Source organism: Dreissena polymorpha, chromosome 1 (genome assembly GCF_020536995.1).
Source record: "Dreissena polymorpha isolate Duluth1 chromosome 1, UMN_Dpol_1.0, whole genome shotgun sequence".
Taxonomy (NCBI): domain Eukaryota; kingdom Metazoa; phylum Mollusca; class Bivalvia; order Myida; family Dreissenidae; genus Dreissena; species Dreissena polymorpha.
This window is the reverse complement of record NC_068355.1, coordinates 28,249,892-28,394,070: the sequence shown is the minus strand read 5'-3', so window position 1 is coordinate 28,394,070 and position 144,179 is coordinate 28,249,892. Positions and strand designations below refer to the sequence as shown.

Genomic DNA, 144,179 nt, shown 5'->3' with positions numbered 1-144,179 from the left:
TTAAGTATATACTTTGGTTATACTATATACTTATTAATTGTAAACATTAGTGCATTGGATGACTTCACCAATTGTATGCTGTTCCTCATTTTGTGTAATGAAATTACAATAAATATATTACTATCTACATTGGCACTAAGGAAAACAACTGAGTAGCCAATTTCCTAACCGACTTGGGCTTGCATCCGACTTCACGCATTAAAGATATGTAGATATCATATTTCTATCCGGTGTGTGTGTGTGTGGGGGGGGGGGAATTTTGATGTTTATTTTATCACCTATCATCATTGAACTGCATGTTAATCTTTCAGGTTCCAGTTTCAGAATCAGTGGCCTTTTAGAAGAAAATGAAATGAAGAAAACATGAAATAAATTCAGGGGTTTCACTGGGTCAAAAAAACGTTGTGACTGTCACTACTTAAATTCGTTGCTTTAAATAACTTTGAGCCAATTTTTATCCACAATAATAATATTCATTAAAACAAAAATCTATATTGACAAATTTAAATTCTAAACAATGATCAATGTCACCATGAAGTAGCATCCAGTCTGGAGATTAAAATGAAACATTGTTATTGTTAATAATAGGATATATTTATTTCACAACACGTTATTTCAACTAATGTCAACAACGTTGACAGTTTTGTTAGGTCGCGAAAATATATGACAATATCAACATAACATTTTACTTTCAGAGTGATAAATCCTCCTTCCAAACAAGTTCTTTATTTGTTGAAATAACAACTGTCTGCCCCTATTCATGTTAAAATTCATCATGATTGAGGACAGACAGTGTTTTAAAGTTCAGAAATAAAATCCAAACACAAATATGTTTTCCATGCCCTAATTTCGGACTAAAAATTAACTGCATATTAGCATGAAAAAAGATTATTAATTTTCAAATTTTAATAAGTATTTTGAATTAAAAATCACTATTTTTTGCAAACAAAAAAATATAGCCAAAGAATTCAGAAGTTTAAAAAAATCAATAGTGCTGAGTTTGATTTCATTCGAGTGTGATGGTGCCTAACCAAGCGTGACCTCAGAGATAATCTTTCACAGCATGTTACTATCGTCTGCAACAAAAGGCTAATTAGTGATCTGATAACAAACCATGGCCTTGGGGCTTGTTTGTTCACAATGTGCTGACAGGCAGTCATGTAAGGGTGTTATCTGTGTATTCATGTCGATGTTTCTGGCGATTTATACGGCCTGAAAGCAGGAATTTAGAGATTAAAAGGGCATTTGACAGAAAAATAGAGGGGCGCTTTTTAAGTGGGCAAATTTTAGAGGGGCGCAGCGCCCCTCTATTTATTGCTAGCTGGAGCACTGATGTAAGTGTTAAATATTGCTGTTATGGTAATCTTGTTCAACAGTTGCTATAAATATCATAAATTTAAATCAAAACAAGTTTGTTGGCTTGTTGTTTTTGTTTGTTTATTTTTGCAATTTTAATCTCATGATCACATGTGACTTAACGCTTTTCATAAATAATTTAAAGAAATTACGTTTGATAGAAAATACTGTTAATAAATGTACTAATATATGTGGTCTCCTTTGGCTGTGTGGACTGGTGGGAAGTGTGACGTCTTTGAATTGCAATAACCTTTATTATATAGTTTTACCTCTCAACAAATCCATCTTTTCTTGGTCAAGGACAAGCTACAGGGCACGGTTTCCCACTCCTGTTCCCCTCAAGTTCGCCTGGTATACATGTCCATACATCAGGTAGTCCCCTTTTTGCTCCCTTTTTTGGCAGGCGATGAATGATGCACATTCTGTCCAATGGATCTTCCGATCAATGTAAATTTCACCTTGGGGTTTAACCTTCAAATATAAAATATTAAAGTTCTGATTAAATATGGGGGAAAGAAATCTGTTCATTAATGACAAGAAATAGGTATAAATAAATTTTAAGATGACAATAACCATAAAATACAGCCATAATAATTCAAATGGTGTTTTTTTCCTTAAAATTGCATTACATTTACTCATCCAGTTACATTTCCCAGTGACAATACATAAATATGATAATGATCATAATTAATTTAATTAAAAAGAGATGCAGAAATGAAAATACAAACCTGTTACAGCTGTTCTTCAGCATTCCAAAAAAACAAAAACGGCAGTTGTTGATCACTTTAACCACCCACTTTGAATCTTCTTTGCAACAAACTTATTGTTGATTTACACATTGTAGTAAATACACATTGTTTTCATCACACAATAGTTCATGTGCTGAAAGAATTTCAAGACATTTGACACTAGAATTAATGTTGCTGAATTATACCTAAAAATTTAGCTCAATTTAAGTTGCTGAAACCAAATTGTTACCAAAATAACTTCATGTGCTCCAAATAACTTGCTGTGCTCCAACCAATCAAAAGTGGTTTGTTTTCAAATAGATGGTCCCAGAACCAATCAAAATTCTATAAACACCCCTTTGTTTTGGCTAGATGGAGCACTGATAGGGATTAGTGTTTATGATGCTAATTGATCTCTTATCTGATCCTGATCTTATCTGATATTTATTGAATAATACACAGCAAACTTAGCATATTATATTTAATTGTGAATATTTCAATATAACATACTGAATGGTGTTAGGAAATAAATATAATATTATAAATATTATTTAAATTGTCTTTTAAAATGTATGTTAATAGTCAATGTGGTAGACATTAATTGAATTGGGGTTAAATATCAGTGTAAGAAAGTTCAAATACTTGTTTTTTATGTTGTGAAGGTATAATTGATTCTGGCAAGCCCACATAATTTTTTTGACACTTTCAATATTTTTAATTATTTACCCACAGCCTGATTTAGTTGTACTTTTCCCTTTAAAAGCTGCTCTACTGATTCACATATTTTATGAGCAGACAAATTGTAATAATAAGACCATAAACATTATGTGAAGATAAAAAAGAATTCAGTACAATCCTCCTATTAAACACTATATCTCTGTCCTTTAACTTCAGTTATTTGCTATAGTGTTGCTCTTTTTTATGAAGATGCACTAAAACTACACTTGTACAGAAAGAATATTTTTTTTGCAAATCAGAAGATACACTAATATGCACAAAAAATGCACTTCATTGAAAAAATGCACTTATTGTATAAAAAGATGCACTTTGTCTACAGAAGATACACTTAAAGTACAGTAAAATACACTTAAAGATAATAAAAATACAGAAAAAATGCACTTCAGTGCACTTAATTATGAAAAAAATGCAGAAAAAATACACTTTTCGGTAAAAATGCAGAAAAAATACACTTTTTAAAGCGTATTTTGTTAAAAAGTGTATTTTATTTTGAGAAGGGTCAGTCCGTCCACCAGGTGGTTTCCGAATGATATCTCAAGAACGCTTGGGCCTAGGATCATGAAACTTCATAGGTACATTGATCATGACTCCCAGATGACCCCTATTGATTTTGAGGTCACTAGGTCAAAGGTCAAGATCACGGTGACCTGAAATAGTAAAATAGTTTTTGGATGATAACTTAAGAACGCATACATGGCCAACAGGGCGAACTCTGAACAATATAACTAAAGCAACTGGTCTGTAATCCTAAATCTATAATTATCAGTCCAATGAAACATCATCATTTGAGTAAAATAAAGTGGATCAGTAAAAATATTATCAGAATACGAGATTTTTTTGTATATTAAATATTGTGTTAATGTTTAATTTTGTTGATTAATATAAATATAAGCAGGACAGGGGAGGTAAAACACTATTATATCTTTCTTATATACAGGGGAAACAAATGCAATAAGTTTAAATTTCATGTTTAATAAATAGAGGATATTTGTTCATGTCAGTGTGAGATCATTTCTTGTTTTTTTTCATTGTCCCTTGACATATTGCTTTTATATTTTGCATACTTGTTTTCCAACATCACCCCAACCTTTATTTCCCCCCCCCCCAACCTCATCCCTCCCCCATTTTTTTTTATAAACATCATCTAATAAATTTCCACACCCCACATTATACATCCCTCTCAACCCCCCCTTCCCCCCCTCTGCCCCCCCGATTTTTTTTAAGTTCTAATAAATTACCCCACCCCACATTATACCCCCCTCTCACTCCCCCTACCCCCCAACCCCCCATTTTTTTAAACATCTTATAAACTTCAACACCCCACATTATACCCCCCTCTCATCCCCACCCCCCTACCCCCCCATCCACCCTCATTTTTGTTTAAACAACTTATAAATTACCACACCCCACATTATACCCCCTTCTCACCCCCCTCTACCTACCCCCACCCCCCCAATATTTTTTTTTAAACATCTTATAAATTACCACACCCCACATTATACCTCCCTCTCACCCCCACCCCCCTACCCCCCACCCTACCCCCCTATTTTTTTTTAAATCTAATAAATTACCACACCCCACATTATACCCCCCTCTCACCCCCCAACCCCCCTTCCCCCCACCCCCTCCCAATTTTTTTTAAACATCTTATAAATTACCACACCCCACATTATACCCCCCTCTCACTCCCAACCCCCCTCCCCCCGCCACCCCCCCCCCCCCAAAAAAAAAATAAAATTTTTTAAAAACATCTAATAAATTACCACACCCCACATTTTACCCCCCTCTCCCCCCCTCAACCCCCTCCCCCCCCCAACCCCCCTCCAAAATAATATTTTTTAAACATCTTATAAATAACCACACCCCACTTTATACCCCCCTCACCCCCAGCCCCCTACCCCCCACCTCCCCAAAAAATATAATATTTTTTTATTTTTTATTAAACATCTAATTAATTACCACACCTCACATTATAACCCCCCTCTCACCCCCATCCCCCCACCCCCAAACATCTCATAAATTACCACGACCCACATTATACCCCACTCCCGATCCCCCCTACCCCCCCCCCCCCCCCGAAAAAAAAATTGCTCAAGATGAGCAATTTCTCCTTTTATCACAATTATTTCTTCTACCCTACCTGATCATTTCCTTCATATTCCATTACAATTTAATTGTGGTCTTTAACCTCTTTCACATTGAGAAAGTCAAAAATGTGTCGTTTGGTAAAGGGTTAAGGCATTTTGATTCCTATGGGTCTTGGGAATCTGTTTCAAATCAAATGCGTAGATTTGATCTTCAGCATCTAAAAATATGTGAAATAGAAAGAACCACATTATCTGTTGGAGAGATAAATGTACCTATGTTATAAGCAAAGGACCTGTGCAACAATTCCCGGGCTTTTTAGTCTGTTTAGTTATCACGGTTGTAACTTTTTCCATATATTAAAAAGCTCACCCTTCCAACTTTTAAGCGCCCAGTGGGACGAGGGATAGAAAGAGAAAGTCACATGCTTAAGTACATTTCAACCCATGCACATTGCACGTTTTTTTCGCATAAAAAAAAACAGTGGAGAGATACAGGGCCATCATGGCCCTCTTGTCTAAGAAACATGCAAAGCCTCTGTCTGCTGAGTTTACTTTGTCTTCTTAGATGGCTTGCTGAACCTAATATTAAGTCCATAATTAATCACTTGTACACGCATGTGAATACACATATATATTAGCAATAACAATCAAAGTTATAGCATTTATCAGATTAGAAATACAATTACATACAATTTAAATTCAGTTTAATTGCAATTTAATTACACACTGATGAAATATGCACAGGAGCAAAATAACAAAAACTGTCTGGGGATAAAATAAAGTAACTACAAAAATCAAGTAAATATTCTTGTGTGTACACGATTTGAGAAATTAGCATCACAGATTACAAGTTCCATATCATTGCAATGAATCTTAGACCTTTCATGTCAGGGTTAATAGTAGTCTGATTAAACAGTTTGAATTTATATGCAAATACTAATATACACAAAATCTTTATTTATATTTTCTATTTAACCATACCTTTTATTTAACCCTTTCCCACTTAAAGAAAAGTGAACATTGCTATTTGTAAAAAGCATAAAACTAGAACAGCCAGTAACTCGCAGGTTTTTCAGGGTTTATGCTGTTTGCTGCTCATCAGTAACTAAGGATTGGAAATGAAGCTTTTAAACTTGGATCTAGTAAGAAAGGCATTTAAATAGATTTAACATTTCTAAGGGACTACAAATGCGTTGAAATACGTACCTAAGTGGTTAATGGTTAACATTGTTTTTATTGGAAATTATATAGATATAAGTAGTGGTATTAATTACAATATGAGGTAATTCATTACAAAATGGAGTCAATTAGATTGCATTAATACATTTAGCCCAAAGTCTCATCAAATGGTTAATGCACTGTGTTTAAGTCAGAAATAACATGAAATTTACATAATATGAGGCTAAAACATTAACATAAATAAAACATATTTGCAGCCATTTTTCAGATAATACTGGTACAATATAACTTTAATTGTAAGAACTACTTGACTAGTTATACTTTATTCCTGGTGTCATTGTGTCAAATGTGAAATGCAATCAACCCAAATCTTAAAATTACAGGCACAATAATATTAGATGATTCCTGGACAAATATTTTGCAACCTGTATCTGTATTCATGCATAAGGACAAAGTACAAATGGTTCAAGAATACCATGTTCTAACGAGAGCGCCGATGGCGTTAAAAGCATAGGTGCAAGATACAGGGAAGTTGCTGCTTAAGTAAATGTTAAGGGAACAGTTGACTGAATGAAAAACTAAAAGGCTATCAAGAAGAAAAGTTATTTTTAAGATTAAGTACAAATAATGAAACAGGAAGTGAGGAAATATTGCAAATCTTCCTATAACAATCGGAACATCATGAGCTACTCAGTTACAAAATGGCGTCACGTGGTATAATGTAGTTCGATATCGCCATCCGCAAATTTCTCAAATCAATAATTTCAAACAATTACCGACTATTTAAATAGATACTCTTTCCATTTACATAAGTGTTTGAAACGCTTATGAAAAATAATTACCCAAGCCTTTCAAAATTTAAGCACGGACAGATCTGTATCGAACTATTCTTTTCACAAATGAAAATAGACGCTACCCTATTCGTCTGCGTCAAGAATTTGTCGTAAAAATTGTGGTAAGCAGACGTGCACAACAGATTTAGTTCTGAATACAGATTTCTGAATGCAGATTTTTATAGAAAATCCTCACAGCAGTTACTTCCCTTGCTTTGCCCGGTCATTAACTTCTAGTACAAGGGAGACCACTGTGTAAGAGATTGAGATTTATAGTGCAGATAGAATTGTTTTACGAACGAAATTTGTTTAAGGTTATAAGAAGACTTTTTGACATAAAACTGTCTTAGAAAAATTCACTAAAAACAGTGTCAGCAATATTCTTGGAAGAAAACTTTAGAAAAATGTTTCCAAATAAAAAATTGTAGAATTACCATATACTATATTAAATAGAAATTTCGTCTGATTTTTGATCAGGTAAGGCTTCATAATGGTCAACCGTATCATGTGCATTTTCAAAATGTTGTATATACCTTAAGCACCTAAAAATGCTAAAAATGGCAAAATCAACAGATAATGTGAGATACTAGTTACATTATCGTACCTTCACTTCACCTAATGATATGCATTATCTCATGTTGTTAAATCAAGTAATATGAATACATGAAGACAGGTAAAATGTTAGAACATTGATGGTACAGTAAGGGTTATGGTCATCTTTGATCAGATTGTTGACTTTTAATATTTCTCTTAAATTAAGTTAACTTTAATATATGATTGAATCAGCTACATTTAAAACACTCTTCATACAGTATTGTGATTTTTACATACTCTGCAATTTAAATGTGGAGTTTATGTCACCAGTACTACTACATGAATAATACATCAATCAGATCAATGTGTTGGCTGCATAATACATCAATCAGAGCAATGTGTTGGCTGCATAATACATCAATCAGAGCAATGTGTTGGCTGCATAATACATCAATCAGGTCAATGTGTTTGCTGCATAATATAACAATCAGGACAATGTGTTCTTTGCATTATAAAACTATTCACCACACCACCCCATTACTTCCACCCACTACCACCACTCACCACCACCACCATCACCCACCACCACCACCAGCCAGCACTAACCACCATCCACCACCCTAACCACCACCCACCATCACCAACACCACCCACCATCACCACCACCACCATTATCACCAACCATTAACAGCACCACCAACACCACCCACCACCAACACTACCCACCACCACTGCCACTCAACGCTACCACCACAACCACCCACCACAACCGCAATCACCCACCACCATCACCCACCACTAACCACCACCCACCACCACCACCCACCACCATCACCACCACCATCGCCATCACCAACCACCAACCCCACCACCACCACCACCCACCACTGACCATCACCCACTATCACCATCACCAACTCCATCACCAACCATTAACACCAACACCACCCACCACTAACCACCACACACCACCACCACCACCAACCACCACCACTGCCACTCACCGCTACCACCACCACCACCACCCACCATAACTGCCATCACCCACCACCACCATCACATGACCCACCACAAACCACCATCCACCACCACCAACCATCACCACCGCCATCACCAACCACCACAACCACTAACCAACACCCACCACCACCACCACTGGCACTCACCGCTACCACCACCACCACCACCCACCACAAGCGCCATCACCCACCACCACCCACCACTAACCACCACCCACCACCACCACCGCCATCACCAACCACTACCACCACCACTAACCAACACCCACCACCACCACCACTGACCACCACTGCCACTCACCGCTACCACTACCACAGCCAACCACCATCACATCTGCCACCCACCACCTACCAACTTACACCCACCCCCAACCACCACCACCACCACCAATCACCACTGCCACCCACCACCAACACACACCACCCACCACCACTACAACCACCCACCACCACTGCCAGGCCTCGACACTAACGGTGGTCCGGGGACCCGAGGAGCCCAGATTTTGGCGAGGACCACCAGTTCTTTCAAGCTGGGTGGTCCTCCGGGAACCCTAAATATTAAAACCACTTTGTCTTGATTGACCATTTGATTTTTGAGCTGAGCATGAGCGGCCAGCGTCTGTCAGTTGTAAATATTGATTTTCGACGATGTAAGCGACCTACAGTGCAGAGAGTATATTGAAATCACTGAAGCGTGTAAGTGTTACAAACGGTGTTTTTACTGCTATTGTCAAGTTTTATGGGGGGTTTTATCGGATTATCGGATTATTAATGGCTCCTTTATGATATTGAGCCCCCCAAAAAGTAACACTGGGACAAACTGTCACGACGATCAGTTATTATAATAATTATTAGAGCCGCTATTTCTTTAATCAAAACCATACTGTAGGCGATCGGGCTGGCAAAACGCATTGAATTTCTCCACAAAAACACATGCCGGTATACACTTTTTTCTACAGGTATTTGTGAGCATTTCTGTTTAATAGTTCCATTATTATAATGACCTTGGAAGGATATAATTTGATTAAGATACCAACAAGTTCTGAAATAAAAAGTATATCGTTCACTTGGTGTACTATATTTCGGATATGTGAATTCGGACATTTAAAGATAGTGACATGCATGTGTTTGTATGTTGTTGATAGTTTGTAAAAAAAATATGCTTTATGTTATTTCAGGCAACTAGAATAGATGGTGGTAATTATCTGGGCCTTTCTGTCAGGAAATAGGCGTGAACAATTATAATTTAATTGATCCTTGAAATCATCCACCACTAACAGAAAACGTTTTAACAACAGAAGCTGATGTATGACATGTCCAAATGACCATATATAACTGTTTAACAAATTAAGTGAGATGATTTACTTTCTGATGTTTTATATTTCTTTTTCCCTTTCAAATGATGTAAATTGGTGTGATTCTATGTTTAAATAATTAATTTTGAAACATTTAGGCAGCATACTGTTTAATACATTGAAGTTAACATTGTTATATTATTTTGGTTTTCTGTGTTGTTTATCAAGTTGAAAAAAATGGTATTTATATACAAATAAAGCTTATTAAGACTTATGAAGGTATGACTTATGAAGGTACTTATTGTTTTTTATGTAATAATATACTTTTTAAAGTGATAATAAAGGCAATGACATTAATGTAGTAAGGTTTCTTTAAATGATTGTTCTTATTAATAAGGTTGGAATAATCGACAGTTTTCACGGCGCGAAAAAGTTGCAACAAGTTTTATTGAGCCAGTGAAACCCCTTAATGCGCGTAATTACCTTTTATTTCTTAAAAGTTTATAATAAGAACTTCCGAAACACTAAGTTCTGGCGGCGAAGGGCAATGCTGAAGATGATAATGCTGAAGATGATTATGACAAGGATGACGATGCTGATGATATTGATGAAATACATGATATCTAAAGTTTACAAGACAAGGTTATGAGCTTTTAATGGGTCTGAATTAAATGGCAACAGAATTGAATATAGGAAATAAAAATGTGTACAAGTATGCTTCTTGTACTTATTTGCCCTTACACCGAGAGTAGCTGTGTGTTGAAACAAGAGGACTCCCTAGTTTGGGTGAGGGCCACCAAAAGTTGAAAGTAGGGTTCCCTCCGGGTACCCTGTCAAAAAAGTTAGTGTCAAGGCCTGACTGCCACACACAGCCACCATTGCCACACATCACCACCATCCACCACCACCACCCACCGCCACCACCACAACCCACCACCAACACCCACCACCACCACCACTCACCACCAACACTACACACCGACCACAACTACCACCACCATATTTGACATTGCTTTTGTTCGGTCCAAAATAAGACTAAAGGTGAAATAAGTTCATCGAGAGAGTATATAGAAATCATTCTTGTTGATAATTAGTTTCGTTTGAAGTTATTCCAAATATATTTTTTTAAATCCCTGAGGTAAACATTGGCACTCCACTGAGGTTCACTTACTTGTCATACATGTATAAGTATACAGCAAACACTTAAACAATTATTCTTTGAAACTCTAAGGCAGAGGATTATGGCTTTTGGCCTGTATCATTGTATTGTGTACCAAGTTTCTTCAAGAATCTTCCCTTAAGTAAAGACTGGCCATGCCCAAGGGTGAATAAATGTATATAGACTTACATATTTAAAAAAAATTGGTACCTTTCTATCAAACATTAAGGCTTTGAGTATATATTTGTTGTTGAACATCGTATAGTGGTCCTCTAACAACTTTGTTAAAATCATGCGTCTGGGGTTAAAATGATCCCTTCCCTCGGGGCAACCTGTTTTATTATGTGTACGTATTGAAAACTTTGAAAATATTATTTTCTGAAAAATTAAAGCCCTGTGGCTTGTTGTTTGGCATCTAACGTCTTATAGTAGGCATCTGCTACAGCTGTTGAAATCATGCCCATTGGGTCAACACTTACCACGCTCCAGAGATCAAAACATATTTAAAATAACTTGTATAGTAATTATTCATAATTTTTTCTACTTTAAACTCCAAGGGTCAGGGGTTTTATGTTTGGTGCGCAGGTCAAAGTCAAAAATGACACTTGAAGTTTGTGAGTATGGCACCTTTGTTTTCTCAATGTCTTATATTTAAATTCAGATGTTAATCTTACCTTACAGTAAGGTACTGCCAGTTAATGTGTGTGCCAATTGGAGGTTGCTTGGGTACAAAATCAAATAAGTTAGTAAACAGCAATACAGTCGCACTATTACATGGGATGTGGTATTCTCTTAGCAACCAGACAGTCTTGGGTCATACTTCATTTTGGCAGCTTCTTCCAAAGACACCAAGCACAGTTTTTTAGCATAGGTGCAACGCACCTATGCTTAAGGTATATACTACATTTTCAAAATGCACATGATACGGTTGACCATTATGAAGCCTTACCTGATCAAAAATCAGACGAAATTTCTATTTAATATAGTATATGGTAATTCTACAATTTTTTATTTGGAAACATTATTCTAACGTTTTCTTCCAAGAATATTGCTGACACCTTTTTTAGTGAATTTTTCTAAGACCGTTTTATGTCAAAAAATCTTATAACCTAAAAAAAATTTCGTTCGTAAAACAATTCTATCTGCACTATAAATCTCAATCTCCTACGCAGTGGTCTCCTTATACTAGAAGTTACTGACTGTGCGAAGCAAGGGAAGTAACTGCTGTGAGGAGTTTCTATAAAAATCTGCATTCAGAAATCTGTATTCAGAACTAAATCTGTTGTGCACGTCTGCATCTAACGCTTACCACAATTTTTACGACAAATTCTTGATGCAGACGAATAGGGTAGCGTCTATTTTAATTTGTGAAAAGAATAGTTCTATACAGATCTGTCTGTGCTTAAAGTTTGAAAGGCTTGGGTAATTATTTTTCATAAGCGTTTCAAACACTGATGTAAATGGAAAGATTATATATTTAAATAGTCGGTAATTGTTTGAAATTATTGATTTGAGAAATTCGCGGATGGCGATATCGAACTACATTACACCACGTGACGCCATTTTGTAACTGAGTAGCTCATGATGTTCCGATTGTTATAGGAAGATTTGCAATATTTGCTCACTTCCTGTTTCATTATTATGCCCCCCTTCGAAGAAGAGGGGGTATATTGCTTTGCTCATGTCGGTCTGTCGGTCGGTCGGTCTGTCTGTCCACCAGGTGGTTGTCAGACGATAACTCAAGAACGCTTAGGCCTAGGATCATGAAACTTCATAGGTACATTGATCATGACTCACAGATGACCCCGATTGATTTTGAGGTCACTAGGTCAAAGGTCAAGGTCACTGTGACCCGAAATAGTAAAATGGTTTCCGGATGATAATTCAAGAACGCTTATGCCTAGGATCATGAAACTTCATAGAAAGATTGATCATGACTAGCAGATGACCCCTATTGATTTTCAGGTCACTAGGTCAAAGGTCAAGGTCACGGTGACCCGAAATAGTAAAATGGTTTCCGGATGATAATTCAAGAACCCTTATGCCTAGGATCATGAAACTTGATAGGTAGATTGATCATGACTAGCAGATGACATCTATTGATTTTCAGGTCACTAGGTCAAAGGTCAAGGTCACGGTGACCCGAAATAGTAAAATGGTTTCCGGATGATAACTCAAGAAGGCTTATGCCTAGGATCATGAAACTTGATAGGTACATTGATCATGACTCCCAGATGACCCCTATTGATTTTCAGGTCACTAGGTCAAAGGTCAAGGTCACAGTGACCCGAAATAGTAAAATGGTTTCCTGATGATAACTCAGGAAAGCTTATGGCTAGGATCATGAAACTTCATAGGTACATTGATCATGACTCGCAGATGACCCCTATTGATTTTCAGGTCACTAGGTCAAAGGTCAAGGTCACAGTGACAAAAAACATATTTACAAAATGGCTGTCACTGCAACTTAGAGCCCATATGGGGGGCATGCATGTTTTACAAACAGCCCTTGTTTGTACTTAATTTTAAAAATAACTTTTCTTCTTGATAGCCCTTAAGTTTTTCATTCAGTCAACTGTTCCCTTAACATTTACTTAAGCAGCAACTTCCCTGTATCTTGCACCTATGCTTCTAACACCAACGGCGCTCTCGTTTTTACAGGAAACAGACCTTAGAGTGTCTTAATTAAGCTTAATTAAAATATAGAGACACTCAAATATAGAGACAGTATAAATATATATGTTGTGTGCTTTACCCAAAAAGTCAAAGAAAAAGACTAGATGGTGTTTTTACTTCTAGAATCATTGACTAATTAGATAAAAGGTGAAAGTGGTAATGGTAAGAAAATTTCAAGTTGTAACTTTAGCCAATCTCTTGGAAAAAATGACATTTCTACTAGCCAAATAATTATGGTCAGTCTTTGTCTGCTTTTAATTGTTATACATTGTCTGAATTATTTAATTGTTATACATTGTCTGAATTATTTAATTGTTATACATTGTCTGAATTATTTAATTGTTATACATTGTCTGAATTATTTAATTGTTATACATTGTCTGAATTATTTTAAGCAGCTTATTCAGAAGACCTTTGGAATACTATTCAGGCTTACATGCACCCTGCTTAAAAAAGAAAACTAGTGTGTTTAATACATAAGCTAGACTGGCTCATTCTAATGTATTAAATATTGCATCACACAGATGTGTTGCCATTAAATGTGTCTATAACATAATCTCTAAACATCTTTCATTTATTTTAATGTACACAATATGAAAACAAAGAAAATCAAATCTTAATACTGTTCAGTTCATATGTGATTAAACTTGTATGGTGTCCTATATTGGGAACATTTGTTCCCATTGGCATAAGGTTTTCATAGGTAAGATAACACTTTGTATTTAAATTACTAAGCATAACATTAAAAACAGTTCTTTGCTTAAGCAACATTACTTTTAATCTGTGTTAGACAATTTTAAATCCCAAAGTGTTCCTTCTATATTTGAATGGTCGATACACTCACTTATTCAACCAACCCGCTAACATCTTTTATGACCACTTTAATCATTACCAATCAAAATGTTTTGAACGAGTTCAAAAATGATGCCGGTTGGTTGAAAAAAATGGCCGCCAGGGGGCGGGGCATTTTTCCTTATATGGCTATAGTAAAGCCTTGTTAAAACTTTAGAGGCCACATTTATTGTCCAATCTTCATGAAATTTGGTCAGAAGATTGGTTTTAATGATATCTTTGATGAGTTCAAAAATGGTAATGTTTGCTTGAAAAACATGGATGCCAAGGGGCGGGGCATTTTTCCTTATGGCTGTATATGGCTATAGTAAAATCTTGTTAACTCTCTAGAGGCCACATTTATTGTCCGATATTCATGAAACTTGGTCAGAAGATTCATCTTAATAATATCTTGTATGAGATCGAAAATGATGCTGGTTGGTTGAAAAACATGGCCACCAGGGGGCGGGGCATTTTTCCTTATATGGCTATAGTAAAACCTTGTTAACACTCTAGAGGCCACATTTATTTTCCGATCTTCATGAAACTTGGTCAGGAGATTTGTCCAAATAATATCTTGTAATCTCAGGTGAGCGACTTTGGGTCTTTCAGGCCCTCTTGTTTTTATTTGCATTCTTTTAAAATAATAATTATTTCTATCCGGCTGACAGCAATTTCTTTAGAAACGGGAATGCAATCACTAAAAACAAAACAACAGCATGCTTTTTTATTAACTAGTTTATCTATTTTGAATCCGCGCACATTAAATTATTTATGATTTTAAATATTATTATAATTGTTCTTTTAAATTTCTTTGACTAACTAATCATTTTAAAAAGATTTTGATTTGAAGATGCGCATCGACTGGACATCATGTCGCAGATCGCGGCTTGCCTCGGCATGTTTCCATGGACAGATGCGAAGCTTCGCGGCGAAATGCGACTTGCCGCCGCATACTGACGCGGCTTCAACGGCGGACTGGGCATCGACTCGTTGCGCCTTGCCGCCGCGGATCGCGAAATATGTTTGTTCCGCGTTGGTAGTGTTTTTCCCAGGCCATTTTAGCGTGGCAAAAAGCCACGCCGCCCTCCCTGATCGCCACTCTGCCCTTTTCAAAGACAAATTTTGCCACGCGCCCTTCTTGTCAAAGGCAAATTTCGCCACGCCCCTTATCAATAACATCTTTATTGCCTTAAGACCTAACTTGGTCCGCAAAATCAGCGTCCTTGATTGTCTGTGACGCTCCGAGTGTGCTTGATTTACTCGAGAGACGTCAACGTCTAATCGACTATATTAATTGAGCAGATTAATTCTATTACAGTGCTCGATTTATAGGTAGACTGCTCCAGAGCTGTGAATTAGTCATGCGTGAAAAACCCCGTGTCAGTATCAATCAATAATGCCAGAGGCTATGTTATACCAAGCGCAATTTTCAGTCGGCAATGTGTACCCCTCCATGAAATCTTTACTTCGGAGACTTTTGATCAAAAACTCGATGTTATTCTCGTGGCAATTGTGCATTGCATGCATTATTCAGTTATATCAAAACATATATTTTTACGCATAATTACATTCAAAAACAAAACACAAACAAATTTATTCTTTATCGCTTTCGTCTTTAAGATAATTAGATCTAATTATTGAAATAATTACTGAGACTTATACTAATTTAACAAAATGCGAATCGCGTCTACGATTTAACGTTGCTATGCGCACCTGTCGCTTACATCATTTGACATTTTAACAACATGGCAGACTATACAGAATTAAATTGCGACTCGGCAAAATGGCAAATAACGTCGTAAACGATCGAATTAACGATGAAGATTATACATTAAGAAGGAATTAATGAAATGTCTGTGATAAACAATGATGCATAAAAATGTTTTAGATAGCAACAACATTATTTATTTATTTGTAATCTACTCGGTGGATGTATGTCACGGAATCGAGTGTTTGCATATTGTTAGCGATCAATTTACTCGCAATGTTGTTTTAAACATCTGGCAAGATTATTGTTAGAAAATGGGATAAGACAAACATGGTTTCATTTATATGTTTGTGGATCTGTGTATAATCAGATTCATATGCATATTTCGCTTTATTATGTTTGTCGTGCTGTACAGTTTATTGAAACAGCATGGAACTTAAATCATATAAATGTAAATTGCAAGGTAAATATATTAATTTAAATCATAGTTTGTTAAATACATCAATTAACATTAAATGTGCTTGTTTATATGTTATTTTTTCCACAACTGCGTCTGATGCGATTACATGTTTCCCCGTAATTCAGGTATTCAGGGAACGTTTTTGCCCTTTGTTGCCTAAACTGCGCGCTAAAATGCCCTTTTTGAAAGTAATGCGCCATGCCCCTTTGCCCTCCTGGGGAAAACACTAGTTGGCTGTACTGTATATCCAAAACCGCTACAAGCATGCCTACCATTTAGCCGTGACAAAATTTTGGTCAATTGATATCAAAAACCTGGTTAACAGGTTAAAGGTTACGCTAAAATTGTCGCAACTGTAGAAGCTACCCTATGACTCAATGTTGATGAAATTTTGTCATAATTTGTATCATTACAAATCACAACAAAGATGAAATCTAAGTAAAGTGTATTCAAACTTAGGTTACCTTGTCAACTCTTAGAAAAAGCTTATTAATACTATGCATGCTTTAATTTTTTAACTTAGTCAAATAAAATATAGTCTGAATGGTTTAGGGTCACATGGTTTATATAGATTTTATAAATATCAACATAATATTCAACGTCAGCACCCTAAGAATGCAAAGCCAATATTTTGTATGTTCGCTAACATCCTTGTTAGTTATGATCCTGGAGTCTAAGTTACCGTAAATCCACGAATATAATACGCCCTCGTGCATAATACGCACCCCCTAGTTTGGTCAAAATTTATCGGTAAAAATTGAAAATCCGAGTAAAATACGCACTAAAAAAATCAGTGTCCGAAATCGGACATTTCCGAAAAATGTGTCAATATATTTTTGTGCTGTGAAAATAGCAAATCAATTTGGTGTTGTCAACTATCTGTTACCCCGGTATATTGATCGGGATGTGTTATAGTGCTGTTGTTATGACAGTTGCATAATAAATATCTCTGTCTATTGTTTATATTACCATTGATTGTTACCAATAACACACGGGCCCCTTGCTGACATCCGGGTCAAGCAGTCATAATTACAAAAGAAAGAAGCAGAGATGCTGTTTTTTCTTTTCACATTTAATTCAATTTGACAATATTCGGGACGATAATAATTATAATAATAATAAAGTAATAAGAAGACAAAATGGACTTCCGTTTTTATAGTTGTCTAGATGAATTACTTTTACTTTGTTCAAGTTACAAACTCAATACTTTAATATAACTAAAAAAACAATTAAACCGCTGGTGTTTTTCATGATCTAGTTCATTAAAATACGCTGCTGTCATTAAGGCTAGTTTTGGAGTAAAAAATAAATTAATTAATTATCACCTTTCAATTTAATTCGGCAATTTGCAGACAGGTGTAATAGACTATTAGCATCATAAAACTAATAATTTAATTACCACTCTTTACTTCAGATATGGTAAATATGCGGTACAAAGATAAATAGTGGTCAGCTAAGAAATAAATATTTACGGGTATTGTCAGTTATTTTTTTTCATTTGCTAATCTCTTAATACGACTTAGCGTCCAGTCGCTATTTTGTAGGCAAACGATATTAACTGTGTATTCAAAGTATACAGTGTCTGCGCATGGATGACCCAATATTATCCGATAGCTCCTCCCGTTCTCACGTTTCATTTGACAAAGTCATTTCATGTGTAAGCGAGCTCAAGTTTTATTGGCCAGCTACCATGCGCACTTCATATAACAATAAGGTCAAGTGATGTCTCATAATCGGGTACAGACAGGGTTTCGTTTACTGTTCGAATTGCAAACACTTTCATTAAAACAAAGAGACAAATATAGAAAACCAGTCCGATATAAATGGCAGATGTTTTCAATGAAATTTTACTAGATTTTCGTATTTTCACAAATAAGATTTTTATTGAGCCAAATTCTCAATATTTTCGCAAATGACTCAACTGGCGAACGACAGCACGAGCCCTGTTGCACCCCTTTGATGTAATGGTGTAGTTCAAAATGGATGCCACGAAGCGAATAATAGCAATTAAGTTGACAATTTACACAGGAAAAAAGTTGTTCTGCTCTAAACTCATATATTATACGCACCCCCTACTTGAAGAAAAAATCGGCAGGTAAAAAAGTGCGTATTATATTCGTAGATTTACGGTACATTCTGCATTCCAGAACCACATCCTTTTAAACACTTAGGTAGACCAACAACTACTTAAAACGTGTTATATTCTGAAACGCCTTGTCACTTAGGTTTTGTAAATTGACGCCTAATGTTGTAAATGCATAGTGTTTCTCTACAACAGTTGTTTAAACTTGAATGCATTGGTGAAAGCTGGTCACAAAACAAGGTTCACATAATTTGGGATAACAAAAATGAATCTTCACTGCTTTAGTATTTGCCTTGCATCATGTATTTTGGTCCTCTACAAAGAGTTATAGCTAATATGGTTATTGGTCTTTCGTTGTGTTGTCTACAACCTGCTTCAAATCTACACTTTAACCACTGGGCAGATTCGAACAAACCTTCACATAAATGATCATGTGTGATCCTCTATCAAAGTTGCTCAAAACATTACAGTAAGATGCATGTATTGGTCTTCAATACGGTTTCATAGAGGGACATTCACTCCTTTTTAGAAAAAAAAAGACAACACAATTGAACAAAACAGGATAGCATTTTAGATAACTCAAGGGAACGACTTACTTACTCGTGGAAACGAGTTAGCTATGTCGTGGGAACGACATACTTAGTAGAGGGAACGATCGGAATAGAACAAGAGGTGTGCACAACTAAATACAAAAGGAGTGCAATTAAACAAGAAATTGTTAAATGCACCCCTCCTTTATTTAATGCACTGCTTCTTTTAAATTTCAATCTTCATTTATTTAGTTTTGCACTCTTCTTTTTTGTCCCCTACCGGTTTCACCGGAGCGGACTTATGGTTTGCGCTCTGTCCATCTGTCAGTCAGTCACACTTTTCTGGATCCTGCGATAACTTAAAAAGTTCTTAATATTTTTTCATGAAACTTGAAACATGGATAGATGGCAATATGGACATTATGCACGTCATTTCATTGTGTTCCTACATCAAAAATTATGGTTGCTATGGCAACAAATAGACTAGAAATACTGCTGAAAATGATGGTTTTCTGGGTCCTGCGATAACTTAAAAAGTTCTTAATATTTTTTCATGAAATTTCAAAAATGGATAGATGGCAATTTGAGCATTATGCACCTCATTTCATTTTGTTCCTATGTCAAAAATTCTGTTTTTCCTATGGCAACAAATTATAAAAAAATCTGACAATGGTGGAATTTCTGACAATGGTGGAGCCGGTAGGGGACCATATTGCTTGGCAATCTCTTGTTTATTTCATTCTTTTGACTCAGTATGTCATTCCCACGACATAGCTAACTCGTTCCCTAGAGTTAGCATGTTGTGGGAACGGGATAGAAAAGAGAGGATTTCATTTAACACAAAAGAGGAGTAAATGTCCCCTCTATGCCACCATACATCAGAGATCTAGATATAAATATTTTTTTTTATAAAACCCCAATCAAGTGTCTTAATATCATTCCACTTGAAATAAAAGTGACCCTAGTGGACCCAGTAATGCTTAATGTTTCCCAATTTCATGGTTTATCGTGCTATTTTTTCCAATTTCAAGGTTTATTGCGCTAATTTTCCCAATCCAAATGACACAGGCTGTAACAAATAAAAGCAAAAAAAATCACTGCAGTTTTATATACGATTTATTAACGCAATATATTTTAAATGTGCTGAAACAACAAAGTTTAAAATCAATATGTCATTGATATTATGCTATATCATTTAGCTTTATTATGCTCCTACAAAATTTATTTTGGGGGGAGCATATAGTCGCCGCTTCGTCTGTCCGTGTGCGTCTGTCCGTCTGTGCACAATTTCTGTCCGGGCTATTTCTCAGCAACTAATGACCAGAATTCAATGAAACTTTATGGGAAGCTTCACTACCAAGAGGAGATGTGCATATTATCAGCCAGTTCTGGTCGGATGATTTTACACAGAGTTATGGCCCTTTGAAATTTTCCATTAACTGTACATATAGTGCAATTCTTGTCCAGGCTATTTCTCAGCAACTAATGACCGGAATTCAATGAAACTTTATGGAAAGCTTCACTACCAAGAGGACGTGTGCATATTATCAGCCGGTTCTGGTCGGATGATTTATCACAGAGTTATGGCCCTTTGAAATTTTTCATTAACTGTACATATAGTGCAATTCTTGTCCGGGCTATTTCTCAGCAACTAATGACTGGAATTCAATGAAACTTTATGGGAAGCTTCACTACCAAAAGGAGATGTTCATATTATCAGCCAGTTCTGGTCGGATGATTTTTCACAGAGTTATGGCCCTTTGAAATTTTCCATTAACTGTACATATAGTGCAATACTTGTCCAGGCTATTTCTCAGCAACTAATGACCGGAATTTAATGAAACTTTATGGGAAGCTTCACTACCAAGAGGACATGTGCATACTATCAGCCGGTTCTGGTCGGATGATTGTTCACAGAGTTATGGCCCGTTGAAATTTTTCATTAACTGTACATATAGTGCAATTCTTGTCCGGGCTATTTCTCAGCAACTAATGACCGGAATTCAATGAAACTTTATGGGAAGCTTCATTACCAAGAGGACATGTGCATATTATCAGCCGGTTTTGTTCGGATGATTTTTCACAGAGTTATGGCCCTTTGGAATTTTCTATTAACTGTACATATAGTGCAATTCTTGTCCGGGCTATTTCTCAGCAACTAATGACTGGAATTCAATGACACTTTATGGGAAGCTTCACTACCAAAAGGAGATGTGCATATTATCAGCCAGTTCTGGTCGGATGATTTTTCACAGAGTTATGGCCCTTTGAAATTTTCCATTATCTGTACATATAGTGCAATTCTTGTCCGGGCTATTTCTCAGCAACTAATGACCGGAATTCAAGGAAACTTTATGGGAAGCTTCACTACCAAGATAAAATGTGCATATTATCAGCCGGTTCTCGTTAGATGATTTTTCACAGAGTTATGGCCCTTTGAAATTGTCCATTATACATATAGTGCAATTCTTGTCCGAGCTATTTCTCAGCAACTTATTACGGGAATTCAATGACACTTTATGGGAAGTCACTACCAACAGGAGATGTGCATATTATCAGCCGGTTATGGTTGGACGGATGATTTTTCACAGAGTTATGGCCCTTTGAAATTTTCTATAAACTGTACATAAAGTGCAATTCTTGTCCGGGCTATTTCTCCTCAACTACTGACTGGAATTGAATGAAGCTTTATGGGAAGCTTAATTACCTTGAGGAGATGCGCATGTTATTTGTGGGTTCTGGTTAGATTGGTTAGATGATTTATTTAGAGAGTTATGGCCCTTTGAAATGTTTAAATTGCTAAACTATCCATCGTTTTATTTTGTCCAAAGTTATGCCCCTAAAGACGTTTCCTTTTATCTGAATATATAGTGCAATATTGTGACAAAAAAACCTTTGGGGAGCATCACCCGTCTCCGATGGTTTCGTGTTATACTTGTTATAGCACTGATGCCCCTGGGGTAAAGAAAACTTGGCCTTACCATAGTGGTCACAATGTCAATGACATCTGGTATAATAATTGCAAAATGAACTTGTTTTTTGGGCTGAGACGTTTTCTTTATGTGGATGTTATGAAGCTTTGTGAACAACTTAGAAGCCTTTTTTTCCAAATCATCATAACGCTTATCAAAACAGTTATTATCATGATATTTTAGCTGAATTCAACTGAGTTTCTGTCCATTCCATAATACAACTCCATGTGAAAGTAATAGGGAGAAAGTATTTCAAAGTTTTTTTGGTCAGTCAGTTTGTCAGAAGTTTTGTCAAGGTATGTTTTCAAAAGGACACCTTTATATTTCTCAAGTTATCGAATTACATTTTTAATACATAATTAATATATCATCGGAGACTTTTATGTTCAAATGCCTGTATCCTGTGTTCTGTGTCTGCGGGAAGCCTCCAGGTATCTAAGCCATAGAATAGGATGGACTATGAGGTACATGTAGAGCCTGTACTTGGTGGGTAAGCTGATGGAACTGCTTGTCCACAACCGGCTCAGTCTGGCCAAAGCTGTAGCAGTTCATATTAGGACCTCAGCGGTAATGGTCCATCCTTGAAAAGGGTTGCGCCCAAGTATTTTGAACATTCTCAAAAGAGCAATATCTCTTTATCCCGTATTTTTTAGAACTGTCTGCAAAAACGTCGTAAAATCCAGTTATTGTTTGGAAATTAGTTAAAGAGTCAGCTTGTTTAATAAATCCTATATTGCTTGTATTCATAACAATCCTTTAATAAACCAACATTATCTTTGCACCCCAAACATATAGATTTATTCAAAATTGAAAAAGTTATTTTTGGAAAAATATTTAGCACCATGGCCATCAGCCTTAAATAATGTAATGTATTGTATAATATGACTTGAAAACAGTATTGTTAATGGGGAAATTATATGCTTCTTTATAGTGTTATTTTTACAGAATGTTCATTTTTTTGTTGAGCTTGATCAATGATTATAGCAGTAGACAAAGCATACTATTCAGTACCTATTCATATTAAATGTAAGGAAATAATACTTGGTATTACAAATACAACAAGATGTGTTTGTTAAACACTATGTCCCCACCCCCCTATATTAGACCTTTGACCTTGAAGGTTTCTCTTGACATTTCACCACTCAAAATGTGCAGCTCTATGAGATACACATGCATACTGTATATTAAGTTGCTATCTTCAACATTGCAAAAGTTATGGCAAATGTTAAAGTTTGATGCAAACAAACAAACTGACAGGGCAAACACAATATATATAGACTGGGGGAAATAAACATTAATGATATAAACACATTGTGGCTAGAGATTGACGGTATATATTTTATTGTCAGAGGAAATTTAAAAAGACCTACACAGTATAGATTTGTAAATAGTATTAAACACAGATTTGACATACCGGTATACACAATACAATTAAAGCAGATGAACAATTACGGGTCTGGTCAGTTTGTCAAAATATTTACTTATGTCTCCCATAATGATATAACAAATCATAACATATTATATAATTTAATTAAGCATGTTCTAATTATTTTTATGTCCCCCACTATAGTAGTGGGGGACATATTGTTTTTGCCCTGTCTGTCTGTTGGTCTGTTGGTCTGTCTGTCTGTTTGCGCCAACTTTAACATTTTGCAATAACTTTTGCTATATTGAAGATAGCAACTTCATATTTGGCATGCATGTGTATCTCATGAAGCTGCACATTTTGAGTGGTGAAAGGTCAAGGTCAAGGTCATCCTTGAAGGTCAGAGGTCAAATATATGTGGCCAAAATCGCTCATTTTATGAATACTTTTGCAATATTGAAGATAGCAACTTGTTCTAACATGCAGCATTTTATTTATAAATGCTATATATACTTATGTTCAAACTTAATTTAATTTGTATGTAAAAAGGTAGTTTTTTGTACAATTCTTGAAATACAAATTAGATTTTTACAGTAATGTTAGTAGACAATTATATTCATGAACCCATCAAAAAGCTGCACATGAAATACTCTGTATATAAAATACCAAACTAATATATAAAATACATATTACCGTAGGTTTCCACGTATAGCGCGCAGTGTTTTACCTCCAAAATTCAAATTAAAAAGCTGGTGCGCGCTATACATTGATACAACACTATCCTGGCTGCTAAATTGGTAAAAAACATGTTGTGTAATAGTAAATAATAAAAATGTCTGCCATGTTTTTTTCCAGAAAACTACCACCCTATAATCAGGGCTCGCGCTGTCGTTCGCCACTTGAGCCATTTGCGAAAATATTGAGAATTTGGCTCAAGAAAAATCCGATTTGCGAAAATATTAAAATCTCGTAAAATTTCATTGAAAACAGCCGCCATTTTAACCCGAAACTGGATTTCTATATTTTTCTCTTTGTTTCAATGAAAGTATTTGCAATTTGAACAGTGAACGAAAACCGGTCTGCACCTGTATCGAGACATCGCTTGACCTTATTGTTATTGAAGTGCACATGGTAGCTGGCCAATCAAAACTGAGCTCGCTTACACATGAAAAGACGTTATTGAATGAAACGTAAAAATGGTCGGAGCTATGAATACACAGTTAATATTGTCGTCTGCAAACAAAATAGCGGCCGGTCGCAAATGTCATATTATAAGATTAAAAATGAAAATAAGCGTGACAATAAATTAATTATGTCCAAGCTGACTATCTATCTAAATTAAAGATAATTAAATAATTAGTTCTTTGTCGTCGATGTTACAACTTTCTGCCGAATTTCAATTGAAATAAAAAGGTGATAATTAATTAATTTGATCGTTTTACTCCCACACTATGCTAACTAACAGCGGCGTATTTTAATCAAAGGAAAACGTGAAAAACACGCGCAGTTTAATTTAAGTATAGTATAATCGTACAAACTGAGGGGGCCATTGTCGAAACAACAAGAAGTCGCTACTTGTAGATATGAATGCTGTAGAAGAAGTTTTGGTCGAAAATAAATTTGTTTGAATAAACTTGCGGACATTTCTTTGTTTGTGTTTTTACACTTCTTTATTGATGAATTCCGATGGGGATTGTTGTCAACAGTTCGGAGAGCAGGCAAGGGTAGGTGCGAACGAGGTCTTTTTTGCGGGTAGCAGTAGGTGTGAAAGGGAGTCATTTTGCACTTCGTAATTGGCAGATGTTATTGAGTAATATGTGCCACGACTTGTTAAGACGCTAATTGACATTTGAGACACTAAATGACACTTGAGAACGTGAAGATATGCAATTGCATTTTGTGAGTATAAATATTGAACGTTCAACAGTGGTGTACTTCAACAACTGTATCCCTGTCTCCCATGCGACATTCAAATTTACCGGTAATGCCCATGCTTTCCCCGTGGAAAAATCCCACGATGTACACTAATTCTTATTTTCTCACGTTTTTCACGAAATGCACGTGGACTGTTAATCTTTTGCTAGAAAATTACAAAATTGTCAGAAAAGTATAGTGCTATGCAGCCCATGCTCCTAATCATAATGACGCTTCATATTTTGAATGCTTAATTAAGCTTTCCAATGCCCCGGATTATTGGATTGTGCGATAGTAATATGGCGGCCATTTTCGGTCCGATTTGGTGGTTTTATTGTCTTTAAATATTTTTTTCTCCATTTTTGCATTAAAAAAACAGCCTGCGCGCTATACACGGGAGCGCGCTATACGTGGAAACCTACGGTACTATATACAATGCTCGTATGTATGTAATGTTCTAAAGAGAAAACAAAATTTCAAAAACATTAAAAAATAACTTTCATGTTCATCTTGCTGCAAAATAAACTCCATTATTGTGATTCAAATGTAGAAAGTTAATAATAGTAAAGTGAAAATTCCTGAGCTCCAACCGGGGATTGAACCACGGTCTTCTAAGTGGTAACCAGAAACTCTAGCTGCGTCGCTAAGCAGCTAGCTAAACAGCAAGGCTGTTGGAAATTGCTTAATTTAAGATATATATTTTACAACACGTTATTTCACTCCTTTACTAATTTCATCATTGTTGACGGTTAAAGTGTATCTCGAAAGTGAATGAAAATATGACCAAAAAAATTACCGGTACTTGCACATTGGTATATACTCATTCCAAATCACAGGTGGCGTGTGAATTAATGATATCAATTAGCGAAAACATCATTTTGAAAAAAAATAAAATTATAACGAAATGTCAACTTCTCTGAAAAGAATATGTCACTATCAAATATATATATCGTTATAATTTCGTTATTTTTCATTTTAACTGTGTTCCAAACAAGATGCTTATTTGTTGAAATCATAATTGTATGTCCCAATTTGTGTTATAATTCATCATGATCTAAGACAAACAATGTTTTAAAGTTCTGGATGGGGTTGTAGAAATAAACGCTGATTTGTTCATGCTGTAGTAAAACTCTTTGTTGAGTTAAATTCTCATTTTGAAGATTCTTTAGGTCGACAAAGTTTGGCATGATACCGTCTGGGAAGTGGTCTGAAAAAACCTGTCTATAAAACATTGGAATATAATTCTTCTGGCTATTTGCTCTTTCCCAGTCTGTTTTTGTATAATTACTATATTAGTCCTTTGGTAATTTTTTCAGAAAATGTACTGACTCTGATTATAAAATTGTGGCATTCAAAGATGCAGCAGTAGTATTTTCCTAGTGTTTATATTGAAACCAGAAGTAGGTATACTGTCCCACACGAACCACAACTCTGTCAAGACGGAATTATGAAAATCCGGAATTACTTAATTGCAACAAATTAAGCAACTTTATTCATTGAAATTTAGAAACCTTATATAATGATCCTGCTTATAAATTCATGTTGGGTTGTTAGCTGAATTCATGGTAAATTTAAAGAGTATTACTCTTAATACGCAAATGATTTTTAGCCGGATTTTTTTCGAAAAAATCTCGGCTTATAGATTGATGTTGTCGGGCGGGCGGGCGGGCGGGGTGGCGGCGTGCTCGAAAATGTTAAAGTTCTTATTTCATGGTATAACTTTGGTATGCTTGGACCTAGAGTCTTCAAACTTGACATGAAGGTTGGCCAGGATTAACAGATGACCACTGGTCATTTCAAGGTCATTAATTTGAAGGTCAAGGTCACTGTGACCTTCAATATAAAAAATGTTAAAGTTGTTATAACTTTGGTATGCTTGGACCTAGAGTCTTGAAACTTGACATGAAGGTTGGCCATAACTAGTTAGTAACCACTGGTCATTTCAAGGTCATTCATTTGAAGGTCAAGGTCACTGTGACCTTGAATGTAAAAATGTTAAAGTTCTTATTTCATGGTATAACTTTGGTATGCTTGGACCTAGAGTCTTCAAACTTGACATGAAGGTTGGCCAGGATTAACAGATGACCACTGGTCATTTCAAGGTCATTCATTTGAAGGTGAAGGTCACTGTGACCTTCAATATAAAAATGTTAAAGTTGTTATAACTTTGGTATGCTTGGACCTAGAGTCTTGAAACTTGACATGAAGGTTGGCCAGAACTAGTAAGTAACCACTGGACATTTCAAGGTCATTCATTTGAAGGTCAAGGTCACTGTGACCTTGAATGTAAAAATGTTAAAGTTGTTATAACTTTGGTATGCTTGGACCTAGAGTCTTGAAACTTGACATGAAGGTTGGCCAGAACTAGTAAGTAACCACTGGACATTTCAAGGTCATTCATTTGAAGGTCAAGGTCACTGTGACCTTGAATGTAAAAATGTTAAAGTTCTTATTTCATGTTATAACTTTGGTATGCTTGTACCTAGAGTCTTCAAACTTGAAATAAAGATTGGCCAGTACTAGAAGATGACCACTGGTCATTTCAATGTCATTCATTTGAAGGTCAAGGTCACTGTGACCTTAAATGTTAAAATGTTAAAATTGTTATAACTTTGGTATGCTTGGACATAGAGTCTTCAAACTTGACATGAAGGTTTGCAAGCACACTTAGATGACCACTGGTCAATGTTATTGTTGTTCATGTATATGCATGCATTCAAAACATAACACAAGATTTGCTCATGCCTTGAAAAGTACTTACATTTCATTTTGACCTTTGAACAATATTTCAGTAATTTAAGTATTGCATTGACAAAAACACGAAAGGTACTTTCCTGTCATTTAAATCAAAAATCCGGCTTCAATGCGGTCATCTCCGACCGCGGAACTCTTGTCTTTCTATAAATTTAGATCGATGTATGCTTTTAAAGTGGCACTGTGGATTGCACTTGGTGTTGGTCTGGCCAAAGCTCAAGTCAATTTTACTGATGTAGAAATATTTGTTCCTCTAAATAACTTAAATCATGTGCAATCTGTACAATCCATTTAAGATCAACATTTTGGTAATGGGGTCATAGTGATAATTATAGCTTTTGAACTAATTGCACGTTTACAGATAGTTAAATAATTTCAATATTACTAATAGATTTTTTCTTGCATATAACTGAAGTGGGGGCCAGAGTTATTGGTGTGAAATAGTGATTTTATTGAATATGCAAGTTCAAATGAAGTGTCATAGTTTCAATATTGAGGAACACTTAAGTTATTTAAAAAGTGTTTGGCAAAGAGTTGGTCAAACGTGGTCCATCTTTGATAATAATGAGGTTCTCAAGTACATGTTTAGCTCACCTGAGCACAAGCTCACCTTGTGATCGCCTTGTCTGTTGTGTGTTTGGCGTCGTGCCACATAAATATTTGCCTTGTTTACACTCTAGAGGTTACATTTATTGTCCGATCTCCATGAAATTTGGTAAGAAGATTTGTCCAAATGATAACTTGGGCGAATTCGATAATGTTTCTGGTTGGTTGAAAAACATGGCAGCCATTGGGCTGGGCATTTTACCTTAAATGGCTATATTAAAACCTTGGTAACACTCTGGAGGCCACATTTATTGTCCTATCTTTATGAACCTTGGTCAGAAGAATAGTCCCAATGATATCTTGGACGAGTTCAAAATGGTTCTGGTTGGTTGAAAAACATGGCCACCAGGGTTGGGGCATTTTTCATAATACATGTATGGCTGTAGTAAAAACTTGTTAACACTCCAAACGTCACATTTATTGTCCAATTTTCTTCATGAAACTTATCAGAATATTTGATATCCTGGATGAGTTAGAAAGATGGTTTTGGTTGGCATTTTTCCTAATGTGGCTATATATTTCTTTCGTAAAACCTTGTTAACACTGTAAAGGCCACATTTATTGTCCGATCTTCATGAAACTTTGTCAGATTTTTTGTTCGCAATTATATCTTGTTCAAGTTGCAAAATGGTTCCAGTTTGTTAAAAAACATGGCTGCCAGTGGGCAGGACATTTTTCCTTATAATTATGGTTTTGGTAAAAACTTGTTTACACTCCTAAAGTCACATTTATTGTCCAATCTTCATGAAACTTGGTCAGATTTGTTTTAATGATATCTTGGATGAGTTTGAAAATGGTTCTGGTCTGTTGAAAAACATGGCCACAAGGGGAGCTTGCAATTTATCCTTATATGGCTATATTAAAATCTTGTTAGCACTATTAAAGTTACATTTATAGTTCACTCTTCATGAAACTTGGGCTGGACAGAACATGTCAGTTCCTTTGTATCTGAGGTGAGCGAATTTGGACTTTTCAGACCATCTTGTTTGTTATAATCTGTGGATTTTCAATATGTTTGAGTATTTTAAATAAGAAGTATGTGACTGATAATGATTAGTTTTTATAATGATATTGATAACATGAACTATTAATCCATTATTGGTCCTTAATTGTTATCGTAATTAGTGTAACTAACTAACTATTGTTTTATACTAAGTTGCTTTACAAATTAATTGAATTTATGTCACTTTCAAATGACTTTGCAACTTTAAATTGAAATTTAAAAAGATATTATATCATACAAAAAGCAGCCATTAGTGTTTAAGTGCATGTATAGTTCTTCAATAGGTCTTTCATACAAAGCTATCGGTGCTTCTTTGATCCTGTCATTGAGAATTAAAGAAACGTACTTGGTGAGAGCCGTTACGCCTTGAATATATTAAACATGATATCTCTCCCCAGTGAATTCTGTTCAGATAACTGGCCATGCTAGCTCAATATAAGTTATATTATACCATTACCTATTAAAAGGTTACTAAAATGAAAATAACTTTCAAATTAAAAATAATTGACCAGTCGCCAAAAAAGCGATTTTCACCGCCCACTGAGTTGTGTATTCATAAAACGCTTTATCCATTACTCCGACAGTCTTTGTTTGTCGTACACTGTGGCCGCAATAAACGAAATCTGATTGAGTATTGCTTGAGTTTGATTGACAGCTGGCGAATGGTCAATTGTGTGTATATGCCCCCAATAGAGTGGCATATGGCAGTCTCACTGTTCACCGTCAGTCCGTCTGTCTGTCAGTCTGTCTGTCTGGAATCGGTTTTAAACTATTTCAGACACTGAAGTTTTGGTGTACGAGTCTACCTACATTACCATGGAGTTTTCTAGCCGTTTTTGCAAAAGAAATCTGGTTAAATAGAGTTTTGTTTTTATCGAGAAAAGTGGCAAATTTGGGAATTTTTTGTATCAACAAAAAGGACCATTTTGGGATTTTTTCATCATCAAATATTGACACAACATTTATTTTCCTGGCCATTTTGGGAAAACATTTTATAGATTTTATTTATATATCATGTAGGATGCTTAAAAAATTAAATTGAGATATACAGTACAGCCAAAGCTGAACAAACGTATTTCGCGATCCGCGGCGGCAAGGTGAAATGAGTCAGTCGTTGAAGCCGCGTCAGTATGCGGCGGCAAGTCGCATTTCGCCGGCGACACGAATTACCCAAATCTACCCAAATCTACCCAAATCGACCCAAATCTACCCAAATCTACCCAAATCTACATCAAATATACCCAAATCTACATCAAATATACCTTAATCTTTTAAAAATAACTATTTTATTGTAATGCTTCATCTTTACTCGTCACATTGTTTAATTTCCCAATAAAAATACTTGAAATCAAATATAGGTTACACACCACTTAATCTTTGATCTTCCCAAATGGTTATAAGAAATAAAACATATTCATAAAAATACTACACATAGTACACATATTCGTTACATCTGTTACAAGTTCGGTAGACTATACACGTGTTTTTAGAAATTTGGTCATACGTTTTTTTAACGAAATGTATTTGTTATTTTATTTGTTGTCACTCTTGTTCACAATGATACATAGTCAACCATTCACCTGCATTGAATGAGATAATTAACACCTACAAAAACATAGCCCGCTCACACAGTTTCTCAAGAACTAGCAAAATTGACACATACAGTTTGTAACGCGCTAAAGAAATTTTCTTCCACCTTCCACAAATTATTAGCGCCGTCTTCATTAATGGAGACCCCTATTTAAAGAACATATTAATGAGAACTAAATAAGAGAAAGCCGAAGAAATAAATGCATACGATATTATTACATGTTAATCTTGATTTATCAACCTCATTACTAGTTTAGAAAGAACTATTATTGTTTTATTTCGTTTATTTCAACTCAAACCTGTATTTGAATGGTCTCTGATATTTAGATGTCATTGAAAACAAAAAACACATAGAAATATCATAGCTAAAATACGCCTTTCATCACATAAGTTGTTGATTGAAACTGGCACACATTATAACATAAGCAGAAACGAAAGAATATATGCATGTTGTAATCTTAAAGATTTAAAAGACGAATATCACTTTTAACTTAAATGTCCGTTTTATTCAGCAGAAAGATCCAAATACATTGCAACACACTTTTCATTAAAACCATGTACCAGTATGCAGAATTTTATGAAACTTTTAAATAGTTATAATAAAGAGACCCTTAGAAATTTAGATATTTAATGTATAATATGCTTAAAGAAAAGATATACTTGTTGTTTTTTCTCTTTAAATCAACGATTATTATTGTCATTTATGTACCGTTAATTATGCAATTAATGTACTTTGTTTTAAACAGTTACCGATGTCTGTAAACATGCACAGTTTATTAAAAATTAAATGTACTTTGTTTTGCCTGTTTAAACTGATTTTCGTAAATATGTTGTTTTAATTTATATATATATTGCGAATTGTTTACGGAACAATTTAAAAACAAGTTAAATCATCTAATTATACATTGTTTTCTATATCAATGTTAAAGTGAAACTAATTATGCAGAACAGTGTACTCTTTGTCTCATTATTTTATTAACAACTGCCATTATTGATGTTAAAGGAACATATAATATGTTATGTATCATTAAAATCTTTATTGACTTCTTCCTTTACATAATTTTCATAATAATAACCTTATTATCATAATTATTATAACCCATGTCATCACACTTGTGTTTAATTATGCATTTGGCTAAAAAGCTATTGTATGCTTAAAAGCTAATAAATGTTGTTGTTGTTGTTGTTGTTGTTCTTGACTAAACAAGCGATAAACAAACAAATATACTAAATTTATTGTATATATATGAACACACAGCACTCTCACACATACTTATTAGTATCTTAATTTAACTCATTTTTTCACGCATGTATGAAAGTCTCAAAATTTGAATCACGCTAAGCTGTAATATGCGTAATGTGCATACAATATTTGTTCTGTTCGAATAATTACACAGTTATATTGTTGTTTCCAGTAATGACTGACCAGGTTTGCCACAGTGAAATCTGAATTAAAAGAAAAGGCCGACAAAATTTTCACAGTTTGAAGCGGCAATCCAATTCAGGAAATGCGACATTTCAGAACAGAACAGAACTTTTATTTTTTTCAGGAAATGCGACATTTAATCTCAAAGGAAACTCTAAATGAGATATATGGAAAACAAATATTATTATTATAAACAACAATTCAGTTATAAAAATGTGCGTTTTCTAAATGAAAAAAAAACACACACACACAAAACTCTTCCATAGAAAATTCAAGGCAGATTTTTGTTTATTCACTTGTCTTGTTTAAAAAAAACACACCCCGAGCGATTGTCCGGGATTCCCACAAACGCCATATGTTGACACAAATAATTTCACTTTATTAGAGCAACTTGCATATTCCCTGTTTATTTGAATGACATATCCCAATGACTACACTTATTGTGACATTCACACATGTTATTCGACTCACAGCTAATGGGGTCCCCATGTTGTATCTATCTATACCTGGGAGTAATAAAGTATTGATCTGTTCTGCTAAAGGGGTCCGTCATCTGACTCCACCCGTGTCAGATTTTACCGGGTAAGGCACCAGCCGTGTCACCTGGAGTATTATTCCCGTAAAGAAAACACCGGCCTTAAGCTGGAACAGCCCCGTTTAATCGAAAGTTCAATTGACACGTTGTTGCATCTATATAAGACCATGAAATGTCCGTACCTTTATCGTCATAGACGGTACAGCGTATGTTGAGAAATATCTAATATTTCGAAACGTTTTGACTGTCAATTGTGTGTGGAATATTTATTTTCTACCATTGTGATAATCTGTGACTATTGTGCTTTTTTTCAAAGCAGTTTCTGCGTGCAAGTCGTAATTTGTTTTATTTTTCTTCTTTTGTATCCTATTAATTCTAAGTTAATTCAGTATCAGCGTTAGTGAAACCATGGAATTTACGCGTAAACGTGCAAATAGGTATCCTTGTGGCGACTGTAAGTTGCAATGTCTCAGTGCTTGTTTGATCAGATAATGTAGCCGACCAAGTTTTAAGCGTAATATCAGATTTAAATAACAATGACTTCATACAAGAAATTATATTGACCAAAAATAAAGACCCTGTTATAATCATATATCATGAAAATCAAATTCTGGATATGAAACGAAATTGTGAAGGAAACAGCGGAAGTGTTATCGGAATCGACAGGACGTTTAATATTGGCAGATTTTATGTTACAGTCATGTCTTTTAAAAATCAGTCAGTTACAAGAAGAAAAAACAATCAATTTCCAATCACAATGGGCCCTATATGTTTACAATTTAATGGACAGGAACACGCATATCAAACCTTCTTTGATCACATTCGAAATAAATTAGGCGCGGACAACTACACGTTTGGAACTGACGACGAAACAGCTATGAGAAACGCAATTCGGAAAAGCTTTCCGAAGTCAAATTTGCTTCTTTGTACAAAACATGTTAAGGATAATATAAAACATCGGATGCAAAGGGTGGGAATTAGTGAAGCAACAAGAAAGCAAGTGATTAATTCCATTTTCCATCCTTCGTGCGGATTAGTATTTAGTGCAGACGACGTTCAATTTAGCCAGCGAGCAGATGACATTAAACAAATAATAAGTGACAATGCCAATTTCTCAAAATTCGTTGAACGACATTTGCTACCGAAATTAAAAAAGTGTGTGTATATGCCATTAAAACATAAACAAATATCACAACTATGGACAAATAACAATGCCGAATCAATCAATAACAGACTTAAACAGGAAACTCAACACAAAATTTTATCAATCCAAAGTTCAATCGAGTGTATTTCGAACATAATTCAAGCTCACATGAACGACTTACGAAGGGCACTTTACGGTTCCGGCAATTACGTATTATTTGGTGAATACAAAAAACACTTAATGAACGAAGCTACATGGAGAAATAAAAACCCAGAAGAGAAACACGCGATTTTCAACAAATTTCTGACTCGATCGTATCTTCAACCAAGCAGCACAGGCTTTACTATATCCCGTAATGGAAATTTAAAACTGAAAACTCCACGGCAAAATTCAGGCAAGAAACCCGGTCAGCGAAAACGTCCGACTGCAGAACGAACAACCACAATCACGTTTAAATAGTGTTAATATATTGTACTGCCGTGTGTCGTCTTCCGTCTAACGTCGTCCGTCTGCCGTCGTCCGTTTTGTCTTCCGTCGTCCGTCTGCCATCGTCCGTTTTGTCTTCCGTCTGCCGTCGTCCGTCTTCCGTCTAACGTCGTCCGTCTTCCGTCGTCCGTCTTCCGTCGTCCGTCTTCCGTCTAACGTCGTCTGTCTGCCGTCGTCCGTTTTGTCTTCCGTCTGCCGTCGTCCGTCTTCCGTCTAACGTCGTCCATCTTCCGTCTAACGTCGTCCATCTTCCGTCTAACGTCGGTCTGCCGTCCTCCGTTGTTCGCCGTCTTCCGTCGTCCGTTTCGTCTTCCGTCTGCCGTCGTCCGTCTAACGTCGTCCGTCTAACGTCGTCCGTCTTCTGCCGTCTTCCGTCGTCCGTTTCGTCTTCAGCCTGCTGTCGTCCGTCTTTCAACTAACGTCGTCCGTCTGCCGTCGTCCGTCCGTCCATCGTCGTCCGTCTCCCGTCGTCCGTCTTTGTCGTCCGCCTAACGTTACCGTCGTCCGTTTTTTTCGTCCGTCTTCGTCTGCGGATCGTCTGCGGTCTTCCGTCTGCCGTCTTCAGTCGTCCGTATTCCGTCTCCGTCGTCAATCTGCCGTCGTCTTTCCGTCGTCGACCGTCTTCCGTCGTCCGTCTACCGTCGTCCGTCTTACGTCTAACGTCGTCCGTCTGCCGTCGTCCGTCTTCCGTCGTCCGTCGTTCGTCTTCCATCGTCCGTCTTTTGTCGTCCGTCTTCCGTCGTCCGTCTGCCGTCGTCCGTCTAACGTCGTCCGTCTGCCGTCGTCCGTTTTGTCTTCCGTCTGCCGTCGTCCGTTTTGTCTTCCGTCTGCCGTCGTCCGTCTAACGTCGTCCGTCTTCCGTCTAACGTCTTTCGTCGTCCGTTTGTCGTCTCCGTTTGCCGTCGTCCGTCAAACGTCGTCTGTCTCCGTCGTCCGTCTGCCGCCTTCCGTCTGCCGTCGTCCGTCTAACGTCGTCCATCTACCGTCTTCCGTCGTCCGTCTCTCGACTACCGTCTTCCGTCTAACGTCGTTCGCCTTCTTCCGTCTTCCGTCGTTCGTTTCGTCTTCCGTCTTTTGTCGTCCGTCTTTCGTCGTCCGCCTTCCGTCGGCCGTCTTCCATCGTCGGTCTGCCGTCCTCCGTTGTTTGCCGTCTTCCGTCGTCCGTTTCGTCTTCCGTCTGCCGTCGTCCGTCTAACGTCGTCCGTCTAACGTCGTCCGTCTTCTGCCGTCTTCCGTCGTCCGTTTCGTCTTCAGCCTGCTGTCGTCCGTCTTTCAACTAACGTCGTCCGTCTGCCGTCGTCCGTCCGTCCATCGTCGTCCGTCTCCCGTCGTCCGTCTTTGTCGTCCGCCTAACGTTACCGTCGTCCGTTTTTTTTCGTCCGTCTTCGTCTGCGGATCGTCTGCGGTCTTCCGTCTGCCGTCTTCAGTCGTCGTCCGTCTTACGTCTAACGTCGTCCGTCTACCGTCGTACGCCTACCGTCGTCCGTCTACCATCGTCCGTCTCCCGTCTTCCGTCGTCTGTATGTATGTATGTATGTATGTATGTATGTATTTTTGTATGTATGTATGTATGTATGTATGTATGTATGTAAGTATGTATGTATGTATGTATGTATGTATGTATGTATGTATGTATGTATGTATGTATGTATGTATGTATGTATGTATGTATGTATGTATGTATGTATGTATGTATATATTTAATTACACTTTCCGGCCTGTTTTTTTTTAAATATATAATTACTTTCTATTATAATTATCAAATTTGGAATTGAGGATATCATACTCATTGCTTGACAGACAAGCTTATATGCGGATTTATTTCATTACAAACAGCTTCAAAATTTAATTTATTGTTTATATAAGTGACGATTTCGGCCTATTTTTTTTTTCAAAATTTGGCTCTTACAAGAGGTGGCCTCCACGTGGCAAGAGCTGGGCAACATATTCATTTTGTTGGCAAACTACCTCATGTATATTTAGAGAGAAATTGAATAGTATTCTGCTATTTGTTTAAACTTAAGTCAATATCTAACGAAGTTATTATTTACTAAATACATATATATTCAGTCACCTAAAAACACTATTGTGCTTTATATTTAAACTTAAATAACTTAATATTTACTTTCAAATATTCAGTACTAAAACATAACGCGAGAACAATTACAAAACAATTGTTCAATAACAATCCATATCGTCTCCTATTTCCTTCTTTGTTCATATCATCCGCTCTTTCCGATAATCCTTCTTTGTCTATATCATCCGCTCTTTACTATATACCCTATATCATCCGCTCTTTTATCCGCCTTTTAGTACGTGCCTATTTTAAACATATTAAACATTGACGAGATTTATGGATATTTGATGTAGATTTGGGTAGATTTGGGTAGATTTGGGTCGATTTGGGTAGATTTGGGTAGATTTGGGTAATTCGTGTCGCCCGCATTTCGCCGCGAAACTTCGCATCTGTCCGCCGAGGCATGCCACGTTCCGCGACATGATGCCCAGTCGATGCGCATCATGAAATAAAAAATCTTTAAAAAATTATTAGTTACATATAGTTAACAAATTTTGAAAGAACAATTATAATAATAATTAAAATCATAATAAATTTATTGTGCGCAGATTGTATTAGCATATACATGTAAGCATAGTTAATGTGTCTGGCCAATTAAGTTTGTTTCCCGCCCGTAGTGTATGTATTTCACACATAAACAAGGTCACGTAATTATGTTTTCGCACATACAAGTGGTCAAGGCTCCAGCATATAGTGGATTTATAAATTAATTGCATGTTGATTTTGCTATTATATTTAAGCTGAGAAAATTAGCAGTTTGAAGCCACATCAATAATCAAGACGGTGACGACGTATTTGTTGTTTTGTTACTTATCAGCTTATTATAGCTATTGTTTGAATATGCATATATAAACACGTTTTATTTTGTTTGTATTATATAGTTAATATAGCTACTAATTACCCGATAATCCCGTATATTCCAGTTTTGAAGCAAATGCTGGTTAATATTTACGATACACAAACATTCTCGATATTTCCTTTAGTATCAAATACATTTTGGCATTTGTTACTATTTATAGAGATGATGAAATAACGTCTTATCGGGTCGTTTTTTTCCACTGAACACGCGATTTACGCCTGACGTGATGTTCATGTATTTATACAACACAAAATACACCCAAACTTTCCAAACGACGTTCCACATGTCTGCATAATTTTAGCGCGCTTTTTATGAAACAAAGGATATTTAAGCACTGTTTATTTGACGCTAGAATTTGACAAATGTCGCGTTAGCATTAAAATTCGGAAGTGTGTTTCCGATTACAAATTTAATAATGATAATCAAAGGAAACATTAACAGTTGGGCGTAATTAATTCTACGCTACACATACATGTATGTACATGTAGGTGGATATCTTTTCACTCGATCCGCGTACGTATGCGGCGAATTTACTCCGCAAAAGTACGCGAGGTTAATACAGACTCGTCGTCGTTGCGTGGATCGATGCCGAGTGCCACGGCGATACGCCGCGTCAACACACGATTCGGCCGCCGCATACTAATAATCTGGCCATGGCGTAGCCGCAGATTATGTTTGTGCCGTTTTGGCTTTACTGTAGAGTCTAATAATCATAACACACTTATTTCTAAGTGTCTAAGGGGGGAGTGGGGAATTGGGATTTTTTTTATAATTTCGGGTTTGGATTGGGTCCGTTTGCTTTGGGATCGGGTCTGTTTTCCAGCCTATTATACATAGCAGGAAAACCCCTAATTGACTTACAGATCTACTTTGAGTTTTGTTCTTGAACATAGATTTTTGACGAAGTAACATGACTTGGACTTGAAACTTTCCTCTATAATAGATCTAGCTGCTGTGCAGTTTCAAAGTGCAGTAGAAGGCATTGTGTTTCACAAACGTAGTTCGTGTTTTTAAAATTTACTGATTTATAATTTGAACGGGCAAAAAAATTCAGCAAATCCATATTGTAATATATTTGAATACTGTTAACCGGTATTGCGATAGGTATTTGATACACTGAGAGCAATTTGAAACAAGCAAATTTGTTGATTTGATATCCTCCACCATAACTAAAAAGTGTTTGACCGGCTGACAGATGGGCTGACAGCAGACGGACGGACTGATGGATGGACAAACAATGCCAAAATTATATCCTTCTGCCTTTGGCGGGGGATAACAAGTGAATTTGTTGAATTGATATCCACGGCTATAACTAAAAGGTTTGTGACACACGGATGGAGGGACTGACAGACTGACAACGTCAAAACTATATCCCTCTGCCATTGGTGGGGGATAAAATTTGTATGAAAAACTAGAACACTGATGGAAAACATCTTGAACATAATATATCATAATATTAGTTGTTGTCTAACGGTAACGTTTTTTTTAATGTATAATTTGCTGTACAAACTGAATTATTAAATGTATGAAAGTCAATTTGCTTATTTAAAAGTAATTTATACTATTTTTAGTTTGATATGTACTGTAAACTTCACATTTGCATATCGATGGTCCCCATTTCAAATGTCCAACTTACAAAATCACAACTTTCCAGGAGGGCTATTTTTTCATTTTCATAACTATATGCAAAAAGCAGCAGTTAAAAATTATTCGGCTTCGCATTTTACAATAATATTCAGCTTCCCATTTTTGAGTATCAGCTTCAAATGTTTGCATAATTTGATTTCCACAATCACAGTTCAGCATTTTATCATATGGCCAGTTTGGGGTGTTTTGATTGGTTAGGTGGTTCCCCATTTTCTGGGCATGTGCGCATTGATTTCCTGCCCTACACTGTGCAAAAATCACGATATGTCAAAAAAATGTAGGTTCAGCATTTTGAATGGGGATCATCGATATACCACCTAAATAACTGTTTATGAAATGGAATACTCTTATCAGATAATAATATCCGTTCACAAGCTATAGCTTCAATGGATTTTGATGTCTATTTAAAATCAAGTTCAAATAATAATGATTTATTAGTATTACTGCTATATAGGATTTCATAACGAGGCTGAATGTGTAACGGTCTTTTCCTTTGCTAATGCAAATTTTGGAGAATACGAGTTACCCATTATCTTAACATTGATAATTGCTCAAAACAAAGATATACAATAGGCGTATAATACTAATAACATAAGTGTACCAAAGTACAATTATCAAAAGTATCAAATCAATTTGACAAGAATAAGGTGTTGAGAGTGGGATTTAAATCACTTTGGTCAAAACAATAGACACTATGTAGACGGGGACGTTTTTTACTAGCTCACCGCATTCCCGAGGATTTCGGATATAGTCGCTGTATCACGGTTGATATCAGAGGTCTTATTTTGATGTTAAGAGTGATCACCCATCAATAGCAGGGCTCAGCCTAGGTTCAAACTTGAGGGAGAAAAGACTTCTCCCTGAGCTGAAATTAGGGAGAAGTGAGGCCACTAGAAGGAGAAGTGATTTCTGTTGGGCGTTTAATAAAATCTTCGCTTGTTTTATACCCCTCATTACACCAAGCCTTAGTATCATCATCAATGACAAACAAATACTATTTTCAAATTCAATATATCCTTACATATTAAGTCACATAAATCAATTCATACAAATAAAACTTGTGATTTCCATGTGTATCATAAAAATAAACAGTACTTTAATAATGCAATGACAATCCAAACCCTATTTACATCATAATGTATCAATAAATGATAATTAGTCAGTGATTTTTTTCACCCAATTGGGAACAGGTCCGGAACCAATGCCATTGGGAATTTTTCGCGTCATGAAATCACCAAATTGTGGTAAAAACGAGTCTTAACAAAACACAATCTTAATGCATGGGACCAAAGACCTGTAGATTACATATAGTATATCTATTACTGTTTATCCGAATTGTATTCATATCCGAAATATGTACACTTGAGAATGCCTTACCTGTTTCATTTAATAATCCAAATTTTCCTTGTTGTTATCTGGTTTAACAAACCTTATTACACGTACATGTTTGTTAAATCCAGTTAATGCTTTCTCAAATATTGAATCACCATTAGTCTACTTCACTTGTAATTTGAATCGCCAGCTTTGAATTGAACGCGGGTTTAATGTTACAATAAATCTGCCATGTACAATGTCGAAGGTCATGAGTCATGACGTAGCAATTTTATTCTACTCGGATAATTTATATCTAATCGAGGAAATGTGTTTTCTCAATGTCTATTGTGTAGTATTAGGACTTGTTAGTATAAAAATGAACTGTGATTCCAGTTTATATAAGATGGGTGTTACTCGTAATTATCGGTGAATTAACAAACTGACAAAACTCGCTGGACTTTTACAGTAGTGGATCTACGTAATTAATAGACCTTTGATCATTTTTGTTTTTCTATAATAATTTTTGCCGACTTCTTTAACCGTGCCGCCTGCCAAAAACATGTAATTATCGAATGGTCAATAAATTATCACGTAATCATTTGACAACCTTAAGCACGCGCAAAGAGGTTGCGGGATATAAAATAAAGTCGTTTACGTATGGATACGGTAGATAAAATTATGGAAATTAGCACTACAGTTTGCACGGGTGGGTTGTTAGTTTTCGTTTACATGTATATGGTTATGAATTAATGTCTGACAAAATAAATTGCACATCGACTGGATAATTAGTGTTTAAGAGTTTTGAAACACGAAACAAGTAAACAGTAGAACATACTAGAATAAATTGTATTCATATTTACTGTTGGGAATGTGTTGCGCATGTAAACTTTTTTGAGCGTAAATACATGTCTATAACGATGTCATTTCATCGCTCAGGTAAACTATTGCATATGTATATACAATGCGCGCGTTCTCATTGGTAACTATCGTTGTTAATGTACAGCTTAACTCCGCCTGGAAGGCGTGTACTAATTTGGCTTGCAGAACAGAGAACTATCCAAACTGTCGGCGAAATGACACTCGCTATGATCTTTTGATCTAAACCGTTATTGTTTGAAGTGAATGCCCATGTATGCTAGTTGCCTGGATAAGATTTCACAGCAGTCGATCTTTTGCTGTGATAATAAACTGATAACATAACAAGCGTCATCAGTGAATTTATGACATGTGTAATAGAGAATTTTTAGATGAAAAAGTTGAGAGAAAAAACTTCGATGTTGTAAAAAAAGAACGCGAAGTCAACTTCTCCTTCATGTAATTTAAGGGCGACATTATTATGTCTCGGGCGAAGATGTCGCCCACGTCGCCCTCACGGCCGAGCCCTGAATAGTAATTTGTATTGGAATTTTGGGGTTTTAATACTGGTTCCCTTTTTTGTAACGGGGCCTTTCTTGGAGTGTGTATATTGCATTGCGCAATCAACGCTGATACGGGCCGCGTTATCAGTTTGACACGAAGAATGTCACATTAAACATGTTAATCCTAAATGATTTCGGGTGCCAATTAGTGAACTGACAAACAAGGGCAACCCTATAAAAGTTCAAACTTGCCGGACAATATCATCATTTTCAAAATGCCTTCACGGAAAAGCTACACCGCAGCGTTCAAGCTAGAAGTCCTGCAGTACGCAAAGGAGAACGGGAATCGCCCTGCGGGTCGTCATTTCAGCGTGTCTGAAAAGATTATTCGGGATTGGCGGAAAGCTGAAGACAGTCTGCGGCTCTGCAAAAAGTCAAAAAAAGCCAACAGAGGAATGAAACCACGTTGGCCTGAGCACGAAGCCGCGATAGAGAGGTGGGTCTTGGAGCAGCGGGCGGCAAACAGAGGGGTTAGCACGACGCAGATCCGCCTGAAAGCTGTCCAGATGGCGAACGAAGCAGGCATCGTAGATTTCAAGGGCGGGCCATCGTGGTGTCTCCGCTTCATGCGTAGGGCTGCCCTGAGTATTCGTGCCAGGACCACACTATGCCAGAGTCTCCCACAGGACTATGAAGAAAAACTGGCAGCGTTTCGGGCGTTCTGCGCAGAGAAAATGGCCGCGCACAACATTGAGCCGGACCATATTATCAACATGGACGAGGTGCCACTGACGTTCGACCTGCCTCTCAACAGGACCGTCGAACAAACAGGGGCTCATTCCGTGAGCATCAAGACGACGGGCCACGAAAAAGCAAGCTTCACCGCGGTACTTGCAGTCACTGGGGCCGGGACAAAACTGCCACCGATGCTTATATTTAAGCGTAAGACAATGCCGAAAGAAAAGTTCCCGGCCGGCATTGTCATAACAGTGAACGAGAAGGGCTGGATGGACACGGACAAAATGCAAGCATGGCTCCGTGAGTGCTTTGTGAAGCGTCCAGACGGCTTTTTTCATCAAAGGAAGGCGCTCCTTGTGATGGACAGCATGAGGGCACACATCACTGATGAAGTGAAGAAGTGTGTCCTCGCAAAAAACGCCATCCCGGCCATCATCCCTGGAGGACTGACGAAGCTCCTTCAGCCTCTCGACATCAGCGTTAATCGCTGTTTCAAAATGGTGATGCGGGAGTGCTGGGAGCAGTGGATGTCCTCCGGGGAACATTCGTTCACAAACACTGGCCGATTGCGGCGAGCGACACTTGCGGAAGTCAGCGCTTGGGTCTTGAAGGCCTGGGGTGCAGTAAGCGTGCCTTGTATCGTCAATGGTTTTAGAAAGGCGGAGATACTGCCACCTGCCGCCAAACCCATTGATGATGATACTGATGATGACGACGACGACGAGGACAACATACCTCTGGCCACCATCGCGAAAACAATTCCGTCATCATTGGCCGAACTCTTCAACTCTGACACAGAGGATGAAGAGTTTGACGGATTCTCGGATGTGGACGACCAATAAATGATGTGAACTGTTATTGTGCCGTATATTGTGTTTGTTTGTTGTACTTTGTTATATTTGTTACAAATTGTTGTAAAAATCGTAACGTCGTACAATAAATTTAGCAGACGACTACTTTTTTGTTGCGTTGTTTAATTTATGTTACAGTACTGTATAGTACCCCAATAGTATCGCTAGTAGTGTGTAACCAACTCGGTGTAAAATAATATAAGGTTACAAAAACAGCGAAACAAAATACCGGAAATGGTTATCAAACTCGCGGATTTATGCAATTCTGACTTAAAAATTTGACATTCTGACTTTGGAAAAAATGATTTTGTACATACATAAGACGCTCCGGAGCATACGACGCATGTTACTTTTGCCTGTAAAAAAGTCGCGACTTATACCCCGAAAAATACGGTATATTATAATGACTGTGTATGCAGAAAAGAAGACTGATTCTGAATCAGAGACGCAATAGCAATCAACTTAAGAAGTACTATAGATCCACAAAGATGTTAACAGATAGTTAAATTCAGTAGCAGCATAGCCAAATGCACATAGTAAAACAAAGAACAAAGAACATCTTTAGAAAAAGCATTAATACAAATTTCGAAAGTTTAACTTCAGTTGTCAATAACACACACAAAGTAAAGATAGATAAATAATGAAGTGATTATAAACTTATCAATATGTGGCAAAGAAGATTGAATGTTTGCACATGAAATGTAACTAGAAATGGCGCGGCAGAGGCCGACGCATAACTCCACGCCGCATGTTTGACTCAGGGACGCCCCAGGGTTACTGGTAATAGGGCCATGCATAGTTGAGATTGGCCGTATTGTTATAAGAGAAGTTCAGTATCAATTAGAAGTGAATCAGTGTAGAAATGAAGAAATTTTAGTAAAATCAATTATGGGTGGTTGTGGTCTAAGTGGGCGGGGTGCCCCAGGGTGGATAATGAGGCCATGCATAGTTGAGATTGACCGTATTGTCATAAGAGAGGTTCAGTATCAATTAGAAGTGAATCAGTGTAGAAATGAAGAAGTTTAGTAAAAGGCAATTTTGGGTGGGCGTGGCCTATGTGGGAGGGGCGCCCCCGGGTTGGTAATGGGGCCATGCATAGTTGAGATTGACTGTATTGTCATAAGAGAGGTTCAGTATCAATTAGAAGTGAATCAGTGTAGAAATGAAGAAGTTTTAGTAAAAGGCAATTTTGGGTGAGTGTGGCATAATGTGGGAGGGGCGCGCCAGGGTTGGTAATGGGCCATGCATAGTTGAGATTGACCGTATTGTCATAAGAGAACTTCAGTATCAATTTGAAGTGAATCGGTGTAGAAATGAAGAAGTTATAGTAAAAGGCAATTTTGAGTGGGTGTTGTCTATGTGGGCGGTGAGCCCCATGGTTGGTAATGGGGCCGTGTATAGTTGAGATTGACCGTATTGTCATAAGAGAGGTTCAGTATCAATTTGAAGTGAATCAGTGTAGAAATGAAGAAATTTTAATAAAAGGCAATTTTGGGTGGGTGTGGTCTAAGTGGGCGGGGTGCCCCAGGGTGGCTAATGGGGCAATGCATAGTTGAGATTGACTGTATTGTCATTAGAGTGGTTCAGTATCAATTTGAAGAAAATCCGTGTAGAAAAGAAGAAGTTATAGTAAAAGGCAATTTTGGGTGGGTGTGGTCTATGTTGGCGGAGCGCCGCACGGTTGGTAATGGGCCATGCATAGTTGAGATTGACCGTATTGTCATAAGAGAGGTTCAGTATCAATTTGAAGTGAATCGGTGTAGAAATGAAGAAGTTATAGTAAAAGGCAATTTTGGGTGAGTCCGGTCTATGTGGGTGGGGCGCTCCAGGGTTGGTAATGGGGGCCATGCATAGTTGAGATTGACCCTATTGTCATAAGAGAGGTTCAGTATCAATTTGAAGTGAATCGGTGTAGAAATGAAGAAGTTAATGTAAAATAACCTAAAAAAAAATGAATGAAAATCTCTGACCCAGCCCCACCCCAACCCCCATAACTTTTGACCCAGGGGTCAGATTAAAATTCCAAATAGTGCAGGGTCGCACATATGCTCATAGCTACCATGTGTGTAAGTTTCAAGGTTCTAATGCTTATAGTGTAGGAGGAGATAGTGGCCAGGACGGACTGACGGACAGACAGACGGCAGAGATTTTCAAAAAGCGTGTGGATAACTAGGAAAAATGCAACTGCCATGTATCAGAAAGCATATGCCAGTAGTTAAAATAAGAATATCAACTAACAGCATGCATGTACTGGCCGATATTCCCTTCCATATATGTACATCATTATATTAACTGTCAGTTTTAAATACTGTTTGAGGAAAATGATCAGATATATAATACTAAAATTGGTTTATGTAAGAACCTACTTTATTGTCATTATAATTCTTTGTTCATAACATGGCATTTATTAGAGCAATTAAAAATGTGGTGTGTTAAACACTTTGGGATAAAGTTTTTATCTACACAGCTTCTTTGTGCAGTTTAAAGTAATCAAGACTCTCATTATCCAATAGTCAGGTGACAGTATACATAGTTACACTGTTTGCTCCTATCATACAAGCGCCATTTGACAGCAAACTTGGTTGCTGTTCAGTTCAGTTCAAAATTTCATATTACTTGCCTGTGTTAAATAATAATTGTGTGTGTATTCTGAGATATTTATTGTAAACAAATACTTGGACATAAATATTTCAATTGATTTTAGATTGTATAATCTTGTTTGTTGAAAGTGAATCATCAAAATGGCGACATCTGCATTTTCTAGAAATTTTGATTTGGTTAAATATTATTGTTGTACAATCTGCGAGAAAAAACGGTCTGTAGAAATAGATGCAGAATTTTACTGTAAAAAATGTCGCAAGTATTACTGCAAACCATGTATTCACTCTCATAGAAAGCATGGTTGGTGGTTTAATAAAAAATCTCCTTATGGAAAGGATAAAATTATGAAGTGGCCACGTTCTAACAAAATGGAGAATTATCTCATAACATGCAACATACACAATAATGAAACAATAACAGCATTGTGCAATGGCCATAGTGAGCTGTGCTGTTCCAGATGTGTTGAGCTTAATCACAGGTACCTGATAATGAATAATTATGTTGTTTATCAGTATTATAAATACTGGAATTGTATGATGAAATTACCAGCGTCCATAGTTAGTCATTGAGATTATTGTTAGCAGTTTCTTTATTTTTATTTCGTAATGATTACATGCGTGTTATTTGTTGGTCAACTTTTAATTTACTTACTGTTTGAAAAAGATGTTTATTATAATTATAATGCCATTTTTAAATCAATTTAATAATAACTATACAGATGTAATTCAAATCTTCAATAACTTAATTCAAGAAAACTTAAATCATTTACCCATTCTAATGTTATCCTTAACTATAAATGAACAAAATCAGTCAACTAATATCGACTTTGATTTATGACATTTTTGCAGATAGAACAAATTTACATACAGTTACTTAATGACCAGTCCTCAGACTTGGCTTTCAGGCCACTTCTTATATTAAACAATAAACCTTTTTAGTTTAAACCTATTTATTTTAGCTCGATTGCATCGAAAGCCTAAGGCTTATATAAACGCTCTCGAGTCCGTTTCCTGGGCCTAGAACCAGTACTTGGTGTCTTTGGGGGAGATCTAAAGAACGCTCCCACGGTGGGGATCGAACCCGTGACCTCCCAGTCGCTAGGCGGACACCATATCCATTACACCACGGCAACCTTTTTATCAATGTATATATTTTATGTTCTCCAACCGGGTGGGAGCTTAATGTATCACTTTATTGATAATCAATATAAAGTTTGATTTCGTGTTTCGATGGAATTGATTTAACTTGTGTGTAAATCAAGATTCTCTGCTAATTATATCTGTCATACTCCATGCTTGTCTGCCCATCCTTTTGTCTGTTTGACTAGTGACTAGTTTCTAGGTTAGACCTCAGAAAATAATGATCAGAATTGACAAAACAGTTGAAACCTTTTTTAAGGGTTGACATGTTAACCTATTATCAAACAGTTACAATATACCATAAAGGGACATGCACACAGATAAAAAAAATAAATCTGCTTTGATTAAATTTCATTGAACTTTTTGCCATTTGGTTAACAATAAGTGAGACAATATTATATGAAATTGTTCGTGTTTGCACACAATTTCATGAACAACTGAACCTATGTTAATTAAATGGTCTAATGATTCTTCTGGACGTTATTAATACTTTGTGAAAAGTAGATATCTGAAACATGTAAGCCAATATCATGTACTTTTTTAGTCAGGTATGCAAGAGTTGTGAGCATTTTGTGAGGTTGTTCTGATCAGTTGATCTATCAGTGAGTATATACATGTTGACCAAATCGTCTAAGAAACCACAGGGCCCTAGATTGTTAGTTATTTTGCATGTAATACTTAAAGTGGTTCTCTGCTCAGTTTGTTTCAAATCATGTTGATGGGGTCAAAACTTGCCACCCCAAGTGATCAGATGTATAAACACCTTTATTGTTTATCTCAACAAAAAAACTTCTCTAAAACTGATATTTTGTGTGTAACAAAGTATGGTAGTCCTCTTCAAAGTTTGCTCAAATCATGTGTCTGGGGTCAAAACTAACCAAGCCTATGTGTCAAATGATTTAATAAGACTGATTCTTGGGCCAGTTGGTCGATCCTAAATGCTTATAAAATAGCCCGACAGGTCGATTAAATATTTGAGCGTTATATCAATAACCTGATTTATACCCGTTTTTAAGAGGCACGATTAAATTCGCTATTTAAATGCCTAAAATGACGTTATACTTTTAAAGAATTGCATGAACACATGTGGCCGCCATTTTTTTTTCGCTGTTGTGTAAACATCTGGCTATGTTGCTATTTAAAGTAATGATGATGCCCAATCGAGATGAGATTATTCAAACTGACCATGCGTAGATCACGTTCCGGGATGTTAACGCATCGGTCACTTCGTAATGTTTTAAAATAATGACTAATCTAGAAGCGTATTTAATTTTAGAAGTGTTTTTTGAAAATGTATTAATAATTCATGAAAAATGAACGAAGTAATTTTTCAATAAAAATAAAAGAGTCTGTAAGGGATATTGTACGCATTGGTTTACAAACAAATTGATCCTTAATACAGATAGATTTCCATATGTTTTACTCAATTATTCTTGCGTATTAGGAGACGTTTTTTTCAACTAATTATTAATAATTGTAGAACTTTCGTTTATTCTGTAATCTCTTTCTGCTACGTGACCTACTTTGCTACTTATAATCTGCTTACGAATATACAATACTTTTCACGGTTGACACATGCTTATCAAAACATCGGGAGTAAATTGAAGAAGCAGACATTGTCATTTGGTAGATTGGGCAATTAACACACACAGTGGCCTTTTTGTTCTGAAGCCACATGCCGACAATTGGGAAATTTACCGGCGATTGTCCTAGTAATAATACAATAATAATCAATTTGCTTTAAATAAAACCAAACACCGGTCAAACTGATTAATGGAATCATTGAATGAGAACATGTGTAATAATTAAGTTAAAATAAACAGCATAATCATCTGGTGCATTTTGTATAAAATGCATTTCAACAGGAAACAGAATATCCTTTATTACTGTAATCACATGCATCTGTTTTTACTAATGGAAGTAGATTTTCTGATTGTTAATAACTATTTTGGTGTTCCTGGCCAAAAAAGTCATAAAATTTATATTGACCTCTTCGGGCTATCAAACATGTCTTCGGGCTATTCAAAATTCCATCTGATTAGCCCGAAGGTCTATTTTGCCAAAAAAATTAGCGTGAAGATTGACGCTGGGGTCAAAATTCCCCTTACTCTAGGTGTTATTTGTTTTTGTCCCTTACCGGTATTACCGGTGGGGACTTATGGTTTCTGCTGTGTGTGTCCGTGAGTCTAGCTGTGAGTCCGTCAGTCTGTCACACTTTTCTGTCTGTCTGTCTGTCTGTCTGTCTGTCTGTCTGTCTGTCTGTCTGTCTGTCTTCATTCATTCATTCATTCATTCATCATTCAATCATTCATTCATTGTATGTGTGTGTCCCAAAACTTTAATCTTGGTTAAAGTTTGATTTCTTGCGCATTATTGAAGATAGCAACTTCATATTTGGCATGCATGTGTATCTCACAAAGCTGCACATTTTGAGTGGTGAAAAGTCAAGGTCATCTTTCAAGGTCAAAGGTCAAATATCATTTATTTTTCTTACCTTAAACTTTAACCTTCGTTAAAGTTTGGTCATAACTTTTTTAATATTGAAGATAGCAAGTTGATATTTGGCATGCATGTGTATCTCATGGAGCTACACGTTTTGAGTGGTAAAAGGTCAAGGTCATCCTTGAAGGTCAAATGTCAAATTTATGGCTTCAACGCGATGCAATAGGGGGCATTGTGTTTCTGAAAAACACATCTCTTGTTTCATGTTTCATCACCCCAACCTATAAACAAGAGCAGACAACTGTATCAAGCATTTTGTAAGAATTATGGCCCTTTTTTTACTTAGAATATGCATATTTTTGATAAATCTATGTTAAAGTTTACGTACCGCCTCAAATATTTTCAATGTCCCTTGACATATTGCTTTCACATTTTGCAAACTTCTTTACCAACATGACCCCAACCTATAAACAAGAGCAGACAACTGTATCAAGCATTTTGTAAGAATTATGGCCCTTTTTGTCTTAGTAACTGAATATTTTGTTAAATTTTGTGTTTAGATCCACTTGACTTATAAAGTATCAAAGCTATTGCTTTCAAACTTCAAATATTTTCTTACTATCATGAGGGTACTGTACCTGCCAAGTTCAATTTGACCTTGACCTTTGAATGACCATGACTCTCAAGGTCAAGAGTAAATTTTAGTTAAATTGCCATAACTTCTTTATTTATGATAAACTTGTATTAATACTTTGACAAAACAACACTTACCTGAATACCACAATGGATTCCACCCAAATAATACCCCACGCCCCAACCCAGAATCCCTGCCCCCCACCCCCAACCCCCCCCCCCAAAAAAAATTCTTTATTTTCGAAAGATCATCTAATAAATTACCACACCCCACATTATACCCCCTCTAAAATACAAATATTTATTGTCCCCTACTGGTTTCACCGGAGGGGACTTATGGTTTGCGCTCTGTGTGTCTGGCTGTGAGTCTGTCTGTGCGTCTGTCTGTGAGTCTGTCACGCTTTTCTGAATCCTGCAAAAACTTTAAAAGTTCTTAATATTTTTTCATGAAACTTGCAACATGGATAGATGGAAATATGGACATTATGCACGTCATTTCATTTTGTTCCTAAGTCAAAAATTGTGGTTGCTATGGCAACCAAATGAAATAACATTCTGAAAATGGTGGAATTTCTGACAATGGTGGAGCCAGTAGGGGACTAGATTGCTTGACAATTGCCTTGTTTACTTTATTTTTGAAGGACCGTCCAAACTTTCCACCCAAGCTATTACTATCAAATTTGAAATAAAATCTTATTACTTTGTTTTATGTCTTTACAAATGTTCAATACATTGCGGAATATATTACTTTTATCTTATTGAATTATTTGAACAATTACCCCATAATGGCTTACGTTATACTGTCAAGCACTCGAATAGTCGAGCGCGCTGTCCTCTGACAGCACTTGTTTAGGTTATTTTACATTAACTTTTTCATTTCTACACCGATTCACTTCTAATTGATACTGAACTTCTTTTATGGCAATACGTGCCGCGTTGGGATACCCGTCGGTCTCTGCCGTGCCATTTTTAGTTGTATTTGTAGAGTGTCTGGAATACTTGTTGAGTAACGTGTGACATAAAAGTTGCACTGTTGGAAGGACAGACAGGCATGTGCAAGTATAAGCTCTCCCTCCATATTAAGCCTCAAAATATCATGCTTTCATTTAGTTTCCATTTCCATAGTTCTTGTTATTATGCCCCCCTTCGAAGAAGAGGTGGTATATTGCTTTGCTCATGTCGGTCGGTCGGTCGGTAGGTGGGTCGGTCCGTCCACCAGGTGGTTGTCGTATGATAACTCGAGAACGCATACGCCTAGGATCATGAAACTTCATAGGTAGATTGATCATGACTCGCAGATGACCCCTATTGATTTTGAGGTCACTAGGTCAAAGGTCAAGGTCACGGTGACCCGAAATAGTAAAATGGTTTTCAGATGATAACTCAAGAACGCATACGCTTAGGATCATGAAACTTCATGGGTAGATTGATGATGACTCGCAGATGACCCCTATTGATTTTGAGGTCACTAGGTCAAGGTCACGGTGATCCGAAATAGTAAAATGGTTTCCGGATGATAACTCAAGAATGCATACGCCTAGGATCATGAAACTTCATGGGTAGATTGATCATGACTCGCAGATGACCCCTATTGATTTTGAGGTCACTAGGTCAAAGGTCAAGGTCACGGTGACCCGAAATAGTAAAATGGTTTCCGGATGATAACTCAAGAACGCATACGCCTAGGATCATGAAACTTCATTGGTAGATTGATCATGACTCGCAGATGACCCCTATCAATTTTGAGGTCACTAGGTCAAAGGTCACGGTGACCCGAAATAGTAAAATGGTTTCCGGATGATAACTCAAGAACGCTTTTGCCAAGTATCATGAAACTTCATAGGTAGATTGATCATGACTCGCAGATGACCCCTATTGATTTTGAGGTCACAAGGTCAAAGGTCAAGGTCACGGTGACCCGAAATAGTAAAATGATTTTCAGATGATAACTCAAGAACGCTTTTGCCTAGGATCATGACACTTCATATGTACATTTATCGTGACTCGCAGATGACCCCTATTGATTTTCAGGTCACTAGGTCAAAGGTTAAGGTCACAGTGACAAAAATCGTGATAACACAATGGCTGCCACTACAATGGACAGCCCATATGGGGGGCATGCATGTTTTACAAACAGCCCTTGTTTAAATGTGTAGATTTGTTTAAAGCATTACATAATATCACTGACTATTCCTTGGTATGTACATGTATTGATTGTTTATTTCAGCCAGTGCAGTAAAGTGACTCCAATTAATGAGCTGACTGACATGCAGCCCACAGACCTACAGGGACTGTCAGTGGAGCTGGAAACTGTTCTGGGAGAAATCAAAAGCCTTCAGATCAGTCAGGAGCTCAGTGTTCAGGCATTGCTAAGAACATATAAGGAACATGGGGCAGTCATGATAGAACAAATGCGTGGCAATTTAAATTTTCATATAGATGATATAGATGAGTGTGGTAATAGTTATTTGAGTACATCGGGCGGACATGAGCAATATTTAAAAGAAGAGATGTGCAGGAGTGTTCGTTCTATCGTGAATAAATTTGATAATATTACTGTGAAGGAACTAAACGAGATGAGAGATGAAGTTATAAGCATAAAAGGGTCGATTACAAGTTCTATTCATAAATGCACCAGTCTTCACAATGACTTGTCACATTTCCATGAATTTGTTCAGAAAATTGGAGATAATAAGGAGCTCTGCCTTATAGCCAGCATAAAATGTAAGCATATAATACAGCAGGCATTAACTCTGCTGGGAAAGTCAGGCAAGGAGTTTAATGTCCAGAGTATTACTAAGCATAATGTGAGAATACCAAGTGATAAAGATGTATGTTATATCAGAGGCATATGTGTTCTTCCCGATGGTCAGGTACTGGTTGTAGACCGGAGAAATGACAATGTCAAGCTGCTAAACCAGCAGTACCAGGTGGTGAGTCACTGGGATGTGAATGCTTATCCACAAGCCATATGTTTTGTCACACCCAGTGAGGTTGCAGTGGCTGTGAATTATAGCAACATAGGTGAGGTCCAGTTTATCACTGTCAACCAAGGAAAGCTTGTTTCTGGCAGGAAGTTTCAGTTACAACATGAATGTACATTTATTACCCATCACCAAGGAGACCTTTTTGTCACCTCTGGTCAAGAACTGTACAAATACTCACTGAATGGCAAACTGATCTGCAGACTCTACCAAGATAGATCAGCTAATTGGACAGGTAAGAATCATGGTGAATCCATCCTGATAACATGTGTATTATGTACAGGGATTTGTCTAGCCATTGTGGACAAAGGAGTCTAGTCTAATTGTGTTATTTTAAATCCATACAATGACAAATTTGGGAATTTTTATTGACTAAATGAACCGAGTTGGGATTTATTTTTTTAATCAACAAATATTGACCCATTAGGCCTTTATCTTGTTATTTTGAAAAAATAATAATATAAATTATAGTTACATACTTTGTGAGATGATAATAAAATAAAATTCAGATGTAATAGCAGAAAACCTGCTGATGTATTATAAAAAAATTGTTCTATAATTCATATGTGCCTTTGAATGCTACAGTACATTGTAGCCAAAACAAGATTCAGAAATATTGATTTATAAACATGAGTAATGAAGTATTTTGACTGTCACTACATGGCATGTCTATAAATAGAAACTGAGTTCCTGGGAAAGAGACACTTTCTGACCCTGTCTTAATTTTGTGGTTGTTAAATGATTGTACATGTACAATATGTTTACCTGTTGATAGAACTGTGCAATTGTTTCAGTTTGTGTAATTGTTTCCATCTGTGTAATTGTTTTGCTTCAATTCATATCTAACTCACCAGTCGCATTTCAACATTTCAAAGGTTATCACAATAGCTCTGCTACTGAAGTTTATTGTCACGCTTAACTATTGAATCATTGAAATGTATGCATATATTTTAGATGTGTAAAGGCCTCTTTATAGCAACATATGCGTAATACAATATCACTGCAGTATGTTTAATAAGATTATTTAACATTGACAGTAATTCAATATCTTGATGTTACTCTGTTTTGCAGTATACAGGTGTGCTGTGAGTCCCACAGGGGACAGGCTGTACATCACCAGCTACTTGAATAACAAGCTTCTCACCCTGGCCAGGGATGGCACACTCCTGGCTACATACTCAGACCCAGCACTAGATAGCACACTCCTGGCTACATACACAGACCCAGCACTAGAAGGCCCATGTGGTCTACATGTGACCCCTGCAGGCCAGGTGCTGGTCTGTGGATGGGGGTCCCACACTGTACTACAGGTGGGCTGGGAGGGGCAGAGTAAGCTGGCTACGCTGGCTACTAAGAGGCATGGAGTGTGGGGGCCATCGTCAGTCTGCTACAGCAGCACAACATCATCCATCATTGTGGGACAGTGGAGGAACGACAAAATCCTGGTGTTCAGAGTGGAATAGTGTGAACATGTATGTATTAGTTGTTGTAATTAGTGATTAGTATTTCAATGACAATGTGTTGTTTAGCATACGAACATTGTAGTGTGTGATGTTACAATACAACATTAAGTGTGTAGTTAAAGATACAAATGATTTATGTGAACATATTGTTATCTAATAACACAATGTGAGGGTTTTTGTTAGAACATTAGATCTAATGCATATTATGTTATGTTGTCATAACGTTTGTGTCATTATGGTCCTAACATTTAGTTCTTGTAAACTAAAGTTCTTGAATGGAAAAACAAAGCATTTCAACTGAAAATTTAATATTTCTACATAGATGCACATGTACATAGCAACTGAGGCTATTTTTAGACTTTCATTTCTATAAACACCATGCCATGTAAGAAATGTATATGGATGAATACTTTTTTAGCTCATCTATTTTTTTTTTTTAAATTATGAGCTATTGTCATCACCTTGGCGTCGGCGTCGGCGTCCGGTTAAGTTTTGCGTTTAGGTCCACTTTTCTCAGAAAGTATCAATGCTATTGCATTCAAACTTGGTACACTTACTTACTATCATGAGAGGACTGGGCAGGCAAAGTTAGATAACTCTGCCGTGCATTTTGACTGAATTATGTGCCCTTTTTATACTTAGAAAATTGACAATTTTGGTTAAGTTTTGTGTTAAGGTCCATTTTATTCCTTAAGTATCAAAGCTATTGCTTTCATACTTGCAACACTTACTAACTACCGTCAGGGGACTGTGCAGGCAAAGTTATGTAACTCTGACTGGCATTTGGACGGAATTATGGGCCCTTTATACTTAGAAAATTGAAAGTTTGGTTAAGTTTTGTGTTTTGGTCCACTTTACCCCTAAAGTATCATAGATATTGCTTTCATACTTGGAACACTCGCAAACTATCATAAGGGTACAGTAAAAGGACAAGTTGCATAACTCTGGATGTCATTTTTACGGAATTATGGCCCTTTTTTGACTTAGTAACTTTGAATATATGGTTAAATTTTGTGTTTCGATCCACTTTACTTCTTAAGTATCAAGGCTATTGCTTTCAAACTTCAAATACTTTCATGCTATCATGAGGTTACTGTACCTGGCAAGTTGAATTTTACCTTGACCTTTGAATGACCTTGACTCTCAATGTCAAATTATTAAATTTCTCTAAAATTGCCATAACTTCTTTATTTATGATTAGATTTGATTGAAACTTTGACAAAACTACTCTTACCTGACATACCACAATAGACTCCACCCAAACCATCGCCCGTGCCCCCCCCCCAACCCCCCCCCCCTATTTTTTTTTTTTTTTTTTTTATTAAGATCATCTCACAAATGACCACCACACCCTCACACTATACCCCCCCACCCCCTCCCCAATTTTTTTTTTAAACGGTTAAAAAACAAAACTATTTATTTTGATTATTTTATGTTTTAAATACCGTCCAACCATCGCACCCAAGAATCCCCCCCCCCACCCCCCCCACCCTAATCCCCCCCCCTTATTTTTTTTTATTTTTTTTTTAAGATCATCTCACAAATTACCACCACACCCTCACACTATACCCCCCCCACCTCACCCCCCCCCCCAATTTTTTTTTATGAAACGGTTAAAAAACACAAATATTTATTTTTATTATTTTATGTTTGAAATACCGTCCAACCATCGCACCAAAGAATCCCCCCCACCCCCCCCCCCAACCCCCCCCCCCACCCCCCGATTTTTTTTTTCCATTTTTTCGCATTTTTGGAAGAAAATGTTATTACATGTCCACACCCCCACACAATGCACCGCTCTTCACTCCACCCCTCCCTCCTTTGTGATTGAAAATGAGAGTCCCTTCACCTTTAAAAAAGAAAATAGATGAGCGGTCTGCACCCGCAAGGCGGTGCTCTTGTTAATAAAATATGAAATTGTTTAAGTTATCTTTGGAGGAGTATATATTGATATTTTACGCAACGTTTACAGAAAGGTTACACTTGATGTGAGATTTATTAATTTGCCATATTTTATGATGTTGAACATGTCTTATTGATTGTTATTAAATTTATATCAGTGTGCGTGAGTCCTAAATATACATACAAGAAATACATCAAGCTATTCTGCTGCTTTAGTTGCTGCTGGGTCGGGACAACGATGCTGAGGATGTGGGGGACAAGCATGACGCAGAAGGTAAAAGAGACGCTTTGTCAGGCCTTTTCTTGGCCACTTTGGGAAAAAATGCAATTTTGGCATTTTGAATTTGTTTTGTGCTAAAAGTCCATTAATTTGGGAAAAACACATTTAATATAAGTTTTTATTATACTTCAAATTATAGGAATAAAATCCTTTTATAATAGTTATAAACTTTGTTAGATCTAATTGAAACATAATTTAGATATAATTTTCATAAGGAACAGCATATAACACGCTTTGGGTATGGGTCCGTTAAACAGACCCATGAATACTCAAGGAAAAGTACTGCTTGTGTATTTCCTGTTTATTAAGATGAGGTGGCAAAGAATGGTATGAATTTACATAAGGTAAAATATCCTTTTAAATTGTTTGTTTATTGTAAAATCATATATATTCGTCCGCATGTTATTTCGTGGTTAAAAAAAGACTTTCATGGACGTGGTAGTTAATGCATGACTTTCTCAGTTTGGAAACAATAAATATGGAATTTGTGTAAGTTATTTTCCAGTGTGTTTGTATTTAATTTGTGGATCGTTTAACCCTTAAAATCAATAAAAAATAATGTCCCGCGAATAATAGTGTTTTTGCAGTGTATAAATAAGTGAAGTGTACGAGAATGATATGATATGATTTCACAGAAGGTAAAATGGCGTCTATTCTTGTGTATATCGTGTTTTCAGTACAACTTATTTTACTTGATGATCAATAACTCAAACCCTTTTCCAGCTCGATGCTTTATAACTTACCGATACAGACACCTCAGAAACACAACACGGCAATAATTTCTGTCATCCCCATGCAGGCCTTGAGATTTTGTAAAGCTGTAAGATATTTAATTAAGCCTATTTGATTGGAATCTATTCCATCCAATGCCGTATAGAGTCTTATTGCGAGGAGGTGTTAAGTTTTCATTGAGTATACAGTGTTTTTTTTTTAGTCAAAACAGGCCCCGTCACAAAGGAGCATGATTTACATAAAACCACCATTTTTTCACAGGATATTATGCGTTCTTGATAGTTTCATGGAATAAATGCGTTTTGTTTCATGGAATTAACGAGTATGGAAAAGTGTAAAGAAAAATAATTAAATTGGAAAATTTGTATGGGAAAATAATTAAAACAAGCAAATTCGTTGAATTGATAGCACACGCCAATATGCTTCTGGACACAAAAGTATTATATTTGACACTCAAAACAACAATGTTTCAAGATACAAAGGGCCAAAACTCCGTTATGAAACAGATGGTGTACATTGCCATTTGGCGTGCATCATCCTCTTATCCATATATATTCTCATTTCATATTTCAATAAAATCGGCCAAAGCACTTCAAAAATATGGCTCCGGACACACAAAAAGCATTTTCAAGATACAAAGGGCCATAACTCTATTATTAACTGATGGTGTACAATGCCATTTGGCGTGGATCATCCTCTTATCCATATGCATACTCATACCAAGTTTCAATGAAATCCGCAAAAGCACTTACAAGATATGGCTCCGGACAGACGGGCGGACGGACGGAAAGACGGACGGACGGAAGGACTGACAGACAGCGCAAAACAATATCCCTCCGCCTATGGCAGGGGATAATAAAAAGTACAGAATCTCGTATTGAGCACATCTAAACTCACAAATTCGCACTGAAAGAAGCCCAAACACGTTTTAATAATATTATATTTATTCTTCGATATAGCATAAAAGAAGTTTACAGTATATTTACTGTATTCTGTTATATAAGTTAATATTATTTGCTCTTGAAAGCCCTTTATAAATTTAAGCACCGACAATGGAAGCCATATGTCTTATCAGGCATTATTATAATAATTTTAATTGTTCAAACATTTTTACGTAAAGGATCAATCTGAAGCTTGGCATGCACATTGAGGATAGATGAAAAATGATAAGGAAGTGCATATTTTTTGCGTTTTAAACAGTTCAGGTTGTCTTATAGGTTACATTATACTAAATAATCTTTTCATGTAGGGCTGTACTGACTAAAAAAATCATATTTTACTCGAAGCCATGTTTTACACTTTAGACTGGTGTTCTGACTTTATCTCTTGGATATATTGGAAGGGAAAGAAAAGGTGCTCAGTATTTAATCCCTGACATATGATAAAGTTAGAGACTAAAGTACAAGTTTGACCTGAAAACAGTTACATTGCACTAGAAAATGGCCGCAAAATTTAAGGCGCAAAAGAAGTAGAGTTTGATTTGAGTAAAGTAAATGTTTAGTTTAACATGACATATCTTTTTAACCAGGTTTTCCGAAGGAAAAAACTGGTTATTAGATTGGCGAATGCGGGCGGGCTGGCTGGCTGGCTGGCGGGCTGGCGGGCTGGCGGAATAAGCTTGTCCGGGCCATAACTATGTCGTTCATTGTCAGATTTTAAAATCATTTGGCACATTTGTTCACCATCATTGGACGGTGTGTCGCGCGAAATAATTACGTCGATATCTCCAAGGTCAAGGTCACACTTTGAGTTCAAAGGTCAAAAATGGCCATAAATGAGCTTGTCCGAGCCATAACTATGTCGTTCATCGTCAGATTTTAAAATCATTTGGCACATTTGTTCACCATCATTGGACGGTGTGTCGCGCGAAATAATTACGTCGATATCTCCAAGGTCAAGGTCACACTTTGAGTTCAAAGGTCAAAAATGGCCATAAATGAGCTTGTCCTGGCCATAGCTATGTCATTCATTGTGAGATTTTAAAATCATTTGGCACATTTGTTCACCATCATGGGACGGTGTGTCCCACGAAAGAATCACGTCAATATCTCCAATGTCAAGGTCGCCACGACTAAAAAAAGATTTAAAAAAAAAAAAAAACTTACAAAGGGGGTTAATTTTTTTTGGTCATTTCAAAAGTTCAGTTTGAGTTTTCTCCCTTTATCAGATTTTTTTTTCACAATGAAAACCTGGTTTTGTGACAATTTTGTCCCTTGTTTATATTTTAAATTCATTTATATTCCTGGATTTCTCAGTTTCATACATGCCATAATTTTTCAGACCAATTCCGGGACATTGAGTTAAATTGTCCGGGACTTTTGCCGATTTTCCGGGACATGTATAGATTGTAGCGATATTTATAGACATATGCATTTTTTGTACGTTTTTTTTGTGTTTCGCATCGTTAATTGCAAAAGTTCGAAAGCCTATCCGAAATACACTTGATCTATTAACGTCAATTTAAACATTACTACTTCAGTTACTAAATACAAGCTACGTGTTTTCAGTGTAAGCGTTCTAAACATAGATGGTGACGTCACTGCGGTATTGTTATTAAGACCGGTGTGTAACGCGTAGTTGTTGATACGCCTTTATTCATTTATAACATTTATATAATAAAAAATACAACAATACAGTACGGTTAGATCCTCAACTCAAATCAATTCACAATACATACAACCAATCACAATAAAACAAAAACAACTTCTTTGTCGGTTAAACGTACGAACATAAACTGCTTTTAATTTTTTACTCAGCAAGGTTGGACTTCAGATGTGTGAACAACTATCCTTTGCCCTTACGAAGCGGGAAATAATGACGTAGTAGATTAAAGTCAATTAACAACCACATTAAACAATGCCGCCTTTTCGGTTTGACCGCGAACGTGAGACAATCGATATGATAACAGGACCCCTGTTAATTGATCGATTTTGACACGTAGCGTTGTCTGCCTATTCGGGTAGGCATTGTCATGGAGACGCTGCAGAAATACACTGATTCGGGGTGCAGTTAAGCCTAAGATAAGGTACATGTATTTATGGATTTTGTAAATTCCGGGACATTTGACAGATTTCCGGGACAGCGGGACAAATTCTTCATTTCCGGAACTGTCCCGGACAATCCGGGACGTAAGGCATGTATGCTCAGTTTGGAAAAATAAATGAGGAATTTGTGTCAGTTAAATTCCCATGTGTTTGTGTTAAATTTGTGGATCGGTCAACCCTTAAAATCAACAAAGCATAATGTCCCACAAATATTACTGATTTGACAGTGTACCTGTGTATTAAGAATACTAAAAATGAAGTGGATAAGAATTGCATGATATCATAGAAGGTAAAATGGCATCTATTCTTGTGTATATCACTGTTAATAGCACTAATTTACTTCTTAGTACTTGTTTTACTTGAGTATCAATAACTCAAACCCATCTTCAGCCTAAAGCTTTCCAAACCTCTGACAGTAACACAAAACCTGAAGAATTTCCGTCATCCCCATGCAGGCCTTTGGATGTTTCGCGCAAAAAATCTCAATCCTAAAATAGCATTTTTTCCCAAAATGTTCTGGGAAAGGCCTGCCATGTTGCCTTGAGGTTTTACACAGTTGTGCGATGGTTAATATGATTGGAATCTATTACTTTGAATGCCTTGGTTTTATAGAGCCTGTTTGCCAGGGGGTGTTAAGTTCTTGGTGATATACAGTATTGTTTTTTGTCAAATTTGGGGTCCAAACTCCACCCCATTCGCAATCCTAAAACTATATTTTTTCCTCAAATGACTGCCTAAAATTTTCAATTGAATGTAAAAGTGAAATTATGGGCATTTTTCACTGTTGAATTGAGCTGAAAAGAATTAACAGTTCAAAAGAGTTAGTTAAAATTGTGGTAACTGACCAATTATCTGCAACTAATCTTGCTACTAGATGTTTATAAAAAATATATATTATATTCGATATTTTACATGACTGTCCCAGTCATCTAAGCGGAACTGTATTTTTTATAAGGATCGGAGTTAGTGTTCGTGAGTCATATAAATAGATATATTGTTGCAGGAAAGCGAATCATTTCTGTCGTCAGTTGTCAAACAAAAATACGGTTGTTAATAAAATGCATTATTTTTATCTTTCTGGGATATTGTTTTAGTATTTTGATGCTGCATTAACAAATCTAAGTGTATATGAAGTGAAACACCAAAAATAAACAACGGTTGCGATAGACACCTATAAACATAGCATATACTGTTAGATGTGTATAATGCCACTCAAAGAAAAAGAAATTTATCACAATATCAAGTTTGTCTCCCTATCCAGCTCTCTAACTTGAGCCTTAGTTAATATAATATTGAACACCCTTATTCTCAAGTGTATAGTATTTCTAAGCAAAAAACCAGCAACACCAATGTCCCAATTTTTGGGAAAAAAAATCAATTTTTCCCAATTGGAAGGGCCCCGCCCTTTTTCCTAAAACAGTAAAAAAGAGCTTTACAGTCAGTTTTTTGTATGCATGCAACTGCAACAATGTAAGGTCAAATGATTTCCTACCTAGAAAATTAAGGTCATAAACTAAATAATTAAGAGATTTATCTCTGTCACTAATTGCTACCAAGTTTCACTCTGCAACAATTTTTAATCCAATTTTTACCAAAATTTGCTTTTGAGTTAGAGTGAACAATCACTGTTTTAACAACAACTCAAGTGTTTTTTACATTTCGTTAGCCTTTGAGCCCCATCACTTTCCCTTGTACTCGTCAGGTGCTTGACCAAATACAAGAGGCCGTCCCATCAATCAGTCATCAAAGTCAGTTGAGATGGACCAGAACAAGGCAGAAACTCAGCAACATTTAACTTACTGTAAGAAACCCAGCAGTATTCTACTCACCTTCAGTCTGCTTCCAGTCTGTTATTGAGTGTTTTTCAAAAAACATATGTGCCTTGCTTTGAAAAACAGGATGGAATGTATTTGTATCAAGTGTTTTCCCACATAAGCCTGTGCAAAGGAAGTCTCTTCTAAAATAAAATTCAGTCTAGGCGGAAAGTGTTGTCCCTGATTAGCCTCTGTTGCTGTACAGGCTTATCTAGGACGACACAAAATGCAACATTTATAAAGACCTATTATATAAGAATGAGGTTCAAAGTAAGTCCGCCTGCAGTCTGTAACATAGTTTTACAATGTGATACAAGGTGAGCATCGATCTGGGAAAATGGGGCTTAATGCATTTAAAGTGCCATCCTCATTAGCCTGTGCAGTGTGAACACAGACTAATCAGGGACGATAATTTCCACTTTCGAGGAATGTATGTTTCAAAGGAAATTTATTGTAAACAAAAGTCAAGCCTAAGGGTAAAGTATCGTCTCAGGTGTGCCAATGAGGACTGCACAGGCTAGTGTGGGATGACACAATATGCACATGCATTAAAAACAATTTTCCCAGAACGTTTCTTAAGTTAAGTCTGCTTCCAGTCTATTGTAAAGTGCTATTTAAAACTCCGATGAGAACAAATATGGTATTAAAAACAAGATGATTAAAAAGTGGTTAATGAGATAATGACATGCATCTACATGCAAATTAAAAATAATTGTTAAGCTATACTAAGTTTAGAAATGTATGATATAATTTACAGATATAAAATTTCATGTAAAATCTCAATATATTTATACATTGCCGTTAAAAGGTATTCAATGTATTTTAATTAGATAATGAAATGTTTATTTATTTAAATGAATAAAGAAAGAACAAAATGAAATAATACAGTCAAAATGTATGAAGAGAACCTAATTCATGTGTTGGAACTTGTTCACAGATTATCATAATTACAATTTTCAAAAAATTATAATATTTTCAGTAGGTTATTTTTACAAAGTATTAAAACGAAAGTATACACTTAGAAAAATAATGAAATTATTGGTCATATATCAAAATATAAAAAAATAAAAAATTAAGCATTACAAACACTTTTCTTAACAATGTGACATATGTTAAATCATTATTTTTGGGACATTAATTAATATTGAATTTGTGGGTTTACTGATCCATGAATTTTATTCAAACACAGGAAAATGACCCTCGAAAATTCCATATTTTATCCAGAATCAGACATCCACAAATGTACATGTCCACGAAAAAGTAATTGAAGAAAAATTATGCCAACGAATATAAATGATTTTACAGTATCTGGGATGCAGAATTCCATTGAATTGGCGATTAAAGCCTTGCTCTTAGCAGATATTTGATTGCCATTGGGCGACCCAATTTGTTGTATCAGTCAGCGCCTTTTTTTAAATAGTTTCCTGTCTGGAATGGACATGATTCAGAGCTATATTTCATTCTACGGAATGGCAGTTTTTCACACAAGTACATTTAAAATGCATTTCCGTATATGCCAGTTTACATTAAACATTTAATCAAAAACGCATGTAAAATAATATTTTGATGGGTTTGTGAAAGTAAGTTCCGTGCTATTAAAAAGATCCATTATAATTTCCATTTGAAAGATTTCACACTGCAAATTTGTTCAATGTCAGGTATTATCACACCAATTAGTCCTAATGGACGCGGTACAGGTACTTTCCCTTATTGGGAAAAAATCCATGGTGTATTTCGTACATACTAGTTCAAAAGACTGACTGGGACAAAATGTTTCAGATTGGTTTTCTCAACATTACAGCAACTGCTCAGCACAGAAGACTACTTTTGTTTTATGTTGATTTACTTTTGAATTTGTGTCTATTTTAAATTTTTAAGCAGATTTTAACAGTCAAAGATCTGTAAAGGTATGTTAAAAAAGTTGTGTGTGTTGTTAAAACTTCAGGAAGACATTAATTTTAAATTGTTGCCTGCCATTTACTGAATCATATGTTGACAGTAAAACATCTGTGAAGACATTTCAAAAGTAAAGTGATTAATAGAATGAGTACCATTAAAAATTATTAAATTGTTAACAAATTGATTTTTTTATTTATTGTTATGTAGGAAAGAAATGGCTTAAAAGATAAATCAGCTGCACTTTTGGAAAATGGGTATTAATTTATGTGCTTAAATTGTTATCCCAGATTAGCACGTGCAGTATGCACAAACTAATCAGTGACAACACTTTCCTCTTTATTTTGTTATTGAAAGGAAGTTTCTTTTTTATAAAAATTCAGTAAAGTCAGTGTCCTACCTGATAAGCTTATGTGGACTTGACATGCTTATCTGAGATGACAATTATGAATATTAATGAGCTGCATATTGGTTTATGAAATTACATCTCTGCAAGTTGAGAAAAAAAATCGTTATTATGAATTTTAATGTTAATATAACATTGACCAAAACTTGTAATGATTTAATACGAAATGGTTTGATTGAATTAAATTTCATGTTTTTTTTTACAAGGAACCAATGAAATGCCTGTTTAAAAATTAATGAGAATGAAATGTTTCTGTTAAAAACCTTCACATCCAATCAAGAGGCTTAGTTTGTTATAGATTGTTGTATAAACACTTTCGTAACTGTTTCACATCACCCATGGTGCTGTTGTTTTCAGGTGAGCATGAGCAATGTTATCGAGTTGACGTGGCAACGGCACCAGTCGGACCCCCAGGAGCCTCAGTACAGGAAAACCCTTCCCCTCTCCTGATCCCTAGCTCCTCCCCTTTGACCTCCTGCTTCAAAGCTTCATTGAACAATACTGGTCTGCTGGAATATCTGAGCATGTTGAGTTTTCTCAAGCTGTTCTCAACAACTGCAATGTCCGTGTTGATTGATCCACACTCGTGCCTGAGTAGTTAGTTAAGCTCCAGTGCCGGAGGTGGGTCAAGTATTTCAGACACGCGGAGTTATAGCAGTAGTTATGGTAATACCAACAGTCACTGATTGTGGACTTCACAACGAATAGTATGAAGAATTAAAAGTTGGATAACTTGTTGCATGCTTTGTTGGACTAACAGAGCAACATCGAATAATGGTAGAAAATCTAGAAACAGTTAAAGAGTTATAGATCGAAGCATAAGCTTTCCACGGGGTCTACTTCTGATTTCAATAGTAGTAGCATTATGGACCATCCTGAATTTTCCACTTATGCATCCAAAATGTTCAAAGTGAACGTGCTTTTTACGCAATTGCTGACAAAAAAAACTTTGTTATGAACACTCATAGCACGATGAATACATCAGGTGTGCTTCAGGCGCAAATTCTTCCCAACAACATTAACACGGTGCCTAAGGTGTACCCATCATGGTTTGTTACGAGCACTTCACACTCCAAGACAAAACAGCCTCGCATTGAATAGACACTTGATAAAGCGTTGAAAAATGACAGAAGTTTTGTTGTGTGGTCCAGTATGCCTTTTGACTCCAACCCAACATTAGGTAGAACTCAAACTCAGCCCTTAGCAATCACAGCGAGGCCAGCATGGCATCTCACCTTCTTGACCCTCAGGTGAGACCTTACAGGTTTATTTATTTTAAAAATTGGGGCTGATAATTAAGTCTTATTCATAATCTCAAAATGTCTATATTTTAACATAATTTTACAGGCTAAAATTCCCAATTGACGGTTTGCCATAAAAAGGACACTTTTCACAGAGCTAGCCCCTAGTTCTAGCACATGTCTAAGTCGTTATGAGAATTACTGGCTTAATATACTTATTTCACTAAGTTTTATTACTATTTTGAAGTTATATATGTTATAAAAAAAATGTATGTTGTTTATTTCACAAAAACTGTAAAAACATTTATTTTCGTCAGCTCGAAATTGTGTGTTGAAGAAAAATGACTATTGCATCAGCACTTTAATTTATTAATTTATGATAACAAAAAATAAACAAAATTGTGTCAGTCAATACCTGATTTGTTTTTAGTACATATCCGCGATACATTGCGGTGGGAAAAATGGAAAAACCTGTGAGATTAACTTGCAGGAGGTAGACCATGTTTAGCACATGTAAATTAACAAGTCTTTTATTATCAGGTGAATGAGTTTTTTTTGTTATAGGTCCCTGTAGTAACTGGCCCTTATTACTGTATGCCCATAACAAGTTCATTGTAATGAATTAAGCTGATTGGTGGGACTGAATAACTGTTTAAATACCATTTTTCTAAGATAAATATATATCATATAATCAAATATAATACATCATTTTTATACCCCCATTTCCATTAGTAATGGGGGCATATAGGAATCACTTTGTCGGTCGGTCTGTCCCGAAATTTCATCCGATCTTCACCAAACTTGGTCACAAGTTGTATCTAGATGATGTATATGTCAAGTTTAAATATGGGTCATGCCGGGTCAAATACTAGATCACGGGGTCACTTAGTGTGTTTTAAACCAAAAGTTTGTCCGGACCATAACTATGTCATTTATGATTAGATTAAAAATAACTTGGTACATTTTTTCACCATCATGGGACGGTATGTTTTGTGAAAAAAGTATGTCGATATCTCCAAGGTCAAGGTCACACTTGGAGTTCAAAGGTCAAATGCTTGTCTGGGCCATAACTTTATCATTTATTGTGAGATTTTAAAATCACTTGGCAAATTTGTTCACCATCTTTGGACGGTTTGTCGCGCGAAAGAATTACGATATCTCCAAGGTCAAGGTCGCACTTTGAGTTCAAAGATCAAAAATGGCCATAAATGATCTTGTCCGGGCAATAACTTGTGTCGTTCATTGTGAGATTGTAAAATCATTTGGCACATTTGTTCACCATCATTGGACGGTGTGTTGCGTGAAAGAATTTTACGTTGACATCTCCAAGGTCAAGGTCAAACTTTAAGTTCAAAGGTCAAAAATGGCCGTAAATGAGCTTGTCCAGTCCATAACTATGTTTTACATTTTGAGATTTTAAAATCATTTGACACATTTGTCCACCATCATTGACCAGTGTGTTGCGCGGAAGTATTATGTCGATTTCTCCAAGGTCAAGGTTACAATTGAGTTCAAAGGTCAAAAATGGCCATAAATCAGCTTGTCCGGGCCATAACTATGTCATTTATTGTGAGATTTTAAAAACATTTGACACATTTGTTCACCATCATTGGACGGTGTGTTGGGCAAAAGAATTGCATCAATATCTCCAAGGTCAATGTCACACTGTGAGTTCAAAGGTCAAAAATGGCTATAAATGATCTTGTCCTGGCCATACTATGTCATTCATTGTGAGATTTTAAAATTTCTTGGTACATTTGTTCACAATCATTGGATAATGTGTCATGCAAAAGAATTACGTCAATATCTCCAAGGTCAAGGTCACACTTGGAGTTCTAAAGTGAAAAATTGCCATAAATGAGCTTGGCCGGGCCATAACTATGTATTTCATTGTGGGATTTTAAATGACTCATTACATTAATTCTGTTCACAGTCATTGGACAGCCTGTCATGCGAACGAATTCAAGAATTCAAGAGTTCAAAGGTCAAAATGGCCATAAATAATAATGGCATAATAATTCTTAAAAATCGCCATAAATTAGATTCTCTTGTTTTGTGAAGACAGCATGCAGATTAGTCTGTGTCAATGCGACATGTGGAGGTATACGTCACGTCTGTGACAAAGCTCTAGTTTTAATTCTAGCTATTTATGACAGACAGTTTAACTACATGTATATCAGACAATAATGTCAATTAATTAAACACATTTGAATTGATACACAAACATTAGATTATAGTAAATGTAGGTAAATTAAAACAATCAAACACACATAAGTACGTTTTTTATTTCATCGTCATTAAAATGCAGAATCTATATCAGTCAGTTGTTGACCATAAAGCGTTATTGTATTTGATCCAGATCCGCCGTTTGCCTGCAACACCTGAAAAACACAAAACGGATAATACAGTTGTAAACAATTAGCGCTAATCATTACTATTGTACCTTAGTGAAGTCAATGTTTTAGATACAGCTTTTGGGTTGTAATTGGATTTGATTATTGTTTAAATCAAAGCCAATATGTTTGCGAGAAACGATGGCACTATATTTCTTTTATATCCTAATGCACACAATTTCAACACTAGAAGTGAAACTTTAAATCAAAGGTGTGTCCTACAAACAGATGCCATATAATGTAGATACACTGTATAACTACGTGTTGTATCTATTCAATATCACTTACATTGCATAGTTTTAAACAGAATAGGCAATAATAACTATTAAAATTATAAAAGTCCCCTGTAGCAAGATAGAATGTGGCAGGGCTATAGATAATTTTTTGGGTAATTGGGTTTTTCAACCCCTGTAGTGACAACAATAGGGTTTTTGTAAATTCAATAGAGTTTTAGCAAAATGTTTTACCCCCTACTTTTGAGCTTAATTGGGTTTTTGACCCCCGTTTTTTAACTCAATTGGGTAATTTAGGGAATGACATATATAATATAATAAAAATCTACTAAGATTACTATATTATTATGTGCATGTGAAAAATAAATCAACATTTGTAGCAACATTAGTTAGTTTAAATTTACTTTTCATGTTTGTGCATAATGTACATTTCATACCTTCACTTTCCATATCCATCACCAGTCACGGGTGTTTGTCTCGCCACTATTAAAGTTTTTTCACTTTCACTCCCCATAAACGTGTTTTTTGGGTTTAACAACCTCGTTCAAAATCTCCGATAATAACGGGCGAACTAAATTCTCGGGAGAAATGATCACATCTTGCAACAGATCGTTCAGCAAAGCAGCACAAAAGCTTTCGGTTTCCCCAATATTCTGGCTAAATACCTGTCCAAAGTGTTTGTTTGTGTGAGGATTCTCTTTCTACGGTCACGAGAAGCCATTTTGATATTTTAAGAAAATGAAAATAGAAATCGGATGGGTGTATGAATAATTACAGTAAAGATTGATAACCGCTGGAAAGACTGCCTTCTTTTCTTCATAGGACGACATACATGTATAAACTATTCGGTACATTTTTGTACGGGAAATAACCAGTCTAAAAAAAGACGTACCGTGTTTGTAAGGATTGCATTTCGTGACGCAAAATTTTCTTACAGGAAATACGTAATTAACTTTATATTTGCGTTTCTGTACGCTTGATATTGAATTTAATTACGTTTTTGGTTATTTTAATTAAGTAATAACGCACATACGCTTGTAATGTGGTACACTCAATTCACCATAGACGTCCATCTGTCTTTCTGTATCTGTGTCTAATCCATAGCCAAACGTGTGTGATCAAGTACTCATAAACTTACAGTATTCAACTCACATCTATTTGTTTCTTAAGATATGCTATACAATAGTAAAGTATCACATTTAAAGTTGAAAAAAGTCTCACATTTAACGTTGTATACATGTAGTCTCACATTTAAAGTTGTATTGTTTCACCTTTAAAGGTGTACATTGTAACATTTTAATTTGTATAGTCACACATTTAAAGTTGTATAGTCTCAAATGTAAAGTTGTATATGTTCACTTTTAAAGGTGTACATTCTCACGTTTTAAGTTTTGTAGTGCCACATTTTAAGTTGTATTGCTCAGTCTCTTATTAAAGGGGCCATCCAACAGATTTTGGCATTATTGAATGAAGCATGTCATTAAATGCTTTATGTTGATAAATTTAAACATTTGACCTAAAAATCTCCTGTAAAAAAACACAAGAATACAACTTTAAAAAATGGAAAAAATAACCCTCAACAGGGCTCGAACCACTGATCCCTGGAGTCCTGGAGTTAAAAGTCTCCCGCCTAGACCACTTGACCATCCATGCGCATGCTTAGAGCGATGTATTTTTACCTATATAAGCAATCCTCGTAGTTTCCCAAAATATAACTACAACAACAGAACTTTCCAAATTATTCAATCGTTTTGCGTCAAACGACGCTTTTTAATTCGTCTTTTCAAATCGTCAAAAGATGCATATAATGGATAGTTAAAAGCATGGTAAATTGTCAGTATTACTATTTCCTCAAAAATATCATAAAAAAACGAAAATTTGCGAATCTGAAACAACTTTTTTTGTCAATGTACCAATCTGTTGGACGGCCCCTTTAAAAGTTATGCAGTCTCACGTTTGAAGTTGTTTAATCTCCCATGTTATGTTTTCCTTTTCAGCAAATATTATTAGCCAACAATACAAACATCGTTAAAGTAAATGTCGATGGAAATCGGCGGCACCCCTTTCGTTAACAAATACTACAACTCGCTCAAGAAATTAAGTACAAAGACGTATTGCAGCAGCCTAGCACACCACATCTTCTCCAATGTTGGCTACATCAACACTTCGAACAGCAGAGCATTGGTGCGTCCATGTTTACTGTTTTGACTTTTTGTTACCTCACCTGATTGCTCAGGTGAGCTTTTGTGACCGGTCTTTGTCCATCGTATGTCCGTCCGTCCGTCTGTTAACATTTGCTCGTACACACTCTAGAGGCCACATTTCTTGTCCTATCTTCATGAAACTTGGTCAGAAGCTTTGTCCCAATAAAATCTCGACCGAGTTCGAAACTGGGTTGTTCCGGGTCAAAAACTAGGTCACTAGGTCAAAAACAAGAAAAACCTTGTAAACACTGTAGAAGTCACATTTCATGCCCAATCTAAATGTAACTTTGTCAAAATGTTTGTCTTAATGATATCTTGGATGAGTTCAAAAGTGGTTCTGATCCGTTGAAAAACATGGCCGCCAGTGGGAGGGGCAGTTTTCCTTCTTTGGCTATAGAGAAACCTTGTAAACACTTTAGAAGTCACAATTTTTGTCCAATCATCATGAAAGTTGGTCAAAACATTGGTTCAATTGATGTCGCGGCTTACTATGGCACGCAGTGAAGCGTGAACAACAGTCGATAAGTGATAGTGTTGTTTACACACGGCTGGGAGTGTTTTTAACACTTAAGAAATAACCAATTCAAGTGTCATTGCAATGGTAATATTGGCAGTTTACTGGTATATAAATCATTAAATTTCGGTACTAGTCATGAATTTCTTTGTCGTGATAAAAAACGCGCGAAAATTGGCGTGGGTGTATTTATTTGTAAATAATAATTTCGTAGCGGGTACAACATTTAGATAATTTAATTTCCATTGAAAGTATCGTTGTAAATTTCAACTAAAGTACCGCGATATCTCGCGAATTATGTGACGTTGACATTTCCTCTTAATAAACTAAAATTCAAACAGGCTGTATCGTTACCGTTACGCTGTTTCAGTTTCTTAAATAGGACTACTTATAAGGGTAAATTCGAATCTATGCACAATTGTATTTTATACATTCTTTTTATGGCAAGAATTCTTCTTTTTAGCTGATTCGCGAGCGATATTTTACATGAAAATAAAAAATATAATTTACATTTTGGTTTTCATGATAATTACAGATACCGGTACGTATGTAGATATGAAAATGTTGATTGTAGAATTGGTTTGCAATTACATGTATTACTATACAAATATGTAGCAGCGCAGTATATAAAAAAAAAACATTGGGAAATTTGACAAATTAACCGCAATAAAATAAAGTTAGACATTTCTAGAGTTGTGAGTACAATAAGCTACCTAATGAAATTATTACCGACCATATTGCCCAATGCATAAAGTTAAATGTAATAGTCAATATTACTGACAAGAAATTGCCATCACTTTACTGGATACCTAAATTACATAAGACGCCATATAAAAGTCGTTTTATCGCTAATTCAGTGTCTTGTACCACCAAACAATTATCAGTGTATCTTACATCTGCATTGAGTGCTATGAGATATCATATAGCTAAATTTTGTAATAAAGTTTATGAAAATAGTAATATTAACCTACTTTGGTCAATAAAAAACACCTTAGAAGTTATTGATAAAATTGAAAATAAAAAATATAAGGTGTCGCAGGTAAGTACTTATGATTTTTCGACACTATATACAACGCTTCCTCACGCTTTAATAAAATCCAAACTTGTTTCTTTGATTGAAAAAACTTTTGCTAGAGAGAAATGTTTGTATCTAGCTTTAAACACTAAAACAGCTTTTTTTACTAATCAGATATTAGATAATTACATCATTTGGACTGGTCTTGACTTTTGTGCAGCACTTACTTTGCTTTTGGATAACTTGTTTGTTGAATTTAATGGTAAAATATTTAAACAAATTATTGGCGTTCCTATGGGTACTAATTGTGCGCCACTTATAGCTGACCTTTTTTATATTGTTATGAAAGCGAATTTATGTTAGAATTATCTAAAACTAAGCAAGTAGATTTGATTAATTGTTTTAACCTTACTAGTAGGTACATTGATGACATACTTAATTTAGATAATCCATTATTTGAACAATATATTCACAAAATCTACCCAAAAGAACTAGTCTTAAATAGATCGTGTATATCCAATACAGACGCTGCGTATTTAGACTTACATTTAACTATTAATAATAATTTGATCAAAACTAGTTTATACGACAAACGGGACGATTTTAACTTTGAAATTGTGAATTTTCCGTTTCTAGATGGCAACATCCCTAAAGGACCTTCCTATGGTATTTACATTTCGCAGTTGGTACGTTATGCCAGAGCATGTTCGTGTATTAAAGATTTTAATGATCGTAATCTAATATTAACTAAAAAATTGCTAAAACAAGGCTTTTTGTATCATAACTTAAGAAATAAATTTGCTAGATTTTACTCTAAGTATGGTGATTTAATTTCAAAATATAATGTTTCTTTAAAATGGCATTTAAATAATGGAATCTCCCATCCATCATTTTACGGAGATGTTTTGAAGCGTGTCCGCAAATTAAAATATGTTAAACCAAATGTTCATATTAAACTTTTCAATTTAATTAACTTGTTTTTATCAAAAGGATACGATGCTTATGTACTTAAAAACACGTGTTTGATGGTTTTCGATTCACTATATCTTTCTTCCCTTAAAATTTGGAATCATTAGTGATATTATAGGCATTTTTCACTGTTGAATAAAATTGTGTCATTGTGTCGTATGAACAAATCTGCATGAATACTACATTATAGGCATTTGTCACTGTTGAATAAAATTGTGTCATTGTGTCGTATGAACAAATCTGCATGTAAACTACATTTGGACTCAAATCGTACATCAAATCATTTCTGTCTTCAGTTGTCAAAACACCTATATACTGTTTGATTCCAATAATGTCGCTTTAATGGAATTACCATTTGTATTCATTTGCTTCTTAATATTAAATCACGTAAACTTGTTTTATTAGTAGCACAGCCCGATTAATATTTTTATTTAGTACTGCCCTTGGAATTTGTTCACGTCATTATGTCATTATGGATTTTTGTGACGTCATACGACCGACTTTCCCAGTTGTAATCTACATGCATAGGTCATTGGGTTTATAACGTTCCATTTTATTTATATTTTCTCTCTGATAGGCGTTTCTTGTTTGATTTAATTATTTTTAATTTGTTTAGCAGTCACATAAACAACCAAGTATGTAATATGGAATTTTTACACCCATTATTGCTGCTTCTTCCTGTATTTGCGCGATGATTATCTGAGATATTAACTCTATGATTCTACATTCTCAAATCTTTTCTATAAAGAAGGAATGTAGTTGACAATTGTTAATAGTTTTATTTGATCGTTCGTCAAAAAGTTGTAATTCTGTTACTCTTGTATCTTCAATGCAATTGAGTAATTAAATAGTAATTAAATTGAATGCGTTTTAATTCCCTTTTATTATTGTTTAATTTGAGTTACAATGCTATGACGTTAAATTTTATTTACACGTGAATGTATTATGAATATTGCTGGGCCAAGTGTGAGGTTGAGCGCTCTATAACCAGGTTTAAACCCCCAATGCTTTGCATTGACCGTTCCAAGGCGGTGACCCCAGCTTTATTCATATTTTGTGTTTATGTTGGTTTGTATTGTGCTGTATTGTGCTGTTTTGTACTGTTTGGGCAATCGGTCACTTGCCTTAAATAAAGGACCAACTAATTGTTTTTAATGAAAATTCAATACTGCTCCAGCAGCTGGAGTTTCACTTCTTTATATTATATTGCGCGCCGGATACATCGCGCTTGTGATCTTTGGACCCCACCAACCGCGATATATCGGCGTTGCAGTGTAGTCTTGTTAGATATGTATCTATTCAATCCAATGCCTTGGTTGTATAGAGCCTGTTTGCGAGGAGGTGTTTAGTTATTGGTGGGTTTACAGTGTTGTTGTTTTTTGTCAAATTTCGGGTCCAAAATTGACCCCATTTCCAATCCTAAAACTATGTATTTTTCTCAAAACGATATCCTTAAATTCCCAGTTGAAGATAAAGAAAAAGAAATTAATCACAATATGAAGTGCATCATCCTATACAGCTCTATAACTTGAAACTTAGTAAATATAATATTTAAAACACGTGTTCTCCATTGTATAATATTGGTTAGCAAAGAAGTCAGCACAGGCAAATCAGGGACAACACTTTCCGCTTTTATTGAATATATCGTATAAGAAATATATCTTGTAAACGAAAATTCTGTCTAGGCGAAATGTGTTGTTCCTGATTAGCCTGTGCTGCTGTACATGCTAATCTAGGAATACTCTTAGGGCAACATGTATTAAGCCCTGTTATCTCATAATGAGGCTCAAAGTAAGTCTGCCTACAATCTGTTACAGTAAGCCCTGTTATCTCATAATGAGGCTCAAAGTAAGTCTGCCTACAATCTGTTACAGTAAGCCCTGTTATCTCATAATGAGGCTCAAAGTAAGTCCGCCTACAATCTGTTACAGTAAGCCCTGTTATCTCATAATGAGGCTCAAAGTAAGTCTGCCTACAATCTGTTACAGTAAGCCCTGTTATCTCATAGTGAGGCTTAAAGTAAGTCTGCCTACAATCTGTTACAGTAAGCCCTGTTATCTCATAATGAGGCTCAAAGTAAGTCCGCCTACAATCTGTTACAGTAAGCCCTGTTATCTCATAGTGAGGCTTAAAGTAAGTCTGCCTACAATCTGTTACAGTAAGCCCTGTTATCTCATAATGAGGCTCAAAGTAAGTCTGCCTACAATCTGTTACAGTAAGCCCTGTTATCTCATAATGAGGCTCAAAGTAAGTCTGCCTACAATCTGTTACAGTAAGCCCTGTTATCTTATAATGAGGCTCAAAGTAAGTCTGCCTACAATCTGTTACAGTAAGCTCTGTTATTCATGTTATGTGCCATCCAAAGATTAGCGTTTGCATTGGCTTATCAGGGACAGCACATTCCGCTGTTGAGGGACTTTTTGTTAAAAGGAAATTTCTTCTCAACCAAAATCAAGTCTTGGCAAATTGTGTTGTGTTTGGTTAGCCTGTCAGGACTGCTTCCAGTTTGTGTAAGAGTCTTAGGCATATTTAAACATATTTTTTTGTTAGGCCTTATACAAAATTCTGATGAGAACAAACATGGTATAACCAACACTGGTTATTAAGAAAATGACGTGCATGTATATGCCAATTAAAAATATTTGTTAAGCAATCTTATTTTATAATTAACAGAGCTACAATAGTTGTTAAGCCATTTAATTTTATAATTTACAGAGCTACAATAGTTGTGCAATCTTATTTTATAATTTACAGAGCTACAATAGTTGTTAAGCAATCTTATTTTATAATTTACAGAGCTACAATAGTTGTTAAGCAATCTTATTTTATAATTTACAGAGCTAACATTGCATGGTTCTCATGCTTTGTTAACCTTTTATCAAAGCCATGAAAGTAAATCGGTATTCAAACTAGGACACTTATTCTTATTAGAGTGTGGACTCAAAATTTATTTTAATAAAGAGAGAAATTTATTTAAATAAAGACAGACAGAACAAATGCAATAATACAATAAAACATGTATGGAGAGAACCTATTTGGACTTGTTCAAAAATAAGCATAATATCAAATTTCTAAAACTTATAACATATTCAGCAGTTAATATTTACATTGTATTACAAATAAGGATAGTTGTCGTTTTCGTGAATCAATTAAATCTGATAAGATTTTGTTGGGGGGGGGGGAGGCCATGTGTCCAGCAATGCCGACACACAAAATAAACAAAATACGATAGATTCCAGACATATCTAATCTATTTTCAATTTTTAGTGTTCATAATTAAACATTTATAGTATTTCTTTAAGTTAAGAGTGTATGCTTAATAAACAAAATTAATAGATTAAATGACTGAATAAAGTTATTGTACATGTACAAACATAAACATTGTTTGTTTTCCATTGCATGCATGTGAAGTAAGCTGCAAGAATTACTGTCAACATATGTTGGTCTTATACTTGAGGATAGCTTCCTATTTGCAAATCATTTTGCTATCCTTTAGGAGCTTCCGGGGGCCTTCGGCCCTGCGGCCCCCAGCTTAAATATTTCCTTATTTTCCTTTTTTTTAAATTTCACCCATGTATACAGCTTGTTACATGTAACATGTTTATTTACTTTTGATTTTTTGTTTTTTGTGAATTTTAATAGATTTTAACATTCAAAGATCTGTAAAGACATGGTAAAAATGTATGAATGTTTTTGCAACTTTAGGAAGACATTTATGTCAAATGTTTGCCTCCCATTTATTGAAACATATATTTACAGTAAAACATCAGTGAAAGCATTGTAAAAGTAAAGTGATTAATAGAATGAGAACCAATAAAATACATTTTATTTTAACCTCTCCGGTGGTTTATAGAGAAATATCAGTGAAATAAAACTGGTATTTCACTGTTTTAAACAGTGAAAAATAGCAGTAAAAAATATCGATATTTTTCACTGTTTTACTGTGAAATGACGTCATTTTTTTCGACGAAATGACGTAATAAATCCTACGAAATTATCCAGTTTAATTCTTTTACAATATAAATAAGCGGTGAAAAAAGCATAAAATAAAAAGAAAATGTGTTGCATTCGATGGAATATCGATTTTAATTCACTCGTGATCATAAAAAATACATATTTTCACTCGTGGCAGCGCCACTTATGAAAATATTATTTTATATGATCACTCGTGAAATAAAATTGATATCCTATAGAATCCAACAAATATCCTCTATATATTTTGTACAAGTTGATTTTCCCTTTTTTGTTATGCAGGTAAGGAGCTGCTAAAAGATTAATAAGCTGTGTTGTGGGAAAATGTGGCTAAATGCATGTGCTTAAATTGTTATCCCAGATTAGCCTGTGCAGTCTTTAAGGCTAATCAGGGATAACACTGACTCTTTCAAAGTATTTTTTGTTGAAAGGAAGTCTCCTCTTTATGAAAATTAAGTCTAGTCGGAAAGTGTCCCCCCTGATTAGCTTATGGGAAATTTGTGTTAGTTTTGAATATTTATGAGCCACGTATTGGCTTATGAAATTAAATCTCTGCAAGTTTAGATTTTTTTTTATGAATTTACAGGTTTATATAGCACTTGCCAACACTTAAAATGTTTAAATATATAATGGTCTGATTTGATTCATGTGTATGCTATTTTGGACATGTAACCAAGGATATGCCAGATTAAAAAGTCATAAGAATGAAGATTTTCTGTTTAAACAATTCACATCCAATCAAAATGCTAGATTTTTTTATAAATTGAAATACAAACCTTTGTTTCAAGTTCATATCACCCATTGTGTTGTTTTCAGAAGAGCACCATCATCGATATTGATTTGGCGCAGCAACAGCACCAGTCCAGCCCGCATGAGCCTCAGTCAAGGACGAACCTTCCCCTCCACCTGACCCTAGCAGCTTCAGTCCACGACGACCCTTCCACTCGACCTGACCCTAGCGCCTCCACCTTGACCTACGGCCTCAAAAGGTCAGCTTTGTTGAACGATTCCATTCGTCTGCAGGAAATTCTGAGCACGTTGAGTTCTCGTGAACTGTTCTCAACAACTGCAATGTCCTTGTTGAGTGAACCACACTCGAGCCTGAGTTAGTTCAGGTTGAGTGCCGGGATAGGAACAAGTGTTCCAGACACGAGGAGTTATAGCGAAAGTTATGTTAAAGCTAACAATCAGTTCTCGCTGTTGGACACCAGAAAGAATATCAAAACAATAAAAAGTTGGATAACCTGTACAAGGGCAGTAACGACTTCGTTTTGAACACTCATGGTACATCCCTGGGCATGCCTCAGGCGTGAATTCGGACATCTGAAACGAGGTGCTAAAGGTTAACCCATCAGGGTTTGTTACTTTGCACTCCAAGCCCAATTGACCACACATTGAATTGGCAATAGACAAGGCGTAAAAAAATGACAGCAGTTTGGATGTGTCAACCAGTATGCCCTTCGATTCTCAACTCGGCCATAAGCAATATCAATTAGGCTTGCATGTCATCTCAGCTTCTTGAGTATCTGGTATGACATTAAAGAGTTATTTATACTGTCAAAGTTGGGGCAACAATTCAGCCCAATTCCTAATCATAAAAAGTCTATTCCAAATTTTTCCATAATTACTGTCTAAAGTTCACAATTGACGGTTGGCTAAAACAATTATTTGATTTTAATAGGTTGTAACATCTATAAGTAGAACGTTAATATTAAATTTACAATAGTAATACACTTTATATTGATAGCACTTATTCTTAATTTTTAGCTCGGCGTTTTCGGAGAAAACTATAGGTATTGTCATAGCCAGCTCGTCGTCCGCCGGCGTCGTGCTAAAACCTTCACATTTTGCTTTAAAATCAAAGTGCTTCCACCTACAACTTTGAAACCTCATATGTAGATGCACCTTGATGAGGTCTACATGTCACACCCATTTTTGGGTCACTAGGTCAAAGGTTAAGGTCACTGTGACCTCTATAAAATAATAATAATTTCTGTCAAGCTTTCATTTATTAAAAACTGCACCCTAGCCGAGCTTTTGCACTCGTTATGCGTAGCTCTTGTTAAGTAATTTATTAGCAAAAAGTTGTATTGTGTAACATTTAAAGTGGTATAGTCTCACATTTTTGAAGTTATGTCTGTTTAAAAAAAAGATAATTATGGCAACTTGCTACAACATTTCAAGTGGGTTCACGTTATTCATTTAAACAATGCTATTATGAGTGCTACTTTGCACAAAAATCATTTCGCTATCCTAAATATCAATTATAGAAACAATGTTTTGCATTAAACAAACAGGTGTGTTAAGTAAGGTGTTACAGCATATATACATGTATTCAAGACGTATTCGTTTGTTACTAAAAACACTCTATTTTTCTATGTTTAGTTTACTTGCCATTTCCTTTTCAGATTACATTATTATCCAAGAAGAAGAACATTGTTGAAGTAAATGTTGAAAACAGTCCAACCCCCCTTCTCACACAAATACTACAAGTCGCTCAAGACATTCAGCACGCCACCTATGAACATCTCGCACAAAAACAACAAGTCGTTCAAGAAATTCAGCACGCCTCCTATGAACATCTCCCACAAATACAACAAGTCGCTCAAGATTCAGCACGCCACCTATGAACATCTCCTACAAATACTACAAGTCGCTCAAGAAATTCAGCACGCCACCTATGAACATCTCCCACAAATAATACAAGTCGTTCAAGAAATTCAGCACGCCACCTATGAACATCTCCAACAAATACTACAAGTCGCTCAAGAAATTCAGCACGCCACCTATGAACATCTCCCACAAATACTACAAGTCGTTCAAGAATTTCAGCACGCCACCTATGAACATCTCCCACAAATACTACAAGTTGCTCAAGAAATTCAGCACGCCACGTATGAACATCTCGCACAAATACTACAAGTTGTTTAAAAATTTGGCAGGCCACGTATGTACATCTCCCAGAAATACTACAAGTCGTTCAAGATTCAGCACGCCACCTATGAACATCTCGCACAAATACTACAAGTCGCTCAAGAAATTCAGCATGCCATCTATGAACATCTCCCACAAATACTACAAGTCGCTCAAGAAATTCAGCACGCCACCTATAAACATCTCCCACAAATACTACAAGTCGCTCAAGAAATTCAGCACGCCACCTATGAACATCTTCCAATACTACAAGTCGCTCAAGAAATTCAGCATGCCACCTATGACCATCTTGCACAAATACTACATGTCGGTCAAGAAATTCTGCACGCCACCTATGAACATCTCTAACAAATACTACAAGTCGCTCAAGAAATTCAGCACGCCACCTATAAACATCTTCCAATACTACAAGTCGCTCAAGAAATTCAGCATGCCACCTATGACCATCTCGCACAAATACTACATGTCGGTCAAGAAATTCTGCACGCCACCTATGAACATCTCCCACAAATACTACAAGTCGCTCAAGAAATTCAGCACGCCACCTATGACCATCTCGCACAAATACTACATGTCGGTCAAGAAATTCTGCACGCCACCTATGAACATCTCCAACAAATACTACATGTCGCTCAAGAAATTCAGCACGCCACCTATGAACATCTCCCACAAATACTACAAGTCGTTCAAGAATTTCAGCACGCCACCTATGAACATCTCCCACAAATACTACAAGTTGCTCAAGAAATTCAGCACACCACGTATGAACATCTCGCACAAATACTACAAGTTGTTTAAAAATTTGGCAGGCCACGTATGAACATCTCCCAGAAATACTACAAGTCGCTCAAGATTCAGCACGCCACCTATGAACATCTCGCACAAATACTACAAGTCGCTCAAGAAATTCAGCACGCCACCTATGAAAATCTCCCACAAATACCACAAGTCGTTCAAGAAATTCAGCACGCCACGTATGAACATCTCCCACAAATACTACAAGTCGTTCAAGAAATTCAGCACGCCACCTATGAACATCTCACAAATACTACAAGTCACTCAAGAAATTCAGCACGCCACCTATGAACATCTCCCACAAATAATACAAGTTGTTCAAGACATTCAGCACGCCACGTATGATCATCCCCTTGAAATACTACAAGTCTTCAACAAATTCAGCACGTCACCTATGAACATCTCACAAATACTACAAGTCGCTCAAGAAAATCAGCACTCCAGGTATTAATATCTTGCACAAATACTACAAGTCGCTCAAGCAATTCAGCGTGTCACCTATGAACATCTTGCATGGTGGCTTGGTGAGTCTGACTTCTGTCTTGACAAGTCACTCAAGATAAAATAATCGGATCTAACAGACAGAGCAGGTGCTGAGTGACTCGTCTGTTAACTTGACTGACCTCGATACGTTGCTCTCAAATAATGAGAACCTGATGCACGAGGAACAGTGCTGTCCAACATTCCCAGTTTTTGGTTGGCGACTTCACTTTCGGGACTCACACAATCTCTGCCTATGGCCTTGCTGCAGCCGCAGCAGCAGCAACAAAAACAGGTAGTATATTAGCTGCGCTCTGGAAAAACAGTGCTAAAGTGTTGTCCCAGATAAGCGTGTTAAGTCTGCCCAGGCTTATTAGTGACCACGTGTTCTGAATATGCCTTTAAAACAAAAAACTCCATTAAAGTGGAAAGAGTCGTGGCTGTTTGTGCAGACAGCACAGTCTAATCTGGAACGACTCTTTTTATTAACTGGTCAAACTGAGTAAATAAATACTTATAAGTGTTGATTTGATATCAGTGTTAATCTTAAAAGGTCAGGGCATATTTTCATACATTTTTGTGCCAAAATTCAGCCTCTAGACCAAAAGTTGTTTCTTTGTTTTCACTTGTATATTACAAATAATCCCCTTTCATAAATTAAACATGATACTTATTAAATGTTGTTTAAGATAAGTTAAACAATTATTGAAATGCAGTAAACATTCTATGAAATAATTATCTGCATTTATTTTAAATAAGAATATCTATAAACTACAATTTACCACCTGTCCAGGTTTTCAGTATTTACAGATATGCAACTGGAGTGATGATATGCCCTGAAGATATTTATTAATTATACTCCCTGTTAATTGGGGTATAATGGAATCCCCTTGGACGGACGTCTATCTGTCTGTCTTTCCATCTGTCTGTGGGCGTTCACTTAACGATTCAACGTTCAGCTTTCAAACTTTCAGGTATTGTTCCTTCTCATATGAGGTTGTGAATGTACATTGTATCATTCTACACTAAAAATTACAAAACTGAGACATTCTATAACATCATGCTACATATTCTGACTTGCGGCATTGGGGTATAATCTGCATCACAATTATTACAAATTCTTGTTTGACTAGACAGCAATGACACTTTTTTAGCTGAGTATTTTTATACGGATTAGAAGATGTTGTTTTCCATTTCCCATTCTCTTAATGATTCTAGTATGTCAGTTGTCAGTTAATGGCATAAGTATATGCACTTAGTTAATCCAGGAAAACGATAACTTAATGACCACACTTCTACGACTAAAATGCATTTTTATTTGTGAAGAAGTATATAAAAAATTGATTAAAATCCTGGATTTTCTTGTTTTTGCGATTCTTGCAGGACCCCATGCAGTCACACATCTGTACACAGCGGACAACAACGGGCTCTCTGGTCAGCTGGGCCGTTACAGGACCCCATGCAGTCACACATCTGTACACAGCGGACAACAACAGGCTCTCTGGTCAGCTGGGCCTGGACGCCCGGGGACAAATCCTTGGTATAGGCGGTGAGCTCTTGGGCCAGGAATTTGGGGCAAAGCTGAATGAGTCCTACCCCAAGGGTACATCCAGTCTAACAATGGGGCTCCAAACTTCCCTTCTCAGGGGCAGATATAACCTCATCTACAAGGTAGATTGTAATACAAAGAGTTTCACAGTCATTCAAATAATTTTTGGTAAAGTACGGATTTTGTCTTTTTTTTCTGCTACTTGAGGCCTGAAACTATGGATGCATTTTGATACCATGGTGTATGTTGTCCATTCTTTTGCGATGTGTATGTGTACGTCTGTCAACTTTTTGTCAAGAGACATTGCCTCCTAAAGTACTGGAGAGAATTAAATGAAATCTCCCAGAAATGTTCCTCATTTTTTTCTTCTTTTTTGAAACTGCATAGCCAAGAGGTTTAATATTTAGTTTGCTAAAATTGTTACCAAATTATGTCTCAAGGGTCAATACTGGCTAAGCTCTGGGATTTCCCAGTATTACATATACATATATAGGGACAGCCAAAATCTTTGTTTGAAACTTCAAAGCCCAGGTGTTTCATATTTGGTATGGAACATGATCTATAGGTCCCCTACATAGTTTATTTTATTAATAAACTTGGTCCTAGTGGTCATTGACTGATCCTGGTAAAACCGTCATAAAAACGTTGTGTTAAACAGCAAAGTCCCGTGGGTTTATATTTGGTCCATGTAACTGATGTCATTTCTGAATGCATTGAATACATTTCTGGGATTTGTTAAGATATTTCTATCTGTTCATAGGGCCCTTATCATCACAAGTTTGGCCCAGCAAATGATGTTCCTCAACTGCAACACAGCCACTGCATCTTAACAGGTAAGTCCCAGTAATACACAGGCACTACCTCTCAACAGGTAAGTCCCATTAATACACAGGCACTACATCTGAACAGGTAAGTCCCAGTAATACGCAGGCACTACCTCTGAACAGGTAAGTCCCAGTAATACGCAGGCACTACCTCTGAACAGGTAAGTCCCAGTAATACACAGGCACTCCCTCTCAACAGGTAAGTCCCAGTAATACGCAGGCACTACCTCTCAACAGGTAAGTCCCAGTAATACATAGGCACTACCTTTCAACAGGTAAGTCCCAGTTATAAAGTCCCAGTAATACACAGGCACTACATCTCAGCAGGTAAGTCCCAGTAATAGTTTGTCTCATCACTTTTGGAATGGGGCTGGGACTTTTTGTATTCGAGAAAAACTGTCTTTTTATTTTTCCCCGCCATAGGAGGAGGGATATGGTTTTGACGTCCGTCCGTACGTCTTTCCATCTGTCCGGCACTGTTGTGTCTGGGGCCATATCTTGAAAAATGCTTTGGCGGATTTGATTCGTTGAAATTTGGTATGAGTATATATATGGATAAGAGGATGATGCACGTCAAATGGCATTGTACACCATCTGTTAATAACGGAGTTAAGTTCCTGTGTACCTTGAAAAAAAATGCTTTTTAATATAAGCTTAGAGCTTTATCTCCATTAACACATGAGCCAGAGCCATGAAACTTGCCATAGTTGGTCTCAATCATCTGAGGGTGATTCACATTCAACACCCATAATCCTAGGGGCTAAGGTCATGGCCCTTTGTATCTTGAAAAAATGCTTTTCAATTTAAGCATAAATCTTTATCTCCATTAACACATGAGCCAGAGCCATGAAACTTGCCATAGTTGGTCTCAATCATCTGGGGGTGCTTCACATTCAACATTCATAATCCTAGGGGTCAAGGTGAAGGTTACACATCGTGGTTAAAGGTCACAAATTTTATGAATTATTCATTATTTAGTCATTCTTTTACTATGCATTAATGGATTCTGTAATAACTGTCCATAGTTAATTGATTCATGAAAAATATGCTATCTGCATTTTATTGTCTGCAAACCCATCACAGGTACAAATGAGTTAAAAAAATAATTAACAAAAGGCACAACCCTTCACTTATACCTTTTATTTTAGTTCTACACCCATTCATAAACAAAATTTATTTGGCAGGGGATATCAATTCAACAAATTTACTTGGCTTAAGTAAAATTGAGAAATTGGTGTTGTGGTAGTTTTTGGTAACAAATACTTTAATATTGAGGATACAAGTGTGTTAAATATTCCATTTTCTATGGATCAACTTGTAGAGCTGAATAGGAAAATAAAATGGAAATGGCATATATTTTTTCCTTGCTTTGGAAACCTTCACTTGTTAATTTTATTCAGTCATTTTAGAAAAATGTATACTTTGTTACATTTGGAATGTGGCCGAACAACAGCCCCAAATAAATATAAATTAAAAACTGAGGTAATTCCCCTTATCATTGGAAAAGGAATCACTGCTGATCACCTAGCACGAGTTCCCGTCTTAAAATGCCTCGTTCTTAGAAAACTTGTCTTAATGCATGTGCTGCTTTAAGCCTCACCCTAGATTAGCCTGTGCATTCCGCACAGGCTAGTACGGGACGACATTATCCACTTTTTTTGCACTTTTTTGCTTTTTTTGTTTCAGGTAGTCTCTTCTTTATGAAAATCCTGTCTTGTTAAAAAATTTGTCCCTGATTAGCCTGCGCCGACTGCACATGCATTAAGCCAAATTTTCCCTAAATGCTGCTTTTATAAACTTAAGTCTTTTGTTGCAATCAAGTTTAACAAATTGGTAAAACCCAAATGCTAACTGGGTTTTCTGCACTTCAATTAATTGACCAGACTATCTTATTTCAATTTGAGGGTTAAACGTGAAACTAAGGCATCTTCAATACAATACAAGAGTTTCACACATTACACTCAAATTATGGGTTATATTGACCAACAAAAGCTTTATTTAAAAAATGGCAATAATATGCAAATTATTTGTAGGTACCAATCAAAACTTATTCTTTAACTCTTTGCAAAATCATGTTCCATATCAAATGTAATGATCATAATGAAACAGTCATTTCTATAAAAAGGGGTCAATGTTTTTTGTACAATGGGTTTTATACTTTTGGGGATCTGAATAGCAACTTTAATAGCCAATAATGTGATTGAAATTGTTATTATATGCAAGTGATAGTAGTAGTATAAGAAGCTTTGTATCGACTACATCAGGAATTGATTTCCCCAATTGCTATAGACCCCAGAAAACTTGTTAGTGATATGTGATACATATGAACACATTTTTAGATCTGTTTTAAGCTTACTCTATAAAGCATTTATTGTGATAACACTATGTTAAGTATTGTGCTGTACTGCGTGGTCAACTTTTGGCTCGTTACCACTCTAGAGGCCTAATTTGTTAATCCAATCTTGATGAAACTTGGCAAGAAGTATATATTGATGCCACCACAGGGGCAACATATATGACTTTATCTTGATACAACTTAGTGGGTATGCTTATATTGACAATATGTATGCCAATTTGGAGTTCAGGTTATGTGCTAAGTCAAATTGTAGAACTCCACTCCAGATGCCACATTTATGACTCAATTTGATGAAACTTGGTCAAAATGTTTATCTTTTAATTTTTGAGGCTAAGTTTCTTTCAATGTAACATTCATCCAAAAACTAGGTCACCAGGTACAATATATAAAAACCTTCTTTTCACTTTAGAACTCACATTAATAACTCATTCTTGGTGAAACGTGGTCATAATGATAATCTTGAATGCTTGACATTGGATTCACATCATGTGCATTCAAAAACTAGGTCACTAGTTCAAATGTTCTTAATATCTTGTTACCACTCTAGATAACTTTATTGACATTTAATCTTCATAAAACTTCATTTGAATGATTTTTGTATTTTGTCTAGACCAAGTTTGAAATCGGGTCACATCTTTCTATTAACAAGTTAAAAAAGTTAAATCATAAACCACTCTAGAAGCCATATGTATTGACTCAATCATGTTCAAACTGGGTCAGAATGTTTATCTTTACAATATCAAGGCCATTTTCGAAACTTCAAGTCTTCTACCAAAGTTTTAAGTTGAACTAACGTAAGTCTTCAGGGTCATCCTGACCCTCTTGTTTCAATAAGCAAGAAGGATATATTGGATTGCTTTCAATTAAGGAACTTATTGATGTTTTTAAAGATAATTTTTGCATTAAAGAAATATGCTGTGTGTTGTGTTGCTCAGTGTACTTAAAATACTTATGGTGTTTAATTTTAAAACAAAATGTATGTTTTCTACTCATTCTATGTTCAAAGGTCCTCAGTCTCTCTTGCAACAACAAAGCTGAAGTTGAAGTGTGAAAGAGAGAAAGAGTTGACATGAAATTGCTGCTTCAGCCTTAATTGGAACATCAGCAGCACCAGCAACAACAACACTTAAAATTCAGCAATCAACAGTTCGATTGACGAAGGCTTTCAAATGTATGAGACTTGAGAAAATTAAATTGGAGATTCACCTTTGGTGAATGTTTTTTTTAATATTTGAGCGGATAATAACAATTGAGGCTTGAACATGTGCTTAAAGTGTCGTCCACGCAGGCTAATCTGGGTTAACACTTGTAGCTGTAATGGTATTTGTTTGTATAAAGGAAGTCTTTTTGGCAAAAATCTAGCTAAGGCGGATTGTCGTCAGTGATTAGCCTGTGAGAACTGCATAGGCTAACTTGAGACAATACTCTACATACATTTAATTTATGCTTTCCGGTGGTTTAAAGAGAAATATCAGTGAAATAAAACTGGTATTTCACTGTTTTAAACAGTGAAAAATAACAGTGAAAAAAATCGATATTTTTCAGTTTTACGGTGAAATGACGTCATTTTTTCGACTAAATGACGTCATAAATACAGCGAAATTATCAAGCTTATCTCTTTATCAATATTAATAAGCAGTGAAAAAAGCATTAAATAAAAAGAAAATGTGTTGGATTTGATGGAATATATATTTTAATTCACTTGTGATCATAAAAAATGAATATTTTCACTACCGCAGCCTGGCTGCGCCACTTGTGAAAATATTATTGTATATGATCACTCGTGAAATAAAATCGATATTCCATCGAATCCAACAAATATCCTCTATACATTTAACCCCATTTTCATGGAGTGAGGCTCAATTTTGTGAATATTCATATACATGTGGCATTATGATTCTGTCCATGTGACCTTTTCATAGCTCGATGAACCAAATGCATCTACAAATTATAAACTCATTTATTTGTATTACCATTTTATTGTTCCATTCCCTTGTTGCGAAATTACATCATTATTTTGTGCCAACCTTTACACAGCAAATATGACGTTACCGTTGGCATTTACCGGAACCCGAGCAGTGTAGGTTATGTTTGGGAGGCGGTTGGTTGACTTTTTAACTTCCATAATGACTGTTTCTTTTCATTTGTCTATGGCAAAATGACGCATTAAATGATGCCATTAAACAAAAATGAAACCAGATACAATAGCGAGTTAGATAATTTTGATATTTCAGCCTATGTTAACTAAAAGTCTTTGTTTTGTAATTATAAGGGTTTAATAGTATTTAAAAATTATTTACTATGGGTAAAAATGTGGCGTCTTTTAGTGGTTTGCCTTTAACATTCTATCTGCTCTATATTTCAAAACATTGGATCATCATAATAATTGGTGATAATATTTTTTATCATCATCTCTCGTCCAAGTTTTGTTAGCAGCCAGATCGACTTTAGCACTTTCAACATATGTTTTTGTTTAATGAACACAATTTGACCAAATCAAACTTGTCTGCCATTGCACTCACAATCACTGTAACACAGTTTTCTAAACAGGCGTATGTTGTTGGCATTCTCGTTGTTTATTTATTTGGATTATGAACTGAGTGAAAAAATAAGCCCTGTCTAAGCATAAATACCATAATAATTTATGCACTTGGCGTAATTTTCTTGACAATTTACATATCTTTCGGTGTACTGCTCACATTGCAAAAACTTTGCAATGCTTTGTAGAGTTTATGCCCTGTGTCTAACTTCATGTCAAATGGTGACTTGCCTACTTAAAATGACCTTGTTGAGATGAATAGGATAATCTCGTGCTGATGCAACTGTTTCACATTGTTTCTATTTTATTTTACAGGAAAAACTGTCAATTTACAAAGCACCCTTCCCTGAAAATCTGGCCAAGCTAATACACAATGTGAATGCATCAACGTGATCCTTCAGAGAAACAGGATTCCAGGCCGAATGTCAAACCGTCTGGGCTCCAGCAGCAGCCTCAGCCGTGGGGGTCAGGTTCATGATGCACCTATGCTCTCAATGCTCTATGAACATCATAATCTCACAGCAACAGTGGATAACATGACCTTCAAGTTGGGGATGGTAATGCATGATAATTTTATTAAAACCCACAAACCAAGTCTTAGAGAGGATGTATTTGAGTCAATTTTCTGTTAGTTGGTTAGTTAGATGGGCGTTTTGTCTGCATATTATGTAAAACAATTTTATCAAACCACATCTACATTTCTCAAGGGAAATGATTCTTCAGTTGTGTAAACCCCATGAAGTCTGGGTTTGATTGGTAGATGGTCATCTTGTGACAAAGCCCTTACTTATCATTGGCCAAGTAACTTTTGCACAAGTTCAAATTAATATCTTTGTATCTCACCACACATGGGAATTCAGAGGCTGTGTAACTTATATTCTTTTCAAGGTTATTAACTGGCATTGTGCCCACAGTTGTGTGAATATTTTTGTTAATAAAAAAGAAAGCATAAAGCATTTGCATCACTTGTAATCAATAATGTTTGATGAAGGAACAATCATTTTGCAATATGACAAATATTCCAGAATATATTTGTCTTTTGACGGATTTTGCAGAGCAGCGATTTGTCTTCCACGTTTGAGCTACCTTTTTGCCACGGTGTGTTGTCCACTCAACATGGATTGTTTTAATAAAACAAATGGAGTTGTAGAAGATATTTGCTGATTCCTGTGTATGATCATAATTGTATATGACACAATACATCAACAACACTCACGCATATGAACGGTAGCTTATACAAGTATTCATGCACAAATTTAAGGATCATTTTCTTTATAATGTTCATTCATTATCAAAAATTCGTTTCCAAACATATTTTTATGCCCCCCTTCGAAGAAGAGGGGGTATATTGCTTTGCTCATGTCGGTCGGTCTGTCGGTCGGTCTGTAGGTCGGTCCGTCCACCAGGTGGTTGTCAGACGATAACTCAAGAACGCTTGGGCCTAGGATCATGAAACTTCATAGGTACATTGCTCATGACTCGCAGATGACCCCTATTGATTTTGAGGTCACTAGGTCAAAGGTCAAGGTCACGGTGACCAGAAATAGTAAAATGGTTTCCGGATGATAACTCAAGAACGCTTTCGCCTAGGATCATGAAACTTCATAGGTAGATTGATCATGACTTGCAGATTACCCCTATTGATTTTGAGGTCACAAGGTCAAAGGTCAAGGTCACGGTGACCCGAAATAGTAAAATGATTTTCGGATGATAACTCAAGAACGCTTTTGCCTAGGATCATGACACTTTATAGGTACATTGATCGTGACCCGCAGATGACCCCTATTGATTTTCAGGTCACTAGGTCAAAGGTCAAGGTCACAGTGACAAAAATTGTATTCACACAATGGCTGCCACTACAACGGACAGCCCATATGGGGGGCATGCATGTTTTACAAACAGCCCTTGTAACATATTGATATATTGACTATGCTTTGATTTATTGTTTGATTTAATCACTTTTCCTCTCTTTTACTTACCAGGTTGAGGGTCTCCCAAATCCACCCAGTGCCTTGCGATGAAAACCTCCAACGGGACTGTGACCTTGCCCTTGGACTCACCTAATGGTCAGGTTCAAGGTCACATGGGCTTAGATAGTCACTGCAGTAAAAAAGTGTATGGTTTTAAAGGTACTTGTTCACAGATTTCATGAGTAGTTTGATTGACCAGACTGACATAACTAAAGCACATTTAAAGTGGCTACATATACATATATAAAAAAAACATACAAACATATAACTACAAAGAATACCAATTTTTGCAGTATGGTATTGCGAATTGCTTTTACTGCTTTTAATACAAAATAATAGTAATAATCTCAGTTAAAAACCCAAAAGAAGGCAGTTTTTATAATTTTCTTTCTTAATTTTGTATATTTATTACTTTAGGTTATTCCATAAACTGTGTTGTTGTGGTTTAATAATGTTTGAAAAATGATATGGATAACTCGATGACCAAGTTATATTATATTGTTCCATCTGTATTTGTAAACAAAATGACTGCAGAACAGGGCATCACTACGTTAATGTATTAACATTTACCTTTAAATTTGTATTTTTTTACAATTTTGTATTTTTATACGGGTGGTGCGGTAGTCAAGTGGTAACACACTGGTCTACCAATCCAGAGGTCCCCGTTTCAATTCCTGGCCGGGGCACTGGAAATTTCAGAAGTGCTTCAAGTGTTTCCCACTAGAGATGTACTGGTATGAAACCCAGGTGATTCTTGCGTGTATCGGTTCTATACACTGAGCACGTAAAAGAACCAAGGGATCTATTCGCAAAGAGCTAGGGTATTGCACCCGGATTCCTTGTATCTCAATACTGTCTCTTCTGCTTGCTGTCTATTCAGCAAAAACAAAGGACCCCATTGGAAATAAGTGTTTGCACTTTCATGGGTTATCCTTGACTGCAAGGTCAAAAGAAATACACATACACATTTGTCAAAATGACTAAAAAAGGGCATCAACAGAAACATGTTCATTTAAATATTGCTCAATCACTGACAGTAAGAACAATACTTAAAAATATTGCTCCATTGTTTTACTGTAAACGAATTGACTACAGAACAGGAATATATCTTTAAACATTTCCCTTAAAATATTTTTTATAATTTTCAGTAAAGAAGATGACTTCACAACATGACATCCGAGACTGCAGGGACGAAATGACTCACGTCAGCAGAGGAAGCCAAGACACAATACGAAAATTTCCAGTGGCTTACCTGCTTGTATGGGTTTATTTTAAACCTAATTATTATATGATTTAGTTAGGTAATTATATATATTTATATAGTTTAAATATAGATTTGATATTATTCACTGAAGTAAAAATATGAAAACAATTATTACAATATTTTTGTTCAACATCAGCCAGCCAGTAAATTGTTTGTTTCTAAAAAATGCAAATGTGTGTCGAATATCAATAGGACATTACGTTTGTCATAAATCAATTTAAAATATTAAATTAATCTACAACAGTGCACACAATCTGACACTTTTTTTCCACCATACTTTTTGTCAGTTTGTAAGGATGCAATTAAAAAGAGTGTGTATCCGACTTTGCATCAGACCCCTATTAGAAGTAGAGCCCTGCCTATAAAGAGACTAATCCAGTACCGACCTGTGCACATGTCTATTGCAATAAACAAGCTGTCATAATTGCACTTGTCTTTGGCGTATTCTCAGATGAGTCACTATATCAATGTATTCAAGGTTAATTTTTTACCTTAAAAAATAACAGTGTGTAAATGTAAAACCCTGTAAATTCAAGTGATTTCAAAATAAAACACATGCAAATGACTTTTAAACTGTCCTCACGTTAGTTTCTGTTTTTGTACTGAACATAAAAAAGTGTTGCATTTGGTAAATCTTCATAAATGTATAACACTTTTTCTAGAACAAGTATATTTAAACCATTTCTTGTTAACCCGCCACGTGTATTTTATGCCCCTTCAAAGAAGAGGGGGTATATTATTTTGCGGGATGTTTGCCGGTCTGTCGTTCGTGTGTTGGTAGACCAGTTGATTTCCTATAACTAACTCGTCAACGAATTGATCTATTGGCTTCATACTTCACATATGCATTGGTCTTGGACAGTAGATGACCTCTATTGAAATTGGGGTCTCTTGTTCAAAGGTCAAGGTCACTGTCACAATAAGTGTGAAAATGATCTGATCCATAACTCGTCAGCAAATTGACCAATAGGCTTGATACTTCACATATACATTTGCCTGGGACAGTAGATGACCTCTATTGAAAATGGGGTCGCTAGGTCAAAGGTCACAGTCACAATACGTGTGAAAATCCTTTCTGATCAATAACTCGTCAACAAATTGACCTATTGGCTCGATACTTCACATGTACACTGACCATGGACGGTAGATGTGCCCTATTGAAATTGGGGTCACTAGGTTAAAGGTCAAAGTCACTGTCACAATAAGTGTGAGAATCGTTTCCAATTAATAACAAATTTACCAATTGACTTGAGACCTCACATGTACATCGGTCTTAGACAGTAAACGATGTCTATTGAAATTTGGATCACTAGTTCAAAGGTCAAGGTCACTGTGACATTAAGTGTTAAATTGGTATCAATTTGATATGTCATCAAAGGATTGAGTGATGGGTGTCAAGGCTCTGTTTTGGGAGGCATCTGTCTCAGACCGCGGAGATCTTGTTTTTATTTAAACATTCTTAAAATAAAGTTTGGTGATAAACCAAAATGAACTAATGTTCTCTCTCTCTATTGATTTTAGCTTCAATGCATTGAATGCATTCACAGTTTCAACACGCTTTACAACTCTAGAACATCGTGGGCACAAGGTGGGCTTTAGTTAAATCTTTTGACATTACCTTGTTAATATGATAGGTCGAGGCACTGACAGGCGTTTTGTCGGGTTGAAATCAGTTGGGTTTGTCATTGAAAATGCTAGTATTGCCTTGAAATTGTTTTGTTTGATGCATGATTTACTTTTATTCCAGAAAACCTGGGTAGCAGAGTAATTAGTATGTCCCAGGAGCATTTGCTGTCATCGTCTCCAGATTATGAGATCCCCATGCTCCACAACCCTCAGTCTATGAACAGCATGCAGAGGGAACCTTGGGTTAGTTTTCTTTTTTCATGGCCTCACTTTCAGAGATTGGTGGGTGCATGTAGATTTAACCTTGTGTGTCAATACATCTTTCAATCCAGCTGTGGATTTTTTTGGTCGTGTGTGATCTAAAACAGTATTGCTCCTTATGTGATAAAACCAGGCATATTTACAATCATGTGAACTTGCCTTCTTGTTTATTATACCCCCACAAACGAAGTTTAGGGGGTATATAGGATGATCTAGTCTGTCGGTCGGTCTGTATTAAGTGTCCGCTTTCTTATTCAAATTGTTTTCATCCAATCTTCACCAAACTTGGTCAGATGATGTCTAGGTCAAGTTCGAATATGGGTCATGCCAGGTCAAAACTAGGTCACGGGGTCACTTAGAGCGTTTTAAAAATTGAGAATGGTGTCTAGTATGTTTTTAAAATTGAGCATGGTGTCCGCTCTCTTATTCAAGTAGTTTTCTTTTTTTTATTCCATTTTTAGCTCGACTATTATATATGAAATATATATAGTGGAGCTATCCTACTCAACCCTTCGTCGTTAGCATGCAAATGTTAACGTTTTTGTACTACCCCAATTATTTTGATTGTCCCTTGACTTATTGCTTTCATATTGTGCATACTTGTTTACCAACATGACCCCTACCTATTAACAAGAGCAGACAACTGTATCAAGCTGTTTGACAGAATTATGGCCCCTTTTATAATTAGATAATTGAACAATTTGCTTAAATTGGCATAGCTTCTTTATTTATGATCAGATTTTATTAATACTTTGACAAAACAACACTTACCTGAATACCACAACGGAGTCCACCCAAACAAAACTCCACGCCCCAACCCAGAATCCCTGCCCCCTCCCACCTTCCCCCCCCACCTCCCCCCCCACCTCCCCCCCCCCCCCCACCCCCCCCCCCAAAAAAAAATTATTTGTTTTTCCTTATTTTTACTTTTGAAAGATCATCTTATAAATGACCACATTATAGCCCCCTCACACCCCCCTACCGCCCCCCCAAAAAAAATTTTTTTTTTCTTTTATTTTTTTGAAAGATCGTCTAATAAATGACCCCACCCCACATTATTCCCCCCTCTCAACCCCCCTACCCCACCGAATTTTTTTATTTATTTTTTTATTTTTGAAAGATCGTCTAATAAATTATTGAATCTGAACAATTTCCCCAAGATGGCTTACGTTATACTGTCAAGCACTGGAATAGTCGAGCGCGCTGTTCTCTGACAGCTCTTGTTTATTTCCTTCGTAAACATAATACACTTAGCATATAGCATAATACATAATATGTCAAATATACACACAATAAGTATGTTTGTTTCACAATGTATTACTATATAATGGTACATAGCATTTTTGAAGACTATGATTGTTGTAGATAAAGCATGTGTATTTTGCCTATTACATATTACTAGAAATACATACATTGAGCAAAATGTTTCACAATGTTTTTTATATTACTTGTGATACATAGCATCTATGAAGACAATAGTTGGTGTGAAATGAATATGTTTGAAATAGTTTCAAACAATATTTTAAAGTTTGCAAAAATGGTGTACACAGGTCATTAAAGGTTATAATACAAATATACAAAAAAGAAAGAAAAAAAGGGTGTTTGTTGCTTTAAGTAAGGTAGGTGTTCTTATGTAAGTGAGTATGTGTAAAGATGTTTTTAGGGTAGGTGTATAAATTGGACAAAACAAGTGCCCAGCGAGTATTAAATATATGTAGTTTGTTTTGTGTTGTTGGGATTAATTCCTGGAGTTAAATTCTAGTATTAAAAAATAGTATAAAAGTTTCTACTAGTGTGTTGTTTTCTCCTGTTTGCATTTAAAGATAAAATATTTAGCCAACAATATTATGAAGTTAATGACATGTGAATTGTTTGCATCAGCTAGGGTCAATTACAAAATGATAAAGTTGCATAATTTAGCTCCAAGTTTTCTAACCTTTCTAACTTGTAAATAAAGTTTTTTATATCCATCCAAAACTTTTGAATAGGATGACAATCCCAGAATAAGTGAAAATTTGTTTCTGTGTGCATATTATAAAAATCACATAATGCTGATGGAACGAGATTGCATTTATGGAGGAAAGAATTATTTGGTAAAATGTGCATGAGGTATTTATATTGGAAGTTTCTAAGTTTGGTGTCAATAGTTAATTTGATTGGTTGGTTGAAGATGGTTCTTTGGTTAATGTTTTGATTATTCAGAGTTTCTTTCCATTTATCAAATTGTTTGAATACTTCTGGTTTTTGTTTTAGTATAAGTGCTTTATATACCATTTTGCAAGCTTTTGTATTTTCTGTTATTTCGTAAATTTTCGTATTTCGTCAAAATCTGAAAAATGACCATTATTTGTAACGCGTGATGTTGCATCTTTATAAAATAGCATTACCCACTGTAAGGTATGCTCACTCAATCTGAAATGGCGAGGCATTTAAACATAAATCCATGTTCCAGACTGTCGAAGGCTTTGTTATATCGGAAAAAATAGGAGACCGTTTTCGTTACTTTCATCCATTAGTTCAATAATTTCATGCAAAAGTCTTACATTTTCGCCATTATATCTTCCTTTGATAAATCCTGTTTGATTTACACTGGTTATATTATTTAAATGAGGTTTTATACGATTGGCAATGGATTTTGTAGCTATTTTGTAATCAACGTTAAGAAGCGAGATGGGCCTCCAGTTATCGATCAAAAGGGTGTCCTTTCCGGTCTTAGGTAGTAAAGTAATTATGCTTTGTTTTTGCAATTCTGTTAGATTATTGGTGTCTATAGAATAGTTAAAAAAATTAACGACATATTGCTTAATATAATTCCAAAATATTTTGTAAAATTCTGCAGATATGCCATCTGATCCTGGACTTTTATTGTTTTTCATGTCTAGCAGTGCTTTAGCGCATTCATGCTCTGATAGGTATCTTTGTTCATTTTGCGTTTGTTCTGGGTTTATTTTTTTGCAGATATTGGTATGGAAAAGTTCATGATGTTTATATCTATATTGTTGTCTTTTTTATAAAGATTTTCATAAAATTTGGCAGTGTTTTAATATTTCGTTTTGATCACGTATACCGGCATTATTATTAGTTTTAAGTTGTTCAAGTAGTTTTCATCAGAGCTTCACCAAACTTTGTCAGAAGTTGTAGCTATATGATGTTTAGTTCAAGTTCGAACATGGGCCTTGCCAGGTCAAAAACTAGGTAACGGGGTCACTTAGTGCGTTTTAAACATTGAGCATGTGTGCGCTTTTTTTGTTAAGACAACATGCAAAATAACCTGTGTCAATGCGGCATGTGGGGGTATTTGTCACGTCCGTGACAAAGCTCTAGTATTGGTTCATTTATTTTATAGTAGTGAAGTTTTCAGTCAAAAGTAAAATGTGGTTGCATCGGTTGCCTTTTGCCTACCTCACACATACATCTCAGTTAAACTCTTCTCCAGCACGTTTTATTTGCTATTGGCTAGTTGGCCCTTTCTTATTGTTATAAATGATAAGGTGATATTTTTCCAATGGAAGAAATGTATGTTTCTCGAATATCAACCCATATTTCCTAATTGATGATGAGATTTATAGTTAGTTGGTAATAAAGTGGTTATGATTAACTTTTAATGTAACTCAATGTATAAAAGTGCTATTCTTGTTCTTGTTTATCATCGGTAACACACATACAATGAACAACTGACATTAACTGTTATGAATCTTTCTTTTTTCAGACGCCCATTGACGAAATCAAACCAGCAAATCAGAAGGACAGCCTGTTGCTACCGTTGTTATCATATTAACCCCATACCGAAGAAGCTCAGAGATATAAATGCTGTTTAAAATATGCTAGTCTCAACATACCCCGTGTCTGGTGTGAACATGTACAATTGAAGGTCTCTACATACCCCATGTCTGGTGTGAACATGTACAATCGAAGGTCTCTACATACCCCATGTCTGGTGTGAACATGTACAATTGAAGGTCTCTTCATACCCCATGTCTGGTGTGAACATGTACAATCGAAGGTCTCTACATACCCCATGTCTGGTGTGAACATGTACAATTGAAGGTCTCTTCATACCCCATGTCTGGTGTGAACATGTACAATTGAAGGTCTCTACATACCCCATGTCTGGTGTGAACATGTACAATTGAAGGTCTCTACAATACTCCATGTCTGGTGTGAAAATGTACAATTGAAGGTCTCTACATACCCCATGTCTGGTGAAAACATGTACAATTGAAGATCTCTACATTCCTCATGTCTGGTGTGAACATGTAAAATTGAAGGTCTCTCCATACCCCATGTATGGTGTGAACATGTACAATTGAATGTCTCATCTTTGAAATTGGGACACGTGGAAAATTAGTGACTTGATTCAGACAGAAATCGCATATTGACAAATCACAACAAAAAATGGAAAGCCAGACAGTCTTGTGGCCAGCAATGTTTTTATGTGACCATCCAAGTTGTGTTCAAAGAAAAACAATAGTTCATGTTTTATTGGAACTATGATGCTGTCAGTCATTTTATGGTGTAGGCTTTAAATAACTATATTTAAATATAATAAGATAAAGATTACTTGATAAAAGCAATAATGTAAAAAAGTATTTTAAGCGCAAAATTTACAAGTCTATCCAATTACTGTGTCTGTATTATGACATTTTATTTTGGAAATGTTAAGGAAAATTTAATGTTAGTAAATATATGTCTATGAATGTTGATTTTTACATTTGTCAAAGCTGTTTAAAGGATGCTGGTAACTTTAACAAAATTTAAAGAAATGCATCATTTTCATGTAATGAGACATGCTTCAGTTTTTTTGTGTCTTAACTTGTAATATAGAGGTGGTAGTTACAAAAATTGTTTAGCCAGATGGAGAATGTTTATGCTATGGCTTTGATACTCTAAAAGTGTGCCCATTGGTGTCAGGTTTTTATCAAGAATATTGTTTATTGTCTTACTATTTCTTGAAAATATTGATTAATTTTAGACAAAATCATTTAATCTTCCTTAAATTGTATATTCTGTATTTACGACCAGTTATTTATTTTTGTTTATTTTTTTATTTATTGGCATGAATATGATTTAAGAATGACTTTTGTGTTGCTTAAAATGCTTTGTTTGTTTTGAAACTGAGTATTTAAAAACGAAAATATGAGGTGTAGGAATAATGGCCAAAGTTATGATAATTATATTTTTTGTTTTTGTAAAGTTTAGTATGCTTTATATGTTTATGTATACATTTAGACGTCCAGATTAACTTGACCAATAATTCGTGATCACTGTATATATCGGTCAGTACATTTTTCACTTGTATATAGAGCGATTGCGAAATGATTGTATTTGCAATGTAAATCATGTGTTTATTGTTGCCATTTTGATTTTCGCTGTTAACATTTATTTGTATTAACAATTTTCATCATGTACATCTTTTAGGTGCCAGATAATTAAAAAAAAAACATCGCTTGTGGGAATGCTCATTTAAAACTTTCTTAATGATACAGAACAACACATTCTGAAGAGGCAAATATCCTTTAGACAATAGGAACATCTTGTTACTAGTAAATGTAATGCCTTTCACTAAATAAAATTAAGCAACTTTTGAAAGATTGGTTTAAATTTTTTTTGCATTATCTTAAGAAAAATTAATATATTCAACTTGGAAATCGGTCAATTGCAAATCAAGCGAGAGTGATGAATATTTGTACGCAAGATAAAGGGATGTTTTTGCTTGAAAAAAAGTGGTATCCCTTGTAAGATAATGATTCTGTTCATCTCTCAACATAAGAAGTGCATTAATACAGCTTTTAAAAATATGACACACTTAATACTCAGCCATCAGTTTGTATTAGGGTTTTGTGGAATACTTACTTAACTAATATACGTCTGTTCAATGAATTAATAGTTATGGTACAATATGATACTCCTTGTTAAAAAACATGTGTAATAAAAATATAATGGCATTTATTAGAAATCATAAAATTTAGTTTTCCATACAATGCTTTCAGTTTTGCAATTGCGACGATAAAGTAAATGTTCTGCTCAAAATGTCTGTCAAAGACATGTGTATATTGTAGCAATCATATTGTACTAGTATTTATATTATACATGATAATAATTGACTTATGGCTGATGATAGCGGCAGTTTACTAGTTGTGTAACAGTTTGTTTCACTCGATCATCAGACCATATTTCCTTAAACATTTGATTAGTTTATATTGAACATTAATTGAATGCATGAAACATTGTTGTGCTGTTGCTTAAGAGCTAAAAATAGCTTGATGTTTGTTAATTGTGTGAAATGTTTCAAATGAATCATATTGATACATAGAAAATAAAATTACATTTTGCGTTAATTTGAATGCATATCAAACAATTGTTACCATGCAAGCATGTTTGTATTGAACTTAATTGATACTTTGAGATGCAATTTTTACAATAATGTATAAATATTTTCATCTATTCCAAATGAACATTTTGCATTCTTAAATATAGGGTTTATATATACTTTATAGAAACTTATTAAATGCATTATATAAATTGATTGTGTACATCATATTGATTAAAGACTCTTATGTATTGCACAGTTGTGTGTGCATATGTCTGACTTATGTCTTCATAGTCCTTAAAGTTAAATTACTGTAAATAGTATCAGGGACCTATACAAACAATTGTTTGTATAGGTCCCTGATAGTATTTTAATATTGTTAAAATATTTATCTAAACTATAACAATAAATTACTGTAAATAGTATTTTAATAATGTTAAAATATTTATCTAAACTATAACCAGGTTATCTGTTAAATTAAGTGTCATACATTTGCATTGTCTAGCTAATTGAAGTGTTTATATTCTCGCCTACATGCAGTGTATGGTTTAGACAAAGCACATTACACAACTCATGTTGTTTTATCCATCATTACTAACCAGTGTTTAGTCCGTAGAGGTTAACGTATACTAAATATTTCGGTTGTGCAATGCTATGCTCTCTAAATAAATCAACACCATTTATTGATTTTTTATGTGGGCACTTAAATTCCCATGACTTTATTTGTGAATATTTCTTTGAATGTGCGGTAGGGAAAACATTGTTTGCTTGAAGGTTTAGAAACTTAATGTTGACATCTTGAAAGATGGCAGAAAACATTATACTGCAGAGTAGCTGTGAAAAGATGTATGTTGAACAATGTAAGACAGAACTGCACGCAAGATATGTCATGCATTCGATATGCATGAACTATCTTTTTTAATTAATTTGGATCGGAATTATCTTTAAGAAATGGTATGGTGATGAGGGTCTCTATTTGCAAAATGTTGCATTTATTTTGTGTACAAGTTAATTGCTTAATCATTGAATTTGTTATGGAAATAATATAGTTTATGTGACTTAAAGAGATATACATGTTTATGTTAGTGATGTGTTTTTGCTGATCCAAGTCTGTTCCTGCACACTATTTTAAGTAGATAACTACAAGTTATCTCATTTAAATGGGAATAGTATTGTACTGTGGAAAAGTGTTGCGAGTTCAAATAAAAATACTATGAACCATTGTATTAGTACTATATTGGCTCCCCTATTGAAACTATGGCACACATATTGATTTTGGCCTCTCCGTCTATTAGTTCGCCGTCATACTTTGGTCGACATTGGTTTACAGTTAATATCTTAAGAACTATTCCGTTAAGAGCTTTCAAATTTCACATTGTGATTGGCGTTCTTGGAGGTTTAGTATCGTTTGATTTTGGATTCCTCAGGTAAAGTATTAAGGTTGCAGGGGTCTCTTCGGTGAAAATGGTAACAATGACGGGATTTAGACTTGAGCACACCATCGTCTTTGCATTCAGTCAATACTTGATGTAACGTTTATAAGGAAATAGTTCAATGAGACATCACTCAGACGTATGCACACGTTTCCTCATGGTGACAGAGACGTTGTTGAGACGTCGTCACACATGATAATTTTACAAAATCATGCTGGTAAAGCTTTAAATTTGATAACTGCTGTGATGCAATTTGATGCTGACGAAGTCATGTCGTCAGAATATCTACATGCTATTGGTAAAAGCAAAATTTGCAAATGCAGACTACTCTCTGTTGATAACACAGTATTGTTTTCAATATATCAAATAACACAAATTTTAGGGAAAGACATTTATGAAAACCTATCGGTAAATGCCATTTGTCTTGTATTGTGAGACAGAACTACCTAAAAGTAGAGTGCCCATGATACATGTAGAAGGAAAATCGTTTAATTATCTAACCACACATGTGTGACGTATGCAAGTCAAAATAGTCTACGGACATTTGCCAGTTTGCTATAAACAACACAAGGTGAATTCACTTTTCTATCGGCAAGTATTGTGCTTAGATTTTCTATTTATAAGACGCAATAAGATTTGTACACGGGTCATGCAAAAATTGATCTTGTGCAATATGATCCCAACGTAGCTTCAGCCAGGCCTGCGCAATCGCACAGTCTTGTAAGAATATGAATACTGAATAAACTACTATGGAGTAATTACCAAACCTTGCGTGCCTTTTTTAAAGCGGAAAGCGTAGCCATTGATGGGAAAGTGCGCAGGCTTGGCTTGAGCTACTCTGGCCGCATATGCCATAAGACCGATTTTCGCATGACGCGGATGATACAGTGTTGTTTGAATATGTGGAAAAAACTGCGTCTCAAAGCCAAACAACTTATTTGGCATAGTAAATGTAAGTATAAATAAGAAACATATTTTTTCTATGCCAATAAGAATATATCTGGTGGTTACAAGGTAGAAATCGGTCTTTTTTGCGCTTTAAAACTTAAAAATAATCGCGTTTGTTGAAATGGACGTAAACGTCTAGAAATCCTACTTTCGGTTTGTTTTAAAAGTGGAACCGTTTGAACAATAATAAATTACTTGCTAACTAGGCTTTAGATTTAATGACAATGTTGCACATTTTCAAATTGCATCTATATGTATTGATTAACAAGTATTTCATTTATGGTCAGAGGCAAAGTGTGTGGCTTTAATCAACAATCAACAAACCATATGTTTTGATCACGAAGAAATACATAATAAACCATGTGAGGACACATGATGTGTTCTCACGAAGTAAAATAATAAAACAGTACTTAAACTTTTGTTTTAACTTTAAAAACATAGAACGTCTATTTTCTACCTTTATTTCTAAGTCAGGATTATTATTTTTAATTTCTGGTGTGGTTTTGTGTTGTTGTTTTTTGTTTCCTTGTTTTTTTTAGGGGAGGGGGGCAGTTGGAAACCCCACCTGTGCGGTATGGTGACAACCAACCAAACGCACATGCTGCCAAGAACGGGAATTGAACTGAGTGTGTGAATCAGAGTTTATTGACAGGTCCTACTGGCCTCTTCACGAGGTCTTTATAGTCCGACCTGCCCCTGTGACCTTTCAGGGGAGAAAGTTTAATTTTGAGCCAAAGTAGGTCAAATTTACCCCGCCTTTCCGGGTATTCGCCAAAGATATCATTTAGATCCAAATAGACCAGTGCACGGTACGGTGGCCAATGAGACCTTAATGTGCACTGGTAGATAGACAATCTTAAGACAAATTCATGTCTGATCGCAGCACCGCCAAGGGACTGCAGCACAAAGCTCCGCCTTTATGGCCCACTTGTCGTCACCGGCCGTCGTCTTCATCCCCGAGACAGTTTCCCCAGTGCGTTGAGCGTACTGATTACCGCCGTCCCGGGGTCCCTGTATAAGGCCACCCCCTCGATGTTCTAGTAGCTACTCCGAGCGCAAAAGTATCCCCAGGTCCGCCCCGTCTTTCCTCCACACTGGTGATCTTGCTGTCCCACTATCCCCGTCCCTCTACAGACAGGCCCTCTGGCAGGTCCGGGTCAGCGAGCTCTCGACGATAAACAGCGGGTGACAAGTCCGCTGCATCTTGGAGAAGACAGCAATCCCAGCAGTGTGGAAGACGTCCGGCTCGAGGGTGACGGACTCAGCTGGATTAGCAGAGTCACCCGCACAAGTGAGTAGATCTTCTGCGGGCGACTCTCGCCTCGGTCGCGACGCGCACGCTCCAGCTGCTGACCGAGTTTGACCGTTCCTACGGCGGTGACTGAATTTTAAATCATTTTTCTTTGTGTGTCTGCAGTGTTTTGTGCTGAATCAATGGCTTGTGTCTTGTGTCTGACGGGTTTGAAAATAACCAATTGCCATTACTTAAGGGAACGTGTGATATAGTAAAGTGCGTCTACTGTTTGTACAGCTGATTTGTATGTAATTGGTGATAGATACGGTTATCGCATTTGTTTTGTTGAATATATTGATGTTTGCAATTTGCTAAACGTGGCTTTGAAACACACGACAGAAAAATTGACGGTTTATGTCCCGAACAACTTTGCCCTTGAATTCTCTGTTATGGCAATACTATTGACAACAGTGATGTCATTTTCGACGTCTCCTGGATGGAATGCCAAAGAATCGAACAGGCTGCAGGTCAAGGTCGCTTTGTTGTTGTGGGCACTGATGCAGTTCTCTGTTTTGGAACAGCTTGATGCGCAGCGGAGATTTGACAGGACCTTCGCGGAAACGTCGATTGCAGTGCCAATGTGAACATATCCTTGGAAAACCGATTAACGTGTGCCTGAGAACGAGAACATGTCAAAACATCAACGAGCATTTGTAAAAGGATTTGTTTCTACATGTATGGATATGTTTTGACTGCGGCATCGTCGCTATCTACTGTCTTCTAGGCACTGGTCAGTTAATACATGTATCCTCAAATATAAATTCACGTGTTTTTTTCACGTAATGTGCCTGTTCCAACGCCGACCAGTTGCATATACATTCTGTATTTTTCAATATGAAACCGAGAAATAATAGTTTTATAAATATCTTAAAAATTTACTTATTACGCAACCTACCATTGGCTGCAGAGTACGGAACACCTTTCTTCTCAACCTCGCACAGAGTGAGTACATCGTTAGGAGTGCTACGCGTAATCCGTACCCACTGTCCGTACACCGGGTAGCTAGCTCAAACGTGTATGAAACGCCGATCTCTCCAGGATGAAACCCTTCACGAGATTGAAAGCCGGCCTCCGATAATCCGACGTAAAGATCGACGTCTATCACCTGAAATACGTGTATTACAACTGAAGACTTATCGGCCTTAGACTTAGAGGTCTCAGTGGTGTAGTGGATATGGTGTCCGCCTAGCGATCGGAAGGTCATGGGTTCGATTCCCACTATGGGAGCGTTCTTTAGATTACCCCTATAAACACCAAGTACTGGTTCTAGTCCCAGATAACGGACTCGAGAGCGTTTATTACTTTGATATCAACACGTCCAATAAACAGCTAATATTCAAACTATGGATATGCCCGATACACTGCCCTTTGATGCTTTAACATGAGTATATTGTCCACATATGGTCAATGTTTGATTCAATGCATTTTATTAAGTATTATTTTGATATTTAATTGACACGCGCAACGATGGACAAGTCCTGAGTATAGGAATTATCACTCTAAAAGCAGAGGCACACTCGTGACAGAAAATATTGTAACCATCCTCTTTTCTTTTATTTTAGACAAGTGACGAATGTCCAACACGACGCATATAAGAGCCGCGTTCTGAGAAAACTGGACTTAATGCATGTGCGTTAAGTGTCGTTCCAGATTAGCCTGTGCAGTCCGCACAGGCTAATAAGGGGCGACACTTTTCGCCTAAATTGGATTTTTGCTAAGAAAAGACTTCATTTAAACGAAAAATGACATAAAAGCGGGAAGTGTCGTCACTGATTAGCTGTGCGGACTGCACAGGCTAATCCGGGACGACAATTAACGCACATGTATTATGCCCGGTTTTCTCAGAACGCGACTCATATGGTTAGGGTTCTTGTTAATTGTCTATTACTAGACATGTCTGAATTCCATACGCCGAAGAGAGTTGTGCTAATATGCATTACCAAACACGGCATTGTTTGACCAAACATATTGACTTACAACACATAGAAAGATTCTGATACGAAACATTTTATTTTGACAATCTTTTTATATAAACGATTGAACGGTTTTACATCTTACAATATATTTTCATAACGATTGTCCACACACGAAATGACAACGCACGACAAACCCATTAATTATGAGTTTAACCAAATTAAAGGTTCACACTTACGTCCTACATTCCTGTTGTAAATCTTGACGCTTCGGATGAGGAATATCTGCTCGGAGATTCACCCATCATGAAACGTTGTGAGACGCTGTGTGTGTGCACGACTGGTCTTCAATCAACGCGATTTCGTATTTTCGTCGACGGCACGGTCCGCCGTATATGGACGGTTGGTGTCCGTTTGGTAGGCAGGTTTACCAAAGGCAACGTTAACGGCGTCTGTCTTAGAAACAAGGTTGGGTGAATGTAAATGTAGACATTACTATATTGAGTTTGAAATATCGCTTTAATCGGTAAATCCTCCGTGAAAAGGTAAACGGTGAAAAAACACGTCAATGAAATTTGCGTTTTTAGTTCTCGAAGTGAGTATTTGGGATCACACGTTTACCATTGTCTGTCATTTGTCCGCGTTCACGTGGGTGCGCGCGTTCCATGTTTAGACGATTCTTCTATCGAAAGGTAGATCATTATTGAATGATATAAAAACTTGTCAACAAGTGAACGCTTTTAAAATCTCGTTCTTGATAGTTTACATCATTGTGTTGGCTCATACAATGACCATTAAATGTGTGATCCCGTGAACTGACCATCGGGAAGGGGTTGGGCACACATTTTATTTAAACTTACCGGTTACTAGCAACACGCTTTAAAATGTTTTGTAATAAGAACCCCTTCAAAACCCTTGTTTTGCAATAGTTGTTAACTTCTGAAATAAATTTATATAAATATGCTCCTGTTTGCATAAGTGTTCAAACGACCCAGTGTCACAATTCTATTAAATCTGATGTAGCACATTAATTATACACAAATTTCATCTGGAACGGCAAGGTGTCGAGATTTCTTAATTGCTTCATTGACAGCGTTTTCCACTAAAAACATTTGGGGAAGAAAGATCCATGTCATAAATTGTTTTTTTCCAAAATGTGCACACCATTTTATTTCAATTATATGTCTTTGTATGTGTTAATATATTTACTTTTATATTAAATCTGAACTTGCATGTGACACGTTAAGACAGCAGAGTCCATTCAAATGTTCACTTCTTGTGATGATAATTGTAAGGTCCAATATACGTCTCGTGTCATACACAAAAATAACCATATTGTTAAAATGTAACCTAATTGTATATGTAAATATTAGATAAATAAGATAAATATGGAAAATAACATAAATAACACAATACGATGAAAAATATCGTTAAATGATATTGTTGTATAAACCAAAGCTAGTTCATCCTTTTGTTCTCATATTTATAAATGCGTTTTCAAAATAATACCATGTGTATCCTGTTAATTACAAATGGAATAGCATTGGCACGTTGTCTTCGATACCGCGTTGACGACGCTTTAGGATCTGACCAATCGTACGCATCGAATATCTCCGGAATCCTTCAACTCTGGATCAGCAGACGATTTATTGCTTAAATCTGCCGATGTATCACGAATAAATGGACGCAAGAGTTTTCTTACGGAGGATTCCGCAGATAGTCGATATATCACGATTAGAATCCTCCATAAGTTAAATCTCGCGTCTATACACTCGTAATACATCGACTTTCTCCGGAATCCTCCGCAATATTGATCTCCCAGCGGCGAATCTGGTACACTCTAAGACGAATGGGCTTCGCGGGAGTTTGAGAGCGAGAGAGCCTACGGTTCCATCTCCAACGTCCATCCTTACTTAATAACGACCCCAAGGTCTACTCCAGTCTATGATGTCCTCCACAAATAGAAAGCATAAGTTCAGAATCGATAATGTAGGGGCACCACGGTTATTGACGGCAGGGTTTCCATTAAGTGTTGCTTAGGTCGAGGGCAGGTTGAAATGTACACGATGAAGAAATGTTTGCAAGCATTATAAGCTTTACAATTAGATTCCAGTAAGAACAAGAAGCAGAAGGCATGGTCAGATTAATTAAGGCTTCTTAACAGGTGTTGCTAAAACTAGCTTCGCAGAATTCTGCACAAAACAAATATCGTTGCTCTCTCTCCACTTGCTATGCGAAAACAAGCAAAAAGGGTAAATACTGACCTTAAATTCCTGAATGAAAGAAGTATGTACCAGACTTTAAAAAAAACTTCCGAAAATGCAAAAATTGGTCAAAATATCTTCTACGTTAAATTTTGAAAAGCCACTTGCACAGTAAAATTTTGAATCGACACTTGCACAGTTGAATTTTGGAAGGGTACTTGCACAAGTAAATTTTGAAAGGACACTTGCACAGTTAAAGTTTGAAAGGACACTTGCAAAAATCTGTTTTGATCTGATGTAAAACTCTTTCAAACATTTCAAACAATTGGTATACGCACACAGTATGAAAACAATGCCACAAACCAGCAAATTGGAGGATAACGACCACAGGTGGTTCGCGTGTGGCTATGATATTAATTAGTTAAAACATTATTTTGAATTACATGTTTAACGAAAACTCAACTTCTTTGAAAAACAAATCACTATCAAATATAGATATATATATATAGTCAATCCGAAAACACACGTCGCTTTGAACATCCATAACTTCATCTATTGTGCATCGATTTACATGAACTCGGTCTTATTCAACGCAGAAATGAATTGCCTTTCTGGAAATGTACATATCTAATGCACATGTAAATGAACGTAGGTCACGCGAGTTGTGTATCGTGTTATTTCTTAAAATTTGACCCAGCATTTGCAAAAATATTACAATACATGTACATTTTCTGAATGGGTAGTTATTTCTGCATTGAAAAAGTTGTGAATCCTCAAATTTTGATTTTCTCAGGCAACCGTGTAGGTGAAGTTCACGGGTACAAAATCATGAACAACTCTTGTTGGGATAATTTGACGCTTATCAGTGGCCTAAGGACTTTTTAAACACGAAATGTGATCATTGAGCAAGTTGATATGACGAGTTAAGATGGCAGGTTTTTATTGCAGTGTGATGTATGCCCGTGCACTCTATACCATTTAATAAGTCTATGGAAAAAACTGTACTTTGGGATTCTGGATAAAATTAAAAAACGGCATTTATTTAAAGAAAAACGCCCAATGGTATCACGTGTCAAGTACTCGAAACGTATTAAGACGGTACTTACTCATGCCAGCGTGGTGGTACTCTTAAACTCTCGATGAATTAAGAATCTCTACCTAAGTGCGTGAATACTGGAATCGGCGGACTGCGCGGAGGATCCACCAGACGATCAACGGGAAAGAAGGTGATTCTTAGCAAGGCGTTGTGACACGCTACGGGCACGACAAGACACAAAATACATCGTGGACGTTCACTACATCCGTCTCTGTCTCAAGCCGTCTTGACTCTGTTCGTCGACGAACTGCAAAAATCTTCCTCACTGAAATCTAAGTCATCACACAAGTCATTCTGCCATCATCAACCTCGCCCCATCGATCAAAACAACAAGTGCTGTGGCGACGGGCGAACGACGAACCGGCAGATGCGGGCACACTGGAATCCGTAGGCGTAATCCTGCACGCAGGCGGTCTAGGGCATTGGGTCCCTCTTAAGTTACAAGGAGCAGCAGTGGAGTCCGGCAGAACCATAGATGACTGAGCAGCCCTCAATAGGAATGCACTGCTCACTTACAGGTATGAGGAAGGGGCTAGAAAAGGTGCCCTAATAATTGCTCGCTCAAACCTTCCCAAGACTGCTTATTGCGGCTGGAAGGGGGCAATACACCAGCAGTCGGAACAAAAAGAAAACAAATAGAACGAGAACAGTTCTTCTCACATCAGACGTATTTTACGTGCGCACCTGTGCGCAGGTACGATACAGACATACCACACTAGAATAGCTCTGATATGGAACGGAATACGGAATATATACGGAATTGACATCGTAGACTTCCCAGTTAGCTCCCATTTATGGAAGGAAGGAAGCATCGTGCTATGCTCAGCTCATAAGCCTTTACCCAGAAGAAGTGAAAACAAAGTTCTACGCAGACCTTCATACCGTCATTACAGAGTCCTTGGACACAATGGAGTGGGCCAATGCAACATGAATGGTCTTCTTTTGCCCCAAAAATGCGCGAAGCAAGAACCGCTGATCACAAACACGATCTTCCGCCAACCAACCCGTAACTGAACGTAATGGATGCACCCTCGCTCAATACACCGGCATCTTATTGACTATGTTTCCGTGAGAAAGAGGGATTTAAACTAAAGCCACAGACACATACAAATGAGCCGTGCTCTGTGAAAAGAGGTTTTAATGCATGTGCGTAAAGTGTCGTCCGAGATTGACCTGTGCAGTCCGCACAGGCTTATCAGGGAAGTCACTTTCAGCTTTAATTACAATATTAGTTTGAAGAAAGTATATTCTTAGAAAAGTCCAATTTAGGCGAAAAGTGTCGTCCCTATTAGCCTGTAAGGACTGCACAGGCTAATCTGGGACGACACTACGCACATGCATCAAACCCTCTTTTTCCAGATCACGGCCGATATGATACATACGAAACGAAAACATACTTAAGAAATGCTTTCACAGGATTAATGGTTAAATCCCGGCAATAAGAAGGTTTATACAAAACCACAAAAGTTCTCATTTTGCAACAAAGAATTTGTGTCAGTCTCTCCGATTATGTGCTTTAAAAATCGTATGTAAGTTTAAAGTGTTTGCATGTAATTTGCTACTGTTTAACCAGTTTGTTCTGTTTTGCTGACTGCCTCGTGAAGTTCGCGTTTTGCATCGCGTATTTTGTAATTTTGATAAATCTTTTTTTTTCTGTTTTCATGACCCACATACCATTTAAATAGCGAATGCTTATAAAATAAACAAGTAAGGCTTTATTTACTGAAAACAGCAAATAGCGTACTATGTAACTGGCAATTTAAACGTTAATTTATAATAAGCTTGAATACAAGTTCAGAAGAAACAGTCCCTTAACATCGCGACACTGAAAGCTTTATACCCTTGCATATATTGTTTGGACAGTCAAAACTTGCTGAGGACTTACGCGTATACGATCGTATTACTATTTTTAAAACGATAAAACGATATTGTATTAACGACTTTAATACATTTCAAACGAAGTCGAAAATAATAACGTAACGTTTTTTTTTCAATGGCAAATAATGTTTTTCTTTCTTGTACTCAAAACAGGTACTCAGTTGTGTAATCCCAATCGATTTGTGCAAATTCGTTCATAGTAAACATGGACAAATTGTGATCAATTATATATCAAACACGAGTCAATTTGTCGGTATTGGCGTTAATTTGGCCGTGAATGTTCCATGAAGTAAGAACATAAGAAGTATTTGATGTTTTATAACATTTATCAGTCATGTTTATCAATTAATTTGATATTGCGATAAAAATATGAGTCGTGTACTGAGAAATCTGGGCTTAATGCATGTGCCTACAGTCCGCACAGGCTTATCAGGGACGACAATTTCCGCTTAAGCTAGATTTTTGGTAAAAAGGGTCTTCCTTTAAGCAAAAAATTATATTAAAGCTGAAAATGTCGTCCCTGATCAGCCTGTGCGGCTACAAAGCTAATCTGGGACGACCGTTAACGCACATGTATTATGCCCAGTTTTCTCAGAACACGACATTGCAATCGTGTAGGCTCTCGTAACGCGAGCTTGATTATTTAAACTATTTGTTAAAAGGCACATCAACTGGGTTTTTTTATAAGAAGAGACTATATGCAATCCAAAAATACCGTAAAAGCGGAAAGTGTCGTCCCTGATTAGCCTGTACGGACTTCACAGGCTAATCTGGGACGACACTTTACGCACATGCATCAAACCCTCTTTTCACAGATTACGGCCCGTATTTAATCTTTGTCAGAATGCCTTTTAAAATGTGGTCTCGTGGGATCTTTCGAATGAATCGCAGCACTTATTAGTATTGGTGTGTGCAAAATTAAAATAATCTTGTACATTTTATGTACAATTAAGTTATAAATTGACAGAACTTATAATTCAGAGCTCCTGTTATCGAGATACAATTCATATTCGGAACATCACTTACAATAAACTGCAATAATGTAGCGGTAGAAAATAGCGTTTCATTAGTAAACGAATAATTGAGCATAACATGAAAGAAAACGTATTTCGTGAAACGTATTTTGTGCCCATAATATTGAACAGGAGGAGTGCAAGCTGGTACTTTTTTTTTAATTCGGCGGTCGAAAATGAAAATGCGAGAAAATGAATGTGTCAACCAGATACTTCAATAACAACAAAAGTTTTGTTTTAGTAACGTTTGATGATGTCATGAGGGAAAGCTGTCGATTTTAATAATTTAAGAAGAATCGGAAATCAAAGTTATGCTATTGAAGCATGTGGGAAGGAGAAATGCGCATACAATATCAAAGGAAGAACATTTTGTCATATGAAAATAGTGTTTACAATAGGGAGTTTAAAGCCATAGCGCAACTAAGACCAATGGGACTTTTAACCCATGTATGCCCAGTGGATTCTCCCATTATTTTAAATTGGATCAATTTCATTCCAAAATTAGGGATGTCTAGTATTTTTATTTATATATTTAGAATATTTCTTACAGAAATTCCTGTAAACAAACAGCGCGGACACAGATGAAACGCCTCAAGCGGCGTCTCAACTGAGTCTGCGCTGTTCGCCAAGGCCTTTTTTTCTAGACGCTAGGCATAAATGGGTTAATGCATGACATATTTTAAATACACATACAATAATTTTTTGAGCGAAAACACTTAAGTTTCACGTCATAAACAAACTGTTGTTTGTTTTTAAGAAGCTTATAGGAATTTCAATATACCGAATTAATATACGCGCAAACGTTAAAATAATGTTGTTTTTTTTTTTATAAAGCTGCATTTACTTTTTGTATAGATGATAACTATCTTTTTTTGGAAATGAGTAATGAAACAGAGTACATTGTCGTCTATTTGCTTAGCGACAGCTTAGGTAGTTTGTTAAATGTACTAATTACTTCAAGTTCTAATTGACCTACAATTTCGCTGCGTACTCGTTCTATCATTTGGAATTCCGCTGAAAATTTATGGAAACAAAACAGGAGAAAACAAGTAGTCCATAACAGAAGTTGGTACTTTGAAATTCTAGATTATGTCTGAAAACACTTAAAAAAAATAACAATTCTCTTTCTTTTTCTCATCCATATCACATAAAACCACACCGGGTCTCTGCGCAAAGGTAGGATTCCAAAACTTCAGAACTAATCTGTAATCTTCCGTTTTGAAATTCATTACTTATTCATGTGCAGGTAATGTAGACAGAAGATTTTGTCGCGATAACATGGACGATAAAACTCTCTTTTTAGAGAACTCTTGTGAACTATGAAAATTATCTGTAATTTCCATAAGCGGAGCGTATCAACTTTTAGTCTCCTCTAATATTCCCCTGATGATCTAACAACTGCGTGATGGGTATATATTATTTATTCCCTTACTTATAGACTTAAATCATCCGTCCCAGTGTTAGCCTTTGAATCTTGCAAGTCATAGTTAAAAACAAAACTTGGCATGGGTCAACGCCAAGGTTTCAAATAACACTCGTGGATGGCAGACCAAGAGCAGATTATAAAGGGGTCATGCTCTGTAAAAAAGGGGTTTAATGCATGTGCGTAAAGTGTCGTCCCAGATTGGGACGACACTTACGCAAATGCATTTAACCCCTTTTTCACAGATCACAGTCAATATAGTTATTTTAACAGTTCTGATAATATGTTAACTTTAGTAACCTAACGCCCACCATCAGCAATCTTATGCCCTTACTTAGCCGACCAATCATAGGCAGTATTTTCAGCTCAAAAGTCAAAGTAGCATAAAAGGATCAGTCTTTTATCAATTTCATTCGCGTGCGCTTCATAGTTTTATTTCGACCCGTGGTGCAAAAAGGTACCTTGTGTACTTTAAATTTAACAGTATGTGGTACCATTTTGCACCAATGGAGCGATTTGATATATACCAACAATACAATTTTACAGTGAAACCATTCAACCGATATTTCATAGTCCTGAGTAACTGTACTAAATGAGTCTGAGAAAACTGGACATAATGCATGTGCGCAAAGTGTCGTCCCAGATTAGCCTGTGCAGTCCGCACAGGCTAATCAGGGACGACACTTTCCGCATTAATTGGATTTTTGCTAAGAAGAGACTTCATTTTGACGAAAATGTACTGCACAGGCTGATCTGGGACGACACTTTACGCACAAGCATTATGCCCAGTTTTCTCAGAAATAAATCTGTTAACAGGCTGATTCAGATAATAAATAAAAGTGGGATGCAATCACGTGACAGACAATTTGGCGACGTCCATTCCGAGATTCGTATTTTTCGCCATTGTATGACCTTGAATACCTTTTTTAATGCCGCTCACATTCCAGCCATATAATCGAGAAAGTGATAAGAACAATAGTAGATTGCAACACTATCTGATTTGAAAGAAGCAATGTATCTAACTCGGCCGAACTACAATTTGATTATTGCCAATGCGCGTGCGTGAGTATTAGGATAAGATGTTTTTAAATACTTTTTATTACGTTAGTTCTTTTTACTTGTAAAAAGCGTTTGTATTTGCTGAATTATTCCCGTATATATCAACCACGCAGTATAATATTAAATCCTCTCCCATTCAGAAGCAAAGTGAAAATGACTATGTGCAAACAGCATAAAACCAGAACAGCCTTGGAGTAACTCGCAATTTGTTCAGGTTTTATGCTGTTCGCTACTCACCAGTATCTAAGGTTTGGAAAGGAAGCCTTTAACAATTGAAGAAAACCTTTAATTTAAAAGTACTTTCTAAGGGACTACACATGCTTGAAAATACGTATCTAATTGGTAAAGGGTCAAAACACTCATATACGCATTTCAGGTCATGGTATTTTAAGCCTCGCCGATTCGATAAATTATGCAATGATAGAATAGTAACATATTCTCTGTATGAAGTGGGCATTGCAACATAAAACAAGCAATGGGCGAGTTTTTCATTCCCAAGTTGGGGATGATCACAACGAGGAAATCAGGTTCAGTGAGATATGCCATCGAGATCTTTCCGCCAAACCGTGCTTTATTATTTATGAAATCGTTAAATTGTTTGATCATAGAACCACTTTATGAACATATAGTGTATACGTGTAACAAAAATTGTAAGAGAGCACGTGACAAATACGTACTGCATCAGACACACTTTGGCGTCGTTTTATTATAATAAATATGATAACGTGATATTATTTCAGTATTTTTTCTTTCTCTGCAGCTTGGAACTAGAGCGAGAAGAGAGAGAAAAGAAGAGTATACCACTTTCATAAAGATCACATGATGAAACTATTTGAGCCTTGTTTTGGGATAACTGGGCTTAATGCATAAGCGTAAAGTGTTATCCCAGATTAGCCTGTGCAGTCCGCACAGGCTAATCAGGGACGACACTTTCCGTCAAAACTTGATTTTCGATACGAAGGGACTTTCTTGAAACTAAAAATACCAAAAAATTGTAAAGTGTCGTCCCTGATTAGCCTGTCCATACTGCACAGGCTAATCTCGGACGACACTTTACGTACATGCATTAAGCCCAGTTTTCTCAGAACAAGACCCATATAGTGTATACGTGTAACAAAATTGTAACAGTACATGTTACAATTAAGTATTCCACATGGTACCATGGTAATCAGTGCAGTAACTCAGGTGTCATTGTTTCGACATTGACTTCATGAAATGTAGATAAAATAATAAAATAGACATTTAAGTTTAAGGTAAATAAAACTTCACATAATATAACATAAGATTGATATTAATAAGATCAACATTACATATTTATAAAAATAGTTTCTAGAGAGCATAAAAGGCGCATGACTGTATAGAATGACAATTAACACTTTCTTGTTGAGTTGTTTGGTATAAATTGTTAAATTTATGTGTTTATCTATGTTTTCTTATTTTATTGTTCTTACTAGTGATCTTTTAATATATTGGACCGTGCTCTGTGAAAAAGGTGTTTAATGCATGTGCGTAAAGTGTCGTCCCAGATTAGCCTGTGCCGTCCGCATAGGCTAATCAGGGACGACACTTTCCGCTTTTATGATATTTTTCGTTTAAAGAACGTCTCTCCGTGCTCAAAGTGAGCTTCTGTTATCATCCTATGTCAAGCGTCCAGAATCATTTGGTGTGCGGTATGTGTGTATCGAAATATTTCAGATCGTTACAAATCTAGAGGCCACGTTTTCCATCTCATCTTTATGGAACTTAGTCAGAAAATATTGGACTGTTTGAACATTATATAAAGATAGAATTTTAGTCACGTGTTTAAAACTAGGTCACTATGTCAAATCATAGCAAAATCGTGTAACCATTCTTGAGTCCACAATAGTGGTCTAAAACAGTGTATTCCTAAGGGCATAAGGAATATACTGGACTATACATTCCCAGGGTATGACACGCAGAGCGTACGTAAGTGTTAATATAGTATTGTATTGACTGTTACTATCATTAAATACGTATTTATAATATAACATTTGACTATACTATTATACAAAGTTTGTATTAATATTTAATTATAATTAGCATTGCACCTATCATTCCAATAATTATAAGAATGCGGTACCATATTACTAGAATCAGCCCGGGTATGTTTCCGCGCAAGATGTATGATACGTTGGTGGGATTTACTGCCTCTTTCCCAAAGACCAAGATCTTGTCAGTTATCAGAATGTCCAGTAGATATTTGGACAGCACAGAGAAGACCGGGCCTTTGCATCGCTCCTCGATGAAAAGGTTTAACACTAGTCCATGGGAGTGCAATGCGGCTCGAAGCCGGCGCCTCTGCAATGAAAAGAGGTTGCAGTGTAGCAGAATGTGGGCAGCCGTGAAGGGCTCCCGACAACGGTTCCAGAACGATGACATACTCTCCTGCGCCACCGAGTTACAGTGTGTTTCCAATCCTAAGACGCGTCGTGGCTCTGTCAAGCGTCATGGCTCTGTTAAGCGTTATGTCTCTGTCAATCGTCGTGGCTCTGTCAAGCGTCATGGCTCTGTTAAGCGTTATGTCTCTGTCAATCGTCGTGGCTCTGTCAAGCGTCGTGGCTCTGTCAAACGTCATGGCTGTGTCAAGCGTCGTGGCTCTGTCAAGCGCCGTGGCTCTGTCAAGCGTCGTGGCTCTGTCAAGCGTCTTGGCTATGTCAAACGTCTTGGCTCTGTCAAGCGCCGTGCCTCTGTCAAGCGTCGTGGCTCTGTCAAGCGTCATAGTTCTGTCAAGCGTCGTGGCTCTGCCAAGCGTCGTGGCTCTGTCAAGCGTCATGGCTATGTCAAACATCGTTTTTATGTCAAGCCTTGGCTCTGTCAAGCGTCCTGGCTTTGTCAAGCGTCGTGGCTCTGTCAAGCGTCGTGGCTCTGTCAAGCGTCGTAGCTCTGTCAAGCGTCGTGGCTCTGTCAAGCGTCGTTGCTCTATCAATGTTACAGTTCGTTCATGGAAGCATTTTGTCATTTATTTGAGTCGCGTTTTGAGAAAACTGGGCATAATGCATGTGCGTAAAGTGTCGTCCCAGATTAGCTTGTGCACTCCGCACAGGCTTATCAGGGACGACACTTTCTCTTTACGACATTCTTCGTTTAAATGAAGTTTCTTCTTAGCAAAAATCCTATTTAGGCGGAAAGTATCGTCCATGATTAGCTTGTGCGGACTGCACAGGCTAATATAGGACGACACTTGACGCACATGTATTAAGCCCTTTTTTCTCAGAAAGCGACTCATTTTATGACGAAAGCATTCATGTTCCCATATTGAACCGCGATTGTTTGGAATAATGATTTAAATCGAGCATATTTGTTTTGTAAATATTTGCTTAATTACCATCTCCACGGTATCAGGTTTGGTATGAAAAGCATACGTATCACCTATGTATGTGACACCATATTGAAGTCTTGTCTAAGTACATGCTTAAACAGCATAGCAAGCCTAAAGTTAAATGACTTGTGTATGGACTCAAAAGGACCGTTTTTACAGATTTTGGCATGTATTGTAGTGTATCATTAAATGCTTTATATTAATAAATTTAAACATTTGATCTTAAAAGCTCCAGTTTACAATCAAGAAAGAAACAAAAAGTAACCCTCAACTGGACTCAAATCACTGACCCCTGACGTTAAAGTCTAATGCTTAGACCACTCGGCCATCCGTTCTCATACAATGAATGATGTATTTTATACTTTATATAAGCAATCCTCGTAGTGTCACAAAAAAATATATCGACAACAACAGAACTCCCCAGATTATTCAGTCGTTTCGCGTTGCAACAATTAAACATTTGCAGGTTTTTAAATCGTCAAAAGATGCATACAATGTATATTTCAGAGCATGGTAAATGCTCAGTACTACTGTTTCCTCACAAAGATCATAACTAAAACGAAAATTTAAGAATCTAAAACATTTGTTTTTAATTTTGTCAATTAACCAAAACGTGTAAAGGTCCCTTTAAAATGCATTCCTTAATTACGTTAGTATTAAATAAAATATTGTAGAAATCGCTCCTACTTGACATTGTTATTCAAATCAAAACAACATACGGACGCATCGCTTTTGAGAAACAATATACATGTATCATAACCCATTTATGCCTGGTGGACTCTCCCATCCTTCTAAATTGAATCAATTTATTTCCAAAATTATGGATGTCTAGTATATTTATTTCTATATTTAGAATACTTCTTACAGAAATTCTATTAAGCAAACAGCTCAGACCCAGATGAGACGCCGCATGATGCGGCGTCTCATATGGGTCTACGCTGTTTGCAAAGGACTTTTTTCTAGACGTTAGGCATAAATGGGTTAAAGTCATGCGACAGCTTAGGGATGCCTTGTACTTTGATTGTTGTTAAACTTATGATAAAGTATTTCCTCGTTAACTAATGATGATCGTGTCGAAACACATAGAGACATTGACTTTTGCAGTCGTTTCTGTCAAATATTGTTTTATGTTATATATCTGCTTTGCTTCTACTATAGCATGTTGTCTAAATTTCGAACTTTTAAAGACCTTGACATGATAAAGTCGGTAAGGACATTCAATGTAATGTGAATAGGACTTATCTTACTTTATAGGTCATGTATGGTTTTAAAAGTTGGTTTAATAAACCCAAATCAGTCTGTTAAAACCCAAATGAAGACCGATGCGAAATATCATGTACTTACTTTTGGTCTTATCATGTGTTTTTCAGATACACCGGACTCAGCATGTATTCTACTACGAGATAAACGAAACTTTTATGAACGTATCTGTTTCAATAATCTACTAGTTTTAAATGGCCCGAACACGCGGTTGAATAAGGTGAGTGGTTATGACATACGACCCATTGTCGCATGACGCGGCTCATAGACCATCGCTATTATGACAATATTGCATCATTCAAACCTATAGCGTTACTCGAAGAAACCTGGGTGTACATGTGATTGGCATCAAGATTTTTTTGTTGCTTACCGGTATATTTCGTGATGTTCCATTCACAATTCTTTGATATCCTAAATCTGTAAAATCATTTTAACCTCGCTCTGAAAAAATCGGGCTTAATGCATATGCGTTAAGTGTCGTCTCAGATTAGCCTGTGCAGTCCACACCGACTAATCAGGGGCGACACTGTCCGCTTTCAGACCTAGTTAAGTCATATGGTTCAGATTTTGCATTGATTTCAACCGAATCCTATTTCGAATTCAATGTTGAATGAAAACAATGTTGTTGTTTTTTTTAAACCTTTATGTTATATTTAATTGTAACTGTTTTACACCTGTTTTTAGTATTTATTCAGATGAGACCATCGCAAGGTGGCAAAAGAATGCTCAACTGCTTCTTGTTATTTGCTTTTCCTCAATAAAAATTTGAAAAAAAATATTGCGTGTTAATTTCGTTGTAGCAGATATCAATCTTGAGAGTAGCGACTGCTTGATTACTTCTTGACATTCGCTTTTTGATCTTTATGAAATTCGTACCATTTGTGCTCAAAATGTTGATGTTGCTGACAACCGCTTTGAAATATTTACATTTATAGCGTTTTAAAAACAGGCATGTCGAGAACATCTTTTTAAGAAATTAATATAAATTTGAATAACCAGTTATGAATTTAAATGACATGTTCATGTTGAAATATTCTGAACGACATTTAACTATGTTCAACTTTATTTTATTTATCTTAAAAGTCAATGCATCGGGAGTTAGAAAAGGATATGGGCACAAACAATATATTCATAAATTTATACATGTACTCACATTTGTGTTAATAAGACCTTGTAAAACATTGATCTGTCAATATCAAAGAAATCGAAATTAAAACATCTACCGGTAATTTAAGTTCTTTTAATCGGGAAACTAACAAAGCAAAGGTAAATGAGCGTTTAAAGTTTTAAAAGAGAAGTGGTCATGTAAACCACGACTTGAAAGAGAAAACGAGCCAGTTAAGTTTTTTTTAATTATTATGATTTTTACTTAGTCTTGATAGACTTAGTAAAGACTGTTTAATAAATTGTAAATTGATCCACTATGTATAAATAAAGAGAAGAGGTAACAAAATCATGTACTGATTTTACAGTACCAAATAAACATTTGTAAAACAAGTTAATTTAGCTGCAACAAAATATGAAGATTTTAATACAGTGTTAATAGTATACTATATCGTAAAAAGAAACTGATTTCGGTCAGTTATATTATGTTTGCAAAGACTCTGGCATCTTATTTCACGATAAATGTAATCTGGCCCTTATGAATATTTCGTTGAAACCGTAAATAATCGTAGCCGAATCTGAATTAAGATAATAAGTACCGTTTATAATTGATATGGATATTTGATGAGACCTGCATACATGCATGTATAATGCGGCCACATCTCATCCGCTCGGTTTCCTAATTACAGCAACACAAAGCCAATTACGTATTTTTCTATATAGTTTTATGTCTATTCGATAATCATCTGTTTATGGACTTTGTATATGAACGAGTTTGTGGGCAAAATTATGTGTAAACATCCGCCTTGACACCAACTGCATACGATAACAGTTTATAGTCAGATACACGAACTACTTGGCAGAATTGCACCTCAAAGAAAATGCGACTGAGTTATGTTGTTACTTGTATTGCTCTGACATAAACAGTACACTATAATATAAATAAAATTAATATATAATAACATATTTAAAACTTAAAATAATTTCATAAAAAGGTCAACAATATGTAAACACGTATTTTGAGATAAATGCTGAGTGGAAACCATGGAAACCATGATGTTTGGTGTTCGAACCCGATACTGATCCACTGTACCATCACATGGCGAGGTTTCTGATGTGCCGCTGATAATGTTTATCGCTTGTATATTTTGAAGCAAATGTATTCATCTTGTCTTCGGTTTTCGTAAATTTTCCTTACGGACAGTTAATTAGGACCAATTCAAATATATCGTATACTAATTGATTGAATAATAAATGATATGGTCGATCACGAAATTGTTTAGAATCGATGGTATTCCGACATCATTAAATAAAATCCAAACATGGAAAACATTATGTAGTTGCTAATAATAAGTATGTCTAACACTGAGTGTGTTCAATGTAATGGTTGTTTTCGCACCGCATCGCATCGCCTTCGTCATTACTTTGGGACTCTATAATCAAATATCTCATCGCCCGTGTCGGGATCTCCCACTTCCGGTTGGTAGCCCGTTTAGACGTATTCAGGAGCGTTGATCGTAAGACGAGCCAGGTTGGCTAACAAAGGGGAGACAATTTGAATAAAAGTTAGAACTCTTGTTTGAAATGTGTATGTTTACCTGGATCATACCTATGCAGAAGTATCACGTCCGCTAGTAACAGTAGAAGTAGAAGTAGAAGTAGTTGTTGTGGCAGTTGTACAAAAGTACAACAGAAAAGAAATAACAATAACATGTATGTCACCTTTGGTTGAATATAAGGGAAGACTGCGTTTAGCCCCAGGCGTCGATGTGGGTTGGTTTCCATGGTGAATAGTCCACGTGATGACGTCAGGAGCCTTGTGTTTTCAGAAGTTATCGCTGGTTGTGTAGAAAAACGTTTCATCGGCGCTCCAGTGCAGGGTGTCGAACTGAATATAAAATAATATAATAAGGACTGTATTCCTGTGACATTGACAGAAAAGCATGGGTAGCAGAATTGTGTGGATTATTATCTAGTCATGTCGAATAACTATTAAAATTTATATAAACCATCACCAAATTATGTAATGTTTACAACGGCAACGTTATGTGGAATGACTCATTCAGTGACAGATAAATCTACGCAAGGACGAACAAACCCGAGTTGAATCAATACGCAGGGTGCGATCAAGCGATTTGCTCACAGGCAACTTGTAGAATGTATGGTTTTAAACAGGCTAAGAAAGAGTAATATTAACAAGAAATATCTTTAAAAAAGATATACGGCGTTGATTTTGGTTGGAGTTTATGGAAGGTAAAGATTTAAATGAATGAGATCAAGGATAGCTAATATCTTTTTCTGTGCAGTTTTTAGCTGCATCAAACGCAGTACGGGATGTTACGCGGAGTTTTCGCGGCTTATTTTACATTATTACATATTGCTGGTCATAAACCTATAGATACAAAACAGAAAACCAAATTAACCGACCACACGCGAAGTCTCCGTACATATTTTATATGTATACGCGCGTTCTTCGAACAAACCTGTTTGAGTGGTGTATCGGGCATTGCTACGTGTATTTGATTCGATAATTAACAGTATCGAGAATCAACGCGCTCATACTTAATACATTAGTCAATATTATGCAATAATACATTAGTAAATATGATGGAATAATTCCTGTTAATTAATTATAAGAAATATCTTTAAAAAAGATATACGGCGTTGATTGTGGTCGATGTTTATGAACGATCAAAAGTTATCTCTATGAGATAAAAAGTAGCGGATGCCTTTTTTCTGCGCAGTTCTTAGCTACATCATAAGCAAATCAATTACGGGGTGTTGCGCCAGATTTCGTGGCTTATTTTTCTTTATGTGATATTATTACTCAGATATCTATATTTACTGAATAGAAAAACACAAGAAACATGAAAATAAACGAGTGCATATAGGTCAGCCGGCAATACTCGAATCTTATTTAATTGCATAATTATAGTATTGTGAATTATTGTGCTCATGCTTAATAAACTGGTCTAAATGGATAAATATTTCTAATTAATTTTATCAAAATTGGTCCTTATCATGCAAATGTTGAAACCATATTAAAAATCGATGATTGACATACCACAATAATATCGCCGAATATCTTTATCTCTGATCAAAACAGACTTCAAGTGCACAAAGTTTACGAGACGGCGTTTATATAAAGATTTCTGCAACTGACCGCAAACTGACCTTGATACCTTGCGGATTGGAATGCAATGCATTACAGTCACTACGTTATTCAGTAAGACCGGTGTAACACAATGATCGCAACCCCTTCTGCGAACTCCGGTGATGAACTGTATTTTATACTAAAGGCTATGTTGTCATATTTAATACTTACTTGCATTGCATTTCAACCCGCGATGTTTCGGTTCAATTCGCGGCCATTTGTGAAAGTCAGAGTTTAAACGCTTTTGCGCTGGTAATTCTCTGAAAATAAAAGGTGAACGCACAAACTGTATTTATGTCGAAAATTGATTGTAAAACTGTTCTATCTATTGAGCCTTTTCATTAGAGATAAAATTGTTTCATGCAGTAAAACATTGTTACAAAGACGCGGATATGTTTCCAATGTTCTGGTGTTATACTCAAATCAGCCAATGGAATAAATGAAGTGTATTCATTCGTACCTAGACGCGGGAAATTTTATTTGAGTATTATTGGACACTTACAAAGGTCAAGTCAGGGTGAAAAGCTGGCTTAATACAGCTTACGCCGAAAAACAACATGAAATTAATAGCCTAAAGTTTAATAACTGGACGTAAAAAATTTAAAACAAATTGTAGCTCCAATGGGATTCCCGGGGTTCCATGTGTAAAATAGCTTACGTCTAAACATTTCTTCTTATCCGGCAAGTACAATACTTACGTGTAATTTCATATCGTGTGGTCTCTGCAATTTTCACGAAATTACAAGAAATATTCCAAATTATTTTCCCGTCATAAACGATTTATTATCTCAAACCATTGATTACTTATTTACAAAATGATTGATTTTCTGCATCTAAATGGTCCACGTGTTATTTCATGTATTAATATTCACTGTTTGTTTTTGTTTTACACACATGCTAAGTTATACATATGTGAACAGTTAAAACATAAGTCGCGTTTTATGCGGCCAGCGTAGCTCCAGACCAGCTTGCACAATCGCGCAGTCTAGTCCGGAGCTACACTGTCGGCTATACATTGACGTCATACACTCGGAAGTCATAGTTGTCGCCTTTTCCCGTGGTCATAATACGGTCGTCATCGAGACGATAAACGTTTGCCATGACAATTTTGACGGCCTCTCTGTCACATAGCTCAAAAGGTTCTATCTCTGAAACATACATTCGAACCTCGTTGTGGGATGACTGGGCTTGGTGCATGTGCGTAAAGTGTCGCCCCAGATTAGCCTATGGTAACTGCGCAGACTAATCTAGAAGGACACTTTCCGGTTTTTTTTTTCGTTTATAAGAAGTCTCTACAAAAAGAAAATCCAGTATATGCGGAAAGTGTCGTACCTGATTAGCCTGTGCGGACTCCACAGGCTAATCTGGAATGACACTTTAAGCACGTGCATAGAAAACAGTTTTAAAAGAACTCGTCTCATTAGATAAGGACTTCGATTGCGGCATCTGTATGTGTTCTTATGTGATTCAAAATATAAAAGATCTGACATGCGTTGTCATTTAAAACCATATTTTATCAAACGAGATAAATAATGTTGGTGGAAAGCGAGCCTTTGTATATAATAATTTAAATACACAGGAAATGATGTTTGGATATAGAAATATATAGTTGCATCTGAATTGACCAGAAAAGATCGATGTCATTTCAGTCTCAATATGAACAATTGTGGGTGTACATATCAGTGGTCAGTTATACAAATAATAAGGTATGTCGTTTTATTGGTAAAATCATGTAATAAAAAGATAGGAAACTCGTCGATAAAAAAACTGATCTATTTGCAAGAACGGGACAAACAGCCTACTTTGTTCAGTGTCCCAGCAGAAAAGTTGAACTTCATTGTCTGTGCGCTCGCCCACGTAACCTCCGATGAAGAACAAGCGGCTGCTGACTCGGGTCAACAACATGTAGGAGTCGAACAGCATGTATCTCCCTCCGTACCGCCGGCCTAAAACTAGCGCGGAACTTATCTATGCCTCGTTCTTGGAAAACTGGGCTTAATGCATGTCCGTAAAGAATCCTCCCAGATTAGCCTCTGCAGTTACGGCCTTTATGATATGTTTCGTTTAAAGGAAGTCTCATATAAACGAAAATCCATTTTATGCAGAAAGGGTCGTTTCTGATAAGCCTGTGTGGACTGCACAGGCTAATCTCGGACGACATTTTACGTACATGCATTTAGCCCAGTATTCACAGAACGCGGATAATATAAGTTATAAAGGCAATCAAATTAGCGACAAGGGTGCAAACATGTGTTTACAGAAAATAAATATTTGTTTGAATAAAACTGAATTTCTTCAACAGATTAACAGGAAGAAAGAGACTCATTGGTATAAAACATACGTTCATACTTAATAATTGATTGGTCGATAGCACGTTTGTAGTCTTATAACATATGGAGCGAAAACCATAAACTGATCTTGACAACAACATTTAAAAGCTTTGTTGTTATGCTAGTATGTAATGCGTACACAGAAAAAGAGACGCCGTAAACCTTACAATATATTGAACAATATATGCCGCGAAATTCCAACGTATGTTTAATTCTGAAAGGTAAAGATACTGTCGCATCTCCTGTACGTACTGTTTGAGATCTCATACATGCGAGAGTGGGTGACAAGGTCCATCACCATTACGGGTACCCTTTCAACCGTCACTGCGGCGAGCGTTCCCGGATCGTTTACCTGTAAAACAGCGATATGAGCCTCGCTCTGTGAAAACAGGGCTTAAGGCATGTGCGTAAAGTGTCGTCCGAGATTAGCTTGTGCAGTTCGCAGTGAGGACATTTTCCGCCTTGACTTGATTTTCGCTCAGGAATAGATCTTCTTTTAACGAGAAATTCCGTAAAAGCAAAAAGTGTCGTCCCTGATAAGTCTGTGCGAACTGCACAGGCTAATCTGAAATAACTCTTTACGCACATGCATTAAGCCCAGTTTTTGCAGAACGGGGTTTATTTCTATTGATCACCGTTTTCAACAGTATACAAGTCATATCGTGGCGGCCAGCTAACATACACTTTTAATTGGCTAGCTGATGTCCAATTAATTAGTACACATGCTTTTATCAGATCTGTTAACTGGCCTACTTGAATCAGAGGTATGGGGAGAATGGTCGTATATATATGAACACATCACTTGCGAATGTAAATGTTCGTCACAACATTAAAAAACAAACTGCAATACAGTTTTGAGATGTTCACTGCTTGCTACTACACTTGTTCAGTACAGGTGGCATATGACATAATGTTAAGAAAGGTATAAAAACTGACCACAACTTGGTAGATCTCCTTCTTGTGCCCAGTTTTTATTATGGCGTCAATGCAGCCGTTTGTGATCATGTACAGTTTCACGTTCTTGCCAAAACGTGACAAAACGTGACGTCACGAGGAGTTCTACAATGGAAGAATGACGTCATAGACAGAGATAAAGTGGGCGGAACGGTTTCTAACACGTTTTGACCCAAATCGTTCAGTTAGCAAAATCTTTAAATCATGAATTTGATTTCTTAGTGACGCGGAATAGTAATGACACACCATGACAGGAATAATTAATAACTATGTTGTGAATACTGCCACCTCCACACATGAATTGTAAAATGTAAATAAGAATAGTACGTACGCTTCCGTTTGGTCAAGATACACACTCGTGTATCGACTACTCGACCCGGAAACACGATGCTGACGTCCATCTTTTCAAGGTCAAACAAGTAAAACTTATCGTAAATTTCCATGACCACTGATCTGTTGTCTGCTTTGCAAAACCTCGTGTTTGCATTGCAGGCCACCTTCTGTTGAGTATAACGTTTGCAAGTATGACGCACGATATTTTGTTATTTTTGAAAAGTGTACTTAAAGGGATCTTTTCACGCTTTGGTAAATTGACAAAATTGAAAAAAGTTGTTTCAGATTCGCACATTTTCGTTTTAGTTAAGATATTTGTGAGGAAACAGTAATACTGAACATTTACCATGGTCTAATATAGCCATTATATGCATCTTTTGACGATTTTAAAACCTAAAAATTATAAAGCGTTGCAACGCGAAACGATTGAATAATTTGGAGAGTTCTGTTTTTGTCGTTAAATTTTGTGAAACTACGAAGATTGCTTATATAAGGTATAAAATACGTCAAGTATGTGAACTCGGCGGAATAGCTCAGTAGGCTAATGCGTTTTTACTTCAGGACTCTGGCAGGACTCCAGGCGTCACTGGTTCGAAACCTGCTCCGGGCAATGTTCTTTTCCTTTTTTTAATTTTATTCTTGATTTTTTACTGGAGCTTTTACGATCCAATGTTTACATTTATCAATATAAAGCATTTAATGAAAAAGTTAAAAAATGCCAAAATCTGTGAAAAGGCCCCTTTAATTGGACTGTTTTGTAATCAAATTAATCATGAACGTATCTTAAGTATCGAATAATTTTCAGGGGGAATGCAACATTTTACAAAAATATGGACGCTTTAAGTGTAGAAAGAATAATTACATGAAAGAAACTCAATAAAAAATATTTGAAAACAAAACTGTAATTAATTGATTATTTATATGAGCCGCGTTCTGAGAAAGACTGGGCTTCACGCATTGCATAGAGTGTGCAGTCCGCAGAGGCTTATCAGGGACGACAGTTTCCTCACTGAAATTTCGTAAAAAAGAGACTTTATTTTAACGAAAAAATTCAACAAACGTGGAAAGTGTCGTTCCTGATTAGCTTGTGCGGACTGCACAGGCTAATCTGGGACGACAATTTACGCACGTGCATGAACCCTACTTTTCACAGAACGGGGCTCATATAGACGTCATCATTATATGTTGTCGAAATTCATTGAAGGAAATGGGAGCAATACACATACAATTAGCAAAGAGCGAAATAAAAACCGTCGTCTAACAAGTTCTCGGATGGCGCGGTATTCCAGTCTGCCGAAATCATACACGCCGACTATGTTCGGCGAGTCCTCTCCCGCACTGCCGGTCACGAACAACGCATCCTGGTTGTCCAGTGAAACACGTCCTGTGGAGACAGACTTTATTGAGGCTACCGGTAATTAAAGAATAATTGTTAGTGTTCCGAATGATATTGCGGTGTACTTTTACTTGATAGCGAAACCATTAATATTTTCTAAAAACAATAATGTGTAACATTAAACATTTAACTAATATAATTGTTATGGTGGTCCGCCGGAAAACACTTTCTGTGTAGACAGACTTTATTGGGGCTAATTAAAGAATAATTGTTAGTTTTCTTAATGCTATTGCGGTGTATTTTTACTTTATAGCGAGGCCATTGAAATGTTTTTTTCTCTGCGCACACAGTCCCCGTTGTTGTTTTATTGAATAATATGTGTAACCTTTAACTAATATAATTTTTAAGTTATATAATAAGCAAATACGTTTCTCTGAAATATTTCTTTACAACAAAAATAAATATAAATAAGCTGTATGTTATTAAAGTCGCGAATCAAGAGGACTAAAAACATGCGCTAAAAATAACAACTTGAACTTAATAAAATATAATAAATGACGTTACAATTGAAACGAAACCGGAAACGAAACAGCCCTAAAAATAAGTAAAATATAATTATATATGAGCCGCACTCTGCGAAATTAGAGTTTAATGCATGTGCGAAAAAAGTCGTCCCAGATTAGCTTGTGAATCTGCACAGGCTAATTACGGACGACACTTTTCGCTTTAATAGAAATTTTCGTTTAAAGGAAGTCTCTTCTAAAGTAAAATCCAGTCTAAGCGACAAGTGTCGTTCCTGGTTCGCCTCTGCTGACTGCATGACCTAATCTGGGTTGACACGAAACGCAAATGAATTAATCCCCGTTTTACCATCGCCTGTGTTGACTGCATGACCTAACCTGGCTTGACACGAAACGCAAATGAATTAATCCCCGTTTACCATCGGCTGTGCGGACTGCATGACCTAATCTGGGTTGACACGTAACGCAAATGCATTTATCCCCGTTTTACCAGAATATTTTTTTTATATTTTATATATTTTTTTAATTATCGCTAGTTACTCGATCCTTTCTATTGGCGCCAGCGTCCTGGCCTGCCGATCTGTGGTCCTCTTTTTGTCCCGGGATCGAGCCCACACCCTGAGGTTGTTGTCTTTTGCAATCGTTACCACCGTTACCATGTCAACGGTGCGCGCGCCTTTCAGATCATTTGTGTGTTCCAGACGATCTTCCTCCTGTCGCGAAGAGCGGTGCACGATGCCGTGAAAATATGCCACATCTTGTAATCGTAATCGATGATACAGGCCGAACCATGAATAGCTGAATAAATAACATTTTTGTTCTTAACCAAAGTCCTATTATTTATTCATATATTTATTTATGTATGTATGTATTTTTGTATTATTTTGTATTTATCTATTTAATAAATGTTATTTGTTTATTTTTCAACGAAGAACTGAAATATATTACGTAACTTGTGTTTGGTAAGCCTTCTGAATCGTTACTGCATGTAAAGATTTTACATGGATAAAGATTTGAGCCTCGCTCTGGGAAAACTGGCTTCATGACTGTGCGTTAAGTATCGTCCTTATTCGGTTGTGAAGTCCGGACACGCTAATCAGGGACGACACTTCCGCCTTAATTGGATTTTCTTTTAACGAAACATACCATAAAGCGAAATGTGTCGTCCCTAGTTAGTCTGTTCAGACTGCACAGGCTTATCTGGGACCACACTTTACGTACTAGCAAGAAGCCCCGGTTTACCCATAGCGAGTCTCTAATACATTCTTTATCTTAGTTAATACTTGTATACATATATAGTATGTGCGGACTGCACAGTCTTATCTGGGACCACACTTTACGTACTAGCAAGAAGCCCCGGTTTACCAATAGCGAGTCTCTAATACATTCAATATCTAAGTCAATACTTGTATTCATATACAGTCTGTGCGGACTGCACATGCTTATCTGGGACCACACTTTACGCTGTTACCAAAATCGCCGTTGAGTAGCGGTATGTCCATACATTGTTTACCTGCAAACAGGAATGCGATAATGAAGGTTATATAATCTTTTTTATTAAAACCATATAACATCGGATACTTTTGGCATTTGAATCGATTCCATTTCATAGCAAGACCAACGTATTAATGTCTTTTGAGATGATTCTAAGAGCGCACCCCGAGTGGGGATTTAATAAGTGATAGCCCGGTCGCAAACGAACAAACTATCGACTGCATCATTGCAACCGTATAAGAGTTGAATGCAACTGCAGCGTGCAAACTACCAATTCTTTGCAATGACCGGTAATCGTGGTATGTTTGTATGTTTTAGTTGGGGTTTTTGTTATAAAAAAAGTAAATAATAATAATTTCATGCCTGTTAAGTTTTATGGAGTTTAATTGCTACTTTTAAATGTGGAAGATACATTTTAAATATGCATTTTACATTTTAAGTATACATTTTCTTTGAGAGGTGATTTGACGTTGTGTTTATGAATTTACAGCGAATCAGAACTGATTGTTGAAAAAAATTATCCGACATACGTTGTTATTTTATTTCATATCATTTATTCGTCACGAAAATTCGTCAGTAACCACCAAAACCGTTGAATAACAATAGGGTGTTTGAAAAGAAACTCGTGACAGGTTCTATCCTAGTATATAGAGAAAGTCATTTTCGGCTTGGCCTAATTATTTTGTTGATGTTCTGTTTGTTTGTAAAAATATGTTGTTGGTTTATGATAAGAACACATATTAATATTTCAAAGACTAGCAAAATACAAATTAACATGCATACATACACAATCAAAAATATATATTTCAATATAGAGTTTTTTATTGGTAATGCTCACCTGTTTGCAGACCTTTTACTTTTATTACGTTGCCAAATTTCATGGCGATCCACTCATCACCATGACAAAACGCAATCTTTCTAGACTGACCTTTACCCGTCACATTGCGTAGCAACCGTGGGGGTCGACCTTGATGTTCCAGATTTTGATCTCCTTCAACGACCCGCAGACTAAAGAAGGTCAAGCCGTAATAATCTCTCTATATGAGACCATCTTGTTTAGCGTTTCACGTTTGTTTACAGTTTAGAACCAATTTATTTTTGTTTCGTTTCTGTAGAAAACTGTGAATTATTTCATTTTTCATCACACCATTAAGCGGTAAATACGGACCTCTCTCGTACAATATTGGTTTCATCGTAATGGAAATATGTGGCCTCGATTACGCTTATATATGTTGATAAAGAAAGTTCAAAACTGTAATAAAATACCCACTCTTACAATTTATACATGTCGAAAATTGTGAAACTAAAAACGTTAATTCAGTTTTGTAAAACCCCCCACAAAAAGCAACTCTTTTATAAAGTTATGCCATAACGTATAATGCACCTGTGATTACGTAAGTTCCACATGACGTAATCGTCATCATGTCAATTTCGGACGCGTGCACGTGGATGCTGTGTAGCAGTTGATCCCCGGTACGCTCCAGGATGTTGACATCGGGCTCGAACCACACTTTTGAGCTATATTCACGTAAGCGCTGCTTGAACTCGGCTGTTGACTGAAACAAAACACTGCATTGAGCCGCGTCATGCGAATATGGGTCGTATGCCGATTGCGCACTCTGGTCAGGAGTTACTTTGTCCTCTTTAAAGTCACGCGATATTTCGTGATGTCAATAGCAGACATGGTAGCTCCTGATCCGACTGAATGAATGCGCAGGCTGGCCTGTGGATTCGCTGACTACATACGTATGGCACGCCTGAACCACAAAAAAGAGAAAAACTAAGTTTAAGTAACTTAAACTTAGTTTTTCACTACTTAAACTCAATTTAAGTAACTTAATTCGAATTAACGCTACTAAATGCATTAAGTAGCTAAGAAGAGTTATTTTCTATTTATGTGAGAAAAATGAATTAAGCAGAGAAAAACTTAGTTTAACTCGTTAAGTGCGCCCGAACAACAAAAATTGATTTGTATTACCGTTAAGTTACTTAAATTGCATTTAACGCTGCTTAAAATTAATTTAAGTGCTTTCGCATCGTTAATTGTATTTAATTATTACTTAAGTAATAAAATTTTTACTTAAGTTGAATTATTAATTATCGTTAAGTCAAAACTCGCGTCCGAAAATAAGCATATGAAACAAGCGTTTTGATTGGTTGTCAGGTTTGTTAATAAATTCATGCCCGAGGTCGGAAGAAAAAGATTGCCATGTGGTACGAGCAAAAAATACAGATATTATAAATTTGGATTAGAATCTTAAGTCAGCTAAAATTTGTTTTAGTCTGGAATAACATTCAAAACACCCTTTCATCATCAAATTTTGCTGACAGTCAGTAACTATGCAATAAACATCAAAAACGATCCGCCCGTCTATATATTTCCGGGTCATATCGCATTTACCTGTAAGATATGCATTGCGGTTTAGATCTATTTAAAACAATTTGCCTAACATTTTTTTATACCTTTATCTGGAATTTGGGAATGAATTTAATTTAATCCAGGAAATCGGGAAAGGACTCAAAGGAGCAAAATAATAGGTACAGGATTTCGGGATGGGACTCCCTCCTTACCCCCTTTATGCATGACAGGCCAAAAAGTTTGTTATATTTAGCATTCTACTCACCATAACGATCAACTGAATGACTGCTGTGTTGAGCATGTTGAGTCAAATCAGGGAGACTATCTCTGACTAACACTACTGACTGGATGGTGCTCTTCAGTAAATCATCTGGGACGGTGTGGTCATTCTCAAGTCTCTGCAAGTTTGTAAGAAGACTGGCGATCTGGGTGCGAGCTGCAGAAACGTCAAGGTTGCCGTTCTGTTTGCCTCTTTGTACATCTCTGAGTGTTATTGAAACTCTTTCAAGAACACTGTCAGCTGTAGGTAAATGCGTGCGTTGTAACCGATCCATTGCAAAATTGTAAATGGCGGTAGAAGAAAATCCTTTCCTGTTTACGTTTGTTACGACGTTTCTGATTGGCTTAGGTCTTCCGGATCATTAACTGACCAATCAAAACAATTCGACTTTACAACTTAAGTAAAATTCCTTACTAAAGTTGAATTCGTGTAACTAAAAACATATTTTAAGTAGAAAAACCTATTTTAACGCAACTTAATTGAAAATAGTACAATTGATAGAGAAAATCCTTGTTAAGTTGAATTAATTCAACTTAAGTAAGAAAATTACCATTAAGCACCGTTAATGCATTTTCGGTGTTTTAATTAGCGTTAACGCCGCGGGAACCACAAAAACTACTTAAATTCATTTTAAGCAGCGTTAATTCGAATTAAGTAACTTAAATTGAATTTAAGTAGAGAAAAACCTAGTTTAAGTAACTTAAACTTAGTTTTTCTCATTTTTGTGGTTCAGGCGTGCCATACATACGGCAAAAGAACAGTGTTTGCATGAAGCGGCTCAATTCACACAGAACTTTTAAGAAAACATTTCTCTGTGATTTTCCTTGTTAAATGTCTGTATACATATAACGTATTATAACATCAAACAGCATATTTTGATTATTTTTGGTGAAAAGAGTGTTCCACTTGTATGCGCGGGGTTTCTTAAGTAATAACGATATTTGAATAGCAGATCTCTTATTCAATGATCTATTATTCAAGTACTACCGGAGATGTACAAACATGATTTTGTATTCTTGTTTTACCTTAATGTATGTTTATAAATATGCGTCTTGTTCTGGGAAAACTGGGCTTAACGCATGTAAATAAACTGTCGTCCCAGATTAGCCAGAACAGTCAGCAACTTTCCGCTTATATGGAATGTTTCGTTAAAAAGAAGTCTCTTCTAAACGCAAATCCAGTTTCGGCGAAAAGTGTCGTCCCTGATTAGAATGTGTGGACTGCACAGGGTAATCTGGGACAACACTTTGCGCACATGCATTAAGACCAGTTTTCTTGAAACGAGGCTCATATCAGTCCTATTTCAAACCTCGTTGTCCTCCAGGCGCCCTAGAAGCTGAGGCATGAACTGAACCGGATCCATCTGCAGCCCCTTCCGGGAGAGCAAAAGCGCCTCCAGAATGCACTTGATCAGGGGTTTCCCCGGGAATGCCGCTTTGGCCGCCGTGAAGTCGTCTAAAAGCGCCCTGGGATAACCGCGAGAAACATGCGTGAAATACATACTTTAAGACGCGTTTGGCTCATGTTCCAGTGTTAGTACAAGAGACAGTGTTTTGTTTACTTTGAAAAATATACTTTTATCTATGTCAGATGTTTTTTAACGAAAAGCTAAAAATGTTACTGAGCAAAGTTTACTTACTTATTCGTTGAAAGCTATACATAATGTTCACATAAAAAACTCAAACAATCTAAATTAAAGTGAGACTGCACGATTTTTATATGTGTTAAATTGATAAAAAAATTATGTAAGAATAACACGAAATAGGCAAGAAAAATTATACTTTGAAGACGAATTTCATAAAATGCAGCATAGACAAATTAGCGCCCCGAGCCGATTGTGACGAAAATATTTCGTACATATTTTCCTACAATAGCCTACAATAGCCGAAGCAATCGTCTTTTCATTAGGGTCGGAGTTAGTGTTCGTGTGTCGTATGAATAGATATCGTTGCAGGAAATTAAAATGATCCTTAAAGGGGCCTTTTCACAGATTTTTAACTTATTCATTAAATGCTTTATATCGATAAATGTAAACATTGGATCGTAAAAGCTCCAGTAAAAAATCAAGAATAAAATTAAAAAAAGGAAACGAACATTGCCCGGACCAGGTTTCGAACCAATGACCCCTGGAGTCCTGCCAGAGTCCTGAAGTAAAAACGCTTTATCCTACTGAGCTATTCCGCCGTGTACACATACTGAACGTATTTTATACCTTATATAAGCAATCTTCGTAGTTACACAAAATTTAACGACAAAAACAGAACTCTCCAAATTATTCAATCGTTTCGCGTTGCAACGCTTTATAATGTTTAGGTTTTAAAATCGTCAAAAGATGCATATAATGGCTATATTAGACCATGGTAAATGTTCAGTATTACTGTTTCCTTACAAATATCATAACTAAAACGAAAATTTGCGAATCTGAAACAACTTTATTCAATTTTGTCAATTTACCAAAGCGTGAAAAGATCCCTTTAAAATAAAATTGTGTCTTTGTGTCGTATGAACGAATCTGAACTAAAATTAAATTTAGATTCACATCGTACATGCATGATATACATGCTGGCGAATTCGACTCCCGAGATTCGACTGTACAGACATTTTCGATTTCAGAATTAAATATCTGGCTTATTTCGCATTTTTCAACACATGTTCTTCTTAACTTTTATTTTAATTTATGTAAATTAATAAATATTTGACAAAATCGTGCAGTCTCACTTTAACGTGTATTTAAACAGGTAAAAAGTCATTTTATCAGTCTACAATTACATCAGGTAACTAAGTCTGCATACACTAGTTACAGTGGTAGCAATGACAGTAAACGACAACTTAAACCAAAGGTAGAGCGTTAGGTCGTAACAATTTAAGTGAGTAATTATAATATACGATGTAACATTTCTTAACCATAAAGCTTACTCAACAAGAAGTGCGTGTAACCAAAGTGCACATTGGCGAGACACTCCTTCTTGAGAAGGTCAACGTGACCCGCGTGCAAGCGGAGATAGGGCAGATTGTTGAGAGCCCGATTGTTGTAGTCATCCTCTCTGAAGCGAAAGGGCTGTGACGTCCCATAGCGGTTCTCTTCTATTACCTCCACTAAAAACACTTTAAAGCTTATTTTAGCATCAATCTCGGAAAACTGGTCTTTATGCATGTGCGTAAAGTGTCTTCCAGATTAGCCTCTGCAGTCAGCAAAGGCTAATCCGGGACAATGTAAGCACATGCATTAAGTCCGGTTTTCCTAAAGCGAGACTTATATAGATACTCACGTGCTAGCACATGAATTTGGTTACATGTATTTTCGGTGAAAATTTGGATATTACAGGGAGTGAATTAGTAAAACCAATGTCAAAAGTCTCTATTTAAAAATGACTTGCGGCAATTCGAAAATAACGAAACGTTTAAAAACTCATGAATACGATAATGTTCCTCATTATACTTCTTTATTGGAGGATCAAAAATTATCAAAGACTCACATAGCAAATTGCGCCTGATTGAACAATCAACTTATATTTTCATATTTTGCATACTCGTTATTGTGATTATCTTTCTGATATAACGACTAACTGTCCATACATATCATAGTTATGCACAATACTACCATTGGCCCAGGTTCCCGCGAAGAAATCAGCTAGGTTGCTATGGAGACGCTTTTCTGCGCATAATCTGCGCAGTAGCGCTCGTGCGCAGCTTCCGTTAACTGACGGTGGTACCAGTTCAACACGCGCGCACCGTCTGCACCGTGCTCAACTGCGGTGAAAAAACAACACATCTGTTAATTATAGTCAGTCACAGAGCATTACAAAAATACGCGCAGTGTGTATGTAGTACATGTACTGTTTACATGCAGAATGTAGCTAATTTACCACTTCCGCTGTTGCAAAAGTCATAAGCAAGTCACTTAAAGAAAGTTGAACAAAGTGTTTCTCAGCTGAAAACAAATCAGAAAGCATCAACACGCCGGTATGCGAATACTTCGTTGACGGATGGCACTTCACTAACAGAGAACAACAAAAGCCACGCGCGAGAGGTGAGTTCTTCAGCTTTTTTGTATTTATGTTCTGTTTATTTGGTTTTTAGACACAGAACATTGTTTGGGTGATTAATGGTTTAGCACTTCGTATTGCGAAGAAAGAAATTCGCGGAAAAACGGTGAATTATTAAAAAAAAAACGATAAAATTCCATCGATAATCAGCATGAATTGAATGAACAGTACATATTTTAACAAAATAAACATACTAGGAAATAAATCAAGAACGTGCTTACTATTCGAAATAAAATATCAATATATCCAGTAACGTTACAACATGTTACATTTTAGTTTACTAATGTATTTGAGAAAATTCAAATTTTTTAAGAGTCGCGTGCACATTTTTCATCTGCACTTCGTTTACCGATCATCTAAAAAACAATGGCACTTCGTTTCCCGACATCTAGACACTTTTTTCCAGATATAACACACTCGTTTTTGTGAATCAAAAATGCAGAATTCGCTGTGGAATACTGTTAAAGTAAGCAGGCAATAAATAAAAATGTATGTACTTAGTACGCAAATAAAAAACGAATTACCGAAGCATGTTCTTATCCCTTTGAAATATGATTATGATTTGGTATAAATGTAAAAGATAAATGTTAAACATAATGGATATGTCTAATGAGTGAAATCTATATGACCATATATTTTAAATTACGTTCTAAACGGTTGATCTAAAGCATTTATCTTTATGTCCAAATGAAGGTACTAAGGCTATTTACTTATATATTAGATAGCATGTCATGAATAATCACTCTGCTTAAACTGCCTCTCAGAGATTAATATCAGCAGCGATGCAGGTCCGAAATTCTATTGGAACTTTTTGGCTCAATGCCAGTAAACGAAAATAGCAATAAAAGAACGGGCGGGTCGATTTAATCACACGACAGTGGTGTTAAAAGTTATGCTTATCCGTCTTTGTTATTAATATAAACACAACACATGCTGCATATGAAGTTGCATATACGTGACACAATTATTTATTACAGGATGAGTGAATCGGAGCTTATGAATTCCGCCGACGGTTCGTTGTTGGACATTAGTTTAGAAGAAGAATTGTGTACTAGCGAACGGTTCTCGTGTGTAATTTGTGAGGCCAGTTATGCTAGGAAAGCCTTCTTGAAGCGTCATTTAAAGACACATGAGGATGGATGCATAAAGTGCTCAGTGTGCACTCAGTTCTTTAAGACTGAGGAAGATAAAAGGAAACACATCGAGGACAAACATAGGCCAATCATGTGCGAAAGTTCTGGAAAAGTTTTTTCCACTCGTAACTATATGGAATTCCACAAGAAAACCCATGAGGTAGAGGTTGTGAACTATGACAAGAAATGTCCATTTCCAAACTGTGGGAAGATATATTGGCAGAATTCTAAATTTCAAGACCATTTGATGATGCGATTCAAATTAGCACAGCCGATATAGGATTTTATGAAGAACAGATGTGTATTTGCCTCATAAAGACCCCTTCACTACCGTTATCTAGAGCTCTGCTATAAGTCAAATTAAACACGATTGTGTTGATCCGCATTATCCGTTGTATTTTCATTTCTCTGAATCTCAAGTTACCAATAAAAAACAAGTTTATTATGTACACATTTATTTAATAATAAATATTATCTTATTTGAAAATTGCAATTATAATAAACATAGTATAAATTAATAGTAATGTGATTTTTGAAAAATATATTTTCAAAATGTTTCGTATGAATAGCCATAATATAAATAAATGCATTTAAGGTAGAATATAAAACTCAGTTATTAGAGTGCCCGCTTTGTTGAAAGTCTCCGTAATCTGAAGTGCCCTTTATTGGTAAACAAAGTGCCTGCAACTTTATGTATGCCACCTATTACAACATGCACTATCTTTGTTTATATTTCATTGAATACTATCAAAATTTCAGTATTTGAAGCACAGTGATAACTCTACATGCTGGAATAGCAAACAATTTCTTGCAATAATTCTCCGGGCCATAACTATGTCGTTCATTGTCAGATTTTAAAATCATTTGGCACATTTGTTCACCATCATTGGACGGTGTGTCGCGCGAAATAATTACGTCGATATCTCCAAGGTCAAGGTCACACTTTGAGTTCAAAGGTCAAAAATGGCCATAAATGAGCTTGTCCGAGCCATAACTATGTTGTTCATCGTCAGATTTTAAAATCATTTGGCACATTTGTTCACCATCATTGGACAGTGTGTCGCGTGAAATAATTACGTCGATATCTCCAAGGTCAAGGTCACACTTTGAGTTCAAAGGTCAAAAATGGCCATAAATGAGCTTGTCCTGGCCATAACTATGTCATTCATTGTGAGATTTTAAAATCATTTGGCACATTTGTTCACCATCATGGGACGGTGTGTCCCACGAAAGAATCACGTCAATATCTCCAATTTCAAGGTCGCCACGACTAAAAATAGATTTAAAAAAAAAAATTACAAAGGGGGTTAATTTTTTTTGGTCATTTCAAAAGTTCAGTTTGAGTTTTCTCCCTTTATCAGATTTTTTTTTCACAATGAAAACCTGGTTTTGTGACAATTTTGTCCCTTGTTTTAGAATTGTTTCAGTCGACCCCTCATTTTTATGTAAGAAAGTTGTTTTATTTACGTGACATGCTTATATATATGCAGAACATACAAGCTGTATATTATAGTTGTTAAATGGGCCTACATGCCACCATTACACAGTTAAGAACAATTTTAGCTGATTATAATTGAAGTCTGCATTTGAACAATAACAAGGCTTACATATTCAAGACGTTTTAAGTGATTTGCACTTTTTGTGAATTTGTGCAGTCACGTATATGGAAAATACAAACTGACTTCTTAAATAAGTCAAAATGCTGTTAATTATGCGTAACCGAGCGTGCAGCCGCTATCTATGAACCGTATCTCCAATAACCGAGCGTGCAGCCGCTATCTATGAACTGTATTTCCAATAACCGAGCGTGCAGCCGCTATCTATGAACCGTATCTCCAATAACCGAGCGTGCAGCCGCTATCTATGAACCGTATCTCCAATAACCGAGCGTGCAGCCGCTATCTATGAACTATATCTCCAATAACCGAGCGTGCAGCCGCTATCTATGAACCGTATCTCCAAAATCCGAGCGTGCAGCCGCTATCTATGAACTGTATCTCCAATAACCGAGCGTGCAGCCGCTATCTCTGAACCGTATCTCCAATAACCGAGCGTGCAGCCGCTATCTATGAACTATATCTCCAATAACCGAGCGTGCAGCCGCAATCTATGAACTGTATCTCCAATAACCACTATCTGCATTACCGAAACAGGACACGGACATGGGATTTAAAAAGTTGTAAGTTTGTTTAACATATATATTTTTTTTGTATTTCACATTTTTAATATAATCACATATTGGAACTTAAATTAGTAATATATGAGCCGTGCTCTTGGAAAACCGGGCTTTATGTATGTGCGTAAAGTGTCGTCCCAAATTAGCCTGTGCAGTCCACACCGGCTAATCAGGGACGTCATATTCCGCTTGTATGGCGTCCCTGATGAGCCTGTGCGGTCTGCACCATCCAATCTGGGACCACACTTAACGCACAAGCATTCAGCACCGTTTTTTCGAGAACGAGGTTCTTATAATTTTTCACACACCACCGCCTGATTTCGGCACTTTTGTGACGCTTAGGATGACATTAAATGATTGGATGTAATAATTTCATATTCTTCGTTCATATTTTTTTCGGTGTATTATTGTCCTAACATTAATAATCCTTAAGTATGCGTAAAATAAAATCGCCAGCGGCGAATGTGTGCATTGACATACAAGCTGATGCATATATTACTGTTAATGATACATTTTCTTTGTTAATTGTTTTCTTTGATATTATAAATGAAATATACAAATGAGCCGCGCTGGGAAACCGGGTCTTTATGCATTGTGACGTAGTAGTCACATTAATAAACCTTCGGAAAAGTCTTCAATCAAGAAGACCAACATAGATTGCATCAATATTTATAGAGGCTAGTACTGTATCTAATTAAGTTATCGGTACCGGGACATTGCTATGCACGTGCTAACTGTATTTTTGATACATAGGTTTATGCATGAAATTATTCTCGGTTTGATAAATACGGTATAGTATGGTTTATTACGTGTTATTTAGAAGAGAGATTATGGTAATGGTTTAGCACGAATAATGCACGGGTTTTGTGTGCATGTTTTAGCGCGAAAGCGCACGAGTTTTTCGTTTTGGGGTATATATGATTTGCACATCTATTGAGTCGCCATTCGAGGGTGTATTTGACAGGCAAACGTTATGGAACAAGAAAACGAAAGGGTGATAACCCCGCCCGCCCGCCCTTAATGAGCAAATGTATGGTTAAATAATTGGTAACATTGCTTTTATGTTTACAATTTTGCAATTATAAAGTCTATATTTAGTATATTTTCAGTTCGGTTTTTAGTCCATGTGAGATGGGATCTTAACACAAACCGATTCCTTTACTGGGAAAGACGATGGGTGTATTTTCATTTAAGTCTGAAGCAGCTAAGTTTTCTTGATTATTTGACTCATTTTTTACTTAATATTGTGTTTGAATGAGGTTTTTTAAGTTATGGGTGTCATGTTTTTCGAGACTCTCACTTCCTGGAGATAGTACCTCCAGCATATTTATTGAAATATTGGTATGTTTAAAGTTCAGTGTTATTATTTTTTGTTTTCTTTCGTAATGAACGTTTAATTTTAAAGACATTCTTATTGTACGATTACTTAATATTTTCATTTTGGTGTGACTGGTTAGATGTTGAAGTCGGCTTAATATAGCTGTTCGTCATATGCATTTATATATTTCTCGGAATACTTATGATTTATCAACATTCTTTTTAGGTGCTTTATGGATTTTATGGTTTGAGTGATTTGTTTGTTTTTATGTTGATGTCCGGGGTGTGTGCAGGATGCTTTTGATGTTTGTTTGTTATGTTAATTTGCGCAATGAAATTGATAATGTTGTAATTACATTTTTTACTAAATAATACTTAATGTTTACAGTATAATAATAGCTGCTTATTTGTAGATTTCTCTAAAATTAGAGGTTTCGGGAGGTGATGAAGGCACCTAGACACCGGTCTCGAGCCATGGGTCCTCATACGTCCCCCTGCCATTAAAAGAAAAAAAATAAGAAAACAAAAATGGCAGCAGGGTTGCGTATCCCGCTCGCGGTTTTACCTGAATCGTTTATTACTACTGATTATTGTATGGGGTGTACGTGAAGTCATGTACACTTCTCTTGATTGGTAGTGATGGATGAATCTTGCAGATATAAGCAGCTTCTTTGAACAAATTAATGTTTCACAATTGTTAATTTATAATATTTAAGCAAGTTAGCGTGATTGATGGGCATTGGGGGCGTCCTGCGTGCACTTTGGGCATCGGCCGGGATCAGTTTATTCAAACAGTAACTCTGTTATTTGAGATATATACATGACGTCTAATTTTTATGAATAAATTTGCATTGTTTCACATGACACACATGTGCATGTGAAGAATTCATTATTACATGCCCTACAGCATTTAAATAGTATCGTTTCAGTTCTTTATATACCTGAACAAAGATGTTACACCGTTTCCAGTCGTCTCGAGGCTCATCAATTGAGCGGTGCCGTTGAGGTCTATATCCATTGCACATACAACACATACGGGCGTCAGAAGAATTGTTTTTTGCATTTATATGTCGAAAGTCCTGTCAAATACAAGCACTCACTTTTCCCTTTCGAAAGTCCTGTCAAATACAAGCACTCACTCCTATTTTGTCTTTGGTTTATTATTTGTATGATAATGATAATAATGATGATATGGGTTATAAAGATGATGAGGTTTTAATAGTATTTTGAGAATAGAGAATAATAAATTTACTCATAACTATGAGTAAATAACAGTTATTGGTTATCATGCATCCTAATTATATATGGACTTTATTGTACTTGACAATAATTGCTGTTACAATCGTTCGACGACCGTCTGGCGTTCCAATATTTTAGGCATGCTAGATGCTGTGTAAGAGCGTTTATCCCAGATTCATAACTGGTTATTTCATAGGAAAATTTAGGTTTACGGCTGGAATTCGAAAGTATTGTTGGTAGAAAATTAGTATTCACTGAAAAACAATCAGTTACCAATAATGAAGCTGTTTTACTCAATGACTGTGTGTTAATTTTCATCATTTATTGTTTTACGGATTGACAATATTTAAGTGAAATAAACTTGTTAATTGACTTAGTTGTTAATTACGGAACACGTCTTTGGTGCACACGTCTACGCTATACATTGTTTAATAAACGTTGCCGTTAATAACGCTATAAGCATATAAGTATGCAACATCAGGTGCATACAGTGTCGTCCCAGATTAGCTTGAGCAGTCCTCACAGGCTAATCTGGGACAACACTATGCACATGCATTAAACCCGGTTTTCTTATTATTATTTGTTTCATCAATCATAACTTCATATATAATTATCAGTCGATTACTGGTTTGGAATTGTCTTGTTTTAATTAGGGGTAAACTGATATTGTGATGTTTATGCATTATTGTATCGTAATAGCGGCAAAATTGCAAAAAACCACACGCATTAATGCTATTGTGTTAAAATTAAAATACCTGTTAAGTGGTTGTTACAGAAGAAAACAACAGTGCTCTTTCTTTCTTTGTAATACTCACATGCATTTTAATCGCACGAGTAGAAGTAGTTCCAGCCCAAGGACCCCTGTACATGTCACCTGGATTAAACATGTTACCATTTA

At 36.3% G+C, this 144,179-nt stretch overlaps 3 protein-coding genes and 2 long non-coding RNA genes across 13 annotated transcripts; 3 read left to right on the top strand and 2 right to left on the bottom strand.

Moving 5' to 3' along the window:
* Positions 1-59,464: 59,464 nt before the first annotated feature.
* LOC127864997 (uncharacterized) lies at positions 59,465-60,173 on the top strand. Its single transcript, XR_008042437.1, has 2 exons — positions 59,465-59,792; positions 59,955-60,173. It is a non-coding gene; the product is annotated as an uncharacterized LOC127864997 (long non-coding RNA).
* Positions 60,174-62,779: 2,606 nt separating this feature from the next.
* Positions 62,780-80,676, top strand: LOC127864956 (uncharacterized). 2 transcript variants are annotated; one of them, XM_052404853.1, is made up of 5 exons: positions 62,780-62,880; positions 65,553-66,445; positions 71,060-71,246; positions 78,553-78,725; positions 80,145-80,676. In XM_052404853.1, the coding sequence occupies exons 3-5, from the start codon at positions 71,100-71,102 to the stop codon at positions 80,182-80,184; spliced, it is 360 nt and encodes a 119-aa protein (XP_052260813.1). In that variant the 5' UTR covers positions 62,780-62,880; positions 65,553-66,445; positions 71,060-71,099; the 3' UTR covers positions 80,185-80,676. The 2 variants fall into 2 exon arrangements, 1 of the variants encoding a protein (XP_052260813.1); XR_008042355.1 differs by lacking the exon at positions 62,780-62,880 and having other exon boundaries at positions 65,557-66,445; positions 78,553-79,265.
* Positions 80,677-80,838: 162 nt separating this feature from the next.
* Positions 80,839-81,660, bottom strand: LOC127865010 (uncharacterized). Its single transcript, XR_008042450.1, has 3 exons — positions 81,537-81,660; positions 81,108-81,161; positions 80,839-80,948 (listed from the first exon to the last, which is right to left on the bottom strand). It is a non-coding gene; the product is annotated as an uncharacterized LOC127865010 (long non-coding RNA).
* LOC127864955 (uncharacterized) lies at positions 81,278-98,577 on the top strand. 8 transcript variants are annotated; one of them, XR_008042350.1, is made up of 9 exons: positions 81,278-82,919; positions 83,329-83,616; positions 84,255-84,327; positions 89,529-89,770; positions 91,196-91,342; positions 92,332-92,441; positions 94,195-94,316; positions 98,044-98,469; positions 98,515-98,577. XR_008042350.1 is itself a non-coding variant. In XM_052404850.1 (5 exons), the coding sequence occupies exons 2-5, from the start codon at positions 92,340-92,342 to the stop codon at positions 98,110-98,112; spliced, it is 360 nt and encodes a 119-aa protein (XP_052260810.1). In that variant the 5' UTR covers positions 91,367-91,917; positions 92,332-92,339; the 3' UTR covers positions 98,113-98,507. The 8 variants fall into 8 exon arrangements, 2 of the variants coding, with proteins under 2 accessions (XP_052260810.1, XP_052260811.1); XR_008042353.1 differs by lacking the exon at positions 98,515-98,577 and having other exon boundaries at positions 98,044-98,381; positions 98,426-98,475; XR_008042349.1 differs by lacking the exon at positions 98,515-98,577 and having other exon boundaries at positions 98,044-98,508.
* A 7,899-nt stretch (positions 98,578-106,476) lies between these two features.
* LOC127864950 (uncharacterized) lies at positions 106,477-125,169 on the bottom strand. The gene is made up of 4 exons (XM_052404843.1): positions 123,935-125,169; positions 122,332-122,497; positions 117,007-117,224; positions 106,477-106,688 (listed from the first exon to the last, which is right to left on the bottom strand). Coding segments are annotated over exons 1-4 (396 nt in total). The 5' UTR covers positions 123,946-125,169; the 3' UTR covers positions 106,477-106,687.
* Between the last annotated feature and the right edge of the window lie 19,010 nt (positions 125,170-144,179).

Excerpts from the sequence above, each read along its gene's own strand:
- LOC127864956 (XM_052404853.1), top strand. The coding sequence starts at position 71,100 with ATGTCGATGGAAATCGGCGGCACCCCTTTCGTTAACAAATACTACAAC. Across the intron at positions 71,247-78,552 it reads CTTCGAACAGCAGAGCATTG|AAGAGCACCATCATCGATAT; the intron begins GTGCGTCCATGT and ends TGTTGTTTTCAG. Across the intron at positions 78,726-80,144 it reads TTGACCTACGGCCTCAAAAG|ATTACATTATTATCCAAGAA; the intron begins GTCAGCTTTGTT and ends TTTCCTTTTCAG.
- LOC127864955 (XM_052404850.1), top strand. The coding sequence starts at position 92,340 with ATGACTTCACAACATGACATCCGAGACTGCAGGGACGAAATGACTCAC. Across the intron at positions 92,442-93,968 it reads TTCCAGTGGCTTACCTGCTT|CTTCAATGCATTGAATGCAT; the intron begins GTATGGGTTTAT and ends TATTGATTTTAG. Across the intron at positions 94,036-94,194 it reads TAGAACATCGTGGGCACAAG|AAAACCTGGGTAGCAGAGTA; the intron begins GTGGGCTTTAGT and ends CTTTTATTCCAG.
- LOC127864950 (XM_052404843.1), bottom strand. Across the intron at positions 117,225-122,331 it reads TCCCTTATATTCAACCAAAG|AGGCGCCGGCTTCGAGCCGC; the intron begins GTGACATACATG and ends TTTTCATTGCAG.